Source organism: Pezoporus flaviventris, unplaced genomic scaffold (genome assembly GCF_033815535.1).
Source record: "Pezoporus flaviventris isolate CSIRO_AGI_PZ_B2104156 unplaced genomic scaffold, CSIRO_AGI_Pfla_v1 ptg000070l, whole genome shotgun sequence".
NCBI lineage: Eukaryota > Metazoa > Chordata > Aves > Psittaciformes > Psittacidae > Pezoporus > Pezoporus flaviventris.
This window is the reverse complement of record NW_026892618.1, coordinates 1,862,636-2,005,378: the sequence shown is the minus strand read 5'-3', so window position 1 is coordinate 2,005,378 and position 142,743 is coordinate 1,862,636. Positions and strand designations below refer to the sequence as shown.

Below are 142,743 nucleotides of genomic sequence, written 5' to 3'. Positions count from 1 at the left end.
TCTGGAGCGGGGACAAGCTGTAGCTCGGAGGGTCTGTGAGCCCGCGGGACCGCCCTGGGCGAAGCGGCTGAGAGCAGTGAGACTACTGACGGGTAGGAGGGAAGCTGAGGCGGCTGAGGAGACTGGGGGGGACGGGTGACTGAGGGGAACGAAGAAGGTGTGCGGCTGAGGAGGGAGGCGGGGGCCACGGCCGCTCTGACCGGGGAAGGAGCGGGGGGAGGCGGAGCTTCGTCTGCATCTGCTCTTGGATTAGCTGGGGCATCTTGGGCCACTGGGCGCGGGGCGAACGGGAGTGCACGATTGGTTGCTGCGCCGGCCGCCGGCGCTGGGTGCGGCCGCCGCGTAAGGCGGAGGGACGGCTCCGTCGGTGGTGCCGCAGTCGCTCGGCAGTGGCCGGTGCTGCGGAAATCCGTTCGTGTTAGCTGCGCGCCCGCCGCTCCTCTCCCGCCGGTGACGATGTTGGACCGCGAGGGCGGCTGGAGCGTCTCGTTCGCCGGCTGCGGCTTCCTGGGTGTCTACCACATCGGCGCCGCCACCTGCCTGCAGGAGCGCGCGCCGCACGTCATCCGCGACGCCCGGCGCATCTACGGCGCCTCCGCCGGCGCGCTAGCCGGCGCTGTGCTCGTCGGAGGCGGCTCTATGGGTCAGCGGCGGTGTCCGGCTGCACCGCGGGCTGGGGGGCGGGAGCGGAGGGAAATGGGGTGAGGAGGACGCGGTGGGCTGCTTGAGCCGGCAGGTGGGTCAGGCCGGGCCGGCGGCGGGGGGCTGCTATGGCACGGCCCCGGGAGCGCCTCGGTCCGTTGCCACTGGTGCTAAGGGCTATCAGGGACGGCCGCGGGGTCGGCGGGGCTTCCCTCCATTTCTTTTCCAGGTCCTTTCCAATTCCTCTCTTCTTCTAGCTTTCTTGTTTTCTGTCTCCAGAGAGGAACCTGAAACATTAAATCTGAACCGGTTATCTGTCCCTGTAGGTGCTGGGCTGTCTGTTTTGATCCGTTCCCTTACGTCTCAATCTCTTACCTCTGTATAAAATACTCATAAATCATGAGTTTCCTTGAGGGCAGGAGAAGAGGCAGGTGGTAAAGTTTGCGTGTCTGCACCGCGGGTGGATATTTTGCAACCTCCCGGGCTTAATAAATGATCTTGACAGTGCCTCAGCTGATTTCAACACTTGCATAGTCAAATGGTTGAGTTTACTACCCCGGGTATCAGGACAGATGTGTGTCTCTCTAAGGAGTGCCTGTGCCTCTTGGCTTTGAACAAGTTGTGGCTGGAGTTGCACATGCCAGGGTTGATGACAACTGCTCTTACCTTAGTGTGAAGTGGAGGAATTAAAAGCTGTTAGGAAGTAGCTGGATCCTAGCAACTGTCAAAGCAAATGGACTAACCCTACCATCAGTTTGAAACAAAATACTTGCACTTTATTGGGAAATAATGCATCTGTTCTGTAGTCACTTTTGCATATGAAGTTTCAGTTAGCTTTAACTTGCTGCTTCTTAAAGCTTCGCCTTTCTTGGGGTAAGGCTAAGATAGATAAGGTCAGGGCTTAGGTTGGCTTTAACACGCTTTTCCTTTTTAATCCATGCGCAGTGTGTATTGCATAGCTCACTTTGGTATATGATTAGAAACAGTGGATTGGTTAAAATAACTGATTGTAATTGTGGTTTAAGTAATAGAGTTGATCTGGTTTTGAATTTATACAGGATAAAAGATGTTAGTTTGCAGCTAAGCACAGTCCTTGTGATAAGCGCTTATTTTCTAGCAGTAGGAAAAGTATACCTTGCTTTTACCCATGTAGGGTTCGTGAGAACCTAAATGTACATTTATCTGGTGAATCAGACATGATAGACGTTAAAGCTTGATCCAAGTAAAATATCTACGTGTTCAGAATGGTGACTGAAATGCAGTTATGAAGTAGATGAAATCTGAAAATGGTTTTCCTTTTCAACCAAAGAAATCCATTGACTAAAAGCTTGCCTAGTTCGTTACTTAACACTGACCAGTTTTGGTAATAGTACCCTTAACAGATTTAGAACTAGAAGATTTTGTAAAGACACATTTAATTTTATTTACAGAAGGAGAAGGAAAACAATGAGTACTTGCTTTGAATTTGGGGAGGGTTTGGGTTTTGCTTTTATATTTCTGAGGGAAAAATTCACTGACTAAACCAAACAGAACTTGTTGGTACATGTGAGAGGATAATGCTGTGACACACTTGTCCCTGCTGCTTAGCCACTGATCTCCACTGCATGTGATTAATTTTGTCAAAGCTTTAGCAATAAACTTGTGCTACTTGAACTTTTTAGTTTACTTGCTGTAATGTACTAGCATAATGCAATTGAGTTGTTATGAGCCGAACACCACCTATTAAAACAAATCTTATTTAGCCACAATAACTATTTTTTGAACATACCCAATTTTAAGTTGTCATTGTAAATGATTTAAGAAGGAAGCCGCTTTAAATATTTGAAGTGTTCTTAAGCACAAATAATGTAAATTATTTACCTAAAAGCATGTATTATTAACAGCTTTTAAATTTTTTAGCATTTTAGTACCTGAGGCTTGCAGATTTCAGATTATTCCTGTCTTTCCCTTCTCATATGCCAATTGAGATTTTTTGCTTTTCTTTAATAGAATATCTGAAATCTGTGAATCCATGTAAATTCATCAAACTAAGAAAATATTCCCATGTTTATTGTCTATCTTTTTAGCTTTTTTTCTCTTTTTTTAAAGTTTGTGTGAAATCAGAGGACTGTAAATAGGCTCTAAAGAAACACCATGTTGTAATAATTTATTTAATTAGTTCGTATTGTATGCCTCCCTTACATTGATGCACTTTAACATGCAGTATTTATTTTGCAGTTGTTGTAAGTCATAGAATCATAGAATAGTTTGGGGTGTATTTTCACAGTTGCATTTCACTGTGGAAAGACAGAGCCAGACTCTTCTCTGAGATGGGTGATGGAAGAGGCAGCAGGCACAAACGGGAGCATGGCAAATTCTGATTAGGTATAAGGAAAAGAAAATCACCATAAGAGTGGTAAAATGCTGGAACAGGTGCCCTTAGAGGCTGTGGCATCTCCATCCTTGGAGGTGTTCAAGACTTGATTGAATTCAGCCCTGAGTTAGCACACTTGCTGATGCAATCTGAGCATGAATGTGTATAGATGAACAGGGCTTTTGATTAAAATTGACATGCATCTTTCATCTTTGTGTTGCATGTTACCTGTTGGATAGACAAACTGAGAGTCTGTAGAATTTAAAGTTTGAGTAAATGTAAACATAGCCATTCAGTGGCACGGAGAAGTGTGCTTTTCCAGACTGAGGAAGAAGTACTCTTTACTGAATTTGGTGGAAGGTAGAGGGAGGAGCTTAGAGATAGCTGTTCTTTTGAGGATGAAGTACATTCTAGGCTATTCTAAACTGAAACTGTTAAGGTGCACTCCTTTGTTGGATCTTCCCTATGGAGGTCCTGGAGATCTGGTATTTCTGTGGTAATGCGGCCATCCATTCTAGCGGGGCGCTAAAGAGAGCAGGTTTGGGAGGGGCTCTAAATATGATGTCAGGTTTTCCTCTGTGGGAAACAAACCAACAATTAGTTAACCATTGAGAATAGAACTGTAGAAAGACAACAAGAAACAGTTCACATTTAATAGAAGCATTAATTTCTTCAGCACTCTAGTGTTCCAAAACCTAAAATCCCAGTCTGTGAGCTTTAGCCCTCTGTCCCTTTCTGAGAAGATCCCATTTTGTAATACAGCAGCCTAAGAGGTAACTATTAGTCTGTTGAGGAAGGAAGTGAGAAGGAAAATAAGTTGGAATAATTCAACAGACTTAAAGCAATAATGATCAGCTTTTGAAATTTTCAGCGATGGGTAATTTTCTGAAAGGAAATTGAGATGAGAGTTCAGATTTAAACTGTTAAAGATCATAAGTTTTTCTGCCTATGTAAAATGAGCTGATACTTCCTGATATTTTTTACAATGAGAGGTAAATAATCACAAGAAAAGGCTAGTAGAGGGTATTGGTTTACTTTGGTTTTCAGTGAAAACAGGCCTGCAGTGAAAATGAGTGAAGATGTTACCATGCTTTAAACTTAAGCTTGAGCTTCAATATGACAGGATGCTAGTGAGAAAAACAGGATCAAGACCTGTTGGAGAAGTGAGAGCGTGTGTATTTGCTCATGTGTCCATGCACCCACTGCTCTTAGTCTGGTTTTTGTTGTTGGGGTTTTTTTTTTGTGCCTAGAAGATTTAACATTGCTAAATTAATCTATTAAAAAAAAAACAGTAAAAAAGGAGGTGATAATTTGTATCTGAGTGCATGAAAATTAGAACTGATAAAACTGTCTATATGGCTGGTTTTGGACATACCTTCTTTACTTGCCAGAATGTGACTTGTGCCATTGTTTCAGTTGCATGTAAAATGTGTTTTACTAACATGAGCATGTATTTGACTGTGAACAGTGAGCTGTGTCGAAGTTGTTTGCTGTCTTCAGGTGTGAGAGGTGGGGTCAGGCTACTGGTATCAGTGGATTCATGGCCCAAGGCAAGGGTGAAATGAAAAAAGATTGTAGTGGTAAAAATGGAACGTGCCTGGTACCTCAGACTTTTTTGAGATACTCTTTTGAACGCAGACTCTTGGTTTGCTGGTTAAGAGTGCCAAAGGTTTATGTGTTGCTATTTCAGGTGGAGGGGATGACATTGTAAAAGGATACTATTATTTTATTACTTTTTTTTTAATTAATCCAAACTCCAAGGCTTAAGCAGGATTATTTCCAGTGCAGTGCTCACATTCAACTTGATAAGTTGAATCCTCTCCATTCTAGAAGGAGTCTGTGTAAGTTAAAATGATGCAAGTTCTGAAAATATTTTTAGATGACCTTGCAGCATATCAGGCAGGTTAATAACCTGTTACTTTGACCTTCCTCTCCACCCCCTTTCCTTTACCAAGTTGACAACCTTATCAGGGAATTTCCTAAAAGTATGCCCTGGAGAAGCAGCATTAAAAATTCAAACAAAACATTGCAGGTGGATGAACTGCTGTTCTTGCTATGACTAGGTGTGTGGTTGTTAAAATGATTTTAGTGTCCTTCAGGAACAATCATGTCTTCTGTATGGGTTTTGTTTAGTTCCCAAATGCTGATTTAATTGGAGAAAAAAAAAAATTTTGTCTTTTACATATTGGTAAGAATGCACCTGTTTAGGTGGAGACCCGTGTGCGAGGTGTTACAGATATCATCCACATTCCTTACCTTACTGCTTTAAAATCTTTCCTCCTGATGTTCCTTACCATAAATCCGTCTTTAATGTTCCCTTTATTGTGTTTGTATTTCAGTGAAGATAAATGCTACTCTGAAACCTTAAGTTTGGTTAAAGTTCAACAAGTGTTACTAGCTGTGACAAACCCCTGTGCTCTGCTTCTTCAGCAGACATACTGTGGACCTTAAATCTGTGCCTCATACACTCCAGGTTTTTATGGATGTTGTATATGGAATATTTCTGTGCATGCATGCGTACAGAAGATCAGTCATCTTTGTTTTTTCTTACAGAATGTGTTTCTTGAATAATTCCTAATGGAAACACTTTATATGGGTATTTTATACCTATAGTCTACATATCTATTACTTTTAAGTAACTTAGTGGCTGGGTCTTTACCAGGAGTTCTGTTTAAAAGTCTCAAGTAACTCTGTTCTTCCAAAACCTCTTAAACTCTGTTAGAAAGAGGGGACAGTTATTTTTGCTGTCAAAAAGTTCTTGAATTTTCATGCTAGCAGTCAGAGGGAAAAGTTAAAGCTCTTGATTTGCTTTGTTACTGGAAATGTGGGGTTTGGCTTTTTGTATTTTTTTTTTCTTTGACATACTTCCTGTTCTTAAACAAATGCATTTTATTTTTTTTTCAGCTCAAGCTTGTGCAGATGTCTTGGCATTAGCCAAAGAAGCTAGAAAGCGAAATCTTGGTCCTCTTCATCCATCCTTTAATGTGATAAAGATAATAAGAGATGGACTGATGAGAAATCTTCCAGAAAACACCCACCAGTTGTCATCAGGCAGACTGTGTATTTCACTGACCAGAGTATCAGATGGTAAAAATGCATTGATATCTAATTTTAACTCTAAAGAAGAAGTTGTCCAGGTATGTTTATTTTTGCCAACTTTTAAAATTTTTTGTAATTTTAACATCATCCATTGGATTTCCATTTTAAGCAGTTTAGGATATTGTGACTTTGCAGTGTATTAAAGGTGAATTCAAGTTTCATTACACTGTATTAATTTACTAGTTTTCCTAGCCAGTGTATCTGCAAACTGTTGGAGTAAGTACAAGGGATCATTCATCGAAAGAATAAATGTCTTTGAAGTTCAGTGTATCTAATGAAAATACATTCTTCACGAATTAGATTTTTTTTTTAAGGTAATTCTTACAAAAGCAGCAATCAAAAAAGCAATCAAAAATGGGACTTTAACATTCTTATTATCAGTTACAAAGCTAGCTTAATATGATTCCTGGATGTTGATAATTATGTCCCTAGTCAGTTACTTTGATTACTCACATAATGTATAGCTTGAGTGATAGGTCACAAACTTGCCTTCCTGATTAGCATCTCCAGAAATGGTCTTTTAGTGAGTCTGGGCATTTTTTTTTAGATGGAGTGTGATTACATTCTAAAAAAGAAATGTTGGAATACCCTTACCCTGTTTAAAATAATGCTTGATAATAGCCTTTCCTCTCTCCCCCACTTTTTTTTATTCAGATGTACTTGCTGGGGATTTTTTTGATGCTTGCTCAACTGTTTTTGCTAAACATCTAAAGAGAGAAAGATAAATTATAATTTCAATAATAGAGCAGTTACTGTTTAATTCATATGGTCTCATTTTCCTACAGGCTTTAATCTGTAGTTCCTTTGTCCCTATTTATTGTGGCCTAATTCCACCATCATTTAGAGGTGTGGTAAGTCTCTATTGTTAATATTTAAAAATAGTTCTAGCTATTTTAAAAATATTAAGAGACAATGTATATGGGGGTTTTTGTTATCCTACTGTAAAATAAATACCTTCATCATAGCTTCTAGTGCTGTAGGTGTGTGTTACAACTTTTCAAAAAAAGCAAGGAAACACTAAATATGTGGATGATTTGTTATGTTTATTTCTTCTCCACTCTGCAAAACACACAGACACCATGCTGTCCCTTCCTGCCCCCATCAATCTGTTGCTTTCTGATGCAGTAATTAAAAGAGGGTATTCTAAGGCAGCAAATATTTAACGTAAGGGTAAATACTTATTGAAGGAAGTGGTGCTTATTCACCTGCACAGATTTATAGGAAGGATCACTTATACTTGTGTGTTCGTTTAAAAAAAATAAAATCTTGTAAGGCAGTGTCCTGATTTTGGCTGGGATAGTGGTTAGACCATGACAGATAGTTTATTGTGTATCTTTGTGTTCTTGCTGGAGGTACATCTGCCTTTAAAACAGGATTAAAGTTCAGTTAGATATAAACAGAACTTTTCATGTCTCTGTCATTTGTATTTAGTGTAAAAAAGGTTGCTTTATAAAGGTGAAGTGTCAGCATGTTTGTTCTATTACATTACAGGAACTGTTGGTTACAAAACCTCTTAATACTTCATGGCTATACTGGGGTTTCTAAAATCCCACATTAAAGGGGCAACAACTGCAGAAAAGTTAGTGTAGTTTGTTGCAGGAGTTCAGATTAACAAGTCTGGAAGCAGACATACATGTGTTACGGTGTTGTATTAACTTGCATTTGCTTTTCTTCCAACTTTGGTGTTTCTTATGCAAGGAAGTGGAAGAATATGGAAAGAAAATTCACAACATCTTCAAGAGTGGTTGATTAAAAACTGTTCTCAAGGCAATTTGGAAGTTCTGAAAGGTCAAGGATAGACATAAATGTATTTTCTTCTTCATGCTGAAATTTAAGCAAAAGTGATTAGAGCTGTATAGGGATTTTTCTTTATCTGTACTTTTAAACCTTGTATGTCTCCTTAAACTCTTCCAGATTAAAGGTGTTATGAAAACAGGACGTTGGACTCAATCCAAGGTTTAGGTGGATCCAGGCTAATCTGGCTATTCAGTTCTTGTCACCAGACAACAATGTTATTTTAAAAAGCTTAGTTCAGAGTACAAAAACATACAAGTGATGCTTTATTTGGTCCTATTTTGGGGGAAGGAAGAGATCATTTTTTCCTTTTGATATTTGCAGTTTTGATCTGATTTTAATATTTAGGAGGCATTTTGGATGTAACTTCATAAAAACACCACAGTGGAATATGTTTGCCCTGATTCCTGTAGTGTTTAAACACAGTAAAATGTCAAGTGTGTAAACTTTGTATATCTTGCTGTTTACTGGCTTGGTGCTTCAGGCATGTATACTCCAAAACAAAAAGATAGAAGGATAACTCTCAATAGGTATATGTAACTACCAGTTGTGAAGCTTTTGGGTGTGGTGGGTTTTGTTTTGGGTGTTTTTTTTTTTAACCCTTTCAAATACAGCAGTGGTTTTTAGATTACAAAATTACTAGGGGGAAGAGATAGGCAGATACTCCAAGTAATTAAAGCCATTTACCTCTGTAGAGCAGTGACTCAGTTGTATACTTACAGCTTTTAATAATTTCATGAGAAGGCTGTGTGCTGTGGCTCCTCCTTTGACAAACCTGTTGTGTTGTACTTGGAACTTCCACTAAGGACTTGGTGATTGCATATGTACTTTACTGATTGCATTACACATCTATAGGAAGTTTGTCAGTTTCAGCTTCCTGGTGGATCTAGAGTGTTCAGGAAACCTGCCAGGTAGGAATGGGCTGCTCTACAAGAGTATTTTGGATAAATTGCTCTTAGCTGTCATCTTCCTAATTCCTGATTTGTTTCTCAGAATGGTGGGGGAGTGAGTTTCAAGGTAGATAAAACTGATTATCCAGGTTGCTCCTGCTCAAATCACCTAGTCTGTAAATATTTACATTTTACAAGGACCTATGGGTCATGTCTGTTGCCTGGTTAGGAAAGAGGGGAATGCAGCCACTAAACCAGCAAAGCTTGTGCTCTTTTGCCACTGTCAGACCAAACTAGCTCTGACTTGTTTGACCCCACTGGAAACATGGATGTTGTGAGTGAATGGAGATGTTTTCAGCCACAGCAGCTGCTGCACTATAGATAGTTGCCCTGATACAGAACTCTTCAGTTCTTTGATCTTAAAATATCTGAGATGGTGAGGCACTGACACTACAGAAGTGGGCAGTCCAGCATGAAGGAGACAAAAGCATAATCTGGAACAGTTTCTAAACTTGCACTCAAAGCAGAATAGAGATCCATGAATGTTGGCAAGGTTTCTGAAGCATTGTCTGCCTTTTACATGTAGTTTCTTTATGTCCAAATATGCTTTTATATCAAATTCTAATTGCTGAGAGTAAGTTACTCTTATTCTGACTGAATGGTTTAGCATCACAGAACTTTATCTTTGAAAGGTAGAGCTATTATTTTACTTGTATTTTTTCTGAAGTACTGCCCCGTTAGCTCTTCAGTTGGTGCTGCTCTCATGTGAGGAAAAGGAGACACTTCCACTATTTTTTTCTCTGCATGTTGTATAGGATTATGATCTTTGAAATGGACTTCCTCTTTCTTAAACATGCAGAAATATCCCAAATAGAGTATTCTGGGGCTATCTTTGGAACTATAGGTAGCAATGTGTTATAATTGGCATTAGAGGCAGGTTACTCACTGTTGCAGTCTTAAATACTATTTAATTCTTGCATGGGAAATATGCTAGTTAGAAATTTTCAGCCTTTGAGACTTCTTATTTCTGTTAATTTTTGTAGCGCTATGTGGATGGAGGAATCAGTGACAACTTACCTCAATATGAATCAAAGAATACCATCACAGTTTCGCCTTTCGCTGGGGAGTGTGATATCTGTCCAAAGGGGAATTCTGCCAACTTCCATGAAATGAATGTGACCAACACCAGCATTCAGTTCAGTTTGGGGAACCTTTATCGTTTAACACAAGCGCTCTTTCCACCAGAACCTAAGGTAAGTCACTGCCTTCATGTCATCACTAAAGCATCTTTCCACATAAAAGCCTTGCTTTTGCAGAAAGCAGCAGTATTCTTAGCATTTCATTTAGTCATATAAACTTTTTTGGTGACATTTCTTGTTCCTATTTTTTTTATCCATTCTCCTTATTTTTAGTCTCACTTGGTGTCGTGGTTTAAACCCAGTCAGGCAACTCATTCACTCACTCCCCACCTTCTTTCCCTCCCCCTACTCCTGGAGGGACGGAGAGGAGAATCGAAAAGAATGCAACTCCCCCAGGTTGAGATAAGAACAGTTTAGTAACTAAGGTATAACACAGATCACTACTGCTGCCACCAATAATAATAATGATAAAGGAAATAACAAGGGAAGAGAATACAACACCTCAGCACCAGCCGACTGATAACTCGCCCCCCCCCCCCCCCCAGCCTGACCAAGCTCCGACCGATACCTCCTCCAACCCTGCAGTCTCCCAGCCCTTCCGGCTAGCTCCCAGTTACATCCTGGGCATGACGTGCTGTGGTATGGAATACCTCTTTGGTCAGTTTGGGTCAGGTGTCCTGTCTCTGCTTCCTCCCGGCTTCCCTTCCTCCCTGGCAGAGCATGAGGCTCACAAAGTCCTTGGCCAAACCAAAACATCCTTGTTATCAGCTCTGTTCCCGAGCCGAAAGTCAAAACACTGCACTGCACCAGCTACCAAGAAAGAGAAAAATGACTGCTACTGCTGAACCCAGGACACTTAGACTGCAAATGCATGTCCTGCTATTGGCTTTCAGCACGTGATTCAATCATGGTATCAACGTTGGTAAATTAGTACCTGTTAGTTTGTGGTCCTTTCATGTTTACCTGCTAACCAGGCGCTCCAGAACTTAGAAGTTCTAAAGCTTTGTGGCTTTGTGAAGTTCTCAATCAGTACTTCACACAGGCAAGTTGCCATTAAACTTGGCTAAGCGCTGTTAATTGGAGATCTGATGAGGGAAATGCTTGTTAATTGCTGTTGTGGAAGCTGAAAATGAAGAAAGCAGACCTTGTGAATTGGATTGGGATATACTGCAGAGGAGAATTAATGTTCCTGACTGCTACAGATGTTTGGGTTTATTTTAATTGAGGGCTTTTGACCACTTGGAGAAAAGTATTAAATTCAACTTGTGTAGGTTTTAATTCTCTTTTTATGTTTATTTTCTTCTGTCTAGGAGTACTGTGTAGGTGAGCTGATGTTGCATCTTGTGAAAGATGTTTTCATGTGGAGTTTGAGCATGAGAATTGCAGAGCTGACTTTCCATAGTTTTGGAAAGTGGGAAGCAGGGGCATTGGCATACTCCAAGCCACCCTGTTTCACTGTTGCTTGCATCTGCTGAAAAGCTAGTCAATGAAACAGAAGGAGAGGAAATCTTGCAAATTGTCTGAATGCTATCCTTTTAGGTGAACAATTCAGTGTGTCTGTAATAGCTGAAAAATAAGTTCATGTATGCATGATCCTGTATGCATTACTACAATATGCATAGATATATTAACCGGGATCTGTTGAATTACAGCAATTGTTCACGTAATATTTCTTAAAAGAATGGAGGGTGAATGGAAGTGGCTTTTCATTCTGCAGACTGTTGATCTTAAGTTGCCTCTCCTTTTATTTGTCTGATTCATTTACCCTATGCTTGCAGGTACTAGGAGAGATCTGTGAGCAAGGATATTCAGATGCTCTTAAATTCTTGAAAGAGACTGGTATGTTACACTTGTGGATTATTACTGATGATGTGGTCTTAACCTGAGCTTACAAATAAAAATAAAAGGGTGGGAGGGGTTTATGTAGCTAAGAATGGGCTAGCTCTGAGGTTTTCGAAGGGATCATGGTTATTTCTTGTAGAAATCACAGAGTTGTCACAGCTATTCACTTGAGGTAAGCTGTGCTGATGCACAGAAATTGAATTTGTGTGCAGTGAATATTAAGATATTGTTAAGTGAAATTACCAAAGATTTCCAATTCTAGGGAAGTCATCATTTTTTTTCTGTGTTAGTCATGAAGGATAGGAATAAGCTATTGTTTCCCACTCCTGTGAAACCTGTATTGTTGTAATACCTCCTGTCTGCTATCAGCCAAGTGAATTTCTAGGTAAAGCCTAGCCAGTCTAGAACTGGATAACAATATAAACTCAATCACAGACAAATTCTTATTTGTATCATGAAAGACTTTAGAAGAAGACCACTTGTAATGCGACAGTTGTTGGGACACAGATAAGTCTGGGAAGAAGACTTGAAGGTTGCTATGTTCCACTCTTAGAATTCTAGTAACATATTTTATATTAATTTGTTAATGGTCTGCACACTTTGAGACAAACAAGTTAAAGACGGTAACTTGATATTGGCACGAAGTTAACCGTGTGTTAAATACGCCTAATCCCTGTAGTCTGGCTGGAGAAGCAAATGGGTACTAGATCAGTTTCGAGGAACGAAAATGTAAGTATGATGTTTGCACTATTGCAGGTAGTATCAGCTACAGTACTGTAATGCAGTCAGATTGATGTGCTCACTGCTTATGCTCTGTTATAACTAAATATTAAATATTATATTCAAGTTTCTTGGAGTAATTTTCTTAAGGAATGTCACAGTTCTGCTTAAGAGTTTGATTTTCAAGTAATAATATTAAATATTAATGAGAGTGTCCTGTTTTATACCTTTTACTAGGTGATTCAAAGCACAAGCTATACAAAGAGCATATAATTTGTGTTTGTCTGTGCTAAGATGGGTTTTGTTGCTGTACTGCACCCATAAGTTTCCTGCGCATATGTTTCCATGCGACACTAACAATTGAGATTCCTTGCAGCTCCTCCTTGGAGGAGGAGCTGTCTTGTCCCCCATTCCTCTGTGTATTGCACTACTGTCTTCCTTTTCACACTACTGATCCTGTGATCACCTTTGTTCTTATTCTGCTGCAGGTTTGTCTTGCTTCAGGCTTACTCAGTGATAACCATAACCTTTTCAAACTCATTCATTATACATCTCTTTTCTTGTTATTTCAACAGTAGAAGTTAATTTTCCCCCTAATCTGTAGCATTTCAGATAACTTTTTTATTTTTTCCCTAAATTCTTTGTATATTCTTTTGACATTTGCTTTTTAGGGATAGTTTTAAGTAGGATACAGATTCTGTTGTATGTAGGCATGCATCCCAATAAAATTTGGTAGCCTTTGAGTCTAAAGAACTTCATAATGACTTTCTGGAAACCAAAGATAAATACCCTTCTGTGTTTTTCATTTGTGCTCATTATCTAGTGCTTGTTTCTAAGGAAATTACCAGTTCTATTTCCTAACTGGCATCAGTTTTGTAAGGCAACCAGTGTTGATTTAGATCTGTACTTTGGATATATCTTGTATCCTACTCAGTTTCCTTCTCCACCCTGTTTTAGCAATGCCTTGAAGTACTCGCGTGATATCTGCCACGTCAAATTTCCCAAACGTCTAATGTGTTTTAGGTGTGTTCTTTCCAATAAATATTAAATCAGTTTTCCTCCTCTCATTTTGAATTATTTGTTTTCTTGCTGGAAAACAACTTCGTAAATGACTGTATATTTCCAGTGCTGTTACAGTTAATTGTTCACTTTCTCGTTTCTTTAGAACCTGTTTGAAAGTAAGACCTAAACGTACAAAAGAATATGCATCAGTGTGATCAAACATTTGCGGGATTATAACAGCAAGTGTATTTGATGTTGGGTAGATTATGTTCCCTTGGGGTAGGCCTTTGTACAGATACGCAGACTTCAGGTACTGTACAGGTACTCTGAAGACCTGCAGATGAAGCCTAAGTGGAAGCCCTTGACTCTTTCAGGTATTCTGAATGACTCAATTTATATCCACTTGTCCTTCACGAAAAGAAGTCCTCATGAGGCTGCGCAACACATTGACCATACAAAGAAAAAAGTACTGACAGAAAATAATAGAGTAGAAACTCTGAAAATGGAAGCACTCAGTGACCAGCTGAAGCAAAATCCTTGGCCTTTGGAGAAGAGCATATTTGAAAGTCTACCTCCTAGACTTCGTAAAGGTGCATGCTTGAGAGTGTTTCCTGCAACTATAAATGGCAAATTTTGATTTATTTTTTCCCCTGCTTTCTCTTACAATTTTCCTAAGATGCTTTAATTTAATCTTGTAATTGTCTGTGATATTAGACTAGCTCAATCAAAAAAAAAAAGTTATTAAATGTGAACATGTACATTTTGATTTAGATTGAAGCAGGAGGAAGGAGCTGCTTTCAGCACTGCAGAGTTGTGAATTGAATTCTCATTTGGTTTTGAATAAACTTTGTATGTGCACAGTATTTTTGTAAGTGTATATTTCACACCAAAGTTGAACATCAAATCCAAATGCTAGTTGTCCCCATCTCATTTTTAAAACAGACTTCTGTAGATTTCCAATTATCTGTTTTTCCTGTCTTTTTAATAAGCTGTTAATAGATTGAAACCACATCTGATATTTCTTTAATCTATAACTTTCACTTGCATTTTTTTTGTGGATGCTGATTGGTATTTACAAGATCTGAAACTTGTCAGCATAGTGGCCCAGGAGAATAAAATTTGGAGTGAAATTCTTACAACTGTGTGTAACAACTGGAATATGCACAACTCTGGGATTTAAGCAAAGTCCTTAGAGTTACTGAGTCTCTAAAAAGACAGGAATGCTAACTAAAACACATAAGTATTTTTGGAGAGGTGAACTTCACATCCTTTTACATCCTCTTATTATAGATTAATTCTTAGACTTACTGTTTAAAAGTTCTGGGTAATGCCTTTTATCCCTGTGGTATGAGTCTGTGTTTTTCATATTTTTAAATAGCATAGGGAAGGTTTAAGGAGATTAATTCTTCCATTTTCTGTCTGAGCCCTATTCAATAACACTTTATAATTTTGACTGAAGATTGCCAAACTTTGAATTATTTAAACTCTTTTCAAATAGTCTAACATCTTTTTCAAAAATAATTATTATTAAGCACTGCAGGAAGCTTGTAAAGAACAGAATGGATTCTACGCTCAGTTCTCTAAGCTTTTCCCTATGCGAGTGATATCCTATCTGATGCTACCATATACACTACCAGTGGAGTCGGCTTACTCCGTTGCTTTACGGTAAGGAACCATTTTAGAATTATTATACTTTTGGAAATTTACTCATTGAAAGTTTATTCAGTGTTATAGGCATTCTGGTACTCTAAAATTCCAAGTGGCAACTGTCCAAAGGCTCTTACTTCTACCTACATGATGCATCCTCTGAAAGTCTGTATAGTCTAAGGCTAGACAAATAAACAAATTGCTCTTATTATTAGTAGCTGTATTGTAATTGTTCAAAAGAAGCACCCTTATTTGTATTTTCAGAAGCACAATTTTATTATTGTTAGTATATTCTGCAGTGGTGTTTGAACTCTATCCAGATAGTTCATGTGCTTCAGCTTCTTTCTAAAGTCAGGAATGAAATTCAGTGTTTACTCACAATATAAATTTTCTTATCAGATTTGTTTAGGTTGACTGAAAGTTGTGCTCTTGAAAACAGACAATGTTATGTCTTTTGATACTCATAAATGAGAAATTACAGTAAATGAGTGCACCATGAATCCCAAGCTTTGTGCTTGCTAAAGGGAATTCCAGTCCTTGAGCAGTAGATGTCATTATTGTCTTTAGAAAATGCTAAAAAAAATCAAATGCTCTGTAAATGGAGCCACGTAGAATTCCAGTTGTTTCTTTTGTTTTGTTTTTTTTTTTGTGTGTTTTTTTTGTTTGTTTGTTTTTTTTGTAGGTTTTTTTTTTTTTTATGTTAATGTACCATTTCTGTGCCATTTTGTGGTGGATGGGAGGAAGCAAGTTTCGACAGAGTTTTTATGTGGGTTTTTTCCTTTTTTCCTCTCTGGTGTAAGTGACTTCAGTTGATACCTTTTTTCCTTATGGAAAAAAATACATTTGTGACATAGTTCTGTTTCTGCCTTCTGTTTGTTCTTCTATTGTTTTTTTGTTCTTCCTTCCTCATCCATCTAACTTTAAACTGACAAAAAAATTCCCACTGAGGAGAAAGAGGTCTCAGAGAGAGGAGTATTTTGCAGGCTTCCTAAATGTTGGTCACAGGGTGTGGAATGCACATATACTGCTCAGCCACTCAGCAGATCAGAGATTAATGGTCTGTGCTGCCCCTTTTAGCTTGTAGAGAAGATTGGACTAGGTGGGAATTAACGGGAGGTTGGGAGGACCTGGAGACCTTGGTGGGGGGTTAGCTTGGGGAAATAAAAGCTGTGGGGTTGTATGTAAAAATACAGCGTGAGTTAGATCTACTGCTTATATAACAGCTTGGTTTTGATTGTAGATTAGTAAACTGGTTTCCTGACATGCCTGCTGATATTCGATGGATGCAAGAACAGCTTTGTCAGATTGCTGCTACAGTTTATTCCCAGGCTAAAAGCAAGCTGTTCTGTATATCCAGGTAAAGTGGAGTGCTGCTGCATGCAAATGATGCATTTTTATAACTGCTTTCTCTTATTAAAGCTTCAACAAGTTTCTCTCTTAAAACAGGGTTTAATAATTTTCTCAAAGGTAATACAGAACAGTTCTCTCTGCTTCTCATCCTTAGCATTGTTTCTGAAGTATATTTTTCTGGTGCTTCTTGTTTATAACTGATGAATGACTGCTACATGCTGTAGATGAAGAACTGCTTGCCTATTGGTAGGCTTATGGGTTTTGGGGATGGAGATGGGTTATAGAGCAGGCATTGGACTGAGAACAGAGACCTTGTTTCTTCTGCTCCACAGTACCTGGAGCAATCAGAAAGAAAAGAAGAAGAAAAGGTGGCCCAAGATGTTCTAAATCAGCTGTAGCGTGTAGGAACTGGAAACCATAGGGAGAAAGACTACGTTCTTAGGAGTCTGGACAGGAAAGATTGTAAGTTAAAAAGTAGATTAATACGAAGGACAGTCTTGTAAGATAGTTGGGAAGAATTAAAATAAGACACGTGGAAAACTTTTAGGAACCTCTATTTCTGTGGGAGAGGAACTTCCACTTGAAACTAGTTGTAAGTGGGTTCATTATGCTTCTCTTGCTATTCTGGTCTGAGATTAAGCCTTTTAGACTTTTTACTTCTGTAAAGTTTTGTAGCACTATGTGAATGGAGGAATCAGTGACAACTCACTTCAGTATGAATCTAAGAATATCATTACGGTTTTGCTTTTTCATGGGGAGTGTAGCATTTCCCTAAGGAGCTCCGCAGACTTTCACACATTGAATGTCAGATACTCAGCTTAGATTTTCCTGCTATAAATGGACTTGTTGCTGGAACACAATTACACAGCTGTGTCAGAGCAGTGCTCTGTATAGCAAGTAGAGAAACGTAAACTCTCTTTGAGGTCCAAATGCTTATAAATATGAAGTCTCCTAAGATTTGGTCTGAGAAAGATATGAGCTACTCTGTAAATCCTGCTTTACTGTAATTTTTCTTATGATTGTCTCAACGCCTGCAGTTGCTAGGAAGGAGGTAGAAGGGGAAGAGAAATTAGCCTGAGAAGCTATTGAACATAATTCTTAAATTCTTCATAAAAGCTTCCAAGAGATAGCTGTAGCACTGTAGACTCATAAATGCAGCAGTTATTTCAGTTAAAGCATTGCCATGTTTTACATCCAGCACGTTCTTAAATTACAATGAAAAATACATTTTTATTTGAGCCAGGAGTTCTTGAGCTTTTGTTTTCCTGCTTTTAGTAACAAAGATAAGGAGGAAGATCAAAGATGCTCTTTCTACCCCTGGCAATGCTATACAGTGAATCATTAGAAGTGCAGGATTGTTATGTCTGAGAACTGCTTGATCCTACTTCCTTATAAAAAGCTTTGCCAGGTTCTGGATGGGCATTCTGAAAGATCCAATTGATAAGCTTCATCCCTTAGAAGTACAGAGTAGTCAAACTTACTGTTAAAGGCTCTGGCTTAATGGAAAACTGAATGAGGATGAAGCTTGGGTTCCTTCCCCCTTTGGAAGTATTAGATGCTGGCTTTCATATTAGGTTTCTTTTTATAATATTCAGTTTTATCCAGAATTCAGGAGCATTTAATTGCTGTGTACAAATAGCCTCTCTTCTCCCTTTCTGAAATCCATTAAAGCCTTTGCGTGTATAACACTAGTTGACTTTTGAGGCCAACTCTCTGAGCAAAAATGTAATCCTTGATACATACATTTGCTATCATCTGACTGTCACCTCTTCATTTATTTGATATCACATGTAATCCAGTGTCTACTTTTTTCTTTCTCAATGATAGTTCTGCTTTCTTTCCACAAGAAATATGTGTATAGTCATCTTCCTGCTTTTACCTTTATTGAACAGCTTCTTGATGTTGCTCATACTCCAGTCTTACCAACTGTGAGGCTCTACATCTGAAACAGGCATTTAGAAGGCATAGCATCACAAGACTGTGCTATATCTAACCTCCAAGAGGGGTCATTTGGTCATTGAGTCATGATGAACCAGGAACATTGTTTCTCTTGTGGAAAGAGAAGCTCTTGGGCTTAAACAGAACTTGGTGGTCGTTGCTCTTCCTGTGTGCTTTTATGGTATCTTCAGAGGGGATCAGCTGCCACTAAACTGTTTACACTCTCAAACTTCAAAGTTTTCTAAGCCTTCTTTACTAGATTTTTCTCTTCGGATAGAGAGGTCCCAAGACTCTGTTTGTAGAATCCTACACTGTATTCTACAGGTGGGCTCTTTGTGGACTTATACTTTCAGCATCCACCAAGAACTTACTGCTGCTTTTGAAGAAAGTAACCTCTACACAACTTTTTTTTCAAGCTTTTCCCCTTATGTCATCAGCTCTAGCTTCTGTTTTGGAATCAGACTTAAATCTCATGAAAATTTGAGGTGTTTATGGTTTGAAAATCCTTTTAGGAAACTAAACCTGGTGGATGGTATCTTCTAGTGCACCTAAACTCAGGTATGGAAACTGGTGTTGAAGTGTGTGTTGCAAGTTGGGGAGAAGGGGGGGGTGCATGAGAGGGGGCATTGCAGGTTGTTACAGGAAAGTTTAAAAAAAAAATTGTTTTTTTCTTGGTGACAACTTCAGTTTCTTGTTTTCAAATTGAAAAAAAATTACTTGGTGATTCAGGTGCTGGTGTACAGCGTAGAAAATTTCTGATCCAGGTGGGTGATAATTGGCTAATTGTAAAGTTGAATGCAGAGATGGCACTTGAGAAGCTGAACAACTGTATTTGCTTCTCAACTTGTAAATGTTGAGACTATTCTTGTTAATTTTCAGTTAGTGCTGTGATTGGTAAATCAGCAAATATTCCAAGTGGGTAGCTGGGGGGGGGGGGGGGGGGAGATAGGACTAATGCACAAACTGGGTCTACCCTTCTGAGCTCATCAGAACAGTGTGGCTTCGAATGTAAGTATTTTGTTCTTACTTCTGAGGACAACACATAGAGTTCCGCCTATGATGGTTTCAAGATCCTTTTCCTGTTGTCCCATACCCTAACGCATTAAATTGCATTTAAAATTAACCATTTTCCTCTAGCCTTCTTCCTTATACGAAGATTCCCTGTAAGACATCTGAACAATAATAAAAATAGTAACTGAAACACTAATTTTTATTTTATTTTTTTTTTAAACAGGAAAGACAAATACACATCCCTAAGAAAATGTCAAACTGTTCCATCTACTATGGAATTTCGTTCTTCATACTGCCACCTTAAAATGCCTCGCTCTTCTGCGGACCTTGAAACCTGGCTCTGGGAATCTTCAAGCTTCATGCACTCAGTTATGAAAAATGCTTCTGTTAACGTACAGGAGCATTCAGAAATAAACTCCTATCCTGGTTTTCCCCCAAATCCTGATGAGTCTGGGTTGGAAATAGATTTTGACTCTTCCTCAGAGTCAAGTTTCCAAACTGCTCCAGAGTATTAATTTGGAAGTAGCTTCCAGAGTTTCCAAAATTCCAATTTGGCAGAGAAATTTATTTCCTAAAGAACTAAAGATCACTTTGATTATTGCCAGTAAGTCTTGTAAAATTTGTTTACAGCTTCCTGACAAATCTGTCTTGAGAATCCTATTGTTGTAAGGATTATAAAAACAGTGGCTGCTATACTAAGAAACAGACTACAGTTCTGTCAAAGCACCAGCTCAATCAACTGTAGAAAACATGTAGTAAACAGTGTTTCTCTGGAAATAAGTTATTTTAAAATCTACTTTCAGAATAAAAATGGAAATTCTGTAAACAGATTTAGACACACAGGCAAGGATAACAAAACCTTTTTAAAAATATAATTCTTAACAATAGTATGTGTTAGGATTAATTTTATAGCACTTAAATAAAATTTGACTTTTACTACATAAAGGGAAATACACAAAGGAGCTTTTTAGTGGCCTCCAGTGTCCATTTGCCTTATGTTTAAACATACTGTTGTGTTTACTGAAAAAATTGTCTGCATGAGGTACTGTAGGAACAGTAATATTCTAGGTTACTGTATGTATTCTGTAGTTCACATTACTACTCCTCTGTGGCTCTTTCCCTCTTCAAATACTTCAAGGGAAAAAGACATAGGAAATGGGATGCATTCCCCTGAAGTGTAAATAGGTATAGTTTCAGTGATTTTTTTTTTGAATATAAGAACTTAATACTTGACTAAGTATTGAAAAGTAGGTAAAATAGTGACTGATTAGTAGTAAACAGTAATCTGAGAAGGGTGTTAAACTTCACAGAAGATGTTAATCACCTTATAGCAAATGGGGAATGATGTTTAGTTCTCATCTCTTAATTGCTGCCCAATCATTCCCAATTTATTCCTCTTCTCCCACGCCCCCATTGACTTATGGTTTGTTGTTTTTTTTCTTCCCTTCCCTTCTTCCACTTTCCTCTTGCTAAAGGAAGGAAGAAAAAAAGTGTCCCTGCTGTCTCAGTGAGGTATGATAGCCCAGTGAAAGTTTTCCAAGACCAGTTGTTAGAGGAAGCAAATGTGTAAGACTTGGTGGGAGTATTAGTATCCAGGGAGCTGTGCAAAGGTGTCAGATAATGGGCTGAAAGTCAGCCAGATCTGTATTTAGTTGATGAGCATTTTACACACTTTGCACTACAAAGGTTCTGCATGATTTTAATAAAGAAGACACATTAGTGCATGAATACATCAGGAGAAGTCCAAGATGAACCACTCTCTTCATGTTTTGTTACCATGGACAGTTTTTTTCAAGTAGAAAGAATCAACAATGGGTTTAAAATGGAGTTTGTGTAAGTGTTTGGGGGTAGGCTTGTGACATTCGGAACCTTCTCATTGAAGAACGTGAACTGCGTGCAAGCTGGGTGCAGCCCAGGGAAGAGACTATAGCTGCTTGCTGGAAGTAGCTTGTACAAGAAGTGGCAACGATGTTGAGACACTCAGGAGAGGGAACTCTGGAGTTCTGAGCTTTGGGATCCAGAACTCTGTCAAATAGCAAAATGTAGCATTTTTTAGTTGGACCAGCCTTTAAGCAGTTTCCGAGTTGTGATTTCCTTAAGCTTGGAAGTGCTAAATTTTGCATCATCGTGATTGATTTTAGAATGGTGGGGGAGAGGGGAGAAAGTGTCAAGCTGTCTGTTTCCCTACCACAGAAGGGTGGTATTTTTACTTCAGCTCTTTTGTTAATTTCTTCTGTGTGCGTTTATCTGTCTTTTCAGAAATTTGCAAGAAAAGTTTGAAATATTACTCTAACTACAAGTTCTATTTTATATTGTCTTCATTTGTAACTTTAAAACTTTCTATAATTTAATTTTATAATGTTCTGCAAAATGTTGGGTTTACCAGTATGTGTTAGAATTCAGGCAGGAATGCCGAGTTTTCATTCTTTTGTGTGTTGGAAGAGTTCTATTACCTACATTTAAATCAACTGTAACCACTTGTCCTGCTGCGTACAGCTCCAATTTTGTCTCCTTTTTCTAAAATAAAAGGACAATCTCTTCTATTACCGTGTTCTCTGAGCTTTCCTGCCTACAGGTGCGTTTATTTCACTGAAGTGTTCTGAGATCGTTTAGAGCAGTGACTTAGGTTACTGCGCTGCTACAGCACTTGCTGCCGCGTCAGTTCATGTCGTGTCGCCTCTCAGACCCACCTCCGGCAGACAGCAGCACCCGCCGCAGCTGTATAGGGCTGCACCCGAACCCTGACGCGGATTTGCGACTGTCACTTTCCCACCTCCCTCCGGTCCCCGCCTTCCGGCCGCAAGTGTCCCGGCAGCACTACCTCCGCCCCGCCTCTTCCCGCCCCTCGGTCCAATGGGAGCCGGGGCGGGGCTCCGTGTCATGGCCGCCCCCGTGCTGCGGCCTTGATAGCCCGCGGTGCCTGGCGCCCAGCTTCTCTGTCTTCGCCCGCCGCCTCCCCTTGGCCACCATGGGCACCGTGCATGCACGGGTAAGCGGCGCGCAGGGGACGGGCCCGCAGCGGTACGGTCCAGCGGCTGCGGGTCGTGCTCTCCGCTCCTCGACCTTCGGGCCGGGCCCGGCGGGGGCAAGCGCCAGCCGCCTTTCTCCGCCGAGTGCAGCTCGGGTCGGGGATGGGACTGGCAGCAGGGTCTGGCCACTCTGTTGGGCCGTGCGTCAGGGCCTCCGTGCGCCAGGGCCTCCGTGCTTCAGGCCCGCGCGGCGGCACCTTGGGATCCCTGCCCAGCGCCTCCGGGGGCAGCCGGGCCCGTGACTGCCGGATGCGGGGAGGAGATAGGGAAAGGGGTACGAAGAAGGGAGAGGGTCCCTGTTGCTGCCACCGTCCCGGTGCTCGGAAGCGCCTTTCCTTCCCTCCCCGGGTCTTTCCTTCGTCCCTGGCGGCGGTCGGGGTTGACCTTGTCGCCGGGGCTGGCAAGAGCAAGGCTGCGTAAATGAAAGTATTAAAAGGAGCAGCCCCCAAAAAACAAACTACGAAGGAGAAACTGTCCTACACGTGCAGCCCGTACGGTGGGAGTGGAGATGGGAGGTTTGCACTTCCCTGGTAAACTGCAGCATTCCTTACAGAGACATGCTATGTCTCGCATCCAGAGCAGTTGGAGGCCTTCGTGAACAGATACTTAAATGTCTATATAGCATTACTTAAATAAAGGAATATAAATATTTAAGTGTTTGTTGTGGTCAAACAAGAAGTAGTGGCTATAATGGTAACAAGAAAAAGTCTCTCTTAGTTGTCAGAAAATAATTTCAAATACAGATACATAGGTTCTGAAATACTTCAGGATGGCAGTAAACGGTCCATGCCTCAAGGCTTCCTTAGAGAAGCATCTCGGGACGTTCTAGGTAAGCAGTCCACTCCTGAGCAGTCTGCTGTATGGAAAGGTGTAAGTGCTGTGTGAGACAGGTTATGAGAAAGTCAAGCTGTAAGGATACCAGTGAAAAGGCTGGTGGTGCTGTGCACTGTAAAGCAGAAGAATCACAGAGCAAATGTCAAGTCCTTGTGAATTTGACTTAAACTATTTTCCCCTTAAAGCAACCACAGGGCAAAAACTTGTGGATAATTCAGGTGTGATTAATGAGTGACTGACTTATTTGGGGGCTAAGAATAGACTGGATGATTCCTCAAGATCCCATCTAGAATAACACCTCTTCAAAAGCCTTTTGAAAACCAGCAGGTTTCTCTGTAGTGTTTAATTAGACTGAGGAACAGCTGCTGGCAAGCCGTTAGGGCTCCATAGTATCTTATTACCAAACCTAATTTAATTTTTGTTTCAGTTATTTTTTTTTCTTGTATTCTTGGTTTTTGTATCCATCTGTAGTATAAACTGATACACAATATTGTGTGGATGTTGAGTGTCTCATGCTTGCCTGAAAATTGCTGGGAGTGAGAGAGGATTCTGTCTTCATTTAGGTGGATTCTGATACGTAACAGCAATTTCCTATTCCAGCAAAATAGCTATCCTTAAATAATGCAGCAAATACTGTATTAGTGACTTAAGACTAAAAGTAGATTTACTGAGTTATCCTGTCCTGACCTCTGCTTTTGCAGGTAACCCGCTATTCTGTCATGCTTGAATCTGTTATCTTCTGATAAAGTGTTATTTTAGGACTCCTTAAGGTATAGGAAATGAAGCCCCACTGTGCTGGAAAACATTTTAATTAAACTTTTCACCTCTGATCCATAAGGCCTGAAGTTCTTAAGTTCTTACGCATTACTTAGAAGGTTACTTTTAAAAGAAGTATTAAAATGTAGATTTGTAGAAATACATTAAAAAGTAACAAAATGCAGACACCCTTTTTAAAAAATTGTTCACACTTCTCTCCCTCTTAAAAACCCAAAATAAGTAGTAACATTTTTTTTATTTTAAGGAGGTAGAATTCATCTTTAGAACAGGAAGCATGTCTTAAAAATAAGGGGTGTTTTTTGGAAGAGTGCAGAGTACTTTAGAGAAATGATTCAACATGGAAGCTATTCACAACTTTCATTAAAAGATGCAGAAAACAGGTAGGTAACAAGTGTGCTGGTAATTCCCCTCATTTTAGTTCTTCCCTTTTGCTTTTTTCCCCTTAGAATCTGATGAGCACAGTGTCAAGAACTGTATTTTTTTTCCTTTTTAGAAAGCATAATTCACAAATCGGTGTGCCATATTAAATGCAGTTTTATGCTTTCAGAGTTTGGAGCCTCTTCCAATGGGTGGCCCAGACTTTGGTGCTTTGGGAGAGGAAGCTGAACTGGTTGAAGTTGAACCTGAGCCCAAGCAGGAAATTCTTGAAAACAAAGATGTAAGTACATGAAAAACATCTGGATTTTTTCTCTTAAAATAACTGTCATGGCACCTTGCTTGTTTTTCCCAAGTGAACTTTCTAAGCTTTGGTTTTGGATGTGAAAGAACTAAATGTAGTACTGTGAGTTGAATCTGGTGTTGTCTAGTTCTTGTGTTTTTTAACCCACCACAAGAGTTACTAAGTTCAGCTCTGAGCTAATAGACCTGTCTCCAGATGCTGCTCTCCCCTCTCTCGTAAGACATCACTGCTTGGGGGAAAACCAAGCAACTGTCCTTAATCTGCTAGAGTGCAGTATTAGCCAAGTTAGGGTAAAACACCACCACGTGAATTATGTTGCTAAGCAAAACAGTAACTTCAGCAGAGGATGGTAACGTTTGGGTTTTTTTAACATTTCACTTGTAAGATCATGTCTGTCTTTGCCCATAATATGTTTAGCCATGCTGGATGGCTGAGATACCATGCATTATTTTAGTTTTTATTATGATTTTCCTTTCTTTTATGGTATTCAGTCTCATCCTCTCTAGAAGCTGGGCAGTAACATTTGGATTTTATTGAGGTCATTATATATATATTCTGATAGGGTCTTCTTAAAGCAATTTGCAGGAATGCTAGGTGGCTCTGGTGCTGTTTTATTATATGTGAACATATGAAGCATTTGCAGATTGTTGTTTGTTACACTTACCCCTGTATTTCTAACACAGTGTAGTAGTGAGTATGGCTAGTAGGTTTGTTTTTTCTTTTAACTCTTTGCTTATGTGTGCCTGATACAAAAAATAGCTAACTACAACAACCTACAGGTTTTGTTTTACATGTCTTAGTATCTTAGTGTGATTTCTGCAGTGACTTATTTGTCCATACAACACTGACAACTAAAATCCCAGAAGCTACAATGTGTTGCTCTCTCTTCTGCAATGACCAGTATTAACTTTGGTATTAGAGTTCTGTTTTCTTTAATTTTTGAGTTAAGGGAACAACTTTCCAGAATCTTAGATATCACTGATTTCTGGTAATGTAGGTCAGCAGTAAGATGTAAGAATCTTCAAGATTTTTCACTTGGATAGCAATCCTGTTTTGTGCACTGGTGATTTTGATACTGTTAGATGCAAATTCAGCACTCGTGTTTAAAACACTCTGTTCTGTTTAGGTAGTGGTTCAGCATGTGCACTTCGATGGACTTGGAAGGACCAAAGATGACATTATCATGTATGAAATCGCTGATGTTTTCAAGGCTAAAAATCTCATTGATGTAAGTACTGTAGTAACAGACCTACTGTTTAAAAATACAAAGTAGGATTTTCTTTTCCCTGCTTTGGGCAGGCAACTCAAATACGAGGCAACTTTGTCAAGTTTTACAATGATTATGATCTTGTGATATGGAAGATAAATATGAAATACTGGCAGGTACTATATTTTCTGATGTATTCAGCTCAAAGATGTTGTGAGATGGCAAAGGGTACTCTCAGATATTTTTTTCAGCTTCAGTCTTCCTATCTGAGAATTGTTAACTGGGTAGGTGACACTTTCAGTTAACTTCATTAAGATAAGTTATTGTATCTTGGCACAGATAACTGATGCCAATCTCCACAGTGGATCGAAGTGAGAGTTAGGCTGTATGCCCTTGCACTCATAAGTGGTGATTCTTTCTGGAGTATGGCTGGCAGTTAGACCTGTAAATTGATCTAAATTTAAACAGATTAAGGTGTTCAAGGTTTTTGCCAAAAGCATAGGTGTGTAAATTTTAACTACTGAAACTTAAGAATTGAATAATAGGTTTAAATTTTTATAACAATTAGGAAGCAGACTATCAAAAGGTAGGCAATGAGCTGAATGCACTGTGTTTAATTTATTTCTTTACAGATTGAAGTGTTAAAGTGTGATCTGTTTTTGAAGGCGCATATATGTGTCTCTATACAAAATCTGTGAATATTGTATGACTTACTTGCATTTAACTTTTTTATCCTAGTTGGGTTTTGGTAACCTGAAAGACTCAAATGGACCAGAGGATCTCTGGAGGTCCCTTCCAACCCAAACTATTCTATGACTCTATGGTTCTGTGACTAAGCTACTTATTTCATCCTGTAGGTTATGAGGAAATCGCATGAAGCTCGTGAAAAGTTGCTTCGTCTAGGAATCTTTAGACAGGTGGATGTTCTGATTGATACCTGTCAAGGTATGTATTGCCTCCTTAATCCTCACTTTTTTCCCTCATGCAAATGTAGACCTATATATGTATAAATATATATATACACACACATGCATACCTATAATGTATATTTTCCTGTGTAATAGGTTGGACTTTTCTGTGTAAAAAAACCTTACTTTCTGATATACCTTTATATATTTTAGATGTACAGGTAGGTGTGCTATATATACAAGTGTATGTGTCTGTAGGTATGTGTATGTATATATAAATAGCACTTGTATGCATGCAAAAATGAGAGACTTTCCAGCACTATAATAATTACAGTACATATTCCTTCATACAAAGTATCAGAGGGACACTTGAAGAAAAGCTTGAAAATGTGTCCTGTACTTTCACGTATTACACATCACATAACTGATGTTATATCAGCACATTCCTGAGGAAATGCTAGTAATTGTATCAGTGCTTGTGATTAAAAACTGGCTTATAGTATATGTGGGACAGCTGAATGTGTGCAGGTTTCAAAGTGAGGCTCAGTTTGCATTCTTGGATTGGGGGTTGGTTTTCAAAATTGTTGCTGTTCTTTTCAGCAAAGGAAAGTTGTGTTACTGAGAAGGAAGTGCAGAGCAGTCCCACAGGTTGCTGTCACATTTACTTCAAGCAGAATTAGGTATCCTTGACAGCTGTGTTTTCAAACAGCTGCTGTAGCCAGAGCCCTGAGGCTACTGGGCAGCTTCTGCTGTTCAGCACTTGACTACAGAATGCTGGGAGCTCTGCCCTAGTGATGGTGTTCTTCTTGCTCTGTCAGGACCACTTTAATTTCTAATCATTTTAATGTAAGAATTTATCTACGTCTTTGTTTTTAGTGGGTAGGTAACAAACAAATGTTACTGTTTCATAATTAAACTAATTTGTTGATAATTAAAGCTAGTCATGCTGCAGTTGAACCAAATTCTGCGCTCATATCCAAAAGACATCTTTTTCTCAAGCATTTTTCTTTGTAATGTGGACTTACATTATCATTTAATTCAACCAGTTTTCAGATAATTCAAAGCCTCTTATGTCTTCGGGGTTTTATAATAGCTTTTTGGAGACAACATAGATTTGTTTGTTTGTTTATTTGTTTATGTAGGAGATGATGCCCTTCCAAATGGTTTAGATGTAACCTTTGAGGTAACAGAATTGAGAAGAGTAACTGGAAGCTATAACACTATGGTTGGCAACAATGAAGGCAGTATGGTATGTATTATTTCAAATAATTATTAATTCCTTTCGACATTCCTCTTTCTTGTTTCAAACCTAGCAAGGAATTTGGGGATCAAAGCCAAATTATTTTCTTGATCCAGCTTTACGAAGGCTTTTCCAGACCTTTGTCTCTAAAGAGTCTTTGTATTAGTCAGGCTTTCATTCAGCAAAAGCCTATTTTGAGCTAGGGAAGAATGCTGTAGCTTCCAACTCAGTATGTTAATCTTTTAATTCTTAAAATTCAATAAATTATTTTTTTATAGTATTTAAGATGCTTTATCTAGTGGAGAGGTTTGCAAGGAGTTTAGCATTTCATTTCTGTGAGATCTGTTTAGAGTGTTTTTGTTCTCAGTTGAAATGCTTTATATTTAACTTAGACATTGTTCTTGGGTTTTACTATTTTAGCCCAGTACCAGTTAGTTTGGGCTGCAAAATGCAAGGTTTTCCAGAACCATATAAATGTTTCCATTTGATTCAGTTAAGAATGGATCAGATTAAAATCTTGTGTGAAAAATATTTATCAGATGACACAAAAAGTAACAGCTGTACTGTTTTCTATTAATGTCTTGTTAACAGAAGTGCTGGCGTTAAAAACATCATGCTCTCAGGTGCTCATTCCTGCACCCTTTCTGTCTTACGTGCACAGTGCAGCTGTGCCTGGGGCTGGTAGATAAGCCAGATCAAGGGACTCATCCTTTTCTTCTTAGGGATATTTTTAACATGGATAAAATACTGCATGACTCAGGTGATGCTGTTTTGCAAGTGCACTGAATAGGAATTCAGTGAGTTGAGAGCTACTTATGCAGCTCCTCTGCCAAGAGCAGTGTCCAGATAGTGTGGTCTGAATGAAACCAGTAGGAAATCCATGTTGGTTCTAGTGCCTTTGGAAGCAGTCTGAAAGCTGCTTTGGTTTCTCTTTTTGTACTCAGCTTCTATTTGATTTTAATTCATTGTGGAGAAGCAAAATGTTTGAATGATACAAAGACATGATGCTAGTATTGGCAGCAGAGATCGTTCCCTTAAAAGTTGAATAGATTTAACATTTATTCTAATCCCTTAAATTCATCTGAAGCCTATAGGTCTAACATTTTGTACTAAAATTTCTGGTTAGTTGGATAATTGCATTGTAGCCATCATCACAAAGTTCAGGTGACTGATTTGTTTCCAATAGCTGTTAGACAAAGGCAATCAGCATTTTATAGCTTTTTTACATACTTTTAAAATAGAACACACAAGAGTTGAACAGTCCTAGCACAGGTAGTGTCTGTGCTTGGAGGAAACCTGCTCCATCCTTTCTGCCAAAGGACCAAGAGCTGCCAAAGGAATTTGTGCCAGAACAGGCAAAAGTATTTAACTAGTTTCTGGAGAACTGGAATGCTAATGTTGTACTGCCATCAGGACTGATTGCAAAAGTATCTTGTTGCTCAAAACAAAAATACATGAAAGTGGCTCTGTATTAATAATTTTCCATTGGCTTATTGCTGTGGTTTCAGTGAACCCTACCTGATGATCAGCTAAAAGTCTGTAGTTGTAGAGCAGCTGCTTATGGCAAAGATTTACTCTCCTGGGCTTTGAAACTGACTGGGAGATGGTGCTGGAAATAATAGCTGTACTGATGGTACAGTAAGAATGCAAATTAAGTTGCCCACTACTGGCCAGCAATAAAAATTGGATGATTAACTGTAACTTCTTCTATTGTGATGTTTTTTTCTGACACTACAAAGAGAAATCTAATTTAAAAGAAAAAACACATTCAGTTGCAACTGTATTGTCTTTCTCATTCTCACCATAGATATACTTGTCTTCAGCATATAATTAAGATGCATGACTGCAAACTATATGAAATGTGAGGGTTGTTTTGTTTTGTTTTTAATTTTCCATAGGTGCTTGGTCTCAAGTTCCCAAATCTCTTTGGTCGTGCAGAAAAGGTAACCTTCCAGTTCTCCTATGGAACAAAGGAAACATCGTATGGCCTGTCACTCTTCAAACCACAGCCTGGAAGCTTTGAAAGAAAGTAGGGGATACATGTTTTAGTACCTTTTCTTTTAGTTGAAGGAATATAATACAATAAGATCTTTCATTGAGTAATAATTAAATGTATTCATTTCCTGAGGATCTTTTAATAATGTGGCAAAGCTAGTTTCTTAAGGTTTTTTGAGAATTGAGAATTGAAAATTCCACCTACTTAGTTTCACTTTCAAACCTACCAATAATGTTGTGTTTCAGCTTTTCAATTAACCTGTACAAAGTAACTGGGCAATTCCCTTGGAGCTCTCTTCGTGAAACTGATAGAGGGATATCAACAGAATTCAATGTAAGTGTAGCACAAGTGTTTGTGGAAATCATGCTTCCTTTACATGTAATTCAAGTCACAGCTGGCTTTTGCGAATATTTAGTTTACTTTTTTAATGATTGAAACACTTGTGCACAGGGCTAACTTGTCATTATTTGAAAGAGGTCAACATTTTTAAAATGGTGGAGGTAATAGACCTTAGTCTTGTTAGAATTCAGTTTTATTTTGGCTGTATAAAAAATACCAGTGAATTTTTTCTCCAAGTTTTAAATCTTTAAAGTATCATTTCAGAGAGGTGGCTGGCTGCTTAGCTCACTATATCAGCCCGATTGAAGATATTTCTCATTTGGGATAGAGCAAGTAATGTGCAGCTACTGGGAGAAACTCTGTTGACTGGTTCAGGAGCTCCCTGAAAATGGGTTTCTCTCTGATCCTAGCAATTTGAAAAGACAAAGTGTACTTAAGTATAAAACAATGTTCATTAGAAAGATTTTTCATGGAAATGTTTATTTCCAACCCTAACTATTCTATGATTCTATGATTTTCATTTTGTAGCAGTTTTTCATGTCACACTCAATTTTTTATTTGTAGTTTCCAATCTGGAAGACCAATCACACACTGAAGTGGGAGGGTGTGTGGAGAGAGCTTGGCTGCCTTGCTAGAACAGCATCCTTTTCTGTTCGAGAAGAAAGTGGACACTCTCTTAAATCTTCTCTCTCTGTAAGTCTGTTTCCTGATATTTTTTTTTAAACACATTATTTTGAGTCATCTAATAGTTACAAATTACATCAGAGGAGCTTTTTGTCTTAGCAGGTTCTGTGTTTTACTTCAGACATCTCTTGCTGTGTTTGGTCGTTCACACAGAGTCATCCAGGAGGTCCGAAGAGGGAACATATTTTCATAGTTGACTGTTGCATAGGCCAGCTTGTTCTTTCTGCAGGGCCTCCCTCTGTCTCACTGCTGTCTCTTTTTTGCAGAATTGTCTTCTTTTTGTAAAAGACAGGATCAGTAAATTTGCTCATCCTAGAGCTGCTGTGCCCTTTCTAAATATTCTTTCCTATAGCAGTTTTTGGTCACTTGTCATCTTTAACTTGTAGGTTACGAATTGTAGGAAATAAAATATTTGCAGGTTACTGTCATAGGCTTGGTGATTTACACTGGAACATTGTTGCTGCCAGGTTTCTGGTGTGTACCATGGCCAAAAGATATAAATGTGTGCATTTAGTGTGGCCTCTAAATTCAGAACTAAATTAGTCTGTAGGTAAGTTGTTCCCAAGTCCATGGAGCTACACGAGCCTTAGCTGGAGCTGTGGTTGTCTTTTGCTGTTTGCACAGTTTTTGAAAGAAAATAATACAGTCACTATGGGGTATTCAGCAGATATGAGAACCTGAAAATACTTTTTTGATTCTTTTCAGCATGCCATGGTAATTGATTCCCGGAACTCCTCAATCTTGCCAAGACGAGGTGCTTTGCTGAAAATTAATCAGGTAGTATTAAGTCACTTACACTATTACTGGATTTTTTCTGTAAGTGTATTTGAATAAGTCTTCACCTAATTGATGTTCATGTAAAAAATGTCTACAGAGTTAAAATTAATCATAAATTGACCAGGAGTCAGTGATGACCAGTATTTACTTTTATAATGTGTGCCTTTTAAAATCATGAAACTGTTTTTATGATGGCAAATTTTCATTTTAAGACCATCGGTCCAAAACAGCACAGCCGTTTTGTCTCGCCATTAGCATTAAATTACTTTACTAGCTGAGATACATTATCCCTGACTGCACTTTACAGTAGGTATTAGTCCTTCTATTCTAATACTGTCATGTAATACTACCAGACTGTGGTCCTGTTGCTACTTACAAAGTCTGTAAATCTTAGATTTAAAAATGGAAGACTAAGTAAAACTAACTGTCAAAGTCATACACATATATCATTTTAGCACAGAAAATGGTTTTCACTCTTGTTACTTTCAGAGCTTTTAGAAAAGCTGGCTTTTCTGGTATATCAGTTACAACTTGGAAGCATTAGCTTCTGCAATGCTTTAGAAGCAGATTGCTTTGAAATGCCCCTGGAAGCAGAAGTACTGCTGTTTCTGTAAGCAGCAGGGAACTGTTCTGTTTCCGAGTGAAAAAGGTGGTCGTAATGCGGGGTTTTGTTAACATACCATTTCTTATGTGCTGCTTCTAACACTGATTCAGGTCACTTATTTTCAGCTTGCATTGGTGTAATGCAATAGGCTTGCTGGTTCTTCAGCGCTGCCTTAGTGCATATGAAATCTTTTCAGGTCTAGGTAAATACAGTAAGAGTTCTTATTTTGGGTGTTGAATTTTCCGGCTCCATTCTATTTTGCCATCATTTACAAGAATGACTTAGAAAGCAATACCTTGGCTTAATATATGGAGAGAAAAAATGCTGTTCATTGTTCTGAGGGTCATGTATGTTTTTTTTGTTGATTCAAAATTCAGTTTTCTCTCCATACCAGTGTATCTGTATTTCTTGTACAGAAAGCACTGCTTGTGCTGATGCAGACATGATGAACTTTTAGAAGGAAGAAACATGTAATATCCGTTACAACTTTCATAAACTTATGTCTTTGCAGGAGTTGGCTGGCTATACAGGTGGAGACGTGAGCTTTCTAAAAGAGGATTTTGAATTTCAGTTGAATAAGCAACTTATCTGGGATTCGGTAATTTTTTAAAAGATATTTTAGTGATTGATCTGATTTAGCAAATGAGGTTATTAAGTCTGTTTCTTATGATGATTTTTCACCATGAATAAGAAGATGATTGTGAAAGTGAAAGATGAATGGTGTAAATATGTTGATTTGTTTCTTTGAAAGTGAAATACTCTTAACATGACATTCCAGCCATGTACCGTCACTTGAGAAGTGGGCATTTTGGAAAGAATGACTAGTCTGACAGTTAATGATGTGAACTGTTCTCCTTTCAGAAGTAATGTTGGGCATGTCTGTTCTTTGTGATCTTTATAATAGAGTGATTTTCCAAAACCAATGACAGCCTTTGTTCTGTCTCTTTCACCTGGTTATGAATATTCTGACTAATCTTGGGATAGTTTTCTTTTGTCATTGTAAATTATGAGTATTTGATTGTTAATTTTGATATCATGGCATGTAATTATTTCTTCTATGTAAAACTATTGGGAAAGAATGGGAAGACTGATTTCACTACGGCGCTTAGCCTGCACTAAAACATTTTGTGCTCAATGAACAATTTAAGTTCCAATAAGAAAGGCATGTGCTGCAATGAGAAGTTTATATGAGCCCCTAGTCAGCCACACCATAGGCAGAACACGTCACAGGTGATATGGTACCGTGTCTGCAGTAGTATTTTGGTTTAGAGTCACTGTGTGGTTTTGAAATGAAATTCCTATACCGTTATCACTTAAAGTCTTGGTTTGGTTAGCAGAGCTGTTCTTGTGTATCCCAACTAGATTTCCTTCTGAGGAAGCAACACTGTTCATGTTTAATGAACTTTATGAGAGCATAGAGATTTTAAGATTCAGGCAGCTTTACAGTTTCATAGGTGAATGGGGAATTAAACAGCAACTTCTATTATGAAGATTTAAAAATCAGAGGTTACAATGATTTGCATCCCAACATACCAAAGAAAAAAAACAAACCCAAACCAGAATGAAAAAACTTTTAGTGTGAGGCAACTTGGTTTGACCAGTGAGGCCAACACAGAAGACATTTTAAGGCTGTTTTCTATATCCCTTTCTTATTACGTTATTATGTTTGCACCTTCCATGTGGTAGGAGAAAAGGCATTGCCTGATGAGTGCACTTCTAATCATCTTACATTTATTTGCTGACCTTTAGCTGAGAAAGACAGTGTATTCCCCTATGAAGTAATTTAATGGCCTCATGGCTACGCAGAGAGGACTTGTTCTTACCCATGACTGCTAATATGCCTACATCGTGAATGGAAGTGAAGTGTATCTCATCATGTGGTGTACATAATTTTATATCGCCCATTGTTCATGAGTGTAGATTTGGCATGCAGCTGGCTTTTGCATATGCCATGTGTTGTGTAACCAGACATGTGTGCTGCCTGAATATGGCAGGGGAAGCATCTGGGGACACTTGGGGCAGAAGGTAGCAGGAGTGTGCTGTAAAATTAAGAGATATTATCCAACACCTTTAGGCTAGGTATTGTCAGTAAATCTCACCATCTGGCAGTAGTACTTCTACTTGGTACACAGGTACCAAGCAAATGATTAAACCATTGAATCTATTTATTATAATGATTTGTCTCCCAAGAATTACCATATAGTAGTATATAGCATATCGGCAGTAATGCTGTGTGTGTATCTGACGCCAATATAGTGAGTTGCAGAAGGTGGTTTCATTTAATTCTAAGGCTAATTTACAGACAGGTAGTTGTTGTACATTTTTGCTAGTTATTTGCTTGACAGCCTCTGTGGTTTTAAAATTGCCAGGTCTAATTTATGGCAGCAGTGTTGTCTTACTTCAAGACATGAAAATTCATAAGAAAATAGGAGCTGGATGAGTGTTCTATTTAGCAATAGTAAAACTAGCACTTGGTGCAGATGTGCTATTGTCAACTTTTTCAAGGTGTAGCTCTACATAAACGAAAGAGGGCAGCAGTGATCAAGAGTTCCCTGAAAATGCCATTGCCGCTGTTGATACCTATGCGTGCACTGTGATCATCTGTTAGTTTTTGTCAGACTGAGGGGAGCTCTGCCTGTTAGTGAGCGATTAAATTTTACTAATACTGTTTTTAGGGAAATTAAGTAGCATGTATTAATAAACAACTTCTTATTCTCTCCAAAGGCTTTTTCAGCATCACTTTGGGGTGGAATGCTAGTACCTATTGGAGACAAGCCATCCAGTATAGCTGACAGGCAAGTTTTTAGATGGTTCTTAATTTCTTTCTACAGGTAACATAGAAAACTATAGTAGAAGAGCAAAGCCATAGTAGTTCTGTTTCTGAGGAGAATAAAACGTTTCTAGTTAGCTTTAATTGCATGTTAGTGCTCAAGCTGTACCTTTTGGTTTTGATTTTCATGTTGGGATAGTATGTAGTAGCTCTGCTTGCCAATATTTATGGTTGCAAAATGATACTTATCATCTGCAAAATTTTCTGTCAGGCATAGGTAACACTGTAGGTATTTTTAGACGTAAAGCTGTATTGTAAGTGTTGGCTTTTTTGGTGGTTTTGCTCTCTTAATACCTGTGTTTAAAGGTCTCTAGCAGAAGCCATTTAGACTTAAATTTGTTTACAATAAATACTAAATGCTGAGTGTCAACTTCACATATGATAGATCTTAACTATAGTATTTCTATCAAAATTATTACAACAGACAGAATCAGCATTCTGGTTCTTATTCAGTTCTGGGGATGCTTCTGTTTTGATTTTTTTAACTGATGGAAGACTTATTTTTATTATTAATAAAATAATAATAAATAAAATAATAATAAAAAATAATTTTATTTTGGAAATTCTATCAAATGCATCAGGATTTAAATATCATTTCTTGTATTGCTTTAAATACACTTTACTAAACCAGTTACAAAGTTAGCTGTAACTCTGAAAAGCAGTGTCAGAATTTTGGCTAGATATTTTCAGACATCCTTTCAAGGGAAGCTTTAAATTGAATTTGACTGTATTCACTAGGTTTTACCTTGGTGGACCAACAAGCGTGCGTGGATTCAGTATGTACAGCATCGGACCCCAGAGTGAAGGTCTGACATGCTTAAAATTCCACTCCTCTGACAATACTGTAAATATTAGTGGGTAACAAAGAGTCATATTCTGGCCTTAAGCTTTGTATAGCTTAAAAATAATTGCTTCCACTCTGCATTTTGAATCTGAGAAGTGTTATGTCATTATATATTAGTTCACAATGGAATACAGCCTGGTAGTTCTTAGTAAGGCCATTAGCTAATTTTATAAACCAACTGTGTGTTCCAACTTGTATACTACCAGTGTGTCAATTTAATTAGTAAGCAACCTTCAACCCAAAAGATGGTTATAGCAACATCCACATTAAATCTGTTTGCTACAGTGTATATTCAGGTAGCCTAGGGGAAAGGTAATCTGACCAACAGAGGTGTTTTGAGAGCCAGGAGCTTCCACAGTTTTATTGCTGTTGACTTGCTGTTATCAGTGGATTCAGTATTCAGTATATTTTAAAGCAAATTGTTTATCAGTTTCCCACTTTTAGAACTAAGGCAGGTATTTCAGTGGTGTTTCTGTGTTCAGGAGGTAGTCTCTGATGAAACAGAAGTGGGTGCATGTCTCAGGCTGTCTTGGTGAGGGAGAGAATTGACAGGGCTCTTCATTTGGAAGGTTTAAAGAATTGTGTAAGTGCTAATTTCTTTACTTAATAATGGTGAGGTTGGAGAGAGCTAGAAGAGAATGGCAAGAGTTGGAAAGGGTAGAAGTGTGACCTAAAACAACTTAAGGATGTGTTTTTGTACCTTTTAATCACTGGTTCTTTGAATATATGCTACAGTATATGCTTTTACTCTAACATTTTACTAAAACAGGTGATTACTTGGGAGGAGAAGCCTACTGGGCTGGAGGCTTGCATCTATACACCCCTCTCCCTTTCCGGCCAGGCAGGGGAGGGTTTGGAGACCTTTTCCGAACACATTTCTTCCTTAATGCTGGAAACCTCTGCAATCTGAACTATGGTAAGACTCAGTAGAACTATGTATAATTCTTTTATATATCTATGAAAGCAAAAAAAAAAGAGAGCTTTTTGGTGTCTGTTTACACAGAAGTTTGTTTACCATGTATATTTTGGTGCCTGTAAAAAGCTACTGCTATTAACTTGTATATTTGACAGATTGCCAGTAATTTTTTTAGCTCTTTGAATAAATTCCAGCACAACTTGTACAGAAGAGAGCTGGAATGGTAACAGTAATATCTGTGAATAGTTGATGTTCTCAGACTAATGTGGTAGTTGATTAACACCTGCTGTCATACACTGTTCTGGAGGGAGACTGGAAGATGATGTTCTAGTGGGATTCTAATGTTTCCTAGGATGAACTAAATAAAAAGTGGCATGAGCATAGGTGAGGGTGCAGTAGCTGATGTGACTTTTTTTCCCCTCTCCCATTCCCAGTTTTTTTCAAGTGTATCAGTATATGACTTTTCAATATCATTTTAATCAGTTTGGGGGTATAGTGATGTTTGATGACTGCCTCACTTGATGGAAGAGAAGCAGCATCCATACGGGAGTGAGACACTTTATGCACAATTGAAGGTTAACTGATTATAAGAGACCTACTAAAGACATTTAAGTCTTTAGTATTCACTTCCATATTCATGCAGATAGGTACCCTATAATGGGAAATGAAGATCAACCAGCAATCCAACTAAAATCATGGTAGTTTGAGTCCAAGACAGTTGAAGTTCATGAGAGTTGTGGGTAGTAAATAAATTTTGAGTCTGCAGGTGCTGCTCCTAAATAGTCTGGCTTCTAGCTCTGAAAATCCAGTTAGCTGCTGACCACCTTGACAGCTTAATTCGATTCTTGTTCTCCTGCTCTTTTGCTTTTAGGCGATGGTCCCAGAGCTCACCTGCAGAAGCTGGCAGAGTATATCCGATGGTCTTATGGTGCTGGAATAGTGCTTCGACTTGGAAACATTGCTAGATTAGAACTTAACTACTGTTTCCCCATGGGAGTACAGTCTGGTGACAGGTTTGTCTTTTACACCAAATCCTTCAGTAGTAACTGTTTTTAAAGGTTACTGCACTTATATCTAGTTTTGTCAGAGATTTGCTGCCCTTTAATTTTATTTATTCTGTGCTGATTTAGAGATATTTCAACACTTGATTCTCTTCTTTCTGCTTGCTATATTCATACTGGTTTCACAGTGCTTCTTGATTGAAGACTCTGTTTCTTGAGTTTCAAAGATCACTGAAAGCAGCTGTTGAAATGTATGAATAGCTGTGCAGCAGGTTTTATTTTTTTATGGGAAATGATCCCTCAAACAGATCATGGTATTTGCTTAAGTCTTCCAAAAACAAATGAGTGGATAAATACCGAGTTTAATGTCTGCTTGAAAGATGAAAACAAGTTATCTATATGTAAAGGCAAAGGGAGAACAAATTAATTTGTTAGCAATGAATTATCCTACATCAAGCAATAAGAAACCTTCAGGGGGCCTGCTGTTACCTGTGAAAGCTATGTGAGAAACTGTATTTGGTATGGGAGTTGGATTATGTTTTTACTTCTCATTCATATGAAATGTGAATTAATAACAGCAACTTGAAAATTATGGGCTTGATTTTGCAAATGTAAATGCTCCATATGATTGATGCAGTGGCAAAGCATTTACTTAAAAAAGCCTTTGTCAGCTAAAATTTGAATTATAACTTTCCAAAGACTGAAAACCTTGGAAATTTGGGGATGGGGAGAATTGATTTTAACTTCAGCAGTATCTTATATATCACTTACATTATTTATTGTTTCTTTTCAGGATATGTGATGGTGTTCAGTTTGGAGCAGGAATCAGATTTCTATAATACAGAAACATTTTACATCAGTGTATGAAATTGTGCTCTGTAACTGAAATCAACACTATAATACAGCTTGATACTTTTGAAAAACAGTGCACATCTGAGTGATTTACCTCAGACTCCACAAGAAACCGCATTAAAGAATTAGGCTGTAAAGGTTCATTGTACTTCTGATTCTTATCAAAGATGGGAGAGTTTTTGTAGCTTTTAATTATTAGTTGTTACTTAAAATATTAAAAGATTTGTGTCAGGAATTTGTTCTTGGATACAGTTCACATGATTATAGTTGCATTGGTCTGCATAGTCTTCACTTTTCCAGCCACAAGTCTCACAAGTGTTGGGACAACCAAGTGTGAGTATGGCTAAAAGTGGAAGTTGAGGGGGAACAGTCTTCCTCCATCATCAACTTCTGTGAGCAAATGACGCTGAAAAAATTCTGTTACTCATCAAAAAGTATTTTTCACAAGTAATGGTTGCGAGTGAGCTTAAATTTTCTGATTTGAATATCTTAGAGTCATAGAATGATTTGGGTTTGAAGGGACCTTAAAGATCATCTAGTTAAACACTTGTGCCATGGCCAGGGACATCTTCCACTAGACTGGGTTGCTCAAAACCCCATCCAACCTGGACTTGAACACTGCCAGGGATGGGGCAGCCACAGCTTTTCTGGGCAACCTGTGCCAGCGCTTCAGCACCCTCACAGTAAAGAACTTCTTCCTAAAATCTAATCTAAATCTACCCTATTTCACTGTTGTAAATCATCTATTTAAATGCCTTCTATAATCTGAATTGCATACTGTAAAAATTTAAGTTGGCTGTCTAGCACAGTAAATACTAAAATTCAAGAATGCCTTTGAAAGTTTCAGAGTTCTCAACTCTGCAGTGTTTTTGCGTGTTTTGATGCTCTCAGCAAAACCATTGATTTGGGTCTTTGGAACAAATCTTTTTGTAGCAGTTGCAGAAAGGGGTGTATACACGTGATCACGTGATACTGCCTTGTTTCATTTTGTGTGAGAGGCATGCCGATCTATTGACTTCTTTAGTTGCTGATTACACTTAAAAGTGACCTCCTGCTTTATCAGCTGGCGTATATTTCAGTTTCTGTAAGGTCAGACTAACTCAATAGTAGTCCTAAAAAATTATCTTTGAAGGTAGTTACATACTAATTTTTTTATATGTATTAATCCCAAGTTGTCAGTCCTAAGAGAGTCTGAACCTAGAGGCCGCTTTCCCTGCAACTAAATTCACATTTTTCTGTTAAGTGTTGGTAAATTTAAAAATCTTAATACAAAGAAGATTCTGGAAGAGTAGAACAGAAATACACCAGCTATTACACACCTGGTTTCTTCTACTGTGGTAAAGACACAGGTTTGGACGTAACTGGCAAGCTACTTTGCCGAATGCTACCAGGACTGCCATGATATCTTGTTCCCAGTCAAGTTAGCACTGCGACCCCACTCTCTTTAAAGAAAACACAGTTATACATTGCTTCAGCATTGGTATATACTGATGTTGCTGTAGTACAGTAATTAAATCTGTTGGTAACACACTTTATAAATACAAAGTCTAGAAATTTCTGCTTAGTTTTGCAGAGCTCCACCTGGATAAACATGCTTTCCTTCTTGTAAAGGCTTGCAGATGTTCAAAACATAGCTGTGGGAATGACAGAAGTCAGGTCTATTTCAAAGAACAAGGTTTAATATGAAAAACCTTTTTCAGTGTATGTGTCTAACAGCTACTGTAGCAAAGTCATGTTTAACAAATACTTTCTGATGTTTTGTTGTTGTTATGAGATAAAACATAGCACTATGTTATGAATGTCAACAGACGTTACTAGTTTTTCTTCAGCACTATCTACATTTTGACATATAAAAGTATTTTTAATGGGAATGTTTAGATACCAAAATGCCATTAGGATTTTCTCCTAGGAGTTTGACCTTTATTTTGGTCCTTTTGATAAAATTAGATATATTTTATGGCCTTAAGAACTCTTCTGTGCACGTTTGTTACTGAAGGCTGCTCAAGTGTAATACTTGAATATTACACAAGCAAGCCCTAAGTGAGTATCAGTTTTAGAGAGCATATTCATATTCCTGAGTCGAGCAGGCCTACAGAAACAGCCTTGGCCTCAGGCTGCACCTAGTCCACAAGTAAGTTTTGAGAGAATTGTGAGAAATTAAGGGATGAACTGGGGAAATGCTGAAGGCTGAAGAGGCCTTTCATGCACGTCTGCTGACAGACCATGCTGTAACACACACAGGAGGATTGTCCAGTAAGTATAAAGGGAGGAAAACTATGTTACATGAGCCTTTGAGTCACTGTTTCCCTACCTGTGCTGCAAGATAACATGTCCTTACAGCATATAACAAGTGCACAAAAGCTATTACAATATATAATGTATTCCTTGGGATTACAACTGTTACTTCTATAGAATATTTGTGTGATTAATATATCCGCGTTGAAAATTTGTTGCAGAGGCTCTTAATAGAGGGATAAGATAGAAATCAGAATCCTACTAGAAGCTGCTGTCCTGCTAAGCAGACTCTGTGGCAGAACAGCTCTGGACAGATCTGAAGCAAATCTCTTGGCTGATTGCATGTCTGTCCGGAGTACATCTGTGAAGGATAAAAGGTGCAGGGATGACCTGCAGTCATATCTGTGATTCAGAAGCATGGTATTTTCCTAAATGGATAGTTTTGGAAGTCACTTTACCTATTGTGTAGTGAAGGTGTTCTTGCTTTTATAGCCATGTGCAGCATTAGGGACAGTAAGATGGTGATAAATGCTTCCAGGTAGTACACCTGAAATGCCCACCCATGTGCTTGTGAACCCTTTGAATTTATGTGAACAGTGCTGAGGATGCAAATGCCATCTGAAGCCCAGAGTTTTTTCAGTCCTCTCTAGAGGCTAAAGGAGGGCTTTTGGGGACAATGTCTGTACAGCCTTGGTGCTGAGCCATTGGAGAGGTAGCAGTGATGTGTCAAAAGCAGGGCTAGTATTTATATCACCAGTTCTAGGATGGTGATTTCTTGGAGCTGTTCCACTTACATTAAAAAGTTGAAAAAGCTGTTTGTATCAGTAGATCTAGTGGTATTAGGTACTGTTAATGAGTAAGCTGTTAGGGAGCTTTGGGGAAGGTGGAAGAGGAAATTGGGAGGGTGTTAGAATGCATGGGGCAGGTTTGCTGCCATGCTGTTAAGAGCAGAACTGTATTTGATTTAAAAATAAAATAAAATGCTGACCTCAATAATACAGAAATGTGCCTCAACATAAGTATGTTTGGGTTGCTTTGTGCCTTTTTAATACAGCTCTGTACTTGCTGCCAATGGAGATATCTGCAGAGATGTAGCAAGTAATGTTTGATACGTACTTCCCTTCCAAAATACCTGTTGGTTTTGTTGGGCATCTGTGTTGAACTTGCTGTCCATGTTGTGCCCCTTGAGGGAAGCATTCAGAGTCTTCCTCTTCCATGTGCAATAAAACGCATAGGTCCACAGAAAAGTAAGTGGTGTCAGGTTGGGTCTCCTTCTTCTGGGGTGCTTGAGCAGTTACTCAAATGAAAACATCCCCTGTGATGCGTCAGGGGACAAAAAAAATGTACTCCTTCATGGGAATATTAAGGAATTGGCCAGATAATCTGGGAGATGATCCTGAGCCTTGTATGGGGATAACATCTGAAAATCATCCTAAAATTACAGAATTTGGGTGTACGGGATTGTAGGTTTGCTCTGCCATTCTTGTCTTGTTTTTAAAAGGGCTAGAGCTTGGCAACCACAGCAGTAAGAGTTCTTTTCAGGAGGATTTTTACACAGCTTCTCTACCACGGAAAGGTTTTTGAAATAGTTACTTGAACGTGTGTTTTATGAAAACAGTGCAACATCACTGTTAGTGACTGCAGTGCTCTTGGATGATTTTAACTTAATTGGGATGAGACTTTAAGCTGAGTGTATTCTGTGCAAGCCAGAGCATTCAGCTTTCTTCCATTGTTAAGCACAAAATGCAATTGGCCTGTAGCTGTTAGAACTAATGCCTGCGTGGGATAAATGGTGTTTGTAAAAGTTTCTCAGTTCAATAGAATGCAGAATAGAAAGTATTCTGAAGCAGATCAGTTAAGTGGTACATTTCTACCTCCGTACTGAATATTATATTGTTAAAATGAGCAAATGTAAATTCAGATTTCTGAATGTTCAGCTGAACATTAAAGCTGACAGTTTCGGGCTGAAATTAAAAACCGATTTTGAACTAGGTTTAGTCTTTCAAATGTAATTATTTCTGAAAAGGCATGTTTATGCTCCGGCAGTTTTCTTAATGAATATTCGCTCACAGGAATCTCATCCCTGATAAGAGGTAGGACACCAGGGAGCATTTTCTGGGATGTAAAGCACTGGTAGCTCATTTAGTATGGAAGGTTTAAACAAGTAACATAGCTGGCTGCCTTCATCTTTCTCTTTAGACAGAGTATGCACTTCAGACTAAAGGCCGTTCCACTCATGCAGCAGCAGCAGCTGTGTCAGTTTGAATGGCCATCAGCCAGTTAAGTTATTAAAGACTAACACACACTTGATGAAAGTACTGTTACAAGCTGTTCATTTCCTATTTAGAAGAGCACTGTTTGAACCATCGTGATGTGACTCAAAAAGACTCTAGGTTTTGGTTTGGGTTTTTTGAAGCATGTGTAATATTGCTTTCTGTTGCCACAGGCTCTGTCCTTGTCTCAAACAACCCAGCCTCCTTTTACTTTGCAGAAGGCTGACATTTTCTACTTGACTACATATTTAAGCATTTCTTTGTAAATACATAGGACATTGAAGTCAGAGCTGAATGGGTCTGTGTGGATTTATTTCAATTATTAAAAGGTGCTTGCTTATAAGTCATTACATCTTGAGTGCTGTACTTGGGTCAGTTAAGTTTTATATGCTGTTTGGACTGTCTGTATAGCTTGTGAACCAGTTTGCCTGCTTTCTTGCTTGAAATATATATTCACAGATTTTATGATTACAATTTCATTTTTAAAAGTATGAGGATTGATTTTTTTTTTTTTCTTCCCTAGAGATTGAATAAAATACTTTTTCCACACTGCCTTAAAGCTAAATTTTATATCAGACTTCAGTATGAATTTATTTGTGCCTTAGTGTTACTTGTGGTTTTTGTATGGATTCAGGTTATTTTTGTTGGATTGAAAATGGAGAAATTGCATTTGTAAAATGTCTTATTTGGCTTGTGCCAGCAGAATGCAGTTGACATCCTCACTAATTATTTCGTTTTGCAAAGATGTATAATAACCTTAAATGAAATGGGCCATTTAACTAACGAGTGTCTTTCTGTGCACCTCTTCAGCATAATTAAGGCTACTCCTTTTTTAAAATCTTTATTTTTATTCTGACTTATTGATTCCAATTTGTTAACTTACAGCATAGAAAGTTAACTTACAGCATAGAAAGAACTGCATGGACTGTTCTCTGTGGATGCAATGTGTGCCTTGTCTCTGTCTGGGTGCATTTGCTGCATAGGAGTTGATTTTACCATCAGTATTTGTATTTTACACACAAGTTTCATAGGTTGTAAGTTGCACTCTAGGAAGATTTTGAGGGCATTCCTCCGAAAAGCTGGAGGAGCTGTATTTGAATGAAATTATTTAAGAAGTGATGCAACTTTTCAACACTTGCCATACTGGCACTACTGCTGTTAAATGCTGCAACAACACACTTAACTGGCAAACCTGGACCGAAGGAGCATGGCAGCTATGGCTTTGGATATGCAGACACAGAACTGTGTGAAAGATGCATGTATTCATACCGGCTGTGAATCTGGATGGCAAACTGGTTGTGAATCTCATTAGCAACTCCAAGGGCTGAAATATTCACTTGGAAAATATGGAATAGTTGAAGTGTAGTATTCAAAGTAAAATAAGTTTTTGGTATGCTAATCCACTTTTTCTACCAGCAAGAGCACAAGGAGTCCTCCTGCACAGGAAATCAACATAAAGCATTCATTAGGTATAGCCTGAAAAATCAAAATGATTTAAGTGAGAGGTGGATTTCTAAGTGGTATTGATCCCACCCTCGGGAAGTTCTCACAATCTAAAAGCCTTTGCTATGAGCAGCACACTTGTTTCAGTAATAGAATTTATCTGTTCTACTAAGGAAGCAGTATAAAAAAAAAATCATCATCATCATTGCCTTTATGGGCAAACACAAGACAGGCTTATCTCACTGTGAGGAATAAAGAACAAGTATTTGCAGGGATGAAGTTATTTCACAAAAGCTGGGCAGTGTGCTGCCTAATTGAGGAAAAAAATGCTCCATTTTAAGTTGTAGATTTTCTACGCACTCCAAAATCAGCATAGCATAAAGTTCGCAGCTTTTTAAAGGCAGGGTTATGTATGAGCTAAAGTAAGCGTTTCTGTAGCAAAGCACAACCTGAGTGTCCTGGTGCAGCAGTAACCTTTAAAGAAAAGCTGAGATGGTTAGGGAAGAAGCGAGCATGTGAGAATATCTGTTCAGCCTGGAGAAGATACAGCTTCGGGGAGATCTCACAGCAGCCTTCCAGTACCTAAAGGGGGGCCTACAGGAAATTTGGAGAGGGACATTTTATGAGGGAATAGGGGAAGGGGGCATGGCTTTAAAGTGACAGAGGGGAAATTTAGATTAGATGTTAGGAAGAATTTCTTGCTTTGGGAGTGGTGAGACACTAGAACAGGCTGCGCACAGAAGCTGTGGCTGCCCCATCCCCAGCAGTGTTCAAGGCCAGGTTGTATGGGGCTTTGAGCAACCTGCTATAGTGGAAGGTTTCCCTGCCCATGGCAGGGGATTGGAACTGGATGATCTTTAAGGTCCCTTTCAGCCCAAACCATTCTATGATTCTGTATCATAGTGCTCAGTACACAGGAACATGGAGCTGGGACAATGTGGAATAAGGCTGTGCGGTCACTGCAGCTTGCATTGACAATGTATCAAACGTTGGGTGCAGACAGCCCCTTATAAAATCCCTTCTGTATGCTCCATTCAATATTGATCAGAGGATGCTTCCTCATATCCTGCAATAAAACCTGATCAGAATTGAATGCTGTTGGCAAGTTTGGGGCTTGCCAAGGAAACAGGAAGAGAAATTGAGGTTATAACCAATGTCTTAAGCAGGATTTCCACTTACTGGAATTTATTCTGAAATCAGGAGAAAGAAACTTTGGGAAGGAATAAGAAAATAGATTTTGTGTCAGTTTCAGGATACCCTATTAAGAAGTGCTTAAAGCACAAAATTATGCTTAAAAACCCCAATTAGACCTCCAAATAAAGGGCATATTTATCTGGACAGCAATTTATTACATGAGTCCTTAAAGATCTCTGGCATCATCCTCTGCTTGTGCAGCTCCCAAACGTGACAAAATGGTTCTTTTCATCCTGGACAGTGCCACTTACATACTAGAGCTTAATTAAGTATGTGGGTCATACTCATTATTAAATTGTTCTGCACCCCTCTAAGATGGTCCATGGGCTGAATGGGGGTCTGGTCACCAACGGTCATTTCCTCAGTCCGGAGCTGCTGTTGTAGTCTGCAGGACGCCGGCAAAAAGAGGTGGGCACCACTGCTCTGGACTGGACCGGTCTGGGGGGCTAGGCCTACTCGAATCTGGAACACGTAGAGAATGCTCCACTAATGTGACAGTGCCAGGGTATGCCTCATTTGTATGTTCTTTGTAATACTTTTTACTGTTCCTTATGCAAATAAAATAGTGAAGTTTTATGCTTGTTTCTATGATGGATTCTATGATCAATTAGAGTGAATCCATGTTGTTCTCAGGTTTGGGCCAGATGTGAGGGACTGCCCTAATTTACACCAGGGCTTGCTGTGTTCCCTGAAGTTCTTGAGCATAATGCAGTTACAATTTTGCCTTGTGTGTTTTTAGAGTCTTATTTTCCTCAGAGAGGCTTTGTCTGGGATTTCCCAAGATTTTTGTTCGTCACAAATCCATTCTTAAATTCAGTGCTCCTGAATGGAGAAGCTCAGCTGGGCAGGATTACCACTCAGCATCCTGGCTGGTGAAGCAGACCACAAGCTTTTCTTTTATTGCAGTTTAGGGCATGAATAGTATCATATTCTCAACAGACACAGTAGGATAGTTGCTGAGTGTAGTGGGTCCCTTTGGCCTGTGACCACAGGGTGAGTTACAGGCTCTTGATTAAAGTTCCCTGCATTGTGCACTCCTGAAACGTGTAGCTTTTCTTGAAAAGCATCTGAACTTCCCTTCACCACTGTTCTGCCACTCACAGAAGCAACACTCCTCCTGTACTTCAGTTATGTCTTTATAATTGCAAAACTGGATTAAAACATGTGAGTCCAGTTTGGCACCTTCCTCTGAAAGCATCATCTTAAAAGAATAATATAATAAAACAAAGTTAGTGTTCACACTTGGATGTATTGAGAGTTGGAATTACAATCTACTCAAAACAAGTCATTATTCCATCATATGAAGCCCTAAATTCATGATAACCTCTAGTTTATAGAAGCCATAGTCATGTGTTATGTTTCCTCCACTTCCCTTCTCCAGGCTCTTGCCTTTGGGTGACTTTATGCTTAGTCACACTGGACTAAGTGGACCACTTGGTTTTGGTTTGTTGGGGTTTTATTTTGATTAGTTGCCTAAGTGCCTGTAGAAAAGAAACAAGCAGCAGGAGGTGAGGGACAAGGGTAGGTCTTTGTGAAAGGCGAGATTAGCTCAGGTTAAATCCCTGGTGAAACGGCACACTTAGTAAAGTATCTCTGCTATCTTATGCTCTGGATGTGTTGTGTAGTGTTACTTCTGTGTCAGGTCAAGCATGAAAATCTGTCCTGTATGCTGGGTGTGCAGATCCTATGCCAAGCTCCTTTGGCTTGAATGCTGTTCTTTGTTGGGGCAAGGGCTGCTGACAGGGAGCCACTTGAAGGAGCATGGCCAAAGGCTTTGTGCATGATTTTAGGTACCCAGTAGTCTCATTAAAGTCAACAGGACCACTTCAGGGGCTTAAGTATGTACATGGGACTTTGCAGGATCAGAGTCTAACACTATAAAGTCTTCAGGATCTGTTTTTAATGTGTATTCCACAAAGCCCTTGTCCTGCTCCTGGGTGCTGTAAAATGATAAGTAATAAGAAATTCTCTCTGTGGGATCAAAACCAGCTTTCCAGTTTTGGCCAATTTGTGTGCATTCGCTAAAGCTTACGGCTGCAGCAGTGCTCAGAGACCTGGGGGTGACGGCTTCCCTCTCAGAGGTGCCTGTGAGCCTCAGTACACGTGAGCTTGGCAAACAGAGCCTGTGACCCCCTTTCTCAACCTTACAAGAGAGATGGCAAACCTAACAGGCTACATGCCAGGAGGAGAAGGTGGTCTGGTCATACAGAAGAGGCGTGTGGCTCAAAATTAGGAGGCAAATCTCAATGTAGCCAGCAAGAAACTGCTAAGCAGAGCACTTAGCAGTGGCAAATGGCACACACTAAGAGTCTTCCCTCAGTTTTGTCCTCTGTCCTGGCTGTGATGGGACCGAGGGCTTTGCTTTCCTGCAATGCTCTTTACCAGTTTCTTTCTCCATCCTCATGGGTCTGTCACAGAACCATAGAACGGTTTCGGTTGAAGAGACCTTAAAGCTCATTCAGTTCCAGCCCTCCGCTATGGGCAGGGACACCTTCCACTAAACCAGGTTGCTCAAAGCCCCGTCCAACCCGGTCCCTGGGAGGCCCGCTGGGGGCCCCGGGGCCCGGGTCAGCCCCGGTCACCGCCCTCCGGGCCAGGGGGCCGGGGCAGGGGGCGGCCCGCCCCGCCTCCCGCGGACTTCCCGGCCGTGGCAGGGCGCTGTGGCCGCCGGCAGCGGCTCCCAGCCCGCCCCCTGCCCTCGGCTGCGGCTAGGGCTCAGGCCCACACCCCCCTCCTCTCGTTCCTGGCTCTGCTTGCTCTGTCGCGGCTGTCCGACTGATTTACCCGCTCCCCGCCTTTGTTCGGCGCCGTCACAGCGCCCCGGGCGGGACAGGGATCGGGCAGGACTCGGGCAGGCTCCCCCGGTGAGACCCTAAGCAGAGCCGATGTCCGCCGCGCCCGTCCGATCCCCGACGCTGCGGCCCCACAGGATGAAGAAAGACGAGTCGTTCCTGGGCAAGCTAGGCGGGACGCTGGCGAGGAAGAAGAAAGCCAAGGAGGGTGAGTCCGCCCTCGCGGCGCGGAGGGGCGACCGCGCACCCGGCCGGCGTGACTCGCTGCAGCTCTCTGTCCCGTCTCGTCCCGTCCCGTCCCGTCCCGTCCCTCCGCGGGGAGCCCGCGCTCTCTGCGCCGGCAGCGCCTGCGGCTCCGGGCGGAACGGGGCCTCGTCCGCCAGCCCGCCTCAGCCTGGCTGAGCCCGAAGAGGCGCGGGCGGCCCCTGGGGGGCGGTTGGCAGTGGAGTGCGAGGGCTGCAGCGAGGTATCCGTGCCTTGGGGGGGGGGTGTGCCGGGAGGTGCCAGAGGCTGGGCCTCGCCGCACGCCGGTGTGGGGTGTCCGGTCATGAGGCATGCTTCAGGAGGCTTGGCCGCTTCAACTGCCGCTTCCCTGCTCCGCTTTCATACCTCTGCCTGGAGCTGGGGACGGAACCCTGAACCCGCTGATGAATAAATTCCTGGTGACAAGGAGGCTGCGGGTGTTGTTTCTCTTCCAGTTGAGAGTTGAGGAAGCCACGAGGGAACGATTAAATCCACCTGTGTTTCATTCAAGGCCCACTTCATCCATAGGCTTTAAACTTTGCCAGGGTGCTTTTCATGACCAAAAGCAAAATCACCTAGCCCTCGAGGACCAGAATTTCACGTGGGCACGTTTGCACTGGGTATTTATTTGAGTTGTCACCACTGGTGCAAACCAGTGTTGGTCTCCCTCTTTGGTGTGGGTAGCCTGGAGAAGCTCCCTCAGCTTCAGTGAATGGGCACCCGTTCCATGTTGGGGTGCTCAGCCCCACTGGCACCCATCCCTGCTGCTGAGCAGGGCAGACGCCTTGGGCTGGCCTTCTGATGCGGGTGTGTGCACAAGGCATTCTCAGAGCAGCCCACTTGCACAGCAGGCTGTGCGGAGATAGCATTATTTAGTCCCAAGCAACAAGACTCATTTGTTGTTGTAGATAGGGAGGCAGTGTCTTGCCGCTAGACTTGATAAAGATGGTCCATCCCTGTATGCACAAAGTGTACCTTTCTCCTGAGTGCTGTCTCCTCCGAAGCGGATGTACTCTGTCCTCTTTGCCTTCCCAAACTGACCAGATACTGGCTTCTGTAGAGAAACTTTCGTCTGTGTTATCCCCAGTCTGCCGACAGGAAATCTTGGTGCCCTTGCTCTAAGATTTAATGCAATTTTGACTAACTGCCTCTTTAAAACTGGCCTTGGTTTTGTTTTGGTGTCCGCTGGGTATAGCATAGGGATGAAATTTGACTTCCAGCCTCCTTTCAGCTGGCTGTTGAATGAGCATGTTTCATCCTCATTGGGTGTTGCCAGCAGGGTAGCTTTTTAATATTTAAAAATAAAATATTTGGCCTCCAAACCTTGTGCAGGGAAATTGCTTCCCTTTCCTTCTAGCTGTTTTGGTGTAACCTACTGGTATTTCCTTTATCATCTATTTTTAATCACGTTTTGTGGTTTTGCTGAGGAGCAGCAGAAGCGGTCGTGCCTTCCTGATGATCTCATGTGCTTCTGAAGGAAGATGGTGGAGAAAGCTCATCTCCGACCACATGTTCCACAAGTGTGCATTTCATTTAATGATGGCTTCTAAGCTTAAACAGGTTGGCATTGTCCTTTCTTAAATGAGAAATGTGGTCATTGCTAGGTGATGGTTTTGGGGTGACTGCTTTCAGCAGGAGCCACCATCCTGTTTTGCTGAGTTTGCATGTTATTTTACCTACTCTGGTGGTCACAGCTCTTGGTGATGGAAGGGCCTGTTGTGGTTACTGCCTTCCCCACTTAGTGGGGAACCACTGCTGTGGCTGTAAAGCATGACAGTCATGCTTCTGTCAGTGTGATGGGGAGGAGACTAAAACATGTGATGGGGCTTTTAGTGTGAGTATTCCTTCCAGCCTGAAAATGTGAAGGAAGGAAGAATGTCTGCAAATGTGTGGAGCAACCCATTGGGTGTGACAGGCTGAGGTCCTCCTTGTAAGGGGAATCAGCTTATTACTCTTTACATTTCACACTTTCTCAGTGGGGTAGCTTCCAAATGCAGGCTCTCCAGACCATGGCTGTCAAACTGGAAGGGGCCAATGGCTAAGCTGTGGTGAGGCAGTGTGGTGAGGTCTGTGTCGGGAGAGAGAGGCAGGTCCATGGCTTGTGGGTAGGACCTGGGCAGCCACAAGAGCATATTTCAGGGCTAGAAACTACATCTCTGTATGTGAGTGTGAAGCAGAAGTAAATTGGAAACTTATGTGAGTGGCGTTCCCTGAGTTGATAGACTATATAGAAGCCATGTGGTCAACTTTTCCTGTGTGCTTGGGGGATTCCTTCCCTCCCTCTCTCCTTTCAGGCAGTTTTTGCTGGCTTTCTCTAAGGGGACCAGCAGAGGTCAGAGCGATCTTCCCGGAGTAAATGCTGCCCTCTCCACCAGCAGCTCTCCACAACAGCAAATGGAAATGCTGACTGTTGATTTGCCACAACCAAAAATCGGTCTTGCCTCGTCTGCCTCTAACGGCATGGAAAACAAGGAATCCGGAGGGTTCTTTATATGTACTCCTTGCTTCCACTGCCTCTCTTGTACTGTGTAAATACAGACCTGCTATCACAGCTGTATTCATGTAACCACCTTATCCTGGTCTGTGCAAGAGCTGTAATCCAGTTATATATATCCTTTTTGCCTTTGTGCACAACATCTGCACCACACAGCTCAAAGATCCTTATAATGATAGTGAAAAACTTTTCATTTGTTACTTACAGTTTTCTTCTTTTAATCATGGGTGGCAGCCATTTCATAAATGGCTACAATGTGGGGCTACCAACCCACAACAGTTAAGTACTTTAGATAACAGTTAAGCAACTAAATTTAAATTTATTTATTATTTCTAACACTGCAATCTAATTTTAGAGAGCCTATACTGGGAGAGGAGTGTTCATCAGGCTTGTCAAGGTGGCCAATGTAAGCTCATACCCTCACTTTGTTAAGGGAGGATAAATAAGGTTCCTAGGTGCACTGGTGATAGTCCCTGTGGCAGTATTTGAAGTATTTGCTGTATCATATAAACAACTTTTCTGCTGCTCTTGCTTTAGCAGTATGGAATGACACTGTTCTTTGTAAGTGAGTGCTGATAGGTGAGGTAGGGTTAAGACCTTAGGTCAAATTCATCTGTGTTTTAAGTCCAGTTCTACAGGTTTTAGGAAAACCTGTAGAAGGCTTCCAACTGAAGAAGCCTTTTCTACAGGAAAACCCGTAGAAAGGCTTCCAACTGAGGAAGCCTTTGAATTTCTACCGCAAACCCTGCTTTACACTGTTACACCTTGTGTTTATGTTTCTGAATTTTTATGGCTGAACTGACTTACTAGGCGGTCCTGACATAAAAGAAATAGCAGCCAGTGTTGTTCATGGGGAAGCTGTTTTTACCCTGGTTTCCTATGGAAGTATGGGGTGGGTGATCTCACTGTCTGTTTGGCTCCTCCCTTCCTCTTCCTTCCCAGGAATATTTTTAACAGTTTGGCTAAAAGTGCCCCTAAGGGAAAACTCCTAGTCTTAAGGATTATTAAATGACTACAGATTGTGTCAAAATGAGTCACCAATGAGTACAGAAAGACCTTAGTGGAGTCTCACAGCTGAAAAACCTGCAGATGAGCTCAACCCTCACATACTGCTAGAGACTTCACTTGGGAGGGATGCAGCCAGAGAAAGGACCTGACCATGGGGAGAGCACTGTATGGAGATGCACGTTCTTAATCTTACAATCAGTCATGACACACATCCTTAAAAAAACAGGATGTGTTAGTTCCAGTCCTGGTGTGACCACTTGGTTTTTACCCCTCACCCTGCTATTAGGCTATGTGGAAATCTGCAAAAATCTAAGTTTTCCTGTTCCTGTGACGTGGCTCTGTCATCCTATATCTTGGGCTTTCAAGATGTGCCACATTAGTAATGTGATTAATAAACTTATTGCACCTCTTCAGGAACTCCAGAATCCGCGTTAAATGCCTTAGGAAACTATTGGGATGCTGGCAAAGCCCACAGCAGGGCACAATTAGTAAGCTAGATGATCCCTTAGCTTGAGACCCTGTAAAAGAAATAGAAGATACCGTTTCAGATAGTGCTGTGTTTCATCTCCCTCTGTAAAAGAAACTTAAAAGAAAATCTCCCCTTTCCTGTCAGTCAGAGTGATGTCTTTGTACTGAAATAATGGAGGGGGTTTGCTGCAAGCTTTGCTTCAAGTCTACTTGCAAAGCTTTGCTTTCTTGTCCTCGTAACACACCACATGAAAGATCTGGGCAGCAGGTGTTTGGCTAAATAAACCTTCTATTATTCTATCTGTGCATGTGTGTGTTTATATATAGCCTATATGGAGGAGTCAGTGAGAGAAATACAACAGACTTAATTGCTTAGCGTTGTTTCCCTTGACACGATTTGGGGTGGGCATAGGGGTGAGGAAACAGCTCCAGATTTATTGTGCCTGATGAAATCAGTAGGAGGGGGAGAAAAGAGATATGACAGTGCTGCAGAGGGCAGAATTATTGCAACAGTAGCAGAGTAATATAAAGGTTTTACACATATCAAGGAAGTTAAAGTATTGATCTTGGGGCGTGTGCCTCAGCATGGCTGTGAAAAGTTTACTGTTGCATATGCCTGTGGGCTTGCCAGTTTGGTCAATAGTTTGGCAGATGCATGTTTCACTGAATGGCAAGGTTTTTCTGCCATAGATAGGTGGCAGTTGTTGGCTGTTTTGGAGAGGGAAAAGTTGGAGGGTGGGGGAGTGTCATCTGGCAAACCAGTGACAGTTCAGGGAAAGAAACTATCTCCTGAGTTGTCTCTGGTACCAGGATCCTTAGGCAAAGGTGCTGCATAAGCTGCCCATTTCTCACAGCTCTACACATGCTAAAACTCATCTCCAAATTGTTCAGGTGGGATTGATCTTGCTGCCTGATCCACTTCAGCTTTCTGGAGGGAAAAACATGAGGAAATAAGCTCAAAAGCAGAATTAAAATGGAGGAAACAGTTTCTTTATCATTCCTTTGAAACTGATGGGGCTGCTTGTGTGAGTAATTGCTCTCTGGAGGGAAAAGAGATTCAAAACCAGATCTACTTCATTGCCATTGTATTGATGAGCATATGTCAAGTCCGTAAGACATCCCCTTGAATGCAATAGGGTGGGAGAATTGGGCTTGCTTAGAAAATGGATCTCATCTTCCATTTGAATATGGTATACTGAAAACTGTTAAAATCTTTTTAATGCTGTCTGTTACGCAGTCTCCAGGGGTGTATCACTGTAAACAGGCTGCAGAAAATTGAACTCTGTGTGCTGTGCCTTTGCTTTACTTACTTTTTAGTGGCTGCCTGGGACTTCTAACAAGTATATTTAGCTTTAAAATGATGCTGACAGATGCCTATTTGATAGATCCTAAAAAGATGTAAGGTGGTAAGGCATTCTTAGCCCAATATTCATTCACCTTCCAGGGATCACTCATGTTGGTGGTATTATTCTTGCCCAGGATTTTTGTCACAGTCGCAACCATTCCTGACTATTGCAGACTGTGTTTCATTCTGGCTGTGCCCATATATCCTACTTTCTGAACTGGTGCTGGTGGAATAATTACTTTAACCTCTCTGTAGTGGAAGAGCTGGGGTTTGGCATCACTTGATGCCTAGAAAGCTCAGGATGGAGGTGTGCTACTGATGTGGTGCTTGCACTCTAGCTTTTGTCCTGAGGCACGTCTGCATTTCTGAATAGTGGGTGAAGTGCCAGTTAACTTGCAGAGTGCTGGCTAGGCTTGTGGTATTTCTTAACCCAACAGGAAACTTCATGAGCAAATCTGCCTCTCGCAGATCCATGAAGTGCTATATGGGATAAGCTTCAACTATATGCTTCTTACTGTCTCCTGACTTGATAATATATTTTTAAGACACTTCCTTTCAATAGACTGGTGTAGGAGCTAACCCCCAATCTAAGTTACTTTCCATGCTCTTAATACGCGGCAGTGAATTAGTCAGATGGAGAGACAAAGTGTGTAGGGTCTGATACTGTGGTGCTGGTTCACACAAATACATTTGCTGCAGTCTTAGAAGACAGTTGGCTAGGGAAGTGTGTTTGTGCATCATAATGGGCTATTGCTGCTGCAGTATCCATACGGAAGATGACTTAGGTGTTGGTTAAGCAGAATTACTTGCTTTTAAGAGAGGAATTTGCATATAATTTTATCAAAGCTGCATACTGTTGTGGATATGTGTATATATCCCTAGAAAGACTGTGCAGACATATGCAAATTCAGGTTTAATTTAATATTATTCTTACTACTAATTTAAGCAGAGAGAGACCTAAATTTCCAGTTGGAACCTGTGTAGCATAATTGCTGAGTTTCTCCTGTGGGGCTCAAGCGTACTTCTGACCGGGTCTGGTTTCAGTCTTGCTAGAGTAGTGCCTGTTTGGGTTCTGAAACTGTGTTGAATTTGGGCAAAAGCTGTACTGTGGTTATATTTTGCATCAATGTCGCAACCAAAATTACCTTCGCATGCACAGGAGTGATCCTTTTAATGGTGTCTTAAACCCCTTATTTTTCTCCTGTAACTGCAGCTAGGCTAGGATGGTTCCCCCAGTGCAGCTTTAGGCACAGTCTCTTGTTGAGACAATAGAGTTTTGAATTACAGCCTAAAAGTTTTCTTCCAGACGGGATGCGGCAAGATGTGTGAAATAGCTCTGTAGCTCTTCAGTTGTGGATTGAAAAAAGGGACTTGCTTTTACTTAAGAAAACCAGACATTTTAAAGCTGTTCTATTTTCAGAGTTGCATTCATTAACATAAGATTTATTGTAAGAACACTATTATGTTCCATCATAAAACCTTAGTGAGGTGGTTATCAATGTTTTTGATTTTCCAAAACAAGATTTTGAATTTCTTAAAAATACTAATTCAAGGATTTGGAAAGTGACATCTTTTCTTCTTGAAGTCTACACTTAACTTAAAAGCCATTGTTCGATGATACCTGTTTTCATTTCTTCTAAGGGATTATTAATGCTCACATCTTGGGAGAGACTTCCAGAAGCAGGCTTCTGGCTGTTTCTGTTTTGAGGAGCGTGTGTGTGACCCTGGTGAGACTGATGGATGGAGGGCTGCCTGTGGACCTGGGAGAAATAGGGGGAGCTGCAAAGTGACAACTTTATGCAAAGTCTGTGCAGATGCTCTGTGCTGAATGGTGTGAAGGGGGAGTTCTTGATTCCACTGGTGGATCTGTGCAGGGAGATCAGACGGTGATCTGCGATGCATTGTCATAAATACATCATACTGACTTAAGTACTTGTGTTTTTCAGAGTTGTGATATTTAGATCTCTTTATTATAACAAATGCATCCTACTGATTTACATGTCAGCAATACAGGAGGCCAGAAGATTTAGTACAGTTATGCATGTAACAGTATGTACTTCAAGAATTGTTATAGGCCAGCTGATCCAAAACCAGATGAAGCTCCTGGAGTCTTCCAGTGCACTGGATCATGCTTTGATGTTGGGAGATTTGGCAGATTAGCTGGCAAGCTCTTTCCATTGTGAAAGCGTGTCAGAATAACATATTACTCAGGAATCCAGAGCAATGTGGTCTGTTGCAAGACCATCATGAGGCAGTCTGCTAGTTGCAGGATTCAGTGTTTCAGCAGCTACAGGTTTGCTGTTCAACTGTGAAAGAATTTTAGTGTGTACACCTTGTGCATAAAAGTGTCATGGACACAGCTGAGAAGATTCTGGTTGTAGCTGTGGAAGGGCCAGTGTTGCTGGTACTTCAAAGCTGCTCATGAGGGATTCTGATGCCAAATTGCTGTTGGTTTTCAATGGAAGTCGAGTGTACAAATCTCTTGGGCATCATGAGAAATCTTGACCTGCAGATACGCACCCGAGAAGTTGTCTGTGTCAGGGTTTCTGGGATGTGATGGCTTGAAGGGGACGTACGATCATACAGAAACGCATGTATAGTAAAGAGAAGTTTTCTGCTATATATATATTATATATATATAAAAGAGGAGTTTTCTACTATATCTATATTCAATATCAATTGTGATCCTTGTCACCCTTGTTACTGCTGGTAACGTAGAAGGCTCTGTGCATGTGCCTTCCTAACCTTGGAGTCTTGTTTCCTTTCAGCGTTTTCAGTCTGTCTGTGTTCTTATTCCTGTGGGGCAAGGTTTTCACTTCAGCAGCAGGCTGAGGGCCAGCCCTCAAACTCCTCACAGTAATTTCAGGAGATGTGGAGGCTAGCAAAAAAGAAGGAAGGGAAACCTTGTTTCCCAAAGGTTTCTGCTTGCACTGACCTCTGCTCATTATAGCAGCTGTGACTTCAGCAAACCTCTAGGTTCTTTGAACTAACGTGATCTGGGTATTTTGTTGCAGAAGCCAGTGACTTGAAAGTCAGCCAGGTTGTTCCAGAGAAAGGTCTGTTCTATATCAGTTTCTGTATGTAACTGATGGCACAAGCTCTGTTCTGGTCAGCTGTCATGATGCCCAGGTGCTGTATTCTGAACAGCCTTCTGCTGGGAGGTATCTAGCAGTTCTTGTGTGAGTGACAGTGACCCCTTTTTTTGGGTGGGCTGATTATGGAGGGGAAGTGAGAACAGGAACCTCTGTGTTGCACAGCTAAGAGGTCAGTGGCCGAGTCGTCTCTCCAGGGTGAATCATATACTGCTCAGTACTCTCCTGTTGGCCAAGTAGAAGGCTGCAACCCCAAATTCATTACTTCTGTTGTGTATGTCTAGTTTAGCTGGAAAAGTATTATGGCTAGCATACGTGGTTACAGGGCTTTGTAATTTGAATCCAGTCAAGTCTTGCTCTGAAAACCAGATGTGAAGAGAACATGTACACCTGGCAGTGTGTACTGGCTGAGAGCAGTGGCTCTGTACTCCTTGGGCCCTTAAATCACTGTCACTTCCTTGTGGAGGAACATCTATCCACACAACAAAGCTTCTAATTATAAATCCTGTACACACGATTTGTTTCTGTGCATCCGCCACAGACCCCTCTCTGGAGCTCTTAAGCTGAAGAGGGGAAGCCATGGGATGGGATTCTGGTTTTGGGTTTGTTAGTGGTCAGCAACAGGATCTTTGGGAATTCAGTTTTGCCTCTTAGTGATTTTTTTTTCTGGAAATTAAAAAAGGCTGCTTTATGATCCCCAAGACCTGTCTGGTGATCATATATGAACTGTTGTAAAATATCTTTTCAATATATGCCCCATTTTGGTTATAAAACAAGCAAGCTGTTCTGCCTCCTGGAGTCCAGTTCCTTCTTTAGTACTTCTTTCATTGAGTGGTTGAACCATAAATCCACTGAAAAAAGAAATAGTGTGTTTTCCATTATAGCTGCCATATGGCCTTATTGTTAAGTTTTAATTAGCTGAGATGGCTGCATGCACAATTTATTCGGAGTAAGGAAGGAAAGTGTGAGAGCTGGATGAGGAGGAGAGCTATTCTGGTGTCCCTATAGAGGCATGGTGTCTTTTTTACTCTCTTTAAATAGAAAAATGTGTAATCCTCAGAAAGTGTCTTTTCCACTACGTCTGTTTGGCAGATGTATGCATGTGTGTTATTAAACAGATGCAGACACTTCTGTCATTTTAAAATAGAATAGTGGTGTTGTGCTCTGGCTTGCCTTGTTCAGCAGATGGATTTAGAGGCTTTGCAAAAATGACAGGATATTATGCAGAAATTGTAGAATATGAGAAAGTATCAGGGCATCTAGGCTTGCAGTTTCTGCTTAATATATCTTCCCTGGAGGACGGTTGTAAAATTGTCCCTTGGGATTATTGTTTGCCTTTTTCCCTGTGCATGGCTCCCAGTATTAGAGTAAATTGGTTCCACTGGAAAGTTAGACAGGCTGCAAGAAGCTAACACTGTAGATGTATCTTGGATCTGTTCTGAGTTTGGTCTGACAGGGATCTTGAATCTATAATTGAAACCATAGAATTGTTTAGGTTGGAAAAGACCTTTAAGATCAAGTCTGACCATTAACCCAGCACTGCCAAGTCCACCATTAAACCATGTCCCTAAGTGCCACATCTGCAGATCTTTTACATACCTCCAGGGATGGGGACTCAACCACTTCCCTGGGCAGCCTGTTCCAATGCTTGACAACCCTTTTAGGAAAAGAAGTTTTTCCTAATAGCCAATCTAAACCTCCCCTGGTGCAATTTGAGACCATTTCCTTTTGTCATACTGATTATTATTTGGGAGAAGAGACCAACATCCACCTCATTACAGTCTCCTTTCAGGTAGCTGTAGAGAATAATAAGGTCCCCCGGAGCCTTCTTTTCTCCAGAACCCCAGTTCCATCACTAGCTCCTCATACAGCTCATGCTCTAGACCCTTCACCAGCTTTGTTGCCCTACTCTCCTGCTCCAGCACCTCAATATCTCTCTTGTAGTGAGGGGCCCAGAACTGAACCAAACACAGTATTTGAGGAGCAGCCTCACCAGTGCAGAGTACAGGGGGATGATTGCTGCCCTGCCCCTGCTGCCCACACTGTTTCTGATACAGGCCAGGATGCCATTGGCCTCCTGGACACAATCTGGCTCACATGCAGCTCTGTCAATCAGCACTCCCAGGTCCTTTTCCCCCAAGCTGCTTTCCAGCTACTCTTCCCCAAGCCTATAGCATTGCATGGGGTTGTTGTGACCCAAATGCAGGACATGACACTTTGCCTTGTTGAACCTAATGCTACTGGCCACAACCTATTGATCCAGCCTATCCAGATCCCTCTGTAGAATCTTCCTTCCCTCCAGCAGATCAACGCTTCCACCCAACTTGATGTCATCTGCAAACTTGCCGAGGGTGCACATGATCCCATCATCCACATCATTGATAAATATATTAAACAGAACTGTCCCCAGTACTGAGCCCTGGGGAACACCACTTGTGACTGGCTGCCAACTGGAGTTAACTCCATTCACCACCACTCTTTGGGCTTGGCCATCCAGCCAGTTTTTAACCAAGGGACGAGTACACCCATCCAAGCCAGGAGCAGCCAGTTTCTCCAGGAGAGTGCTGGGGGATACAGTGTTAAAGACTTTATTAGCACGTACAGCCTTTCCCTTATCCATCTTGTCATAGAAGGAGATCAGGTTAATTAAGCAGGACCTGCATTTCAGAAACCCATGCTGACTGGGCCTCATACCTGGTTTTCCTGTATGTGCCATGTGACAGCACTCAAGATGCTCCATAGCCTCCTTCAGCACCAGGGTCAGGCTGATACGCCTGTAGTTCCCTGGATCCTTCCTCTGTCCCTTCTTGTAGATGGGCACCACATTTGCTAATTTCCAGTCAACTGGGACCTCCCTGGTTAGCCATGACTGCTGAGAAGTGATTGAAAGTGGCTTGGCAGGCATTTGTTGTGGTTTAAGCACAGCCGGTAACTCAGAACCGTGCAGCTGCTTGCTCACACCATCCCCGTCCGTCTGTGTCCGTGTCGTTTCCCCCCCCCCCCCCCTTCCTCCCTGGCTCCCAGGGGGATGGGGAGGAGGATTGAAAGAATGTAACTCCCACGGGTTGAGATAAGAACAGTCCAGTAACTAAGGTATAACACAAATCACTGCTGCTATCATCAGTAATAATAATGATAAGGGAAATAACAAGGGGGGAGAAAAGAACCATTCACCACCCACCGACTGATACCCAGCCTGACCCGAGCAGCAATCTGGGCCTTCCAGGTAACTGCCCCCTGTTTATATACTGGGCATGACGTGCTGTGGTATGGAATAACCCTTTGGCTAGTTTGGATCAAGTGTCCTGTCTCTGCTCCCTCGTGGCTTCCCCTCCTCCCTGGCAGAGCATGAGACTCAGAAAGTCCTTGGTCAGAGTAAACATTACTGAGCAACAGCTAAAAACATTGGTGTTATCAGCGCTGTTCCTAGGCTGAAAGTCAAAAACACAGCACTGCACCAGCTACTAAGAAGGAGAAAAATGGCTGCTACTGCTGAACCCAGGACAGCATTTATACAGTCAGCACCATTGTGTGGATTGCATCCTGCCCCATAGGCTTGTGTGTGTCTAAGCGGTGTAGCAGGTCATTAACTGTTTCCTCTTGAATTATGGGGGCTTCATTCTGCTCCTCATTCCTGTCTTCCAGCTCACAGGCTGGGTACCCAGAGAAGAGCTGGTTTTATTGTTAAAGACTGAGGCAAAGAAGGTGTTACATATCTCAGCCTTATCCTCCTCCTTTGTCACTATGTTTCTCCTGCATCCAGTAAAGGATGGAGATTCTCCTTAGCCCATGTTTTGTTGCTAATGTATTTCTAGAAACATTTTTTATTGTCTTCTATGCCAGTAGCCAGATTAAGTTCTAGTTGGGCTTTGACTTTTCTAATTTTCTCCCTGCATAACTTCATGACATCCTTGTAGTCCTCCTGAGTTGCCTGCCCCTTCTTCCAAAGGCCATAAACTCTCTTTTTTTTTTCCTGAGTTCCAGTCAAAGCTCTCTGTTCAGCCAGGCTGGTGTTCTTCCCCGTTGGCTCATCTTTCAACACATGGGGATGTCCTTCTCCTCCACCTCTAAAACCTCCTTCTTGAAGAATGCTCAGCCTTGCTGGTCTCCTTTGCCCTTCAGTAGTGTCCCCCAAGGGACTCTGTCAGACAGGCTTCTAAACAGGCCGAAGTCTGCTCTCTGGAAGTCCAAAGTAGCAGTTCTGCTGACGCTCCTCTTACTTCTCCAATAATCTAAATCTCTTAGTATGGCATTATTGCTGTGCCCAAGATGGCCTCCAGACCCACGGGTACTTCTCTGTTCACAAAGAACATGTCCTGCAGGGCTCCTTCCCTAGTTGGCTCCCTCGCCAGCTGTGACAGGAAGTTAACTTCCATGGACTTCAGGAAACTCACAGACTGTTTCCTCTCTGCTGTATTGTATTTCCATCAGACATCTGCTAAGTTGAAGTCCCCCATGAGAACGAGGGTTAGGTATCATGAAACTTCTCCCAGCTGCTTGTAGAGTATTTTGTCTGCCTCTTCATCCTGGTTGGGTAGTCTGTAACCGACTCCTACTGTGTTATCTGCCTTGTTGGCCTTCCCCTTGATACTTACCCATAAACAGTCATTGATCATAACAGTCATTGATCTCTAGACCATCAAAAGACTCCCTAGCATACAGGACTACCCCGCCACCTCTCCTTCCTTGCCTGTCATAGAATCATAGAATCGTTAGGGTTGGAAAGGACCTTAAGATCATCTAGTTCCAGCCCTCCTGCCGTGGGCAGGGACACCTAACGCTAAATCATATCATCCCTTCTGAAGGGTTCGTAGCTATCCATTGTAGCACTCCGGTTGTGCAAGTTATCCCATTATGTTTCTGTGATGGCAGCTCTGTCATAGTTTTCCTGCTGCGAAATGGCTACCAGCTCCTCCTGGCTGTTTCCCATGCTTATGTGCATTGGTGTAGATGCACTTTGGTTGGGCTGTTGATCCTGCTATCTTCTGGGGAGAAGAAGCCCTAATTTCTACCTAGAATCATAGAATAGTTTGGGTTGGAAAGGACTTTAAGATCATCTAGTTCCAATGCCCCTGCTGTGGGCAGGGTCACCTCCCACTAGGCCAGGTTGCTCAAGGCCTGGTAACCACTCTTATGACATGACCACTTTCAGTTGCTTCTATGGTTTCTAACACAACAATAGCCCTTATGTCTTTGCTGTTGCTTGGATCTCCATCCCCTACCTCCACTGAGACATCAGACTGAAGGACTTTGCTAGCACAATGTCCATTAAACATTGGTGTGCTGCCCCAAGGTTTTCTCTGCCCAGCCTGGTTTTATCCCTTCCCCTCTTTCAAATGTAATATAAAGTTCTTTAATGAGTCCTGCTAACTGCAGCACTGCAGGTATAGCTGCATTAGCACAGTGACGGGCCATAGTTTAAATTATCACTTTGGATCCTCAGTATCATTTGGCTTTGTATCAGTTAGTTTAAAAAGCTAACCTGTGGTGGCTGTTGCTCTGCTGACATCAGTATTAAGAGCAATAAGAAGGCTAGGGAGCTATTCTTGACCAAGCCGTGACCCTGACATTTAAGGTGTTTGTTTTATACTGTCTTTCCAACTGTTTATTTCTGATCCCTTAATTTCTGTTATTTGTATGTTAACAAGCAGATCACAGATACTAACATTTGCCAAGCTAGTTCAGCACCTGGTTAAAAAGCCTTTTTCTGTCGGCTCTTTAACCAACAGGGAACACATGTGGATTTTCTTTTTCGTGGGTAAACTGGTAAAACAAATTGTAATTTTTAGCGAGATATTTTTCTTACCATGTGTGACATTACGTGCAGATGCCATACTGCCCACAATCGTGGTAGAAAGCATCCTCACTGGGTGCGTTCATTTGTTAAACAAATGTGCTGTTGATCCAGTGGTTGGTAAAGGGTTTCTCCAAGAATGGAAATAAAATTAACTTGAAACCAGGAAATTCTACTTTCATACGGAATGTTCCAGGGAGGCTGAGTAATTTGGTGCTTCGCACCATATCTGGCCACATGATTCTGTGGAGCCGTACTGGGATTGTGGAGGATTTCATATCTATTACATTGGAAGAGTACAAATGGAGTAACTAATCCCTGTGCAAAAAAAGGGGGAAAAGATCCTCACTGCTGCTTATGGTGCAGCTTATGGTGCTGCTCTTATGCCCTTTGCCTGTTGTGATGTGTCCTGTGTAACATCTGCATTGATGACCTGGAGGGGGTGATGGAGTGCATTTTCGTACAGTATGCAAGTGACACTTGAGGGCAAGGGGATATAGACAGGCAGGAGAAATGGGCTGACAGGAGCCTTCTGAAATCCAGCAAGAAAAAGTGAGAAGTCCTGCACTCAGGAAAGAAGAGCCCTCTGCAATGATACAGGATGGAGACTGCCTGTCTGGGAGGCAGGTCTGCTGAAAAAGGCCCTGGGGGCCCTGGCGGGCAGTGAGCTGACAACTGCCAGTAGTGTGCCATTGCTGTGAAGAAGACCAACTGGGCTGTTGGGCTGGATAACAGGTGCACAGCCAGTAGATTGTGAAAAGTGATAATCCCCTTCTACTCGGCACTCCTTATATCCCAACTGATGCACTGTCTTCAGTTTGGGGGTCCTAAGTACAGCAAAGACATGGCTAAACTGGAACACATTTAGCAATGGGCCGGATCTGTGAGGAGAGCTGACAGATCTGAGTTGCTTATCTTATGGAAGAGACTGCTTCAGGGAGATCTTTAATAAGCAGTCTGCTGATACATATGAGGAGATTATTGAGAAGGTGGAGCCAGGTTCTTTAGCATCGTGCATAGTAGAGGAGAAACAACAAGTATAAACTGAAAGATAGGAAGTTCAGTCTGGGCAAAGGGAGAAACCTTTCCATGCTGGGCACTATGAAGCAGTGGGACAGGAGGCCTGGAGAGATTGTGCAGCCTCCATTCTTGGGGGTCTTAAGACAAGGCATGATAAAGCCCTAAGCAACCTGGTCTGATCTGAGAGCTGACCCTGCTTTGAGGAGGAGGTTCAGCTAGAGATCTCCTGCGGTCCTTTCCACCCTGTATTAACAAATTATCTTACATGGCTCCCTGGCAGCTTAGACTCTTCAAAGGCTGGAATAAGGACATTTCTGAAACAGCATGAAGTTTGTGGTTTAATGATTTATGAGCATGTGAATACAAGGGTGTGCAGTGGAACTGCGCTTGTCATCAGAGTCCTTTTACAGACTGTGAACTCAAGTACTAGCAAAAGAACAATTATTTTTTTTCCTGCCTTTTTTGCCTGTCTAACCTTTTAGTGAGGAGAAAAGCATGGATTTCACTGGGTGGCCACTGCTATGGCTGCTGCTTTAGTGAGAATGAGTTGAAGAGGTTGTGTAGTTAAAAAGCTATTTGGGGATCGACCGGAAGCTGAGCTTGAAAGTTTTGAGATGTCTAGCCCCCCTGAAACACCACCTTGTCTAGGTCATAGGACCTGGTATATGCAAAGGCTTTAAAAGAGACCACAAAAAGCTAGAACTTCATATCATGTAAAACTTTGGCGTGTTGACTAAGTAAGCATAGTAGTAGCTGCAGGTCTTTCTGGTACGTGGTGAAACGTGACATTTTCTTGTGCTTTGGAAGTGTTTTGATTTGATTCTTGGGCTGGCTGTTGTTTTATGATTGTGTTTTGTTATCCCTTGAGGGCTGTGTTTGGGAGACTGGACTGGAATAGCAGTCAGAGGCCTGGGCGCCACTCTTCCTAAATGGTCTTCAGCAGTTCCGTTAGGACATGGTGGTGCCTATTTCTTACTTAAACCTGGCAGAGTTATACATCCGAATGCTTTTATGGCAGCTGCTACCTTCACTGTACCTTCCCCTTCCGCTGTGGACTGGCTTTTATCTGACCATGGACTATGAGTTCCAGACTTTCTCTTACAGTGAGGTCTGTAGTGCTTATTACTGAAGTGCTTGTCTTGGCAGGCTCCTTTGGTGCTCAAAGCAACAAGTAAAATAATTTTCCACATATGACTTGTTTGGAAACCACTGAGAAAAATTCTTCATAATTTGCATCGTCTGCTTGTATAGTGAGATATTTCAGTTCACTTTCAATAGACTGCTTTACTGCCCTGGATGCAGGTAGGACACAGGAAAGATAGAGCTGGGCACAAGCAACCTCAGTATATGGTACTCTGAAAATTGTGTGTTGAGTGTTTAGGTTAAAGCTCCTAGTCTGGAACTTGTCCCTCCACTGGTCCTGTGCTCTGTTGAACTGAAAACTAGTATTTATTAGCAAACCCTCAACATGTGTGTTACAAATACAGTTGCTATAGAGGAGTGTTTTTCAAGGGTTTCCTTGTTTTTGTAGGTGACATTTGGGCAACTCCAGCAATTAGGCATGTGCACTTTTTGTGGTTTGCAGGATCATTTATCTTGGCTTATTCTTTCTGTAGAGTCATGTTGCACAAGCAAAAGAGTTGCTTTTTCGGAATTGCAAGTCATAGCTCCTTTCCATTTGTGGGAGCTCTGTACTGTCAGCTGGAGAAGACGGTGTCTGTTACTTCTTGTGCTCACCTGCCATCACTGCCTTCAGAAGTGAGTCTGTTACTCTATACTTCTCTTGACATGTTCAGAAGAACAAGCAACATCAAATGTTTTCATTACATGTTTACACAGTAGACTGCATCTTTCTTTTCTGCCTTGCAGAACTTATTTTGAAGGATTCCTAGTTAAGTATTGCTAAGTGGATGTCAGACCTGTTGCAGAAGGAGACTAAAACAGATGGGGAGCAAATGCTGCAGATGAATTCTGGTCTGGTTCTTTGGTAGCTGTGAGGCTTGAATGGGATTAGTGTGGCTGCTGGAAAGAAGGCCTGAATGTTAAATACAATTGCTCTGTGTTAGTACTGTGGTCTCACCTTGGCTTTTATCACTGTTTATGCCCAGGCAGCTGTGGGTCAGCTGTGGCTTTGTCAGTTGATATCAGAGCCAGCTCGATACCACAGGGGTAGTCTATCTGTTGAGTTATTCTAGCAGCATAACTGCTTTGCTGGCTGTTGTATTGTCCATGGATGACTGATCAAGGTCAGGCTGCCCAGGGTAACAGTGTCTGGGTGAGGACAGGATCCTTCCTCTTCCTTGGCAGCTCCAGCACTGTACTCTAAAGGACCTGGAGCAGAAAACTGGTTCAGCACATAGTAGCTTGCTTTTTGCAGGGTTTGGTTTCTTGCTGAATTGAACCCACGTAACTGGCTAAAGGCCTCTCTGCTTAGTAATTAGAGTCTCATTTTGTTTGGTTTGGTGTTCAGTTGCCAGTGCTGATCGCTCTGCTTAGTAATTACAAGAGTCTCATTTTGTTTGGTTTGGTGTTCAGTTGCCAATGCTGGTGATGTTGACAGCTACTCGCGGCTGCTGCGGTCTGTTAGTGCTCCTCTCTCCCAAGCTGCTGCATCTCTGCCTGTTCCCATTCTGCACCAGTGCACCCCTGCTTTTATCAGGAAGGCTTGTACATGTGCCTGCGTTGGCCAGGTCAGCTGTAGCCACATGGATCATAGAATCACAGAATCGTTAGGGTTGGAAAGGACCTTAACATCATCTAGTTCCAACCCCCCTGCCGTGGGCAGGGACACCTTACGCTAAATCATATCACCCAAGGCCTCGTCCAACCTGGTCTTGAACAGTGCCAGGGATGGAGCATTCACAACCTCCCTGGGCAACCTATTCCAGTGCCTCACCACCCTAACAGGAAAGAATTTCCTTATATCCAAACTAAACTTCCCCTGTTTAAGTTTTAACCCGTTACCCCTTGTCCTGTCACTACAGTCTCTAATGAAGAGTCCCTCCCCAGCATCCCTATAGGCTCCCTCAGATACTGGAAGGCTGCTATGAGGTCTCCATGCAGCCTTCTCCAGGCTGAACAGCCCCAACTTCCTCAGCCTGTCTTCATACAGGAGGTGCTCCAGTCCCCTGATCATCCTCGTGGCCCTTCTCTGGACTTGTTCCAACAGTTCCATGTCCTTTTTATATCGAGGACACCAGAACTGCACACAATACTCCAAGTGAGGTCTCACAAGAGCAGAGTAGAAGGGCAGGATCACCTCCTGTGACCTGCTGGTCACGTTCCTTTTGATGCAGCCCAGGATACAGCTGGATTTCTGGGCTGCAAGCGCACACTGCCAGCTCATGTTCATTTTCTCATCAACCAACACCCCCAAGTCCTTCTCCACAGGGCTGCTCTGAATCTGTTCTCTGCCCAACCTGTAGCTGTGCCTGGGATTGCTCCGACCCAGGTGTAGGACGTTGCACTTGGCATGGTTAAACTTCATGAGGTTGGCATCAGCCCACCTCACAAGGGTGTCAAGGTCCCTCTGGATGCCATTCCTTCCCTCCAGGGTATCAACCAAACCACACAGCTTGGTGTCATCGGCAAACTTGCTGAGGGCACACTCAATCTGACTGTCCCTGTCAGCGATGAAGATGTTAAACAAGACCGGTCCCAACACCGATCCCTGAGGGACGCCACTCGTTACTGGTCTCCAGCTGGACATTGAGCCATTGACCACAACTCTTTCTGTGTGGCCATCCAGCCAGTTCTTTATCCACCCAGTGGTCCATCCATCAAATTGATGTCTCTCCAATTTAGAGACAAGGATGTCATGTGGGGCAGTGTTGAGTGCTTTACACAAGTCCAGGTAGATGACATCAACTGCTCTACCCCTGTCCATCAGTTCTGTAGCCCCATCACAGAAGGCCACCAGATTGGTCAGGCAGGATTACCCCTTAGTGAAGCCATGCTGGCTGTCACCAAGCACCTTGTTTTTCATGTGCCTTAGCATGCCTTCCAGGAGAATCTGCTCCAAGATTTTGCCAGGCACAGAGGTGAGACTGACTGGTCTGTAATTCCCTGGGTCATCCATTTTCCCCTTCTTGAAAATAGGGGTTATATTTCCCTTTTTCCAATCGTCAGGAACTTCACCTGACTGCCATGATTTTTCAAATATGATGGCCAGTGGCTTAGCAACTTCATTTGCCAGCTCCTTCAGGACCAGCAGGTGGATCTCATCAGGACCCATGGACTTGTGAACGTTCAGATTTTTAAGATGGTCTCAAACCGGTTCATCTCCTACAGTGGGTGCATTCTCACAGTCCCTGCATCTGCCTTCCAAGACTTGGGTGGTTTGGTCAGAGCCTTTGCCAGTGAAGACCGAGGCAAAGAAGTCATTAAGAACCTCAGCCTTCTCCAAATCCAGGGTAGCCAGTTCTCCTGAGAGCTTCCTGAGGGGGCCTACATTGTCCCTAGTCTTTTTTTTATTTGCTATGTACCTGTAGAATCCCTTCCTGTTATCTTTAATACCTCTAGCTAAGTTTAATTCTAATTGGGCCTTAGCTTTCCTAACCTGGTCCCTAGCTTCTTGGACAATATCCCTGTACTCTTCCCATGCCACCTGTCCTTGCTTCCACTTATTATAAGCCTCTTTTTTTCATTTGAATTTTCCTCAGGAGCTCCTTATCCATCCAAGGAGGTCTCCTGGCCCTCTTGCTGCACTTCCTTCTAGTTGGGATGCAACACTCCTGAGCTTGCAGCTTGGCTATCTCAACACAGGTGTTACCCACCAAAAAATGCAGATCCTTCTTTCACACCCCCATCTCCCGCCAAACAACTTGATAGTAAGATAAGAACTTTTGTGGGTGGAAAGCACTAATTCACCTTCACAAACAAACAAAGCTCCAACTTCTCAGAAGCATTTCCAACTGGCTCAAGTATTGAACATGCTGCTACCACACTTCATACAAATTTTACCCCTGGCAAGAATAAAGGGGAGATCTCTGTTCTGGCAGTCACAGAATAGAGTATCATCTGTGTCGGTTTAACAAATCTCTGTAGGCAAGCGTGGCCTTCTCTTTGCAACTAAACTAAAAGCATTATTGCAGCCTTTTCCTAAAAGTTGCTTTTAGCTTTACTTTCTCCCTTTTTAGGTTTTTCCATTTCTTTGAGTGGCAGAGCTTGGCCATTGTGATTGCCCTGTCTGCCTACTGAGACACATAAATAATTTCCTTTATTACCACAGTTCTGCTCTGAATGCAGTCCCTTGATACAGAACCTTTATGTGGATCTGGTCATGTCTTTGCGTTTGATCTGCCTGGGACCATTAATTCTCTGTTATAATTAATGGAGGCTTTGTCTTCCTCTTGCAGTCTCTATCAAAAGATCTCAGAGCCTTTTGTAAATGTTAAGCGATTAGTAATGCAGTAGCAGAGTTGTGAGTTGTGTGTGTGGTTTGTCTCTAGAAAAGAGACAAAAAGTCTCAGTGTACCAGCATGCATTATGTTTGGGGATGGTTTTGAAATCTTTCAGTACAAGTTTTTTTTGAAAATGCCATCTTTTGTAAAACTTTTTCTTTTTTTTTTAAATGTTCCTAGAAGGCTACAATTTTGAAGATGGCTTTTTGTGAAAGAGTTTTAGATGTCAGGGGAAAATCTTGTGTGGGCATGGCTCCATGTATTAGTCTGTAACAGGCAAAGAGAGAGAGGAACAGGTTAAGAGACAGACACTGAAGGGTCTCTACCCACCAGGAACCCGCTGCCTTCTGCTCTGACATCTTCTGTGGGAAGTGTGAGCTCCAGCAGATGGTGAATCTTCTATGCAAGGGTTGGCAGCTTCATCAGGGGGATTTGTCATGTGGCCACATCTCACCTGATGTGTGAGTGAATGAGGGCTGTTTCACTGGTCTGAATGGTGTAGAAGTGATCTTGAATGTGGACTTTCTATTTTGCACATGTTTATCTGAGCTCTTAGGATACCACTTGCAGGTAGGTGAGTCACTGTCTGAAAAAGTGCAGCTGGTCACAGTTTTGTCTCTGGGAAGAGCAAGGAAACTGGTGAAGCAGTGAGACATTGGGGGCTGAAAGAGAGCTTCCTGTGCAGTTTGAGTTATGGGATCATTGCACATTTCCTGTCTGTGTGCTGCTCTCATCCATGAGGATGACACTTACTTGAACAAATCATCTGTAATGGAGCCAAGGCTTACAGAGCAGTCTTACAGCTTCTAAAGTTAGGGTTTCATCACGAGATGAAAGTGCATCATGTAAAAGTTGTGGTCAGGCAGTGCCGTGGCGCAAGCTCAGCACTGGTTGAATGTGAAGGAAAGCACCATATCCAGAAACGCGTGCTGAGCGTCACAACAGCTGCTGCTTTCCGTGGGATGGGATTCAGCCTTGCAGTCAGAAATAACTACAGCTAAAATTAAGTAGCATTTACCATCTGTTTTTGTATGAGGAAGAGGCTTGCAGTCAGTTTTTTAATAACCAGGCAGTGAATGGTAAGGACTTAAGACACCAACTGTGCTGTTGATACCTTTTAAAATACACTAAAATCATTAAGAGTGAAGGTAGAAAGAATGAAATTGTTGACAGTTCTCTTTCTTATAAAAAGGAGAAGGCAGGGACATCTCTTCTTTTTATCGTGATCCTGCTGACTTTAAAGGCCATTTCCTGTCTTGTGGGAGATCCTTGACAGCTCTGGTGGCACTTCCAACTTTCTGCAGCTGATTGCTCCTGTTCTGTGCAGTTTGCCTGTAATCCCACGCACAAGACAGCCTGCCTGGCTTACAGATGTAGTGCTGTAGAGCACATGTGTATGTGATTGGCTCATTGTATTAATTTGTTTGAAAGGCTAGCACAGCTTCCAATGTGTCTAAATCATGTTGACTGCTGACACTGCCAAGAGATTGTTAAAACATTGGAGGGCTGCCAGGAACCCTTGCTACTTTCCTGGGGACCAGGAGAGAAGTGACCTTTTCCTCATGAATTTAAATTTTTCATTTAGGAAAATACTCAGGGTTTTTGCTGAATGCCTTGGCCTCTTGCCCATCCCGTGCTACATTTGAATTTTGATGGTGCTGGCGGATGGGGTACTGAAATGGTTCAGAGGACTAGTGCTGCTTGTTAATTGGGGATTGGCTCCAAGAAGAGACCTGCAGCCAGAATGGAGAGAGGCTCTAGCAGACATCTGGGAGAAATCATACCTAATTCTGCCAGATACCTTTCCAAGGCATCATCCCTCTGTGCCTGTAGTTACACCTGTTTTGTCCTGTGTAAATTCACAGCTGAGTCATTTAGACCATTGACAAGTTTTACATTAAAGCTGTAACCATTTAGCAGAGTCTGTATTGTGGGTCAGGGTGGGGGTAAACTCTTTCCATGATCAGAAGAGAATTCCCTGGATGATGGGGCTGCTCATACTAGTTCTACTGGCGTATCTGAGGGAGACCTTTGCCCTGGCATGGTGTTCTGCTCGTAGCAAACAAACTGGCCAGGGGCAACAGATACAGGGAAGGTTCTGCTGGGGACCAGTCTGAACTAAGTGATGATACACCAGCCTGTATTCAGTTTCCTACCCCTTTATGTCTTCCTCTACTGCGTGTTTACTCTGACCGATGTATGAAATGAAATGATCAGGCTTTAGAGGAAGATACTTTACACAGTTCTCATTTGGAGAGAAAAGAACAATTGCAACACAACAGGGGAAGGTGTTTTCTGTGGGGAAAGAAGGGAACTTGGGAATGGGCAGGTGAAGAGCAGGCAGTAAGACCTCATGTGGAACCTACCATGACTGTCACCTGTTGTGCATGCGCATCTCTGCTCTACTAGTAAAATGTCCACCTGCATGGATGACTCATTTCATGTGAGGATCTGGCATAAGTCCTTACAGCAAAGCCACAGTTAAGTCAAGGAGCTTGGTGTTTGCCAATTGATTAATATCCATAATCTTCTAAGTACCTTTGGGTTTGTGAAATCATGGTCTGAATGCTGTTCTTTGTTGTAAATTTTCATTGAAACACCTATCAGGTTCTATGCTGTTGGTCCATCCTGACTATTATTTTTAACTGTCGCCACTTGCTTATTGTGGTTTCTCTTTTTTTTCCCAGTGTTGCCACTTGGTTTCATTTTCCTGCTTCTGTTTCTTTGCTCAGCAGTGATAAGTAAATACTGGGGCAAGCAACGAAGATAAAAAGTCCTCAGCATTTGTTCAAGCACAGCATTGAAAGACTTCTGGAGTGCTGCAGGTGTTGGGAACACCCTGGAAAATTTCTCTTCCTAAGCACATTTTCTTCTCTGCTTCTGCTGGCTGTTGATCTTTGAACCTGTGTGTTCTGGGCAGGCTGTTGGGGTGGGGAACCAAACTGTGCTTTGTCCAGCGGGTACAGATGACTTCCTCAGGAAGCTCCTTGAAGAGAAAATGTCATCTTTGAGGTGCCTGCTCTTAGAGGACCAGCAGCAGGCCAAGCGAGGCAACTGGCTATCTGCAGAAGCAGCAAGGGTAGGGAAGGATTTCTGGCTGGGAGTACATGGCCAAGTACTATGTCCTCCCTCCTGCCCCCCCCCAGCACCTAGCAGCTGGAAGGCTATCTTAGTGCCTCCTCCTGTGTCACCATGCCCAAATTAACCCAGGTCTGGCAGTCCCGAGGTGGTAGCCCCTTATCCAGTTGCTGCCACTCCTTCAGTGTTCAGACAACCCATTTGGTTCGTTTGTGACCTGTTTGTGCTGCTGGGGCTGGGATGGCAGGGCTCCTGTGTAAGAGGCGCAAAAAAGGAGGTAGGAAGCATTATGTTTGTAGCAAGATCTCTTTATAAGCTGTCTGCCTAGGACATGGTGTACAGGCTCTTTGTAGGCAGGGCTGTCCCTGGGCAGCAAGCTTTGGGGAGGGCTTTCTGCTGAAATAACTGTGTCTTGTTGCTAGCCATAGCAGAGGATGTTTTGGTTCTGCAGGATCTGGCCTAGCCAGAATGGATCTGAAGTGTAGGGGTTTATCTTCATGTTGTGAGGGATGGTGGCTTAATACACAAATTTGTATTATTTTTTTCTTATAGCTTAGTAAATTGCTCAGAAACAAGGTATTTTTGTTAGGAAGGGTAGAGTTCATTTTTATATTAGAAGAAAAAGGAGCAAGTATCTTCATTGATTTTGGGGGAATAAAACTAGTTTAGGTGCATTGAAAAGTATTCTTGCTTGAAACATATGCAGCATTTTATTTACATAGCTTACACTGAAGACAGTACCATGTATTCACTGCCCAGAGGAGCTTAGCAGCTTTCTTCTGCAATTGCAGAGCGTTAGGAGCAGCTATGCCCTGACCTTATTGAACACTTGGCATTCCCCAAATGACAGCAATGCTGTGATAATGCAAAGAGAATTAAATCTAGAAACAAGGGTGGTACTTCCAAAAGGGGTCTGATGTAAGTGGAATTTGGGCTTTTATAGTCCTGTCAGGGTTTAAAAATATCTTATTTCTAGTCTCCAGTTTCAAAATTATTTTTCTCGTGCCTCCTGGTGGACGTATTCCCGTTGGTATCACAGTGTAGGAGCTGCTCCAGTGGGAAAGCTCTAGTGGCGTGTGATGGAAACAGGCTGGGTAAGGTATGTTGTTAGAGCTCATTTGGTCTGTTGCATGAGGCCTCTTAGCTCCCTGACTTTTGTTTGGAGTGTTTTTCAAGAAAATGAGAATGAGTGCTGAAAAGGAGTAATTAAGAGTTTCTTTAATAACTCCATTTATTAAGGGCATTAAATCTCGGCCTGTAGACATTGTAGTTAAGAGTGCTGTTCTGTTACCTTCCCTTTGCATACGAACACAATACAGAAAGCAAGCTGCACTTACTGCTGGCAGCCCCTTTTCCCCCAGGCTTTATGCCATAGTAGCTGTAACCCGCTGCTCTAACGCGGTTCATAAGCCATAAGGTCTCAAAATACAAGACTGTTGTTTGCTGCTTGTGGGGATTTAAGTCATGTTCAATTTAATGCTGTGAACCATAATTAATTAACATCTTGGAACTGCAATTAAGAAGTGTGCTAACTTGTTCTAAGCACCTGTTTCAAGTATCTGTGTGAGAAGGAGTGGGGACTGCAGTTTATTCTGCTTCCGTGTCCTCCTCTGGGGCAATAGGATCTCTGTATCTTCCCTTGTATCGAGCAGGATGTGATTCTATGGTAGGAAAAAAGCAAGTACTGGTGCAGATTTTGTTACATTTGCAGGCTGCATGCAAAGGACTAGCCTGTGGTTTGATTTTCCAGTGGGAAAGGGGAGTAGTGACTGTTCTTGAAAGAAGTGCTTGTTGGCATACTATGCCTATTAGTTAACTGTTCCTTCTTTTTTTTTCTCCAGAAGAGTTTGTCTAACAGGCTTTATTTATTTGGAAATCTTTGTTTTTCCCTGAAAAGAGTATGGGACTTGGACCTCTCCCTGAGAAGACTGCAATACCAAAAATGATCTTAGCTCACACTAGCACAGAACTGTCACTGCATAGATGTCACAGTGTCTTTGTATCTCCTGTTTTAAAGGCATGTATTTCAATAGCTTAGTTTATGACAATTGTTATCAGAGTTTATGAGGAGATGTGCCTTGGAGAGTGTTAAAGTGTTATAGAATTGCTAGTGCTTTTCTTACTGACATTCTGTGAAGATACTGAAGAGTTATTCAGTACTTGTCCTCAAGTTTAGTTGCTCCCATGTGGCAGGACACAGGGAAGTATTTTAATACCCATTTTATTGATGAAGGGTACTTTACTGACTTCCCCAAATGAGAGTTGTAGGTTTAGGACAAGAGCTTGAAATCACAAATTTCAGATTTGTGTTCACCAGATCATGCCACATCTATTTTTAGTCAGTGGCAGTGCTAGAATTAAATACATTTTCATCGTTATTTGGTAGGTCTCGCTTTGATTCTCTGAGACTTTTAATGAGGCCAGTAGCATATCACAGTTCCTGGTGTTCTGCAGTTGGAAAAGGTGGTGATGTCTGGGGGTCATGCTGTCAGAAAAGAAGTTTGTTTTTACAGTTTGCTGTCTGCTATAGATCTGGGCCATCCTGCAGACAAAGCTCAGCCCCCTCCCTTTTGGAGAAACACACGCTCTGAGGTTGCTTTTACCACAGGATTGGGTTTCTTGCAAAATATTTTCAGCCAGTTATGTGGTAGCTTGGTTTAATAAGAAGCTATAAAAGGATGTTACTTTGATTTTATTTTCCACAGTGACTGCAGTTCTTAATTCCACCGTGATCCTGTTTTGAAATGGATCTACCAGATGTTTTCTCATATTATGAATACCCTCTTCAACCCCTACATATCTGCCAACTTTGCATTTATTACAGTTTTTCTTTCTTTTTTTTTTTTCTCCCCTCTCTTCAGTGAGTGACCTCCAAGAAGAAGGTAAAAATGCTATCAATGCACCAATGAACCCAAGCGCCGTGGACATTCATCCAGAAGACACACTGTTAGGTAAAGTATTCATGCTACAGAACTTGACTAAGCAATTGTTAATGAAGGTGGCCACTGTGACCCTCCTATCTTTTGTTTTACTGTTGAATGTAGATTCCTGAGTTGAAACTGTAAGAATTTGACATGAGAATTGAGAATTGTTGCATGTTACATGTAGACTAGAAATTAGAAACGTCTGAAGTGAAATTTAAAGAGCAGTGCCAGCTATGCAGGTACACCTAATCTAGTTTATGGGAAAGTTTATGGGTAATTTATGGGAAAATTGACTTGTTCAATGAATTGACAGAGAACTTGAGTTCTTCTGTGATCACCCTGAAAGTAGATAGAAATTTTGCAAAGATTTAAGTGGAAAATACTGCTGAATTTTTCTGCTTAAGATTCAGTTCCATTAACTCATTGGCCAAGTGCATCTCAGACATCCTTCTTTAGGGAGGAAGTGGTGTCTTTTCCCTCTCTCTCTTTAGATAGGGAACTGAAGTACAGAAGGACAAACCTACAGAAAGCCCGTAGAAGTATGTGTTGTGGTTCCTGAGACTGTCTTGTCTCAACGCTCATACTACTCTGAACTAGTGGATGCCATGTTCCTACTTGGGTTACTGCTGTCACTTTGTAAGTGGCAGTGTAGCAAAATGGAACCTGATATTGGATGAACAGATGAGCATTTAGGCTGCTGAAAACAGTAATTAAATGTAATGCAGATAGAAGTATGTAAAACAAGCAGTGCTTTATAGAAAGAAGGTAAGTATTCAAATTCCTATTCTCTCCATCTCCCTGTATCCCTATAAGAGCAGCAGCATATTTTAATAATAAAAAGTGGTTAAATATTGTTGGAATAAATCATTTCTTTCCTGGAATTAGTTGAAGCAAACTGTCATGAAGACAAATAATAAAACAGTTAAGTAAAATCAAGAAGAGTTAGTCATTTAGATTTTCTCATTAGAAAATGAGTAGGAAATGCAAAGTACTGTTCTTCTGGGAAGTGGGCAAAGTATTGATTGTGTGGATCAGGAGTGTCTCCAGTTATACCTTTTGGGTACCACTAAAGCCATGTATGACTTTAGAAGATGCAGGACCACTCCTAAAGGCCTCTCATGAAAGACATGACCACCAGTGAACCTTAAGCAAAGAACATTATGGGTCAAATCTTATTCAGGGTTTGTTAGTGTATTTTGGGTATGTAGTGGGTGTTAATTCCTTACAATTAGACTGCCTGACTCATCCTAGACAGTAATGAGGAAGTAAAGGAAAATAAAATAGCAAAAGAATTCACATTTCTCATAGTTTCTGGAAATTTGTCAAGTATATTCAGATAGCAGGGTCTTATTTTTTTAATAAAGATAAGGGGCCCTGGAAAATACTATGAAGTCTAAGGTAACCAGTTAGATGGTATAGTCTGTCTTGTGTCTAGGATGTGCAAGTGTTATGTTTCACGTCTGACAGCAGTGAAGTGAAGCACTGCAATAGGAAGTCACTGTAGTCTGGTCATTGTCAGGTTTTTAAAGGGTTCCTCTCTGCAGTGTGGCAATGGCCTGACCAATGGTCATACCGAAACCCCTCCTTTGTTGTCATGCTGGAAGGAATTGAGAAACCAGTAGGAAAATAGGATTCCTATCGAATCCGTAAGATTTATGTATAACTATTTTAGCTCAAGAGATGTGGATCTCCTCTTGTAGCTGTGGCATCTGTATGTCACGCATCTGTATGTTCCTGTTGTGTAGTAGCTAGGGTTTGCTTTACACTGAAAGAAGCAGATCTAACCTAGATCACAGATACCACTTGGCTACTAAAGGAGCTAAAAAGAAAGGTGTAGGCAGAGGTCTGCTACTTGAAAGCAAGCACCAGAATTTAAAATATGAGACTTGCTCCTTGTGCTTCTGATATCCATATGTATGGTAGCGTATAAGCACGTACATGATGCACATGTCTGTATGTGCTGTTGTAAAGGTAGTTGTGCCAGAGGCTGTTTGTGCCAGAGCCTTAGATCAAGTTGATTTTGCTATCAACAATTCTGTATCAAATCATCACTTCTAAAAATTAATCTTTATATTCATGCCTCTTGTGGTTGTTCTGTTGGCCAATGGAGAACATCTCTCACACCTCTTCATCTCCCAGCAACAGAAGAAATAGAAGACCTTACACCTGAGATTTATTTTATGTTCATCCCCCATGCACAAATACAGCTGATATAAACTGGGGTAGTTTTAATTCTACAGCTCAACCAGAGGCTAAAGAATTCATGCACTCAGGGTTGCATGTGGAAGTTTCAGAGAAAGCAGAGGGCAGAGGCACAGACTGTCTGCCAAAGCGTTACACTGAGTGTAGTACCATAAGATTCATGATGGTGTCATTTGGGACAGGTATTTTCAAATAGAAATTAAATACAAATTGAGGAGGAGAAAAGCAGTTGACTGCACTTTTTGGCATGTTAATATGAACATGCCTCACAGGGTATAGAGGACAATAATTATCCTGAAGTATTCTGCCTTCAGTAGGGTCTGAGCTGGGGAAGTTCAGTGGAAACAGCCTTATTTTAGGGAAGTTATCTTTCTGTGTAACTTTTAACAGTGTCTAACACTTTGAACATTGTTTGCTAAGATGATGACTAGGCACTGCAATCTTCTGATCAGCTGACAGGCTACTTTATTAGCAATTGTTGCAGTATTTCAGCAGTGTACATTCGAAGTGGGTATCACTAAAGTTTCCCATTTTACTTGGACAGAGGAGAATGAGGAACGCACTATGATTGATCCTAACTCGAAAGAAGAGCCCAAGTTCAAAGAGCTGATCAAGGTAAGAAATCACTGTTTTATTCTTCTTCAAAACTAGCGAGCCAGAGTCATTTAGAAGCTGGTTACCAAGAATGCAGTTGAGGAATTACAACTTGCTACTGAAGTGTATCTATGAAAACTGAGGTCATCAACAAGATAAGGCTAAAAGTAACGCGTGTAACAAGAAAAAGCAGAATATCAGAGTGCTCATAAACTTAGGTTTCTTCTGTTGATGAAAACAGGGAATAAGCTTTGGAAAGCATTGGTGAGATTTCAGGAGAAGGAATGAGTCTGGAATGAGCAAGGGCATGGTAGGGGACAGCGAGGAGACCTCTGGTGTTACAGGAAAGTTGGCACTGAGATTCTTTTTGCCCTGTATTCTGTTGTGAGGTTTTTGTAAAAACAAGTCCTTGGTTTGCCTGTGTGCAGATTGTCTTGAATCTCTGTTGCCACAGGAGACACATGTCCAAGGTGTTGATAATGGTGTTCCAGCTGTGCTGATCTGAAGTGTGGCTTCCTGCCTCAGCAGCCCTCATAGTTTCTGCCAGGCATAATGGAGAATTTGATCCTGAGGGACTAGTGTTTAGGAGAACCTTTTCTATGCAGTATGTTTTTGAGGTTAACATAGTGAAAACTTGAGCAGGAAGAAAAGAGATGGCAATTCTGAACAAATGGGATCTCTTTCCAAGAAGTGTTTGTGCTTGTGTTATACTTCTCTCTACACTTCCTCTTTATTGTTTTGAAATTATTTTTAAAACATACTTTTGTTAGAAACAACAGTGCAGCTGGATGGGCCTGAAAACTTTGGGTAGTGTATACTGTCTCCAGATAGGGGTCGGGCTGTGGCACATTGCTTTGAAGAAACCTTGTGCACCCTGGCACATGTCTATGATTCACACAACACCTCAGCATACCTCTCACCTGGTACATCTTTAAAACAAGCCCTTTGATCTGTTATCAACGCTGTAGTAACATGTTTAGGATTACAAAACCACATCAAACTAACTTCAGCAAGGAGCTGTGCTCATATTTCTTTGTTATTCTAATTTACCTGGAATACATTGTGGTTTTAAATTAAGTGAATTTGCATGTTCTTTCTTTGTTAGCTCCTAAATCCAGGTATAATGGTCTTTCACTACTCTTTCAATATGTATTGTGGTTTCTTTGCTAGTGGAACAGCGATATTATCATAAGTGATTCAGCTGAACTAGAGTTATTGCAGTGAAGGAACCAGATGCTCTCTAGATATATCTGGACTTGATACTGATACTAGAACTGTGTTTAAATTGGGAATTTTGCTATTGAATTTAATTTAATGTGAGTTAGTGGGTCTTCCTTCGGTGCATAGTCTAGCAAGGTTATAACTTCAGGAGGAAGGAAAATTGAGGCAAGAGCAGCACTTGAGAATGTGTCCAAGTGCTTTCAGTGCAGAATCAGGCCCTGGTTTGCTACACCAGTTTGCACTTGCATAAAGAGAAAGGTATCATCAATTGAACGGGAGCAGATGGGGTAGGGAACAGTGTGTAACTGGATCCTTGGGATCATCCTCAAGAAACATGTTCTGCAGAGTTCCTACTTGGAAATTATGTAATCCAGGTAACTGCTAATCATATGTATACCTCTCAGCAGCTGCAAGTTTTTACAGAAATTCAGGTAGAGAAATATTTAACACTGTGTTGGTGTGAATCTGTAACACAGGGAGAGGTTTGAATTAAGTTGGCAAAGCCTATTTTATGCCACAGAGTTTGGATAATGCAAAAAATTGAGAAATTTATTCCTTCTTTTCTGTTGTTCGGTGGTTAATGACGTTTTCCAAGAGCCCCAATGCTGGATGAGAATTAGGTGTGCTAAGTGCTATACAGCAGCGGCCAGCAGAAAAGACTCTCTGCCCCACAGAGCTTGAAATGAAAGATCTCCATGGACTAGGAAGGAGTGAGGAGCTGAATAGATGGAAGTTTTTATAGTTCAAATTGGTTCTCTCTTTTCTCTGAGAGAGGAATGTGTCAATAGCAGCAACAGAGCCTCATGCTTTTGAAATTTGGCAGCATGACTTAGTTTCATTGGTGCCAGCCCAAAACTCTTTCAGCACCAGAGTTAGACGTGCCAGTGGTTTGCCATCATTGATTTTGAGTGTTTCTGTTTTGTCAGTCATATGCAGTTGGGTAAATGGGTCCCAGTGCAAAGCAGCAGCAGAGATATCTGTTGCTGACACTGCTTGAATATCTCTTTGTCTCCACAAAATACTGTTTTAATTTCTCTTAGCCTCATGCCATAGGAATTCTATGCATAGTGATTGATCAGTGCAAGCTTATGTGAGTGTTTCGGAGTAATTTTGAAAGAGCTGTTGTAACTCTGGAGTGACAGATTGTGTAGCATTGTGGTAACATGGAGGGACCAACAGGAAAAAAAATCCCAAACAATAAAAAGCCTCATTTCTCACTCTTATGAAAGCAAATATATGGTGAATTCCTTTCTTGAAGGCTGCTTAGTTTGGGATGCTAAAATATGTGCTTTAAATCCTCTTCCACACATGAACATCATTAGGAACTAGAATTATGCCTCAGAGCGTTGTTTTTTATCATCACTGATGGTATTCTAAAAATAGTTGACCACAATTTGTCAGTATGAAGTGTTCAACAAAGTTCCCTCTGTGGATGGAAGCCTTTTTTGCCTTACTTCTCCTGCTCTGTGTGTAAGCAAACACAGTTTGGTACATGGCCAAGCAGACCTAAAGTGAAAATTCAGATCAGGAAAAAAGAGATGAGTTATCATTTTATCTGTCTGTCTATCTATCTATCTATCTATCTATCTATAAAAATAATTTACTCATAAAATCTCTTAATTCTGATGTCTGAAATGTGTGAGCTTCTTTCACTCATTGCCCAATATTTGCTAAGTGACAAGTGAACAACTTACTTAAAGTAAGCATCTGAATTATTTGAGCTCTTTTGTGGCTGGATACAGAAGTATCTCGTGACTTATTGCTTTTTCTTGTATACTTCAGAGTCAGGTTTCCAGTCTATATGTTAGTGCGAATCTGTTTAAAATTCAGTTTCTAGTAATATAGAAAGCTCCCTTGGTTGGTTCATGTCAGTAGTTTTAGAAAGTGTTTGGACTTCCTTCTAGCTCTCTTTTGAATACTTAATAAAAGGAGGCTGATCTGTGTGTCCTTTCCTCATTGTTCATGTATGTTTCCCCCCCCCCCTTTATGGTTCAGATATGGCTGACAGGTGAAAGTTTCAAAGGCTTTGTTGCTGGTTGTCATCCTAAACATAATTATGGTTAATAGGCTGTAGGAATTTAGCCAGAGACTTTGAAAATATATTTTAACATTTCACTGAAGTGTCAGATTTTCTAGGGTTTTCTAATGTATTTTGGTAGGAAAAGTCTGAAGAAGAGCTTTTATTAATTGAATCAAAAATTTTAGAACAGCAGCTTGTAGGAATTGGGTCCCATCTGAAAGCACCTTGCCTGATGAAAGGGAGCAAGTCATAGTTGCAGGATGCTTTCCCTCCCTGTAGGGACTTCCGTAAGATCAGGTGACACTGCAACAACTTTTGGCTTTTAAAGCCTCATCTAAACTTAATGCAGATCCAAACACTGCTGGTCTAGATACTGCCTGAAATGCATAAATATGCTTATTTTGTGGTAAAGTCATTCACTGTTGTAGAAATTATTGCCTTTTTCCGTGTTTAATTTTATGGCTTTTTTAAATTTACTGTGGCAAACAGGAAACAAAAATAAAGCCACTGTCGTATTGGTAAGGTTTCAATGTGAAAGTGTGCTTCCTAAATGCTCTGTGGTCTGCTTTTGAAAACGAGAAGCCTTCTCTTTGTTTACAGGCTGCCAGTGCTTTGTGCTTAGTCAGTGGATTCTAGGCTGGATTATGAATCTTTAATATTAATTTCCATGCTCAACCCTGAAGCCAGTTAAGCTTTCATACCTTTGATCTCTGCCTCCTAATTTTCCCAGAAGTCAGGGGTAAAAAGGTCATGGAAATCAGGGTTTTCTTTCTTTGCTGCTTCTGGTGACTGGGCTTCCTGTTTTCCCATTGGGCCAGATGTGTTAATGTATTTTGTTTTTCATTTTGTTCATTACTGAACAGTGGTGACTGTGGGGTGATTACACCTTTGAACTCTGCAGGTTAACTTTGAATGTGCCTCACTAACATGGAAGCAGAGCAAAATCCCTTCACTGAGGTGGGGAAGTTTGATGTTGCATGAACTGAAAAAAAAAAACCCTAAGTTGAACAGGCAGACTCATTTTTCCTTCATGATTTCTAGCACTCCTGTTTCAGCTGTCTGCCTCATGGTGAATTTCAGTTTTCAGCTCAGTGTTTAATAATGCAACATGGCTCATTTGAGCAGACATATACATTTGCCCTAAAAGTGATATGATAAATCGATGTGTCAGAATTTAAAGCACCACTGGAAATTTTTCAACTACAAATGCATGTGTCTGAGCATTTGACGCAGTTCAGAGATGTTTTATATGAGTATGGATGGATATGCTTGAAAGGACAGGTGTGGTTTTGAGGACACGTGGATATTGTGTCAGAGTTTTAAAATGATGCTGCTAATCCCCTATACTATAGAAAAGTAAAGAAAATGGTAAGAAAAGCAGCTTTTCATGAAATATATGACAGATTAAGTGCTGTAACAAACATTTCCATGTACCTGCATGCTGCTTTGTAGTCTGAAGCACTGAACAAGAAAACGAGTCTAAGGTACATTGAAGATTGTTAGCTACATGTGATCTCTTGTGGTAGCTTCACCAGCCATTGTGCATAAGGAGAGGCATGGTGTTAGGGCTGACACTGGGAGAACAGGCTTTGCAATAGAGCACTTCCTCAATCCTCCATTGTTTTTTACACCTGTTATTTAATGCAGCAAATGTATCCCAAGCTTAAAAGGCAGTATTGAAATGCAGATGTACGAAGCGCAGGCACAGAACTAAAGGAATGAGGACAGGAGCGTGAGACCAGGCAGGTCGAAGTCAAGTATGTTTTCATGTACAGGAAGAGCTCTCTGCAACTTGTCTGCATGTACTCTGTGCCTGTATCAGGCTGTTTAATTTTTTAGCCATTCAGGTAATTGAATATTTTTTGCTTCAGTCTTTGCACGAAGGAGCAACTACAAAGAATCAGAGACCTGACTTTCTGTGAGTAGAGAGAGCGTATTTCTGCATGTTTGTCATTTCAATAAGCATTACAGTTCTTTAGTTCCCTTGTAAAATTAAAAAAAAAAAAAAAAAAAGATAAGAATCGTGTGCAGAAAGATGTTTCCAGGTTTCTAAGTAAGCCGTAACCAGGAAGCCAAGAGGTGAGACAGCAGATTTTGGAGGTTTGGCAGGTTGTATTTTAATTACAGTACTTGTCAGTCTTCAGGGGCTTGTACAAGGGCTGTTAAGAAAAAAACCCTACAAAACAAAACCCACTTGAGTCTTATTTATTTTTTAAATATAAATCTCAAATTAGTCTTTTCTAGCAGAGCTAGAGTTGTAGTCTGAGTACCAAAAAGCTAGAATGTTCTTTGGGATATTTTTCTCTCACTCAGGTGCTGAACTATTAAAATAATAAAATAACTGTGGCTAGATCTTGTTTGATTTGTATCTCTTTTATGTTTTGTCCTTTTTTTCCCAAAAGTTTTCCAGTGCTAAATTTCTCTGAAACATTTAAGTAACGCATAGTGTGTTTCCTTCTTAAATACCCTGTACCCAAAGCCTCTTTGTGATTCCTGTACATCTACACTCTTGGAAATGGGATGTTGGCTCCTACATTAGGAGGTGCTTCCAGATTTTTCTTTCTAATTCCTTGGCATTTTCTAGATTCTGACTTCAATACCATACAGCACAGGACAGGCAAAATAAAACATTTATTAATGGTTTCAAATGTATTTTGTTTTTAGACACAGTTTAGCAATCTGAGTCTTTCTTTAACAAAGTTTCTGAGGACTTCTGGAAATCAGGCCTCTTCCTAGAGGGGCTATAGTGGAATCTCATTATAAAATTATAATTTCAGCTGAACTTCAGATAATTTTTGGAAGTCTGCTCTGTAATTCTCATGGAAGACCTAAGTCTTCTATGACTTTGATTTTTTCAGTTGTTTTTCTGTTGGTGTCTGTGTGTCAGACTTGTATAATTCTGGAATTGGGCAGTTACCTTAGAGACTCACTTTTCTGTACCACTGGTGGACAATTTTCAAGGTGAAAGATGGTATCCCTTTTCTTATTGTCTTCCAGCTGTGGTAATCCTTCACTAACTTGTCTAATGTCTCTCTCCAGCCCTTCACCATAAACATTCTTCTACCCCATGAAAAGGATTGAAAGAGACAAGAATAACTGATTGGAATTTTCTCTCCAAATGTGCTCATGGTTCCCACCTTCAGGGCAGAGCTCTGTTGACTGTTTTATTTAGGCTGCATCTTCTTGCATTTAACTTTTGCTGGCTATAACCTCTGATGAGCTAATTTTGGTTGGGGTTTTCAAAGGAAACCCAAAGGTTTGATGCCCTGTGCCAGATGGTAGCCAACATGTTACAATTTTTGGAAAACCCTAGCTTTAAACCTAGAGGAGAATGACTGGGCAGGGAGAGTTTACATGGTCCAGAGGCTTCTGAAGAGGCATTCTGAGAACTGCTAGAGGATGAAATGCAGGAAGAGCAATTGTCTTGACACTTTTCTCTGCCCATGTGATATATGTATCTGTCTGTGTATCTGTCTGTCTATCTATCTATCTATCTGCCTGTGTAACGTAGAAGCAAGATGGTTACCAGGGGCAGTAATACTGGTGCAGAGCACATCTGTGTATATCCAGATCTGTTTTCAGATAGCTTCTACACTGTGCCTTTGCCTGCTCTAGGGAAGACCAGCTTTATTACAAGCAGCTGGTATTGACTGGTGAATAACTCACCAGAAAAGCTTTATTTTGGAAGAAAGCCCTTTAGAGGAGTAATTTTTATTACTGAGATTTTTAATTCTTTGTCAGCGTATAGGGCAAAAGTGATTTACATACATGAGTATGTAAATATATATTTACATGTATTTACATACATTAGTATGTAAAAGTGATTTACGCATGTGAGTATGTAAATACTGATCCTTACTTTCCATGACTTGCCATATTTCCCAGCTAAAATTTGCCACTTACTTGCAGTATTTTTAGTGCTGAGTTTCAGCCCTGTACCTTTTCAGCATACTTATGGAAGTACTGAAGATACAGATTAGAGATACATGAAGCAGTATTATTTCATGTTTGGATTGTAAACTTCTTTGTGGACACTAAGCCTAGCAAAACTTACTCGAGGTTTGTATATTCAATGAACCTCAGTAGCCAGACTGAATTACATTGTGACCAACATATTCGAATGCTTGTGTTTCCCAGGATTGCCAAGGTGGGTGTGAAAATACAGCCCATCTGTATTTTCTTTATCTGCTTTTGTTTCACAATCTCTTGTATATTAAAACCCCAAAACTTTCTTAGTCATCGTGACTGCTGATAAGAGGCAGAAGCGTGGGATCTAATCAGAAAGTGAATTTAAAGAATGCACAAATTTATATGAAATAAAAAATGTAGAATTTTTAACCTAGGCTTATTGCTTTAGGTAGCTCTAGTGAATGGATTTTGCATGTCCGTGATTGCATTACTCTTACAGGAACAAGGATTTAGCAGGATTTAACACAGAACCATAGTATTTTTGCAAAAGTAATTTAATTTTCCAAATAATAAATTGGAGGAAAGCATTACTGCCAACTTTAAACAGTCAAGGCTGTTTTTCCTGTAACTGTTTGGAAATTGTTATCTTTGGCACCTGGAAAACTTAACTCAGTTCCTTTTCTTTTTAAAGGTTCTTTACGTTCCTTCCTATTTTGCAGGTGATTGTTTTTTATAGTTACAGTAATCAGCATATGGGGACTAATATATATGTTGTTGAATGGTTATCAGGCCCACTTGACCAAAATTTTAATTCCAGACTTCCATATTTTGCAGTAGTTTAAGATAAAATGCCTTATCTTATGGCAGGGATCTAGCTGGTGGGTCTGTTTAACTCCTGTTAGTAGGAGCATTCACTCTTTTCCCTTTTGAAGCTATTCTTTCTGGGACCCCACTCATGTCCATTCAGGCTAGAGGTCATGGTGGGAGCACGGGACTGTTGTCATCTATTGGCAGGTCTACTGCTCCTGTAAAAGAGATAAGACCTAGAGACATAGATACTAGTAAATGTTATTATTGTAGAGCTGCTAGTTGCTACTTGCTTTAGGATTGGTGCAGTCTAGAGACATTTTAATGAGGAAAAATAGAGGGCGTTAAAATTGCAATGCCTCAAGACCCAAATTAAAAACAGTAGCGCAAAAGCATCTCTTTGTATTATTTCTCTGTAGCTTGGAAATACAATAATATGGTTAGTCTGGCTCTGTTTTATATTCCTGATTACTGCTTTGAATGGAAGGAACACATTTCAATGACTTTTAGACATCTGCCTCCTCTTTCTGTATTTTCAGGTTCTAATTGACTGGATTAATGATGTGCTGGTGGAGGAGAGAATCATTGTCAAACAGCTTGAAGAGGACCTTTATGATGGACAGGTGCTGCAAAAGCTGCTAGGTGAGTTCACACAAGAGAAGGCAGCCTCAAAGACTGGAAGGGGCCCAAAGTTTATCTCTTTCAAAGCTGAAGACAGCAGCAGGTCTGTGCAGTAACTTGCCATCTTACCAAGTATAGTTTGTGTCACTGATAGCTACACTGTCAGCTTCTCCATCTGTTCTTCTCAGGCTGTCTGCTGAAAGGGAAGGAAATCCAGATGATTCCTAGGTATTTTTTTTCATGGACTGAATATAGTCCAGACAGCTGAAAAAAGATGAAGCGATGGCAGAACAAAGGTGAAGAGATTTGTGTTTACAGTGGGGAACCAAGAAGAAGCCATGTGGTCCAAAATTTTGTCTGCATAATTTGCTTCTGAAAGCTCTTGGGCTGAGCGCTTTTTTGAGGTCCTGAGAGAATTACTTTTAAGGGAAAAAACACGGAAAAGAAAATGCATGGCAGCAGGCGCTTATGTACAAATAATTCATGAAAGGATATACTCAGTTAAACAATTGTGATTTTGTAACCCCCTTACATCTTTGCAATGTGTGTGTTCATTCAAGAAACACAATAGAGAAGACCTTATGATGATGCAGTGATTTATGGGGGTGCTTTTAGTAAACAGAGAGACTTGAAGCTTCAAGTGCCATTGTAATTCCACACTGTTTCTTGGAGACAGTCAGACTGCTCTCAGTTTACTTACGACATGATTTCAAGAGTGGGCTGGAATGTGGGATGTTTGTGTCAGAGTGGGGCAGGAGGACCTAGTGGTGCTAATTCCACTAGTGCTAACAGATGCTGCTTACTGAATTTTCTGCATATGTACCTTAAAAAAAGGTTTGCAGTGTTTTGGTGAACACTCACAAACTTTTAAAATTGGTTAACACCATTTAACTTTGTGCACAATTGAAACTCCTCAAATATAACTCAAGAAATAAAACAAGAGTGCTTTTAACACTCTGTGGTCAGACTGCAGCTGGGGCCCTCCAGACATGGTGGGGAGCAGGGGTGTAGAGTTAATTTTAGCTGAGCAGTATTTGTATGAATACAGGTGTACTTCTTAACACATAGACACTGCTGTTTCAGCATCAGCAGTGCATTTCACTGTAGCCATTTGTCTCAGCTTTCACTGCTTTCTTACGCTGCCTGTGAAGGAGTTGTACATACATACATCTGTGGCTCAGTTGGACTTGAGCTGTCTTACAGGTGGAAAGATGGGCATGAATATTTTGCAGCCTGAGACTCCAGCTGGAATGGCTTTTCCTCATTTTCTTCCTATTGAGCCTCTGGAGGGCAAATGGTTCTCTCCTGACCTGAAACTATCGCAACTAGGCCCCATTCTTGTGTTGTTCTTCAGTAGCGTCTTTGTTTCTTCAGCAAGACTTAAATAACTGAATCTATCATCATTCTGTTGTCTCACTGTTGGAGAAGGCAAAGCACTTCATGCTTGTGGTGGTGCTGCTGATGCTTGAGGCCTTAGAGTTAAGTCAGCCCTCTGTTGTGAAAGTCTTCTGTTGCCTGTGGGAAAGGCAAATGAAGTAGGGTTGTTAAAACTTCAAGTAGTAGTTAGCATTCCTTGTGTGTTTCAAGAAGATCTGTCTTGATCAGCTTGTCAGTGGGATTATTTTGAAGCAATTTGGAGTAAGAGATTAGGAAATGGCTGTCTGACTGATTGAGGTAGAGCTTCTTGTTTAGTTCATTTTATTGAGGTGCAAGTAGTGCCGCTCAGAGAGGCTGGAGTGGCTTGATACACATGATGGTAGGGTGAAAGGAAAATTTCTGCTTGCTGACTGGCAGCTAACCTGGGCTCAGAATAGCCATAACACGTGACCAGAAAATTAATCTTGACCAATTATTTTAAAACGTCTGAAATAATTTACAATAATAGTTGCATGATTTGGTAGTCAGTTTAAGAAAGACCTGGAGACATCTTGGCTAATGAAAGTTTTTCCCATTAATACTATTCAGACACTGATAAAAACTTCCTACTGTAGATCGACAGAAACAGTCAAAATGTTCAAAGTATTTGTGAGTTGATAACTCGCAAATCTTTTCTGTTTGAATTATTAAAGTACTTCAGTATTTGTAATTTTTTAAAAATGGATATATGTGTCTTCTTCAGCTAGGTAAAAGGTCCAGAAGAAACATATTCTTGAATTTAGGAGCAGAAATAGTTCCATTATTGGAATAATGGATTTTGACAAGTCTGAAATGTTTTTGGAAGAATCTTTAGAGTTGATGCCCATCCCATTTTGTGAAAACAGTTTTGTTGTAGGCTGAGGGGGTATTTTGTTCCAAAGTCTGGATTAGTATTATATAATTGGAGTGAGTTCAGCCAGTCCTGACCTCTTACTCCCAGCAACAGAGTGAGTTTGGCTTTTTTTTTTTCTCCAGGGCAGAGGGAGAAAAGAGATCAGCTGTTCCCATTGCTCTGGTGGCTGGAGGCCTCTACCCCACCTACCTCAGCTCTCTTTCTTCCTTTTTTTTTTTTTTTTTTCTTCTTTTTTGGTGAAATTTAGTTCTTGTGTCTTTGGCTAAGGCCACAGTGCAGAGGAAGAGAAGAATGACTTTGGCCAAAAAAATTATATTACAGAAACAGAATTCAGATTTTAGAAATGGCATTTTACAAAATTTCCTGCATTAGTTCATTTTTGGAAATAATCAACCCTGATGTGACAATGTTATAACAACATGACAAGATTGTACCAACATACTTCTTTCTTTAAATTAGTTCCACTAAGCCAGTACAAATCTGTGGGTCATGTGAGTCTATGACTCTTGATGGTTTGAGGAGGCAAAGTTTGCTTTAGCTTAAATTCATACCTTCAGCCAACCTGAAATAAATGTTACAAGGCTGAAGTACATGTTCACACAATATTTCCTCCTTTTTGTCCTAAATTAGCTTTTCTTTTTTTTTATTTTTTTAGAAAAGTCCATTAAACCTGTGCAGATTCCTTGTGTAGAGAAGGCTGTGTTGTGCCAAATGCTTTTCAGCAGTCAAAGAAAATGGGTGGTACAATAAATACTGACTTGGTGCCTGTCTGAAAATTGTTATATATTTTGACACCTGATGGATGAGCATGTTCTGCCAGACCTTATTAGTTTTCTGTCACAGGTTTTATTGGAATTGACACACTTTGATGAAAGGCTTGCTTTCAGCTATTCTACTTTCTGAGGAAAATCATTCCCTTGGAAAACTTATAGCAGAGCCCAGCTCTGCCCAGTGCTCTGTGCGTGTTATTCCCACCCAGGCCTTTGTTTAATCAGATTTTGCATGTTCTTCTTGTTGTGCTTTTTTATGAATACAGAAAAATTAGCTGACCGTAAACTCAATGTGGCAGAAGTGACGCAATCTGAAATTGGTCAGAAACAGAAGTTGCAGACGGTCCTGGAAGCTGTCCATGATTTACTCCGACCCCATGGCTGGACAATCAAGTGGAATGTTGACTGTAAGGACTCTTGTTATGCTTTCTGTCTCAGCTTCACAGGCAAGGAGGGTATGATAATCAGTAGGTTGATCATATTCTCTGTGATGCAGTGTGTTCTTTAAAATAGTTTATTTGCATAGAGGCTGTTACCACACCCATGTATGGATTGTAACTGGTACTTTCTTCTATGGTCTTTGTTTAAGGACAAATGTATGTGGCTATAATGGTGGAAGTAATTTGTTTCTTTAAGGATATGCTTTCGTTCGAAAGTTTTTTGTTTGCTCCCTGAGTTTGAATCCCTACATATATGAGAAATATGTTAGCCATTCGAGTACTAGAGGGTGGTCTAATCCTTCAGGCCACCACAGTGTGAATAAAAGGATCCTGCATGCTGCTGAAGGATGCAGCTTCTGACAGCCCAAGCAGAAGGTGCCCTCTGTTCAAGTATGTTACAGTCCAAAAGTGAGAATGGAATTTGAGAAGTGCCTTTACCTAGATAGTGGGTGGGGTTCATCTCTTACAACCAGGAAAGCTTGTCTTAACACTTTGAAAGTCTGCTAAAAGCAGTATACTCCAGTATTCTCCAGTGCAATGGAAAGCAAGTGGTTGGGTCTGTCCATCTTCATTTACTCAAGAGGGAGCTGAAGCGTTTGGACTCTTTAAGTTAGGCATATTACTTAAAGGGAGGGTTGAATCTAAGCTTTGCTACCTGTAGAATTGTATTGTAGGCTTTGTTAATTTATGAGAAAGAGGAAGAAGGATAAAAAGAAAAAAACGACGTTGTTCACCAAAGGCATTTTTCACTGCCTTTCCTGCCTTTTTCCAGAGCTGTTTAAAATAAGGCCTCAGTATTCTTTTATTTGCTTTGTTTATCTTGTTCCCTGCAGCAATCCATGGCAAGAATCTGATTTCCATTCTTCACCTTCTGGTAGCTTTGGCAATGCATTTCCGGGCTCCCATTCGACTGCCTGAACATGTGTCTGTACAAGTGGTTGTTGTGCGGGTGAGTATGACTTCAGAAGAAAAATTGATCAGAACAGTCATTGTTTCTCACTGATTTTGCGGTACTGGGCTGCTCTCATCCATTCCCCACATCTCTTGTAATTTAGAAAATTCTTGTCCCAGTTATTCAGTGAGTCGCAGTCCTGGGAATGCATTTTTGGTGTGCTTAAATGTCCCCAGAACACCGTATCTTGAATATGTTTGGGACCACCATTTGCTACTGCAATGTCAAGCTAAAAATATGTGATGGGATTTTGTTGAAGAGAGAGGTGTGTCTGCAATTTCTGGCACTTAAATGATTTTTACCATGCATTTTTAATAGAGAAGCCATTGAAACACAAACAGCACAGAAAGGAGTTTCAGCACGTAGAATCTCCCTAGTCTGGGAAGCCTTTTACTGATGTTTTACCCCAGTGACTTATCATGCAGACTTTGACATATTGTTTTCCTTGGCATGCTAATAGACTTTCATCATTTCTTTCACAGCCTTGTGTTTTTGTTAGCTTTCCTTAGATATGGAGAAGAGATCTGACCCAAGGCACCCTGAGTTCTTGCCTCCTGCCTTAGATATTGCTCTGGTTATTCCTTTCTCTGCTTGTTGTTGACCATTTCCTTTCACTCTACAAAGACTGTACTTTTGGAGCATGTGTACTCTTGCTTTTTATGTTGCCTTTTATTCCAGCTGAAGCTCCTGTGCAGTATGGTCTGTAGCATGTGAACCCAGCTTCTCTCAACAGCTGTTGAAACACCAGGCAGAGCTGTTCCAGCTGGCACTCTGATCATGCCATGACTGTTTGCTGTGATGCTCAGGGCTGCTGTTGCAAGGCAGGCTCAGCTGGCAGCAGGCTGTGGAAGTGCTTTCTGTACATGCCATTTACTGTTAGAGCTGTCAGGCTGCAGTAGGTTTCCTTTCAAGAACAGGAAAGAGAAGTGATCTTGGACTCCATTTTGCAAATGTGGATCCCCTTCCAAGATGCGGTTGCGCGGTGGTTGATTAGGCAAGCCTCATTTGCTTTACATTTGAATGTGTTTTCCAGGCTGCCTGCCTGAATGCTCTAGAGGTACAGAGTGTGATGTAAATGTGTAATTGATGAATAGTCCCTGGCTCACAGTGAATGTATGTACTATCTTTAAGAGGTGATTTTGAACCTTTTTCAGGTTGCTGTAATTTTTCATGTTAAGAACAGTGAGTTAGGTATAAAGTAACATGAATGTAAACAGGAGACTAATTTATTTTTATATTTCTTTTGACTGTCTTGGAAAAGTAAGGAAGAAAATGCAAATATAAGGTGGTCAACAGTCCTCTGACACCCTGGTGCTAGAAATCTCCTTCTGCCCAGTAGTGACATGTCCTCTGTAACTGATAAGTCAGAAAAAAAACCTTAGGTAAAGAGGTAGAGCTTCCCTTTCCTTGTCCTTAGTTGAAGCTCTATGACCCTCCACCTCCGTAGCAAAGGTAAGGCTGTGGAGAAGGCGTTTTAACATCTTTTTGTGTTGGAGGCATATAGAGAAGACACCTACTGAGAGCATCTGGTTCACCAGAGTCACTGCATCTTGGAACTAGACAAGGCTGAGGTGAAGACAGGATGAAGTAAAAGCTGATGGAAACTAGGGAAAGAAAGAGAAAAAGGGCAACACCTGTGTCCCCAAGGGAGTGCCTGAAGGTGTCAGAGCAGTGGTACAGTGGGAGTTATTTTAAGCTCATGGGCCTGTAAGCTCTTGCTCTTGGACCTCAAGGCTGGAGTCCTGGAGATGGTTTGGCAGCTGCTGGCTGTGAGCCTACCTCAGCTGGCTGCATGCCAGAGGAGGCTTGTTTCAGTCCCCCTATCCCACTGTTAGGAAAAGCTTGCAACTCTTCAGCTTTGCTTATTTAAATGGAAACCAAGCACAGTATAAACTTGAAACATGTTTCTTCTGGAACAATAACTTGGCCTTATAGTTTGGTAAATTCAGTTTTTGTAGTTCAGCATTCATTGTCTAGTCTAAAATTACATGCTGGTTCAGTAAGAGATCTCTTTAAATGGATTTTATTTAGCCTTTGTTATACTAATGACAAACAGAAGAATGGTAATAAGGTTAAAATTGTTCCTTATCCAAGTAAAAAAACTATTAAGAAGATTATTATTATTATCAATTCCTTGTTAAATGATCTCTTATTACAGATCCCAATAATGATTAGGGTTCTGTCAGACTGCATCAAATTAACATAAAGTGTCTGTTCTGAGAGATTTTAGTTTAAATGCCTCTTCTTGCTTCAGTATGTGTTTAAGGGGATTAATCAACAGTTTGTTAAGTGACTTCTTTGTAAGCTTTGCAGAAGTATCAAGAAAACCTTGCAAGATGTTGTGGGAGTATTGTGAAAAGCATACCCACACTGAAATTTTCTAAACTAGTTAAATCTCACTTTCATGGATGACTTTGGCACTTCTGATTATCATCATCAACTTTGTTGAGCTGTCCTCAGGCTGTGCAGATCACAAGGTGCTTCTTGCCCAGAAAGGCTGTGCTTCCACTATGAAAATAAGAGGGTCATACTGGTTGAGCATGTTACTGCTTAGCCAAGTTGTGTGCGTTTCCATAGCCCAAGCAGAATACCTTATTAGCTTGGGTAAGTGTTGTATGCTTTTCCTTCTCTAATTTTTAGTGTTCTGCTCCATAAAGCCAGGTAATACAAATGTTAATATATTCATATATATATGAATATTATGACAGCACTATGTTACATGGAAAATATTTATGTAGATCTCTGTGAAATGATGGTTATTCTGCCCTTCCCCTAAATTCTTCCTTTCCTTTAGCATCTTGACAGACCAAGACTTTCCTAAGGTGCCGTATTTTAATTAAAAACAGTTATTTGGAGAGGACATTCTGCTTTATCTTCCTTGCCAGGAAGAACCTTTACCTATCTATCTGTCTGCCAGTATTACCCAGAACAACTGCAAGACTAACTCCCACTTTTGTTTATATTATTTTATAATCTACACCATGAGATAGCCCCTTGCAAATGTAGAGCTCCTGAAACCTAGTTACTTTTTGAAATCCATGTCCAGAATCGGTTTTCTTGTTGGTTTTTGTGTGAAATAGAAAATTTTGTAACCCAGAAGAGCCCAAGAGTCCATGAAGTCCAAGTTACACATGAAGTATTCTGGCAGAGTTAGATGTATCTTCTAATTAAGAAATTGTTAATAGCTACCCCAAGTGCTGAGTTAAGAGTCTAAGATGATATGTGGTTCAATATTGGTGTCACTCATGTGCCTGTTGTTCCAGTCCTCCTTACTGAGGGGGGGGAGGAGAGGAACTCTGTGGTTTCAGTGTGTGCTTCCAGTGAGAACTGAAAATCCTGAGATTTTTCTTCCAACTAACTACTACCTGATATTTGAAACATAAACTTGCATGGTGAACAAATACCCTAATTCAGGAAAACAAAAGCATTCTCAGGAGTAAGTGTAAAAATTGTTCTTAGGGCTCACTACTGGTTATTTTTACAGGGCTCAGGAATTGCTATCTTTTGCACTTAGCTTTCCTCCTCATCATTATTTAAATGGCAGCATGTCCCACCTTGGTGCTGCTAGGAGATGTGAGGTATTATGACAGTAATTCCCTTTTAGTCTGGTGTTGCAGACTGAAAGGTCAGAGGCAAGGCAAGATGAAGCATAAATGTGTCTGGTAGCAGTGGTGTAAGGAATCAAAGTTTTATCAAAGAATGACATTTGCTTTTGGATTGCAAGGCCAAGGGACCTAGGCTTGCTGTGTGAGCAGCCTGCTCAGCTGCCTCAGAGGAGGCTACACAGAAATGCTGCCATTTGCACCTACTGGGGAGTCAGTGTTGGCATGGAGGGTTTTGGAGGCATTATTCACTAGTCACCACTTACTGAGTTTTTGTTCACAATTTATAGCATCTTCTCCCTGGGGTACATGGTGCCTGGAAGGTCCAGAAACCTGTATTAATAAAGCAGAGATGTGGTGGGATGGAATAAACCAACGTTGTTTTGTATGCAAGAAAACATTGCCCTGTCAGATGCTTCCTCATTTTAACATCCATGCTGTCATCCTGGCTTGTCTTACCAAACTTTCTGGCGCTGTTCCCGTGGCTCCCTCAGGGCAGCAGGATGAGATGTATGCATGATAGGGAAGTGAGGGGCTGTGAAGACGTGACCAGCTGACAGTATCCAGCACAAGTCCCAGCTCAGGCACAGGGCTGTTAACAGCACAGGGATGGGAGACAACAGCTCCCACAGTGCTTTCAGCCAGGCTCCCTGGGAGGTGGCTTGAGAAAGCAACTCTGTCTTCATTTGTTCAGTAGGGGATGGAAGAGCAGGAGTTCTTCTTGCGGGTTTTTAGATTTCAAGTTTTATTTCTTAGATGGCTTCTGGGGAAGGATATATTTCTGTTCAAAGCTGTTCTCCCTAGTAAGTTCTTGTTTGGGGTTCAGATGGTGAAAGCGATTGAGATGGCGTTTGTGCAGGGAGCTTGTGCCTGAGGGGCGTGGTTTCCCTGCGTACCTGAGCTAACAGCTTTATTAACCCTGCTGTAAGTCATTCTGACAGACCTGGTTCCTAGATGGCTGCTGAGATATGAGCTCTTAGTGTCAGCATTTTAAATGCAGAGAAGGGAGGGAAGAAATTCCTTCATTCAGGCATAAAGCTGTATCCCATAGTTTTGGAAGGTAGTAGTATAAAAGGGACCCATAGAGATGTTAAGAGAGTTTTTGACTTTGGTAAAAGCAGTTCCATCCTCCAAGAGGCACGTGCCACATCTCCAAAACTGTGGAGAAGCTCGGAAACATTTGACCCCATCTCAGGGGGCTGTGTCTTAACAGAGCTGCAGAAGCTGCTTTAAAGCTGTTTTGAAACTCAGTCTCACTGCATGCTAACTTTATATTGGCTAGGAGTTTCCTTATTCATTCAGAAATTATCCCAAGGAGAGAAACCCCAGTAACAGGGAAATACTGTCCATTGTGAAATCACCAGTTTGGATTGTTATGCTCCCTACCTTTTCTTAGTGGATGTGTTCCTGACAGGCATGTGGCTGATGGCCTCAGTAACATGCTTGTTTTAGGAGACCTGCCCTCATGCCTGGAGAGCTCTGCCAGCACACCAGAGCCCTGGCATGGAGGCAACCGTGGGTGTTACTTCAGCTCCAGGCCTCTCTGGAGAGCCAGGCTGCCAATTGTGTCAGACTGTAAGTTGACACCATCACAGTAATGAATCCCCTTGGGGAATTTAAGACAGGGTTGACAAACTCTTTAATTTGTGTTCCAGGCACGATGTTGACTCCTGTCTCAGGAGGAGAATTGTTAGCGAGTTTGTTGACTGCAAATATATATATGTGCACACATTTCCCAAACATCCATTTGGCTGTCAGCCTGATAAATGCCACTGTTCTGGGAGTGAGCCCTCCTATGTCAGCTGTTTCACCTCTACCTCTACAAAACTTAGCTAGCACGCTTTATCCAGTTTTCCCTCTGGGATTCTGAAAGATGCTGAATGATGCAGAGCCCCTAATGAGCTTTTCCGTTACTAATGCCGTCTCAGTTTCTAACTCCATCTTCCTTTCCAGAAACGCGAAGGCCTCCTTCAGACCACTCACGTTACAGAGGAGCTGACGACTACGACAGAGTAAGCACAAAACACATTAGCTTTGGAGTGTGTCTGTGGTGCATGATGTGGGACCATTTATGAAGACATAAGAGACACTTAATCTTCCCCAGCCCTTGCTAAATTAACAAATTCCCTTAATGTGGTGCTTTTTTAACTGTATAGAAATAACTTGGTCTCTGGAAATATATTACAGAAGAAAAAAGTGTCTTCTTGTCGTTCTTTTGTTACAGAAACTTTTAACTGAATAATTCACTGGAAGCGGCCTTTCTGGGCCTTTTTCCCCCTCCCCACCTTCTGGAGGTAGCCATATATAGAATCACAGAATTACAGAATTACGTGGGTTGGAAAGGACCTTAAGATCATCTAGTTCCAACCCCCCTGCCATGGGTAGGGATACTTCACCAATTTCTGTCTAGTGTTGTTGCCTCGCTGAAGTCTTAATATAGATATTTTGTCTTAATGGTCTTAATGTAGATATTTTGGGGAAGAATTAATTGACAAAAGACAATTCTTTGAAATGCCTTTCAAAACTGAAGTGATACCCTGCTAAAATTGTAAGGAGAGATGGTCTCTGCTTTCTGTAGTACCTCAGAACTAAAGATCAGCAAAAATAAATACATAAACCTCTTACCTCTCCAGTTTTTGAAACAGATTACTTTGCTTCATGTTTTTACAATCTGTTTTATGAGGAGAAGGCTAGACATGCACTTTGGCTGGAAATAAAAGCTGAGATTTTCCTTCGCCTGAAGGCAACTCTTCTAAGAGGAAAGCTTACATGCTCTCTCCTTCACTTTATCAGTGTATTGCCTCCCTGTAGAGTTGGCTCAGCTTTCCATGACTTTGAAGATAAATGAAGTACCATGTGGCTAACTCAGTAGGGAAGATCATTCAGATGGAAACACTCAGAAATGAGATCATAACATCTCTGTGTGGACATTAAAGATCTCATAGTGTTTTTTTTGTAGGATCAGAGCTCTGCCTCAGGTCTGTGGGCCAAAATTCCTCCACTTACTCCTGTGCTCTTGAACAGTGTAGTTAGCTTGTCCTCTCCCTAAGATGTGGTTTGTAAGGCCTAATCTGCGGAGTGGGGCTTAGACATTTTTTAGCAAGAAAGATGTTTGCAGATTTGCATGTGTTCTTGTACACGTATTTTATGAAGTTATTTAATATTACACAATATGAAAGGTTTACTGTTTAATGTGTTGCATACCCAGATAAAGTATAGCTATGGAAAATGCAAGGATCAGCAGAATCCAACATTTGTTGAATACTTTCAGATTCCTCTGTGCAAATCAGGGCCTGATTCCCAGCTGATAAACATCTGATATGTCTGGTGATGTCATTGGCTGTGTATATAATTCATATGTACCAGTTTTATTTACATAATACCCAGGTGTGATGTATGTTTTCTTTCTTCAGAGAAAACAGATTAAAGTGAGATAGATAGCATTGTTCCTTCTAAGCTGTGTGGTGTAGCATGTGATGGCTGTATTTTTGGAAGCTACGCTGAAGTACATTTGTTCATTCACTCTTCATCAAAAAACTAGTTATGTATAAGAAATCACACTTATATGTAAAACATAATTACCCATTTCCATTAGTTTCAAATGTATCTCCCTGACATCACTGGTGGTCTGCTGGGGACATTCTGGCAGCATGTTGGGTCTGGTCTGCGACGTGCTCAGTCTCCTGACTTGGTAGGAGTGGTTAGCCCTCGGCATCCTTCAGGAAAAAGCACGTTAAGTCCACAATCTTGTCTTTTCAAAGTGATTATTCATGAACTAACACAATATTTTTGAATGCTCTGACTTGCAGGATGATGATGGGAAGATTTGGTAAGTAACAATTGACTGAACTTTTTTTTATTCATGTCAGGCACAGAAATCTTGTCTGTTTTCCATCAGCAGATCAAGACAATGGATTGAGCAATTCCATGGGGCTGGAATGTATTGCGGGGGCACAGGTTTCGTTATCCACACAGATCTGGAGTGTAATGGGTAGAACTAGATCATCCAGTATAGAACCTGTGCTCTTGAGACTGGTCTCTGTTGATTTGCTTTAATTCGTAAGTAAGTGATAGAGAAAATGCTACATTTGGAATTATTTGCTAGTACTGTTGTTAGTGGATTTCAGGTAAAAATCTTTACAACACCCAGGAATTAGAGTACACCTTCTCCATAACGACATTGTTTAATTTATATATGGAATCATAGAATAGTCTTAACATCCTTTCCAACCCTCCTGCCATGGGCAGGCACACCTCACACTAAACCATGTCACCCAGGGCTCTGTCCAGCCTGGACTTGAACACCACCAGGGATGTGAATGCATGAAAATTACTGAAACAAAGGTGTATGGTACGAGGTCTAAGTGCTGTTTATCTGTCCACTTTCAGTGACCAGTCAGCCCTCTCTAATTCCTTTGCATGGAGTATCATATCTCCACCGTGATCACTAGATTTTAGAGTTTAGACCTTACCATCAGTAGATCTCATCTTCTAAACAAAAACCATGGGTTTTTTTTGGTATTGCTGCCAAGAGGCTTCTCTTTTTGCGTTTAGTTTTGTTAGCGGCATTAAGAGATGTGGGCTCCGTTAAAAGACCATGTGTGATGAAGAACAAGTCACTTAGTTACGCTATTACCCAGTTATAATATATGACCCATTTCCCCTCTTGCAGAGTATCTACATTAATAAATAATAACGTACTTAGAAAATAAGTAATGTCATGGGTCTACAAGGGCTAAATAACATATCTTCAGATACCAGAGGAATCTGGATAATAAATATGCTTGTTTATTTAACAATAGAAAACTATCCAAATCTGTTCTATAAATTAAAAGAATTAAAATGTGGAAAAATTGTTATAAACTATGTTGAAAATTTTAACATCTTAAAGCCCACACACTTTTCCAGCATTTTTTATGTAGGGTTTTGTTTGGTTTGTTTTTTTTTTTTTTTTAATGCAACTGCAGATGGTTGATTTCTAATTTTTTATTGTTTTATTGGATAAAAAAGGAAAATTTCAGTCAGCCTAAAGCTGCCACAATGTGAAATGCTGCACTAATATAGTCAATTTAATAGATTTTAGATTGGGTTAGATACTGTTATATAAAGCCTTGAAGGTCCAAATTTAATTTAATCTTTGCATAAGCTCTGCTCTTCACACACTGCTGAATTGGATGTCACTTGTGTTTAGTGTTAAGCTTTACTAAAGTCATGGGTATTACCAGTAATTTGAAATTAACCAAATTAATACCTGATTTTGATGCAGAGTAGTGGATGCAACCATAGCTATCACTGTAGCTGTAGTGCACCAAACCCAAGTGATGTTTCAGTGGCTGCATTGTTTAAGTTAGGATTTGGACATAGTCAAAAATTGTGTTTCATTTTAATTTTTCTTCCACCTGCCTATTTTGTGTACCAATTTTGAATGGCAGAAAAGGGAGGTCAGTTAATAATATGTTTATTTCCAGTTACCTCTAATCCCCAGGAGAGTTTGCTCTGGCTAGGCACCAATATAGGGTGATAACTTTTAGCTTGAGTCTCTGTTACATGGCTTTCTGAGAAAGACCTTTAAGCTTGGAACACATAACCTGCTTTCTATACTTGGCTGTCAGAGGTGCATTGATTTATTTATTTTTCTCCCTAAACCCAGAGCGTGATGCCTTTGACACACTTTTTGATCATGCACCAGACAAACTCAGCGTAGTCAAAAAGGTAAAAAAACCCACAACACTTTTATTTTCTGTACTGCTTTTTTGTTTATGCTTTTGGAAAGATAACCATAAAGATCTGGAAAAGAGGAGAAGAGGACTCTGAAATAGTGAAAAGGCTGTTTATTCCCCAGAGATCGCTTTTTCAAAGCCAGCTGATACTTGGATGCATTGGCTTCGCTCAGGCTTGTCTCATTACTCTGGTTTATTGGCCAAAGCTTTTCTAAGTAGTGCTGCTCGATTCGATCAAAATTATGCAGGTTAGAAAAGACTACTGTGCAAAGTATTCACAGTGGTACAGATCATTCTGACTGGATAGACACATTTATATCCCAAGCACTGTCCTCCAGCTAGGAAGGGCTGAGCTGTACGCTAGTGAGCAGCAGGCAGTGGTGACCAGGCTCAACAGTAGTCAGTCATGCATGCATCTTCAGCCTCAGTCTCACCAAGAAGCACTTGCTGTTTGTGTTTCAGCTCATTCTTGTACTAAAGATGATCTTCCACAACTGGAAGATATTTTCCACAGTACCCTGAAATGTGATTCACCCATAAATAAGTTTGATAAATACAAAGCTTTTACAGAAGAAGTGATTTTGTCCCAGGGTTTTTCACCTAACACTAATTCATATGGTTCTCTGGCCTCTTGTCCATCATTGCAAAGCACATCTATTCAGACATATTCTTGACATTGCTCTTCGTGCTAGGCAGAGTGGAGAGGTAAAGTAGCTGTTGACCTCTGCCAGCTTGTGCTAATTTTAGAGAACACATAATGGGGAGACTCCACTTTGTTCCATCAGCTAGTTCCAACCTGGCTGTTGCGCTGTTAGAACGATAGTATACAAAGATTAGTCCTGTAATTTGTCCCTTCGCTTTGCTGTGAAACAGAGGATGTAAGCATTTAAAATAATGTTTTGAAGTGTCTGGAAGATTTTTATCTTTCCAATCTGAAACATCTTCTAGGATAATGTTTTTAGAGTTGATAGAGAATGAAGTTAGCTCTGTACATGCAATAAAGTTTTGACATCCAACTTTGTGTCCCTTTTGAAAGTGTTGTAAGCAGGCTGGCAGATTGCTGTGCTTCGTGAAGTACATCTGCATGTATCTGGCTCATAGTTCCAGGATCTTGCAGGTCTGCTTTCTGTGGGAATAGAAATGCCAGACTTGGGTTACATTCTGACTGTAATTCACTAATTGATATGCGCACATCACTCCAGGAGTAGAGGTCTATGCAGAACAGTGTACTCCTGGCATCTTCTCTTGGGAGCCTTAGCTTAGTGCTGCTGATGCCTTGCTCTCTGGCAGTGGGTCTTCTCCAATAACCTGAAGAGATTAGTTTGGAAAGTAAATGCACCTACTGCTTGCTTCATCTTCACAAACAGCCTATAGGAGAACTGATGTCTCACAGCTTTTTCCTGTGTGACTTGATTGACTGATTGATGGCTTGGCTTCTCTAGCAAAGATTTGGAAAGGGCTTTACTCACGCTTACTACAAGCACAATGACCAAGGGCATGTGGGATATGCAAATCTGATTGGAAAAAAGGGTGTTTAGGCAATCAGGAAGTGGCCAACCAGGACTGTCATATCCTGAGCAATCTCGAGCTACCCATGCGCTGGTCCGCCTGCATACAAGGTTGGATCTGCAGCTACCCATGCACCTTGTCACCTACTGTTTTGACCCTCGCCTGTTCATACAGACAAGTGAGAGTAAGCCCTTCCAGCTGCCCAGTGGATTTTTTAGGTGAGGTGCAGTTTGCGCAGAACTGGCCCCACCCTTTACACCTGAGGTTTGACTGCCACGGCCTAGCTAGCTAGGACGGTGACAGCAAAGTCCACAGGTCGTAGGTTTTGTAAGAGCGTTCTCTTAGATGGAAGACCTTGCAAGGCTAGACAAGCTCCATCTACCCGGGTTGGAAGATAGTTTTCCTTCTGAACGCCTCTAAGTCAGAATCCCACCTAGACGCTTGATGTTGTGCTGTTGCGTCATCGGTCGCTCGAGACTGACCCAGGAGATGACAGTCCTGTTCAGAATGTGTGGGTTAAAGCCCTTCCTTAATCTTCGTTAGTGATGACAGGCCCATGTGACAAAAGTGTGCTTTATTTGCTAGGAAAAATAACTAGTAAGCTGTATGTAATAGCACCATCTGGTGACTATTGGTGTATGGTGCAACAAAAAAGACTTTATGAATGGGTTGTTTTCAATTTTATGTACTTATTTGTGCAAAAGCAAATACCACACATGCATATTTATTAAGCTAAAAAAAAATGTCTTGGAAGATTATGTTAACTCTTTCACATAGGCATTGACTGTTGTGTCTAACATCACTGGTTCTGGTGTTTTCTTTTATAGTCTCTGATCACCTTTGTGAACAAACACTTGAATAAACTGAATTTGGAAGTAACAGAGTTAGAAACTCAGGTAGGACACTTTGGGTTTTTGTATGTAATCTAGCTGTGTAAATTGCAATGATAGGCACTCTCTCCATAAAGCCTTGTTATGGAACTGCTAATCTTTGGGCATGTTAATTTATGGATCAAGGGTCTGTCTTTTAAGTAGAAATGACATTCACTGGTGCTTGCCTCCTTTCCCCTTGTTTACACATACTTCAAATTGTTACTGATTTGTATTACAAGGTGAAATTCTTGATTATTTAATAGGGTCATATTAATGACTGTAGAATATGGCTGGATTTTAGGGCGGCTTATCTCTTGGATCAAAGTGGAGTGCTGCAAAGCAGTTGCTATAGTTATGAGTTGGTAGTGGATTTTGCCTTTACTAGTGGTGAGGATTCAGGATGAACTGGTATAAGCTCTTAACAGCTGGTTGCCTGGGACTCTCAGGAAGAGTGTGGACTGCACTGTGCAGTTCATAGAGATATCAGGGCTACCTTTGATCACATTAAAGTGGGACTAGAAACAATTTTGCTGTTGCATCAAAGGCCTTCATATCCACCTCTTTACCCTGCTATTTTGTGAGCACATGCACTGTGTTTGCTGCTCAGCAGTGTAGATTAATTACCCAAGCTCCTGTACTACAGTGGTTTGACTGCCAGTGGTATCCAGGTTGGTTTGTTTAAAGCTAGTGGAGGTGACTGTCAACCACCTCTGTCTGCTCTGAGGAGTTCTCTGCCTGTAGCACAGAAATGGGTACGGAATGTGTTTGGAAGCCTTAAGTAAGTGTCAGTGGGGTAGTTCTCACTTTACAGATAACATAAAGCGATTTTCAGGGTTGGGCTTGGCTAAGCAGAAGCAGATACTCTTCCCAGAGTTCACTGAACTGTGGAGGGATGGTTATCTTACTGTCCCAACAAGAAAATAAGCACGGCATCTAGGGAATTATACCAGGAGTATGGGGAATTGGTTTGATCCCGGCTTAGTTTAATGCCAGTCATTCACTGCTGTTTTATAGCTTTGCTGAAATAAATGGTGACTGGATCTGATATGTCACAAGAAATTGTTGTTTAATGCCTTAGAATTATCCAACAGTTTGTTTTTTTTAAAGGTTAGAGAGTGTCACATACACTGTATCAGCATCACAAGTGAGAAGTCTGTTAGGAATACATAACATTAGCCAGTAAGTAGTGCTGCTATCTAGTAGGAATACTGAACAGTATTGTTGAAAGTATTTAGTATATTATTTAGTATTTACTGAAACTGTAAAAATCTATTTTGACTTGGGAAAAAAAATACTTTGTGAAGTTAAACTTCCTACCTGTGACAGAGGAGATTTAATTTCAAGCTCTGATTAGGGGCAGAGATTTGAATGCCCAGTACACATGGTTTAAGAGGCATTGTGCTTAAAGTGACCAGGTACTGTAGTAGTAGGACTGGGAGTATATAATGTGCAAACATGTTTCGCAGGACTCTTTTTGGTTGTTTTTTTTTTTTGGGGGGGGGGGGGGGATATTTGGTTTTGTTTTAGTTGAAAAAAGCTAAGTTAAATACTGTAGTAAAGTTGGCAAGATTCTTCAAGCAAATCAAATTAATGTGAGGAAAAGCAAGGACATACATACTCTAACCTTACCCTAAAGTATTCAGTAGCTTACCAAATAGGTAACTGGCTGGAGATGAAGATCTTGTTCTGAGTCCCTGCCTGTTAAGACCAAATACTCTGAACAACTGAGGAGTAGAAATGATAGATATCTCTCAGGTGAATTGCTTTTAATTTCTGCTTAGAGCTATTTAGTGTATACAAGTAATTTAAATAGTCTTTGGCACATGATCTTGCTTGGGTTAATGCTATAGCCATAGCTGATGGGCTTCCTTGTTTTGCTCAGGAAATTAGAGCAGGGAAATAATGCTACCAGATGTAGGGAGAAAGCCTTGTATCCTGTGTTTTTCCTTTTCTTTAGACAACTGTTAAGAAAGCAGCTATATTAACAGGCTTTTTAGAAAAGACTGATTTAGCTTGCTTAGCTGCACTGGTGATTACAAGGGTATAGGTGAATTCAGGGAGCAGATGAAACAAGGCCCTAATTGCTTGTCACATCTGCTGCCAATTCCTTGCTGTGACTCCTGAACCACCTTATACTTCTGTGCTAGCAAACAACAGTGGTAGAAATCAAAGTACATAATTTGGGCCAAGCATTCTTTGTTCTGCTTGTTTATGAATGTTTATTTGAAAACATGCTTTCACCTAAGAATATCATCAGTATTTCCTTTTAGTTTGCAGATGGTGTTTACTTGGTTTTGCTCATGGGTCTCCTTGAAGACTATTTTGTTCCACTTCACAACTTCTACTTAACACCTGAAAGTTTTGATCAAAAGGTGGGTAGAAACTTCAGGTTATATTCCTTTTGCTTTGTTACCAGATGACGTTTTCCAATCATTGTTCCCTTTCTCTTTGTGCCCAGCAAATCAGAACGTGGTATATTCTTCTCTTCAGGAGCTGTAGGAAAGATGCATTGGCTGTGACACTTGATAGTTAATACCACTCAAAGTTGCTTGTGAAATGAATGCGTAAATTCCCTACAGTTAAGGAAGAAGAGTATTCTGTTACTAGCATTAAACGACACACAAAGTTCATGAATATCCAGAATTAATAAATCAGTAATAAGTGCTTTGTACTGTAAAGTACTTTGCATAATCAAAGTGATTTATTAAATTGTAGTACTGCCTGAAGTGTTTTTATGTTCAGGGATGTGTTATTGTCCTAGACAGCAGAGCTGAGGTTGGCTTTGCTTAGTATAAGCATATAAATAGGCAAGAAAGGCAGAAGGTGAGGAAGCTCTGCATTAGCTGCATCCTATTCACTGGGATTGACAGGAAGACAGAGCTTCTTCCCAAGGTCATAGAATCATAGAATAGATAGGGTTGGAAAGGACCTTAACATCATCTAGTTCCAAACCCCCTGCCATGGGCAGGGACACCTCACACTAAACCATCTCACCCAAGGCTTTGTCCAGCCTGGTCTTGAACACTGCCAGGGATGGAGCATTCACAATCTCCCTGGGCAACCTATTCCAGTGCCTCACCACCCTAACGGGAAAAAAATTCCTCCTTATATACAATCTAAACTTCCCCTGTTTAAATTTGAACCTGTTACCCCTTGTCCTCTCGCTACAGTCCCTAATGAAGAGTCCCTCCCCAGCATCCCTGTAGGCCCCCTTCAGATACTGGAAGGCTGCTATGAGGTCTCCACGTAGCCTTCTCTTCTCCAGGCTGAACAGCCCCAACTTTCTCAGCCTATATTCATACGGGAGGTGCTCCAGCCCCCTGATCATTCTCGTGGCCCTCCTCTGGACTTGTTCCAACAGTTCCATGTCCTTTTATGTTGAGGACACCAGAACTGCACACAATACTCCAAGTGAGGTCTTACAAGAGCAGTGTAGAGGGGCAGGATCACCTCCTATGACCTGCTGGTCACACTCCTCTTGATGCAGCCCAGGATACAGTTGGCTTTCTGGGCTGTAAGCGCACGCTGCCGGCTCATGTTCATTTTCTCGTCGACCAGCACCCCCAAGTCCTTCTCCACAGGGCTGCTCTGAATCTCTTCTCTGCCCAACCTGTAGCTGTGCCTGGGATTGCTCCGACCCAGGTGTAGGACCTTGCACTTGGCATGGTTAAACTTCATGAGGTTGGCATCAGCCCACCTCACAAGGGTGTCAAGGTCCCTCTGGATGGCATTCCTTCCCTCCAGGGTATCAACCGAACCACACAGCTTGGTGTTATGTGCAAACTTGCTGAGGGCGCACTCAATCCCACTGTCCATGTCAGCGATGAAGATGTTAAACAAGACCGGTCCCAGCACCGATCCCTGAGGGACACCACTCGTTACTGGTCTCCAGCTGGACATTGAGCCATTGACCAAAACTCTTTGTGTGCGGCCATCCAGCCAGTTCTTTATCCACCCAGTGGTCCATCCATCAAATTGATGTCTCTCCAATTTAGAGACAAGGATGTCATGTGGGACAGTGTTGAATGCTTTGCACAAGTCCAGGTAGATGACATCAGCTGCTCTATCCCTGTCCATTAGTTCCGTAGCCCCATCATAGAAGGCCACCAAATTGGTCAGGCAGGATTTCCCCTTAGTGAAGCCATGCTGGCTGTCACCAAGCACCTTGTTGATTTTCATGTGCCTTAGCATGCCATCCAGGAGAATCTGCTCCAAGATTTTGCCAGGCACAGAGGTGAGACTGACTGGTCTTGTAATGAGACTGACTGGTCACAGAATGTCATGCCTAAAAACTGACCCCTTATCTCATTTGTATGTTGCCTAATACCCATTAATTCTTTTTCTGTAGTTTATTTGATGTTTCTATAAACCAAGTGAATAAATGTCATTACTTGCTACCTAAATGAGATACTATAGTAGAAGAGGTGGTACCTGGGCCATGATCTTTGGCTGATCTGGGGTTAGAAACTACATGCTGAGTGTTTACAAGTAATATGTTTGGAGCTGATATAAAGCCAAGATGGTTGCCCTAATCCTGCTGTGGATGTAGCATGCAAAAAAAATTGCCTGCCTGAAGTATATGTGTGAGCACAGACACCTGTTTCTGTGTCCAGTTCCTGGCAGGATTATTGCCAACATTGCTGGCTAACTTTTGAGAGAATGTCTTTTCTAGCTTTTATTTTCTGGATATGTCTTTGTCTGATAAGGAGTGACTACTGCCTAACAAGTGTCTCAAACAAAATGAGTCTTGAGAGGAGTGGATTCTTTGCAGTCTTAGATTGTTTGACTCATAATCAGGGTACTAGAGATGGAAGGAGACAAAATAGGTCTCTATCTCGTAGTCCCACACTTGCTCCATTGTCCTGTGTCCTTCCTAGGGTTTACAATGAGAAGAGTGCTTAACATATTTTATTGTTGTAACTAAAATTTGCCTCTTTCTGCAGTGGTTCCTTTACATGTGCACACAACTGTATATTCAGTGCCTGGTAATCAGAATACACTGACCCTGGAGTAATGTATCTGCCCCTGCTTTTTATTCTGCCAGGTTTTGCAGTGAAGAGGATGCCCGTATTGTGTTGGCTAAGCTAGAGCAGGTGATGGCCAGGTCAGGAGAGGAAGCATTGGCATAAGTTAAAAGATCAAATACTTTGTAAGGCAAGGACTGTTTAAAATTATGTTTCTTTCATAGTGAGTTCAGCACAAATTGTTGCTGTCAAGCACCCCTTAGCAAAGGCGCACTCTTTGAGAGATGGGACTTCATCATCAGTAGAATAACTCAGCTTTGCCTGGGTGAATCATACTGGCAAATGAGCACAGGTACAAACCCAGGCTAATGTGCTGAGCCTGCTGGTTTTATAGGGTTTGTTGATTTCCTCAGGTTACTATTTGCTATTAAGGACCTTAAAGGGGCTCCCTGAAGACAGGAAATTACACTTCAGTAAGGGGGGCTTCTTTAGGTGATAAGTTTGCAGATAGGATGGGGATTAGTTCATTTTGGATGTTGTATACTGTACAGGAACTTGCTAGAGCAGTGGGAAAATGGTTATGTCTTATACAAGCTTTCATTTTTATGCTAGTATCTTGAATTTTCTCCCTTGTAGAAATGCAGGATGCTGAGTTGTAGTCAGAATGTGTTCATTTACAATTTTGTTGTTAACAGTTTAAGTTAATAAGGAGTATTATTAGTAAAGATTATTGTTCCTGAAGTAATGTGTGGTTAATGTTGTGTGGAGACTCTGCCTTGAGGATGGAGGATTTGTAAATAAAGGAAGGAGAGGCACACTCTGTGTTTTGGGAAAAGGAAAAAAATATTTTCATCTTGAAAGTGACTGGTTTTGTCACAATGAATGAGGAGGAACTGTAGCAGGTAAAAAGAGATGAATAAAGTCCTGAGCAATGACTGCCAGTAAAAAGGGCCTTTCTTCCATGTTGTAGGGGAGCTTGGTATGCGTAACTCCCAGATTTTCAATATGAGTAACTTTAATTAAATCTCTCCCCCTTATTATGTGTCTCTGGAACTGTCATCTACAGTAACAAAAATGCACAAAATTCATAATCAAAATTGCTTAATTTTCAGTAAGCATGGATGAGAAAGCTGCTGTGCAGGTCTCTAAACCATAATGTTCTCTCCTCAAAGGAGAAACTAAAAGACTTCCTTGCATTTTTTCTTTTTGTCCATTTTCTCTCTTTTGACTTCATATTCATATGTGATCCTTGGTGGCTTGCTCAGGAAGCTCTTTCTGTGCAGTCATACCTAGCTGGTTTTTCAAGCTCACTGTAGGGAACTGTCACCACCAAGCATTTTTTGAAGCATTTGCTTCATTCAAGAAACTTATTTTGACTTTCATCTGTTTTCAAGTAGAGGAGGTCAAAGAACCAAGAGACTAAGGGATTATCATAAGGTGATGCAACAAGCAGCCTGGCTCCTTGATCATGTTATATTGATGTTGCTTGATATGCAGCTGATACTGGTGCAGAAAAGACTAATGCTGTTTGAAAAAAAAATAATCTATTCAGTGTCTTTATTTCTTCTTTCTTGCACACCTGTGTGTATTTTCCCATCTCTGTTCAGTTGTGTCACTTCTGTTACATTCCTTGTTGGAATGTAACAGCATATAACAGAATGTTGATGGCGAGTGATTTCTTGCCTTGTAGTCAGAAATGTTGATCTTGGGCTCAGGCTGCAAGAACTCAAGAAAATGCAGCTGTATTGTAGTTGTTACTGGGAGCTCTCTAGCCTCTGCCACAGAGAGAGAGACCAGGGCCTAGTGGGGTTTCCTGGTTCATGTGGTACCCAGTCACAATCTTGCAGTCGAAATTTGGAAATCTTAAATTTCTTCCTTTGTATCAAAAGGTGAATATTTACCCTGCAGTGTTACCAGCTTTCATTTGTTAGTCTCTCATGTGTACTTTCTGCTGTGCTTAAATGTTTAATATTGATTTAAATAGAATTATCATTCTCTATGTCAAGTGCAGGGAGAATAAAACATTTTTAAAATTTGATTAAAGGCTTTTAATTCTTTTATAACTTTGAGATTCTAAGCACTTTACCTCTTTCAGGTCCATAATGTTTCCTTTGCTTTTGAGCTGATGCAAGATGGAGGACTGAAGAAACCAAAAGCTCGTCCTGAAGGTATGGACATGCATGTGGCTTCAAATTGTATATAAAAACATTATAGCAGGTGTTTGAAGTTCAACTCCATTCAAAGACAGTAGCAGTAGTGCTACAAAGTAGAGTTGTAAATGCACTTCTTGATAGTTTTCCAAAGGATTCATTGTCTATGTCTGGGATATATCCTTACCTGTGTTTCTTGTCTGGAGCAGATTCACTGAGGTATGCACATATATCTTTAGTGAATAGCCCAGGAGCTGTTTGTTCAGTGCTATGTTATAAAATCTGCTGTTATTCTCAGTAACAATCCAAGCAGGAAGCTTTTCATTGTCTGTGATTCTTACAGTTAGCACTGGCTTGGACCCTTGTGATCAGATTTCAATGGCTGATAAATGAAAGGCTTTTGGCTTTTACTTTGTTTTGTTTTGGTTAGGTTTTTTTTTAAGAGAACCGGTAGCAAATCCTGTACTTGATTTATGTGAACTTTGGAGTCAGAACAGAAAAGTATAAAACCTGATTTTTTCCTTTAAAGTCTCTGAACCTTGAATTAATTAAAGGTGAGGTCTGCATTATTGCAAGCACTAGGGATAAAAAGAGGAATTAAAACTTTGTAACTGCTAAATGAGCAATTTTTATTCCTGATGTTACAAATTACATAGGTGTTAGAGGCTTACACAGAACAAAAAAAAAAATGAGAAACACCCAAGAAATGTTAATTTCGACTTAATATGAGACAAAGTGGTGATAATAAATAGATTAACAAGTAGTAGAGATGGTTATAGTGGGGGAAAAAGGGCAAAAGTCAATATTAAATGCATATGTATCTTGTCAGTGGTGTTCTTTTAAATTTGGGGTTGAAAATTGCTCCTGAAGAATTCAGTGAAACAGGACACTAACTTGAGAAGGTAAAGGAGTGCTTTGAGTATTGGAGGTGAGTCAGTAGGTATGTTAGTAAGACAGGGAAACTGGAGAAATATGAATGCACAATCAGAAAATGGCAGGTTTTTGAGTGGAAGGGTTAACGAGATTGCTGTAGGAGACCAAGTAAGCTAGATAAGTCTGTTTTGAGAGAGAAGGCTTCTCTAGTTGTTTTGTTTTTATCGGTTGATCTACCAGAGGAGATTACCTTCCCATAAGGATATCTCATACCCTAACACTATCATGAGTGGTAGATCACTATAGCAGATCTGTTTGCTCCCAACAAGGTGTGTAGATTCAGTAAGCAGCAGAATATGTTTTAAGTGTTTTATTGATTATAAATTTAATTATTAGTAGACATTAGAGAGCCAAATTAGCCCATAGAACATTCATTTTCACTTTTACCTGCTGCAGGATATACAGTCTCTTGTGTGTATTTCCTCCTCTTCTGTGTTTGTACGCATTCCTGGCAGCAGTAGTTCACAGCTGCAGGAGTGAGCATGCTTGTGTGCTGGCTGTGTGGCTGAAATTGCCTATGCAATTCACTGTTGCTCTTAGAAAGCTGCTCCTGTAGAGAGAACAGTAACATTTTGGGCTTTACTTGTCACCATATTTTCATCGAATCGTCTGGATCTTGACAGTCAGTACAGTCATGTAATACATGTTTCTTAGAACAGCAATTAATTTTATCATAATTTTCATGCCCCTCTACTCTGCTCTCATGAGACCTCACTTGGAGTATTGTGTGCAGTTCTGGTGTCCTCAACATAAAAAGGACATGGAACTGTTGGAACAAGTCCAGAGGAGGGCCCTGAGGATGATCAGGGGACTGGAGCACCTCTTGTATGAAGACAGGCTGAGAAAGTTGGGGCTGTTCAGCCTGGAGAAGAGAAGGCTGCGTGGAGACCTCATAGCAGCCTTTCAGTATCTGAAGGGCATCTGTAAGGGGAAGGACTCTTCATTAGGGACTGTAGTGATAGGACAAGGGGTAATGGGTTAAACTTAAATATGGTAAATTTAGATTGGATATAAGGAAGAAGTTCTTTACTGTGAGGGTGGTGAGGCACTGGGATGGGTTGCCCAAGGAAGCTGCGAATGCTCCATTCCTGGCGATGTTCAAGGCCAGGTTGGACAAAGCCTTGGGAGGCATGGTTTAGTGTGAGGTGTCCCTGCCCATGACAGGGAGATTGGAACTAGATGCTCTTAAGGTCCTTTCCAACCGCAACTATTCTATGATCCTATGATTCCATGATAGACTCTGATGCTCTGCAAAAAGTTTGTGTATAGTATACGCTGTTAATGCCATGTTAACGCTTATTTACTGTTTGTTCCTAAATAGGCTGGAAAGCCTGTTACATGAATCCATGAATTGGGTAGTAAATGCCTCTTGAATTAGCTATAAGATTTTCATATAAAACGTTGCCTAGAGCATAACATCGCAATTTTTATTTCTATAGCCCATGCTTTTTGCAGTGCTTGCAAGAAAGAGGTCTTGCTTAGTATCTTAGTGTTTCTTTGTACAGGTGACAAACAAAAATAGGAGCATACAGGACAGCTCCTCTTCTCTGTTCTTCCACCTCAATTGAATAGATTGAGCCAGGAGTGGAACTTGATGCTGAATTATTGCAGCAGAAGTATGTTGTAGTGGATTAATTTATTAGCCTCTAATGGGGTTATGGAGTGTGAATGTTTTAGATTAATGGAATATTTTAAACTCTTTCGATGCTTTATGGCCACTTTCAGTGAACGTTTTATTAGTTTTTGTTGGTAATGTGCATGGTTTGATCTTAAAATAAGAAACAGGAGGCTGAGAATATTCTTATTCCTGGGAATGCCTGTTAGACAGTGATCAGTAAGGAACACTGTAATCACCCACACAGGGAGGATGCATCTCACACTACTGTACTCTTTCATGCAGCAAAGGCATAACAAGATCTGAAAGTTAGGAAAATGTTAAACTAGAATTACAGTGTAACTTTTGCAGCAGTGAAGGTTATTATCCATCTGTCTGAATTGTCAAGGGATGGAGGTGGAATTTCCATCAGTGTAAGATTTATAAAGAAAAAACCAAAACCATGCAATGTTAAGCTTATATTTTAATTCAACCATAGGTTAGTTCATAGCCTCAATACAGGATTTCCAAGGTAAAGTTCTCTCAGAACTGTGTTTTACATAAGATCAGACTATGTGACCACAACAGTTTCTTTTGACCCTTCTGACATGTCATTACACTGCCAAGTAAAAGCTACGTCTATTCCTTTGAGTGATGGTGCCTCCCATATCTCTCATTCCTCAGTATAATCACATGGTGTGATTGGCAGCAGGTACCTAGCTCATATTGCTGGTGGAGATTAGTAGGAGTCAGTCAGCCTTAAATGTCTGCATGAGGGCAGATGGAAGGTACCTCCCCATGACAGTGCTGCAGGTCTGGGCTCCGTTCCAGCCCCTGCTTATGCTCTTTCTGGTGCCCTTATCCCTTACTCTGCAACTCAAGGCTGCTCTCTCCTTGGGACGTGCCCTTGGTTTCCTAGCTGTGCTTCTGGCTTCCAGCAATATTTCTGCTCTACCCTCCAGATTTCTAATTCTTTACACTGGCACCTTGATCTTGGTTTATAGCATAGGCAGTTCCTGCCTCTGAACTGAAGTCAGCCAGAGGCAGGAACTGAACCCTACAAAACTTGATCATGCTGCTTCATGCTGTGTCAGCTGAGATGGAGGTTATGGTAGCTGAAAATGGGTGGTGTGGGGAAAAGAAAACCGTTTGGGAGGAATGGAGCAAATACACACTACAAATCTCTAACCACTATAGAGCTTTTTAGGCCTTTTTTTTTTTTTTCATAGAGTCAGCACTATTTTGTTTAATTGTTTAGCAAACAGAAGGGACTGCCACCATCAGTGGGTCATATCTGCTGGTAGTTGACTCCAGGTATTTGCCTTGATTTCCCAGCTTTAGAAATGCATGGTGATTGCAAAGTGTTGTTTCTCCTGGCTAAATTTACATTTTAAACCCATTTCTGAAGGAAGTGATCATGGTACAGAGGAATCAGTGCTAATTATGACTGTTCCCTTACTGAGAATGCTATGGTAATAAGCAACTTTGTATGATACCTGTAAAAATTAGAAATGTATTTCTTATTTCAGTTATTGAGATAAGACCTCTCTCTTTCATGGTGTACTACTTCACAGCAGTTAGAATCTTTCTTTGGAGCAGGAGAAGATTCTTCTGCAAATGTAAAATACAAAATCATGAATGAAATATGTAGAATAATAAAGGGAAAAGGGTAGAAAGGAAAATTTGAAATTTTACTGAAAATACCAGATGAAGTGTATATATTAGAGTGTTATCTAGCATGGGGTGGGAGGGGAAGGGAGGAGAGGTCCTGGTAGTGATTCTTCAAAACAGGCAGTAGGTGTTTCCCCTGGATCTCACATTGCTTGTATTCAGTCTGTTTTTGTATTCCTAGTTCCTTGAATGATTTTTTAAATTATCTGTTCTTCCTTACTTCTGCTTCCATATATATTGTTTGCTATGTTCTGCTTCCACCTTCATCTTTGTTCCATGTTACATGCAGCCTTTATTTCTACCTTGTCAGCCTTCTTTGTGCCATGCCTTCTCCCATAGGATTACATGGCTATGGTATTTCCTGGCATTTTATTATATGCAAAGGGTTGGGAGGTGCTAACAGAAAAGCTTTTCGTTGAGAACTGTTCCAGACCTGTTCCCTCATCTAGCATGGTAAGAAGGGGTATTAGATAATAGAAAGCTTTGAGTCTGCTAAGAGAATTCAGGCTTTGTTTACTTGTGGGCTGTAGCAATCCGGAGTTGTGGATATGTGACGTTCAGCATCTTGTATCATGTGTGTGGCTACTTGCTTGCTTCTTCTGTGGCCAGTGAAGTCATCAGTAGTATTTCCCAAAGTCTTTATCCCAGACCCTAGACAGAAGTATTCTTTCTTTGTAGCCAATTTTAGATGAGGAAGGGAATTTCTTTTTTCCCATTTTGAAGAGAAGTTAGCTGTGGCTTTGTTACCATGAAGCTGTTTAAAAGTGCATCATATGGGACATTTAAAAAGCTTGCCTTGGGGAGATCAGAACTCTGTGGGGTTTTTTGTTGCTGATCCCACTGGCTCAGAGAGGACTTTTGTTCCTTTGAGGACAAATGAGGGAAAACAAAAAGCAAATTAAGGATTTCTCCTTTTCTTTCACAGATGTTGTCAACTTGGATCTGAAGTCTACCCTCAGGGTTCTATACAACCTGTTCACAAAGTACAAGAACATTGAATGACCGTGGAAGCTGCTGAGGTCTTCATCCTTCCAACCTTAGGCAGAAATTACAATAAACACACCCTCTGCACGCTCCCGTTGTGCCTTATGCTATACTTCATGCATTCTTTCTACAGTTGATGTGGTCTGTCTGTAGCTGTTTATATGACAATCCCACTAAAAATAATGCATGTGTATTCTCTAAGTCACTTGAAAATGCGTAGTATTTCACACTTTTACCAGAAGATACTGCTGGGTCTGTTGTTTGTAATGATCAACAAATGTTCTTTTGATAAAGGAAATATACCACTAGCTTCTTTAATAAGCAGGGAAAACATGAGGCTTTCCTCATGGCTGGAGCCTCTTTGATTCTACAATAGAATTTCTTTTGCATAGTCCTTGATTGCAGCTGGCATTTGATGATTTTCCAGGCTTAAGTGTTAGCAATATAAAATCAGCATTGTAATTTATATAGAAGCTGAACCTTTCCTGTTAAATAACGTTTTTTATGTTCTGTTGGGTGGGTGGGGCTGAGGGGAATTATAGGCACTATCTGAAGCTAGTGGCAAAAACTTCAGTTTTTGTGTTAATCTCGTGCTACTCAGTGTTACTTCCATTCAGTGTTTACACAGAGTAAGTCTTTCAGTGGAATGACCAGGTAATCTTTTGATGTCTATTTTTTATTTCATCTCCCTTCTAGGAGAAAATTGGTTGCTAGAGCCACTGTTTCCTGTTTAACACATAGCTTCAATCAGGTCTGGCAGGAACTGGTCAAATGGGCGTGGGCTGAATTAATGCATTTTGCCCACAATCCTTTCTGAAACGAACACAGGGAATAATGAGTTTGACAGTTTAAAGGCTGACTTTATTTCATGTAGCTGAGTTAGAGGCTCAGATTCATTCCTTTTGGAGTTATTGGCAACTGTACAGATCTGGGGCTCAGGCTTTTATAAGCAGAGCTTTATGTATTTTCTTTCCTAAAGAGAAAACCTGAATTTCTGTATAAATAAGAGCTTGCTTTTGCTTAGGGATTGCACTGGACTATTGCAAGAGGCAACCCAATGGTTAGCACTTAAATGTGAAACTCTTCAGTGACCAGTTATGCTGCAAACTAATTCCATCAAGTTGCCCTGTGCCATTCCAAGAAATACTCTGCTAGGCTCTGGCCTAGTCCTACAGTCTTTTAAGGTGTTATGGATTTCAGTGGACTCTGTTTTAAAAAAGGATTGCTAGATTTATCCGGTAGACTCTAGTTACCTTATAGTACTTCACAGGTTTCATTTGTAGAGCTTTTCCTGGCTGATGTGGTAGGTACAGCAGTGCATACAAGAGGGCTGCATTGGAACATGAGTCATCTTGAGTAGAGTTTTGAGGAGAGCTTTGCAAAGGAAATGGGATTGTCATTTCCAGGGTAAATTATTTGTGGAATACACTTATAATAGTGTGGAGTGCACAGGGAACAGATTTGACTGCTGTTTTTATGTATCACAGCAGTAACTATTCTTTTATGGGCAGGCGTCATTTTGCATGAAACATTAGGCAGAGTGCCCCAAAGAGAAAGCAGGTAGTATTGCTCTTCTCCAGGGGCTCCCTGAAGTCCTGTTGTAAATAGGCATCTTCCTTAAAAATTGATTTCTTACACTAAACATTATTTACCCTTCTGAGTTCAAGAGGAAACGTGCTATTTGAATGGTATAATTTAAAAATTGGAATTTTCTCCTTCCCTCCTTAAACATTTTCTTTTAATCTCAGAAAGAAATGGGCTTCTGCATCTTTGTTTCATATTTTGGGGTTCTGAGTAGTATTTGAATGGTTTGGGTCACCTCCCATCACACCTCCAAAACAAAGATGGAAGGAAGTTGCCCTTTATTTCCATGAAAAAAAATCATATATTACCCGAATTTTTAAGGTTCTGTGAGGAATTATTGCTTGTTTGTGCTTTAGAAGGGAGCTGACCTCTTGCTGTTTATACAGAGCCTAGAACAATTGGACTTGAATTTCAGATGAGGCCACTAGACTTTACCATGACACTAGCAATTATTACAAAGGAGACTTTCAGAGGCACTTAAGGCCTGGTGGGTCAGCTCTCCTGGCAAGTTAATGAAATTGTTCTAACTTTTCATGCTGTAAAACAGGGGTGTCATGAGGCTGGAAGGTGATTGAACTGAAAGGTCAGACTTTTAGTTCAATGCAGTATTACTTGTGGAAAACAAGCCTGTTGAAGAGCTTCTCATTCCACCCACTTTCCTTCAGGTGATATGGAAGTGCCGGTACTGTTTGTATTCTCTGAGTAGCTCGGAAGTACCTTCAAAAAATCTAGTTTTTTAAATTGCAAGCAATATTAATATCAAAAGCAAACAAAATAAGAGGAGATTGATAGGAGCAGTTTGCCTTTGGGATGGGGAATGACTATTTCTGAGATGGTATTGTACAGCTGGCATCTTCATTGCATGTGAGCAGATGTGAACATTTTAAAATAGCTTCTGTTTTGTTCAATTATATGCTTCTGGTCACTTTGCAGAAACCTGAGGCCCTTCTGTACAATCTGAGGCATGGGTCCCTATTAGCATTCCATACATTAATATCCCTGTCAGTCAAGACTGCAGGCTAGATGCCCTGAACAGCTTGGGGGAAGGTGTCATACCCTGTTTTGTTATAAGTCTGTTGATAAATGTTGTACAGGGAAAATACATTTTTCATTCCTTGGCTCCTTGCTGTCTAGCTGGCATAGATGCTGTATTTATTGCTAACCAGATTGCAGGCAGGGTGGATTTAACTGAACTCGAGCTTCATCCCAATCAGTCCAGTTTGCAGGAAGAACAACGTAGGTAAAGCTTCTCTAAACACCTGCTTTTGTCATGCCTTTCTGTTACATATGCATGATACTTAGTTCTTTTCCTCTCAAAAAAACCCAAGTCATTGTTAAAAATGTTACTCATGAACTCTTTGTGCTGCTAGAGTTTTAGCTATGTTCCTGGGTGCCAGGAGGGTAGTTCTGAATCGTGTTGAGTTCATCTGGAATGTTGAATGCTCTGTGGCATTAAAGCGTCTGCATTTGTAAGTACATAATGAATGTCTGTCCTTTCCACCCTGTACAGCTTGCCTTCTAGGTGCATCTGCTTGACATACTCAGTTCCACTGAGCTGTATTGCCACAGGAGAAGGCCAGATACTTCTCAGCTGCATCCTGTGTTTCAAGATGAAAAACAAACAGTGGCAGATATTTTAAAATCAGTTTAAACCTTTGTGTGATTTCTGACCCCTCTTCCCCACACCAGTGCTTTCAGTGTTAATGTATTTTTTAAGAGTCTTTTCTACTGTTTTTAGCAGTGCTTACTCTGGATTTCTAACTACTAAAAACCAGCCTTGCAGATAAAATTCTGGACTTGTCACAAAGCTGGATGTCTCCAGCATATGACAAGAGTTGTGTACTGTAAGCAAGTTACAATGCAATGCTATGTTTGCTAAAAATCACAGCAGGAGTGTTATGCATGGTTTGTGACAGTTGTACTATTTATTCAAATAAATAAATAATGATCACTTGGCTTTCTACATCTCCTTTTTTTGCTAAATGGACATGTCTGTGTGAAGAACTTTTGAAAGGTGAACTACAGCCATCTTTTTTTGTCAAGGATTCTAGATGTATAATGATCTCTGAAGACCTAGCAAAGCAGTGATCTTGGATTTCTGGCCCTGGTGCAGGTGATTAAGATTGTACAGGCAGACACAGATGAGCTCTGTCTTTTTATCTGGCAGATGGACACAATGAAGTTAATGTTTTGCCTTCTACAAGAGAAAAGTAACTGAATTACACTTTCTGGTACTGTTAGAAGACTTAAGGCCCAGTTCTTCCACAGCAACACCGAAGTGAAGCCTGACATGCCACAACTAGTCCCATGTGTGCCTACAGAGCACTGGGGAACCCAGAAGTGCAGGTAAATCTGTAGTGATAGTGAAAATGTCTCCATTTGTGTGCTTCCCTTTGGTCTGGTATGGGGAGAGCATAGAGTGGCTCTCCAATAAAGCAAAGCCGTGTGGAGAAGCAGGAAAGTGCATTATCAGAAGTTGTTATTGGTGGGAGTACTGTTGATTCCTTGAATTGTTCTTCAGTGGCTATTTGTATGGGGGCCAGGTGTATGTATGTGTGTGTGTGCATGAAGTGTGCAGTGGGAGTGTACAGAAAGACTGATGGGGGAGAAGGGAATGAAATCAAATGCAACTCTGATAGAGGATTTATTAATGCTATTCTACAAAAGACTGGATACGACATGCACTGGTAGCAACATCATTTCTCAGAGGAAAAAGGGTGCCTGTCCATGTGTGTTTCAGACTTGTTTTTTTTTTAGCACTGGTTCACTGTATTGTGAATGAGGCTTTGAAGAAAGAAGTCCTTTGTGTTGCCATTTGAAATGGGAAGAGACCTAGAAATTACAGATGGGTTTCCCAACATTTAATTCTTCTTCCACCCTCTGCTGATTAGAAACTGGATTTGTCCAGAGTTCGCTATAGCATCTCCAACTGTACCTTCCTTTTGTTTTTTTTTTTACTTACTACATTTCTAGGCTGCTTCACTTCTGCATAGGTAAGAAGGTACACTGGGTCTTTGCTAATTTGATCTATAGTTCTATTTGCTATCTGCTTAGAAAATAGTTAATTTTTCCCTTTCATTAAGGATTTTGGGTTATCAATTACTAAGAATTCATGGGAGCTGGGAATCTGTTTTCAGCCCACTTTTCTTACCAAATTTAGGTCATCCATTCTTGTATGTGGCATAGAGCTAAATACCGTAGTCTCTTAACAGCATTAAACCAGACCAGCTTAATTAGTGTGTCTGCCTACTGTCTCATTCAGGGATTTCATGGAGGACTGCAGAGTTGCATTTGATTTCTCACAGAGTTAATGAATGTATGTGGTACTGGAAGGTAAACGTCGAGGGAAATTGGTTGGTGTAGGGAGCTTTCCCACTTTAATCAGAGCTGGAAAAGGGAAGGAAGAACAGCAGCACTGCCTAGTGGAGATAACTCTTATCTCAGATGAAAGTTTTATGCCCTGGTGTGGCTAATTCTGTAGGGACAAATGAATTAATCTTCCTCTGCCTAGGTTTTTCCTTCTACCAGATAGGTAGAGTAGTGCTGATCTGCTTTATAAAGGGCTCAAAGGACCACGAGTAAAAGGTGTATTGTAGCACCATGATTTTGGCTGCTGTTGGCATTCTATTTTTATATGCAAAGAAAAGTGCCCTGTGAGTCGCCCCAGATGCAGACTAGCACACGGTCATGCCACACAGCGCCATGGAAGAATGATTGTATCTTTTTAATACTTTCTGGTGTTTCAGGGGTTGCAGGGTTGCATGTTTCCTGCATTTGTATTTCTGTTTATTTTAGCCTCCAGCAGGGACCTAGCACATAGACAATTAAGTTCCTGTTAGAACCGTGGTTTCATTTTAGCAGCAGTCAGTACCGGGCTGCACAACTTCCCTCTCGCGTACTCTGCGTACGTCACACTGCCCTGCATGGAAGCCTGCACCTTTGGTGCGGGATACTGCAAGCCTGGGAAGCAGTCCCCTCTCCCCGTAAATTTCATCACGCCTGCTGGGACAAGATCTTAGAAGAGTTTCTGGGAATTACTGAAGGAGAGAATAGTAAGTTCGGGAAAATGGACTCTTTGGGGTGCTTCTTTTTAAATTTTATATATATATATTTAACTGTAAGACTTTCTGTGTCCGCTTGTATTTGCTTTGTGTATCTTGCTAAGACGACATCCCTTCTGATGCTAAGGAGCCAAAATAGCTCTTGAAAGGTCTGGTACTAAACAGGGAAGTAAAAGTAAGTTTTAAACTTATGTATTCTTTTTTTCCCCCCTTTTTTAATAATAGTTTTCTGAAGGCAGAAATTACTCTATTACTATATTACAGATATTACTATTAATTCCCATGAACTTCCCACTTAGTTTTTGTTCCGTCCTTTGTGCAATCTAGTTAGAAAACTCATAGGAAGTGTGTTTGAGCTAATACAGAGTAGGGCCTTTGTCTTTTCAAACAGGAAATAAAACAGTTGAAATGATTTGGTAACACCAGTAGGTGCCTTGTGTATATTCTACAGCTAGTTTGTGCACCAGAGACTACTGGTAGCTTATTAGTGCTTTATATTGTTTATCAGGGATATCTGGGAGCCAGACTCTGTGAAGTAGTAAAAGTTGAGTTGACACAACTAAAAAATTAGTTGTTTCTTTGGTATTTGTGGCATTGCAACATTGTGCAACAGTCTAGCTCTTGATCTGAGAAAAATTCACTTGTTGGCTGCCTTAGGTGGTACAGGAGAACTAAAACACCTCTGTGTGTTTACAGACAAGCCTGTACATCTATGATGTTCTCAGATAATGAGGACCAAATTATGCTATTTCATAGAATCATAGACTGGTTTGGGTTGGAAGAAGCTTGAAGACCATCTACTTCCAACCCCCTGCCATGGGCAGGGACACCTTCTACTTGACCAGGTTACTCAAAGCCCCATCAAGCGGGGCCTTGAACACAGCCAGGGATGGGGCAGCAGCAGCTTTTCTGGGCAGCCTGTGCCAGGGCCTCAGCACCCTCATTGTGAAAAATTTTTCCCCAATGTGTAATCTAAATCTCTAATTTCATTTGAATAATCAATAATTAAACCCCAATTTTATTTAAAAATGTCATCGTGAAATGCTTCTACAAAATATATTCAAGTGGTTGTCTCCTACAATGATCTCTTCTGTATATTACTCTTTGAAATGCTACTGTCTAGGACCGAGCCTTGCAGTAATGCAGCTTGCCACATGAAGGACTGCTTGCAAATGCTAATTATTAATAATAAGCAATGAGTCTATTAAATGTTAAGGAAATGCAGTTTTCAGGCTCTGAAATGGCTGTAGGAAATCAATGTTGATAAATGTGAGGTAAAACACATGGAGGGGGGGATCAATACTAGCTCTACAGGTAAATGATGGGCTTTGAGTGGTGTGTTGCTGTTTTAGGAATAAGGTCTTGGGGATATAATAGATAGTTCCATTAAAGTGTCAACTCTGTGCTCAGCAGTGATCAAAAAAGCAAATACCATTAGGAATTAGGAGGAGAGGAGCTGAGAACAACATTGTGAATACTGTGGTGCACCTCTCTAAATCTGGGCAGGTCTGATTCCCAGCACTTCACCAAAGGCTGTGGTAGCACTGGAGAGAGTTCAGGAGAGTGCAGGCAGGAAGATCAAAGGTATTACAGACTGGTTTCCCTGGGAAGTATAACTAAGATGAAGGCTTTGCTTCCTCAGGTTTGGAAAGAGGTGACTGTTGAAGGTGTAGACATACATATCTACTACTCCATGCAGACATATAACTTGAAGTAGTAACACAGTGACGTGAAGAATGAGTCTGTTGGTCTTCTTTGCACCGTGCATAGTAGGGACCTTCAGGGAAAGCTGGAAGGTGGCACGTTAGAGCAAGCAAGAAGGTGGTAGGGCTTCATGCAAGGTAAAGTCATGATCTTTGGCTCCTCACTGCTGGATGGTGATACACATATTCAAAGGGTGAATGGGAAGTTCATGGGAATTAAATATGTTGGCAGCTTCTAAATACTAGGATGCCGATTTTAATGTAGGAAGGCTGGACTGCAGGCTATTGAAGAGTTTTAGGAAAGTACCTGTGTATGCTTGCTCTCTTCATGGGTGTTTTTTCATCCTAATTTTCTGCTGTAAGGGACTGGATACTAGACAAGCTATCAGTACTAGACAAGGTCCCCAGTATAGCAATTTTAACACTCTACTGAGTAGGACACACAGGTCTGAAGCCTTAGAGGATATTACCTTATGCTATTGCAAATTATTAATTTCAGGTCTTTTCTTACAGGCCTCCAAATTTTATTTTAAAGAGTGGCTTCTGATGTTTGGGTTCCTTGGCCAAAAAGAGACCAAGGATCCGGCAGGCAATACACATCGCTTAGGTGTGTAAATAGTCAAAGTAAGTAAGAGATGTACAAGTTGAGTTAGTGTAAAAGGAAAGCTGAGTTAGTGTAAGCAGTGGTTTGCACAGACAATTACAGAAGACTTATGAGGAGGACTTCCTAAGGTGCAACAGCTATCAGAAACCTAATTTCAAAGTAAGTTGTCCTTAGGTTGCTCTGTATTAATTAACTTTTCTCTTTCAGTTAATTTCATTTGGGTAATCTCGGGTAGTGCAGCTTTTCCTTAGGCACTAAATGACTCATTCTCCTCAATTTTACCAAGAACCTTTTTAGAGACAGCTTTCAGTTTTGCAGCCACCATAATGAAACCAATTCTCTTGTGACCCTTTCTCCTGGTGGTTTGCTGGGAATTTTATGCCTAATTTGTTTTACCAGATTGATATGCAAAAGCATCCAATGGCTATTTTCTACCAATATTCTAACTGAAAAATGCAAGTCAGGGAGCCTTGAGAGGGAGGGCTGCTGATACGGGCATCTTGGGTAGCCAGTAGGAGTCCTCTCCATGTGAACCTCTAACAAGGAGCATCTCACATTCTGTTAAAAAAGAACAAGTAGAGTCAGCCTTCCCTCTCCTACAGTGGCCTCTTTCCTTTCTCTGGCTTCTGCTGTCCTCCAACACAACTCCTAGCTGGGTTGGAAAACTTTACCCATGGTTTTGGGTTTGTTGATAAGACATTTTCACTGTTGCACTGTGTATTGCCGTTCTGCTTTCATTTGAGGACATCTGGGTTGGGAAGGAAAGTCATTCTGCAGTCTGAGTTTAAAATAAAATAATCTTTAAGAAGCCATGCAACTTCACCTAACATAAAGATGGGGTTGTCTATCCAGAAACATGCCATATTTCCCCACAGCGCTACCAGATGGTCTAATAAAGGGAACTGCTTATGTTTATAAGCTTGTCTCAGTAACTTATCTACTGTATTCTTCACTTAATACTTCTTAAGTATTGGTTATTTTCATAGCAGATATCCATTGATACCTTGGAAGTGAAAGCTTTTTAATTTCAATTGAAATAGGATTTTACTAGTCTAATTCAGATGAAACAGAATTAGAATTAAGGCAACTTTTAGGACTTTTGAGGCTTTTTGATGATTAACAGGAAAAAGTCTTTTTAACTTCTTTTTTTTCTTTACACACATTTCAATACATTTTCAGACTTTTTCTTTTACAGCAATCCACCAGTGATGAAATAGTAACAAAAAACCCCTTCAGTTTATTTTATTCTTAGCACCGATTTTGATCTTTACATGCCTTTACCCATGTTCCTTTTCCCCATCAGTTTTACCAGTTTACCGTGAGTGAGAAAAAACAATGGATCCAGACTTCTTAAATGCGTTTACACAGCCTGCTGCAGTTGATCAGTTCCTAGATGAGAGCATCATCGCTCAAGGTATGTACTTTATGAACTAGGACAGGAAAAGGTCCAAAGAATGACCTGAAGAACCAAGGAGAAAATGTGCAGTACAAATGAACTGTGTATTTTTCAGCAGTGGTCCCATGGTTTTATAAGCAGTGGGTAAGATTTGTATGTGTTCTTTGGCTGCTGATTCTCTAGAGGCAAATCTTGAAGGAGCAACACCAATTTTAGCTGTTTTTTTAGCTGAAATTTAAATTTCACATATAAAGATCTGACCAAGTTTTTTTTCCTCTTTCCAGAATTTAGTAAGATCTGTGTAGATCTTACTTATTTGAATTACATTGAAGCATAATTTCCAACATATACCATTTTCTCATTCATAAGTTAAAATAAAAAATGTCAGTGTTGCTACATATGGCAAGTAGCAATACTGGGTAATACTAAACTGATAGCTGATTTTACAGGAAACTCACATTAGTCATACTTGAAAATTGTAATGGATCTTGTTTGCTTCCTTTCATAGGGGAGAAGAAGAAATTCATAAAACCATCCTCAAGCAACAATCCCAAACTGGAAGAATTAAAACTGGTACCGTTTCTTTTACTATATTATTTAACACTCACCTTAAGTTGTTTTAACCTGTCGTATTAATCTAAACCCTGTAAATTACACATCTGTTTGGCCTCAGTTCCCCACTCTTTGTGGATGGGGATGCCCTCTGCTTTTGGCACTTGGGCTCCACGCAAGTAAACCAAAGCTTCAGCTTAAGCACAATGCCAGGATGGCTGGGGCCATACAGAACCAAGCTACAAATGCCTGTGTCACCCAAGAGTGGTCACTGCTGTGTGTAAAGTGGAGCGTAGATTTAAAACCTGAGTTTTATCTTATCTGATACCTCTCCTAACTTGAGATGTGAGCCACACTGGAAGTACCGAGTTGATACTTCATTGTAATTATAGTGTAATAGCAATAAGAATCCAGCTGGAACTGTGACTGAAAGCAACCCTATATCAGCATTTACTGTGACTAAATAGATGTGTGGATACATGGAAGTTTCCTACCCTGACCCCATGATACCAAGTTTTAGGATTGCTGTGCTGATTTGCATTAGTCTTCTGTCTTGTCTTCTACCTCCAGTGGCAGCTGGCTCAGCTGCAATGCTGCGTGACAAGGATAGCATAGAGCAGAGGGAAAAGGGATGACGGATGTTCAAATCACCAAGAATTCAGGAGAAAAGCTTTCAAGTTGTTGTATAGTGTGTTGTCTGCTTGAGGTAACTGTGAAGAATGAATCCTATTTCACAGGAAAGCATTTTATTTTGAAAATCTCCCCTGTGTATTCAATCAGTGTGTTTCTCTAAATGGTACAGCCCAGGGGAAGGCTAGCATACTGATATTTCCTGGAAGAAAAGTGCCATGTCTCTTACGAGACCATCACTTCTTGTATTATGGAGATATTAGAATTATTATAAATACGATGTAAACCAGCTTAGGCTGTTTGCTGGTGTGTGTATATTGTGGCATTCATAAATCCATAAATATGTGCATTTCTTGATTATGTTTTCTTAAACCTTTGTGCACATTTGATGAAAAAGATTTGATTTTTGTGTCAGCCTTTCACAATGTTTTTATACAAAAGACAAAATCTGAAAGGAGGTGCTGCAAAATGCAATTATATTGTCTACAGAGATCCTAAATTTGTATCTGCCAAAAATGAAGAGCTTTCCTCAGTTTATGAAGATTTTTGTGAGCTTCAGTGCTTAATCTACTGCCTGTCAGAGACTCCTGAAATGGTGTTCTTCACTGTCTCATTTTTTTTCTTTGGATGATGAGGAGGTGGAAATTGGGTCCCAAGAAACAAAGTCCTCTGGGTGCCCATTGGTGCCACTGGTTGCCTTCTTAATATGAAGAATTCATTGCTCATCCAGAGAAGAGATTGGGATGTGGGAGGACAGGGAGGTATCTTCAAGGGAAGCAAAGAAACTTGCTTGGGAGAAAGACGCTGTTCCACTGCACTTTTGTTTTGAGAAAGCTTTGGGGAATTAAGGAATGCAAAATGGATTGCTGTAGTTACTGTAAGTATCGAACTGTACCTAAAATAGAAGATAGTTGCATTTGAAGGTCAGTAGGAAACTTCTTTAGACATAACACTCTGCAGCTGAGTGGGGCCCCAACAACTGAACTGAAAGCCAAGTTGTGTGAGCTGCAGGCTGTGGATGTGGCTGTTTAAAGCCAAGACAGTAAACGAGTGATCTCAGAGGTGTATACTCAGCAGTGCTTTCTGCTTTTCCAACTTCCATCTGCTTGTGTCGTTTCATTTGTGGTACCCCTCTATCACTTACACATCTAAGGTGTCAATAGGTCTTAACCTGTTAAGCAGCATTAGTTGAGGAGCATGGCTTTCTGCTCTACAAAATTCTTGTTACTTCTCAGCTGAGAAAATATATTCCAAACACTTTGACAGCTTCTCAGTTTAGGCAAGTGCTGTGCCAGGCCTTGTTTGTTTGTTTTTTGTACAGTTTCAAGCTTCTCAGAGGTATTTTATGTTTCCAACTTGCTTTTTACATTTTTGTTAATGTTGGCTAAATTACAGGGGTCTGCTGTGAATTTTCGCCTCTGTTTACAGCGAGTGAGAAGGGTGTTACCCACACAACAAACCCCAGACACTCACTTGTAGCAATAATAGAAAGACAAGCAATACCCATCCCTTTTCTGGAAGGTTCTTGTTAACAGCTGGCTGTGGCTACTGCTTTCCAGTTCTGCTTCAGCAGGTCACCTTCCATTTCTATTGACACATGGATAAAACACATGCTTGGAGAAGCGCAGAGGAGCTCCCTTAGTCTCCCATGTAGGAGCACAGACCAAAAGGAAGGGGCTGCAGAGGCAAGGGATGTAACTGGAAGGTGATTTCTTTCCAGCTGTAGATAGCCCTTGGCTTCCCAAGCAGCTTCCCCTTGCAAAGGCAGGAAGGATATTGAAAAGGGTGATAGGAAGACTGCCACATAAGAAAGTGAAGTAAACAAAATGCTTCCCCCCCCCCCCCCGAAGAGTATTTGGAGACAGATTAGGACAAAATTGCAGAAAGAGAAAAAAATAGGAGAGGGAAGAAAGGAGTGCTAGTAACATAGATGATTACAAGAAACAATGAAGAGAATAAGTGAAGCCACTTGTCTTACAAACTTTTGTTTGACTGTTGAATTTGTGTGAATCCTGTGACATCTAATGAAGGCGGGGGTTGGGAAAAGTACTTTGCAGCCTCTTTCCTGAGGGAAGAGGGAGTAGGATCTGTCTCTCCACCTGTATAACTATTTCTACAAAATTCATAGGAATGTAGTTTGTGAGATGTCTATTTCACTTGAAAATTAGGGAGAACTAACTGATACTTTGTTTCCCTTTAAAAAACAACCAAAAAGCACAAAGGAAGTGGAGGTTGAAATCAAATCAAGGTGTAAGATAAGGGACTAATGAGAAAGGTGAAACACAATATAGCACTGAGTGCTGTACTCTGTAAACAACAAGAATATAATTGCCAGCTACTTTGTTTTCCTTCACAGTTATTGATTGACTGGATTAACACAACTCTGAAAGAGGAACACATAGTAGTTAAAAGTCTGGAAGAAGATCTGTATGATGGGCTGGTACTTCATCATCTCTTGGGTAAGCTGTTGTTCCCAAACACATCGTGGAGTTACTTCGAGATCAGAGAATGAACCTCACAAATTGCAATCTGCTGGAGTCTTACTTCTCGCTAATGGAAAAAGCACTACACTGGGAGCCATCTCTGATTATTGCAATTCTGAGCAAATGCCTGATGATCCACTATTGGTTTTATGTAATTATTTTTCTTCAAAGAAAGTCTTTTTACCTGCTAGTTAACATAATAGAAAGGTTAACTTTGAAGTGTGAAATTACAGTGCTTCTAAATGGAAGGAGGGCTTCATAAACCAGGAGCTCGAAGGTGATTTCTGATGCTACCAGAAGCATTGGATGGAATCAGCACTATAATTAATATGTTTTCCTTCTTTTTTTTTTTTTAAAAAAAAAGGAAAAAAAATAGGTCTAAAGCAGTGGGCTGGAATTGGAACAGATGGAAATCTAATAGGCTCTCTACAGTATGAAGTGCTTGTATAAAAACAGGACCTTGGAGCAGCCTGTTCTATTTCTGTTTCTCCATATCTCTTGTTTCTACTTAATTTTTCTTCCCCTTTTTATTTTTTGGGGGATATCTTTCAAATCATATCTCTTTTTCACTAAAGCTGAGGGCAGCAGCATGAGCAGGATTGGCTTATTTTCGCAGTTTACTTGCCTGAGCAACAAGCTGGGATATCTTCTATATATGTGAGTTGATGTTGCCTGTGTACACCATTTACAGGAAAGATGCACTCATTGGATTCCTGTAGCTTCTACTGGGAAAAGGAGGAGCGTGGAGTGCTAAGATGAGGGCAAGTAATGACTTGAGTCCTCTCCCTGTTTCAGAGTTTCACTGATTTTATTGAGGCTTTCAGAAAGCACAGGATGTGGGTCTGTGGTGGAAGCTATTAGGTGGTAGTGAAAACTTAAAATGAGAATTTGTGTGCTTTGCTGTAATTTTATGTTTCTTTTTTTTTTTCCTTATGGTGGTGTTGAAATACATCCTTCTCCTCCTTCCTTTGGACTCTGTCAAAGAAAACCTAGGATCTCTCAAGCTGGATGTTGACAAGATCGCATTAACAGAAAAAAAGCAGCGACAGAAACTCTCTGTGATTCTGGAAGCTGTGGCTAAGTGTTTGCAACTGGAAAAAAGTCAGCTGAAATGGAGTGTGGAATGTAGGTGCAGAATTGAAATTGGAGAAAATCATCCACAACAGGGCTTCCTCTGCTGTATGGCTGCTGTGAGGCAAAGGGGTGCCAGAACACTGATTAAATAACCTGTTTTCAATTACCAGTTGAATCAAAAGTGAGACAGGACTAACTGACCCTGACTGCATCATGCAAGCCACATCCTCTAAGTGTGTGGCTTGTGAACCTTTTCAAGCTCCTCATCATTCATGTGTATGTCTCACAAAAAGGACTTTTAAGGTGTGGTATTGCTGAACTGTGGTATTATAGAAACTGCAGTCTGATGTTTCACCTGTGTTATAGCCCTCTTTGACTTTGGGATCTTCTGCACAGGGAGAATTTATGACATTAAAGTGAATTTATTATATTACTTGTGTTGCACGCTAACCATTGTTTTCTTTCTTTACATGGAATAGCTATCTTGATAAAGGACTTAGTGAGCACACTGCATCTTCTGGTTGCAATAGCGAAGCACTTTGAACCCAACCTGGCCATGCCTCCGAGTGTTCAAGTGGAAACAATCACCATTGAGGTAATTATAGTGTCAATATTTGTTACAGTAGATCCTAGAGACCTTCTATCAAGACTAATTTGCTTACAATTAGGGAGAAATGTGTGTGAAAAAGATATTTGTATTCTGTGAACTGTGCCTTTTAATTTCAGTTTGTTGGTCTAGACTATAATGTTCTCGGTTCAAATGCTGTCTCTTTAAAAGTTAGAAACACTATGCTGGTTTTTCTCCTTGATCAAAGGAATGATCCAAACACAAAACAGCTGTTGATCTCTGTAAAAAAAGGAAAAATAAGAAATTCTGCTGTTAGTATCTCTAAGTGTTTTAAAGTAGAAGCCTGCACTCATAAGTCATGACACTGGTATAATGCTGAGGGCTTATTTCTTTAGGGGAGAGAAGTGTTTACTCCCCTTCAACTGGGGTCACATTTTGGTATTTTTCTGTACAAGCTGAGATCTGCATGCTTTCTTCCTCTATTTAGTTTCTTAAAGTCAACTCTGGGACTTTAGGAGAACATCAGATATTCCTCAATTTGGGATATAATTGCAAAAATGTGTTACAGTTTTAACAGAGAGTTTGCAAATCATTGGTGTAGGGAGCCAAGTGCATGGTCTGTATGGCATGACCTAGCACTCTTCCCTCTTTGGAGCTGATCATAACTGGAACTGAAATGAAACATGCCTTTGAGTTACCTGTGTCACTTCAGGAGGTTTAAATGTACCCTGGAGGGACAGCTTCTTCTAGGGCTTGGTTCTGCAAAGGTAGCTGTTGTGACCCCAACCCAGCTGAGCATTTCAGCAGAGAAGTGGTCTCTCTGATATCTAATGGGACCCCAAATTGTGAATTTGGAGCTGCCCACGCTCCTGTCGTGTGGGTCTGATCAGTGACAGCCCGACCTTTCATCTAATGCCTTATGGGCCTGAGAGTGCCTCAGCAGATGCTGGTGTGAAACTGCAGCATCAGAAAGGGCTGTTCACCCTGAGACAGAGAAGGGGCAATGGAAATAAGAGGGTTGTGGTAGTGAGTTGATCCCCCATAAGGAGAAATCAATACCTTCGATGGGAAAGGTAGTCATTAGGTCAAAAATGAGGAAAGCTCCTGAAGGCACTGCTCAGAAGAGGGGCAAAGGCTGGAAGGCTGAAATGTTGAGAAAACCCAAGGCAGACCAGAGAAGGCCTGGCCTTTCTGCAACACGTGCCTGCAGGAAGGACCTGTCTTGCTCTGGTGGGGCTGGGTGCCCTCTTCTTCAGTGACGAGGAGTCGCTCAGCATGTAAACAGAGAATGTTTTTCACTGCCTGAGAAAGCAGTGAAAACCAAGGACTTTTCTGTGATGAGATGTGTGCCAGGTGTCTGAATAAAGCGGTATGCTTGCCCATCCTCTCCTGTCTCTTTAGGGTGACAGCTGGATTGAAGCTGTTCTTTTGATACTATGTGGAGTACTAAGAACTATATACAGGAAAAAAAAAAATGCAAGAACATAAGCAGGTATCCCAGATGGCTTCAGAAATAGTAAGAATTGCCATCCTAAATATAAGCAACCCACCAAACCTACAGGGAGGATTCATTGATAGGTTGCAGGCCGTGGTATGAGGTTATTATAAAGCAGAGATGACCACCTCCTGTCCTGCAAAACTGAGAAATGCATCAAGCTGCTTTGTGCAGGCAGTGATTTCCTTTATGTAATGTAGTATAATCAAGACTCCAGGCAAACATGCCAGCCTCTGAACTTCACCAGCTGAGGGACCATGTACCTCTCCTTCAGCTTCCTCTTATGGGGAAGTTAAGTATCTTATGTTTGAAGAGTAAAGGGAGCAGAAGGGAGCAGCAACCTCTCAAACTGCCTGTAGCAATTGTACTGGACTTCTTGAATAAATGCCTTCTGGTAATCATTTAAGGGAGCAAACAGGTCACGAAATCCTCATTAATGGTTACAGGGTGGGTTTTTTTTTGTGTAACAAACCCAAAAGCATTTATTGTCCTTTCAACAGAACACCTCCAGAGGATTAAAGACAGCAAATGCAGTGGAATATATCACAGAAAACAAGTAAGAGGGGATATATCTGGTTTTTACATTGTCAGTCAGAAAGGAAATACTGTGGGTTTTTTTCCCCTTATAAAAAATAGCTGGGGATCGTGATGATGAAAAAATGCATAAACCCAGGTGTGCATATGTATGCAGATTGTTTCTCTGATTTCTTTCCTTTTTTTTTCTTTTTTTGCTTTTCAGATTTGGTGTTATGGTATAACGCCCTTCTTTACTCTTTACATAAAATTACCTAAAATAATGTGTATGATCATTTCTGAGGCTTAGTGTTTGTCATAACCATGGAATATAGTAACAAATATTATAATAAAAATCCAGTACTGTAAAATTACCTGTCCCAGACTAAACTGGAAATTTTCTAAAGCCACAGTGGTTTAAATCTACTTTTATTTTGTTGCTATGGTGTCATTAAATAAAGATAAAGGAGGCAGTTCTGTTCTTATTTTACTGTGAAAGAAAAGACTGAGCTTGCTGAGTTTGAAAGGTACTGTCATTATTAAAGGATTCAAGTAGCAGTATCCTATTTATATGTTGAGAAAGTATGGATGTAATTTCAAGAGCGAGAAATGGATTTGCCTACTATCTTTTATGTGATAGAACATCTTCAAATTCTACTATCATGAGCAGCATAGTGGAAGAGAATATTATGGGTTTGGCTTATTATAAAATAAGTGTTTGTTGGTCTGTGGGCCACTTAAAACCTCATATACTTCCAAGAGTCTGCACAGTTATACAGTACACTTAAAAATGTTAGAAAATTACTCTGACAAAAAGCTAATGACACTTTGTACTGTATCTCCTGCTTTACAAGATAGCTGATGGCCCAGATAAGCTTTGCTTGTGAAAAAGATTAGTTCTGCTGAATGCTGTTTCTAATTCTTGCTTTTTATTGCACTTTTAGGGAGAATTTAGAAGCACAGCCAAGTAAGTACGGGTATTGCCAAATTCAGTGTTTTAGTGTTATGTGCTATTCTATACCACATTATGATCATTTCTCAGATAAAATCAGTATTGCTGCCACTACAGTTAATAGAGATTCATGGATTTCTCCTAGTGCTTTTTTTCCAAATGTCTTCTGTTAATGTCTGTTCATATCAACACAACATAGTTCAGAAATTGGGTGGTCACTTTGCCCAGGATTACAGAGAGCAGATGGGAGGTGAGACAAGAAACAGTTGGTTGATGACCCAACAGAGAAGACCTGGCTGGGGGGCAAAGTATGTCTTGGATTTACACATTGACCTCATTCACTGTTGAAACTATTTATGAGCATAATGTCTTGAGAATTGTGTGTCTTGTTGCTACCGCTTTCAATGTAGTTTCCTTTCTGTAGTTTGCAAATGAAATTCTGAAGTCTGCTGGTGCTTGACTATGGATGGCAGCTCAGTAAAACCAACATCCCCAGAGCGTTTACCCTAAGGGCTTTTGAGGGCTGTGAAACACTTGAGGTGAAAAATGTCCATCTGGGCAGAACCAGCTGAAGGTTGGGGCACTGCTTCAGGCTTCAGTGTGAGCTACTCTTCCTTGCTGCAAAGAATCATGTTTCATCTGCAGTGAATCAAGGCAACTGTTTAATTCTCTGCTGTGCCCTTTATGTTAGCATTTTCATCTTTTGTAGAGGTGCAGACTCTCTCATTTAGTACTTATTTATCATTTATTCCACTGAGTGGTCTCTAATGTGGGCTGTAATTGTGAAAAAAACCCTCTGTAATTAGGTGTTTCTTCCAGTGGGCTGATTCTGCTGTGAAGAGAAATCTGAAATTCACTCTTCAAAATGCTCCCTCTCTCCATTTTTTGACACAGCTTGTTTAACAGAGAGAAATCCCAAAGCGTGGCTCCAGAAGAGGGCTCTCTAGTTTGTAAGACTGTTGAAGGTTTCAGACTGTTGCTCAGTGTTTTGTTTGATGGATTCAGCTATTCCCTGATGTTGCTCCTGCAGCAGCCCCCTAACAGGGAGAATGGAGAAACCAGAGGAAACCTTTTTGCAGCGGAGACTTCTCTGTTGCTGGCTTCTGGGAGGAATCTTCCTTAAGCAAAGCTGCCTTCACTTTCCTGTACTGTTGAAACTAGTTCTCCATTTAGTTATGCTTCCAGAGTGCCCTTGATTTTTAAGGATGTTTTGAATACCTTATTCATGCTTGAAGCAGAGCAGTCTTATGGCCAGGTTACTGTGAAGAGATGTGTCCTGTTCTTGCTAAACCTGGGCAGAAAATGGAGGTGAGGGTGGGCATACACAAGGATTTCAATGAATCCCATTTCCTTGGAGATCTTTAAACTTGTGCTAGTTCTCTGTCGCAGCACTGCTGACACTGGTTTAGTGCCCTCTTTTAAACTGGATGGCAGCACTGGTTATTTTTGAGGTCTGTGAATTTGCAGAGTAAGGGCAGTGTCTCCAAGCCCAATATCAAGTTTGTGGTTTTTTGAAGGAAAGGGGCTGGTTTGCTGCAAATTTGATGCAACTGATGTTTATGTTAAAATGTATAGCTTTCTACTCAGCTTGCAGTATTTTTCCCCAGAGGTTCAGGGTTTAAAAAAAAAGAATAGGAAAAGAGGTAAACTGTAGAGATGCGGAACTTTGACATTACTCAGGCTGGTGGCAGCACAAATCTTGAGAACCTCTGCAGGCAAAAATTACAGAGGTGAATGAAGTAAACCGTGTTCTCTGATGTAGTCAGGCTGAACGGAAGCTGCTCACCCAGTCCTCTGAGAAATACAAAAGCAGGAATTTTCCCCATCTCCCTGTGGCTCTCTTCCTCCTTGACTTATAAGGTGTGAACCTTCTGGAGCCACTTCAAATCTCTGATCTGACAGTTATTCTGAATAATGACAATTAATGTTGTTTTGATTCAGAAGATGATGCCTTTGATGAATTATTTAGCCGTGCTCCAGATAAAGTGGATGCTGTAAAAAAGGTAATTTACTTTTTTAATAGACATCAAAATTTGTAAGGTAAAACATAATTCTTTTTCAACACTGAAAAAGAAGTTATCTTTTCTTCCACCCTCTCTTCCCATTCTGTTTTCTTTAGGTATTATTGCAATTTGTCAACCAGCATGTTGGAAAATTAGGACTAAACGTGAAAGACATCAGCTCTCAGGTAGCCTGCTGTAAGCTGCATGTTAACCATGTTTTGTCAGCTGTCAGTGTTTACTCTCACCATTAGGATTCCTCCCTTTTGCTGTAGTAATTTGAAACATGGCAACATAACAATTATTTCTAGCTTCAGGTTAAGATATCAGGCTTCAGTCTCTTAAGTTTCTAAAGCTAATGAGTAATGAAAAAATATAACTTTGTATTGAGTGGTGCCTTTGTAATGCTATAGAGGGTAATTTTCAGAGTCTGCCCAACTCCTGTGGGTGCTCTTTCTGTCAGGATAGAAATAAAGGTGTTCTGACAATTAAACTGAAAGCCAAGCTGATTGCTGGTGCTTAACGATTTTTAATGCTGGATTTGCTTCACGGTAGGAAGACCTGATTTTCACTGCATCCCATCTTCTGACTTGGGATAACCACCCTGCGTGCTGATGCGAGGGGCACAACTGCACCTCTGCTGTCCTCCTCCACTGCTGCTGCCTCCAGGGAGGGTGGACAGCAGCTCATGCAGAGCCAGGGAGTGCAGCATCCTCCCTGCACCTCTCCAGGGAGTGAGTGAGCTATGGGAGATGAGCTCACGGGTGTCCCTCGTGGCTTTTTCATTCTCTGCTTCTGCAGACATGCATGCAGAAATCAGCTCACTGATCTTGCTTTACTCCAAGCATTGAAAACCTTGGTGCAGGTGCAGTCCCTGCCATTTATGCCACATGGATGAAAAGCGGATCTGTGCTCTCATGCTCTTCTGGGTTTTCCTGGTGGGTAACTGTGAGAAAGGAAGTTTCATAAGTGTTTTATAATAACAAACACTTACAGGCTGCCCAGGGGGTTGTGGAGTTTCCCTTTCTGGAGACATTCAAAACCCACCTGTACACGTTCCTGTGCAACCTGCTCTAGGTGGCTGTGCCTTGGTTGAACCAGATGGTTACCAGAGGTCCCTTCTAACCCTAATGAATTTGTGATTCTGTGAAATCTCAGGCAGTAGGCACAATTTTCTTTTATTTATACTTACACATTTGTTGCTTGTGGTTGTCTGTAGTCTCTTCACATCTGGAATAGTTTGTTTTAATAGCTGTGTTTTTACAAGGTCTTATTTTCACTAACATGAACTTGGGAGCCTTATGTAACTAAATGCGAAGTTCACTATAGAAGAGGTTGAGGGAGCTGAGTCATTAGGCTGTCTGCTTGCCAGAGTACCGTTTAAATTCCTTTATTGCTAGAATGGCATTTATTGGAGTAACTTACTAAAAGCCAATATAATAAATAATATTAAGATCATTCTTCATCTAGTTTACAGATGGAGTTATCCTGCTTCTGTTAATTGGACAACTGGAGGGTTACTTTCTGAATTTAAGGCATTTCTTCCTGACTCCAGCCAGCAGCATGGAGATGGTAGGTTGTTATTTAGTTGCTTAGAGCTTGAAGCTTCAAACGTCTGTTTAGTGCTTCTGTATGTCAGTTAAACTAGAGCTCTAAATTGCTGCTGCTGCATGTGAAGTCTTAAGCATTCAGCGTTTGCAGGACAGTGGCTTGGGACAGTACAACCACGTGCACTGCACGTTAAAATACCTTGGAACAGGTCAATATCGTCTTCAAAGTCAGTTGTTATCTCACGGGTGGCACACTATTGTTACTTGCATTTTTTGGCAGAGACGTGCTTCTGAAGCCTTCTGGCGAAATACAGAGGGTCTGTGTGGTGGGGAATTGGTATGCTGTCTGTTACAAGTCTGTCCTGCAAACAACATTTTTAAGTGGATGACACCCCTTCCATAGCAGAACTGGATCTCTATAGGTTTCCATAGGCTATCCTAAAAATATACCTTAATCAAGACATGAACAGAACATTTTGAGGGCCCCCTATGTGCTTTGGAAGCTCTCAAGAGTTTACATTTTTTCCTTTCCCAAGGCTGGGATCTGTAACCTACCCAGCCAGACTAGAGGTTGACACCTTTTTCAACCTCTACCAGGCAGAATTCATCGTTGCTTTAAAAGAACAAGCTGGCAGCAGCCAGATGCCAAATGCCCCCACCACAGATCTGGGGTGTTACCTATTTTGAAATATTTCAGATATTTTCAAATTGTCTCCACTGCAGGCAGAGATTGTTCATGTGATCACTGAATAGCTCTGAAAATCTTGAAACCTGTTTTTCCTGGGTTGTATTCTGTTAGATCTGTGAAGGTGAAACTTGTCAGATCCTTTTTGCTTGAGAACTGCCAGAGAAGGGAATCTCTCCTCTGGCGTGGTTTGCATTATAGCTTCCTTGCACAGACAAGACTTTCATCTAATTCCCAACCTCCCTGCAGTTAATCTTCCTGGGCAATATTTATTTGTAATGAAAATTCTCAGAGGTCCTGTATTAATATATAAATACTCCTGTGGAGTTTTTCATCAAAGCATTTGAAAGCACAATTGCCTGAGGCCTGTGTTCAAATTCTGTCAAAATCTGTTGCTGTCAGTTGAGTGTTTAAGGTATTAGGAAAATCCAGATTTCTTCAAATCTAAGAACAGGGAAAATTTATTTTGAAGGGTTGAATCAAACAAAATCAAAACATTTCCCTGCAGTTATTTTTCTTCCCTTTCTCCTCTTCCACTCAGTTTTCAAACTTTTTTCTCTAGTCTGTTGACTTGGAAATAATTTTTTAACATTTCCATTAACATAGAAAACCTTTTATTTTTGGTTCAGCTCTTTTCAACCTCACAGATCTTTTTCAAGAAATGAAATACCCCTAAATTTCACTTACAGATCAGAGCCCTGACTTCATAGTTCTTAACTTGCACATGCTGGTCATATAATGGGGTTGGGTACTGCTTCAGTACAATTCTGTATGTCCTAGTAATTTCATTTTAGCAATGTTGCTTCTGTGTACTGGACTTATTGTTGAACAGTTTGCCGAAGTGGTATTTACCATTTGTTTCTCCTCTGATGTTCATTGCCAGATGAAAAATGAGATGACAGTGTAACTAAAAATATTGAGCGACCATAGTTCAACTGTCATTTGTACACAAAATACGTCTTCCAATTCCCCTGGGCTTTCTAACTCCCTGTCATTTTAGACATTAATTGGTACTGTAAAGTATGAAAATGAAACTTTTCCTGAGATTTAAAACATGTCACTTGTGTTATAAAAATGGTGACAGCCACACGCACTGTTGTGATCGGTGCAGCGCATCAACTTTTCTTTCAAGCTGAAAGCTCGTGGTTGAAAGCTGGTACGTACACTTCATGAATCACAAAGAGGGGGAATTGGGAGGGAAGCAGTGATTCTAAGGAGGAAATAGAAACAAGAAATAAGGAGGGCAGCAGCCCACGTTAGAGAGACAGGAGGGGTGAGGAAAGCAGGTACAGAAATCCAGGAGGTGACTCATCTAGAAGTGTAAGAAGACAGCAGTGTGTAGGTAGGTTTGTTGCAGGGTTTTTCAGTGTTTATCACCAAAAAATTAGGTTTACAAGTAACTGTAAAGGAAGTCCATCTCTGGGCACTCCTGTGCATAGAAAGTTGTGTATTCTGAGACAAAGAGTATCTTCACAGAATAGGTCAGGCTGCAGTTAAGGGTGAACTTTGCACAGTCAGGAGACAAAGATGATGATGATGGAGGGCCCCTCTGCTCATCAAAACTGTGTGAGCTTGGTACTTTTGCCAAAACAGGCCCAGAGCTGAAAAACCCTAAAAGTCTTGACTTCTGTCCAGTTGTAAATCCTAGAGAATTTTCCAGCTCTTCTGAGTCTGGAAGCACAGGTGGATGAAACAACTTATTTTTCTAGGTTTTCTTTCTTCGGTGATTGTCAGTATTTCTGTCTGAAGATTTATTTTGAAATCTGCATCTTGTTCCTTGCAAATGTCACACACATTACAGGGAGGGAAATGTGCCCCTTTTACCTGTGATGGTTCATTAATGAAACATTTGATTAATTCATTCCAATCAGAAAATTTTGTAGATCTGTGTGAGCTTAAGCTCACCTGATTGCTGACTATCAGAGGAAGAAAACAAGCCTGAATCCAAACTGATGGTCTCAGTCTCTTGTAAACCCTACAACCAGGTAAAAAATAGGTCTATTGCTTCACTTCAGAGCACACAGTTTTGCTTGGCTTATGCTTGGGGGACCTATGTGCTTATTGGCAAAAGATAATAGGCAACAGCACAGCAGTAGTTATGATGTGCCTCCCAAAGGATGAATTGCTCAGTAGCCTAAGGAATGTATGAAGAGACAATTTGAAGTTTGTTCAGGCACTGGGTTATTTAAAAGATGTGTAGATGTGGCATTTAGGGACGTGGTTTAGTGATGGACTTGTCAGTCCTGGGATAACAACTGGCCTTGAAAATCTTAAAGGTCTTGTCCAACCTAGATGATTCTGATTAGAAGAAAGGAGCTTCCTAACTACCATCCAAGTAAACAACTACTCTTAAGCCGTTAGAAGGTATTAATGGGATGTAATATTACTTAAAAAAAAATCATTCATGGCTACTGCATGTATGTGTGATGCTGCTTTTATGTGGGGAAAGTAGAGAACAACCAGCAAGGAAAAATCAGAACAACCCCCCCCAGCCTTCATTCACAGATGTGTGCTTAATTTCTCATGAGTAGTATTAAGGATATCATCACTGTTGTTACTGTGTATAGACATCTTTATATATTAAAGCATAAACTTCTAGCTCACAAGTATTAGCTGATCAGAAGATTTGCAGTCTTTATAACTGAATTAAATAAAGAGAACTTTTTCCTTATGTGTTTTTTGTTTGTTCCAAATATGGAAAATGTATGAACATTGTTGAAGAAATAGAAATAAATTCCATGCATCTATTAGATTCTGAGTCTAGCCTGTTTTCCCCATGGAAACATCCATTAACACAAGACTTTCACATGCAAGGTCTATTTTTAAATAAATGGATTCTTCTGCCCATCTCATGGGATACCTTTTGTAGGAGACAGATTTCACATCCAATTTTATATGGTAATTGCTAGATATTGTGAAGAGCACTCCATCAAGACAGAGGAGACAGATATGAGTACATATTTATGAATCGGTATCTTCAGCTACTAAAAAAATACTTTTTAAAACCTCCTGGCGACTGCACTGCTGGGTGGAAAATATTTTCTGTTATATTGATCTTTCTCTCTTTCTCCCATCAACAGCTTCACAACGTTAACCTTGCACTGGACCTGCTGGCAGATGGAGGCCTTCTGAATTTTTCAGTGAACTCTGAAGGTGCGTCATGACATGCAAACTTGTCTGGAGTAGAATTGCTAATATCCAGGCAAAAGTTAGGGCAATTGAAGGAAGCAGATTCTGCAGCATGACACTGACACATTTCATTTACGGCTGCCCATAGCTCCTCATTCAGAATGAATTGTAATAAATCTGAGAATCGTTTTCAACAATATTTCTATACTAAAAATGTTGACTGTTATAGGTTTAGTAATTTTGCACTAAACTTAAACTATTTAGTAGGTCAGGATTTGTTGAAGATTTCAAACAGAGGCAGCTCCTAGGGAAATTACAACAACTGAGCTCGATGGAAAATTATTTTTCTATCTCATAAGACAGTGCACTAAAACCAAGCTCATTTCATATGGGGAGAGACCTTGCAGAATATGTCCTGAAAATCAGAAACACTGATCACTCTCTTCAAACCCAGAAGAGCTCAGGGGTCAGTGTCCTGACTGTGAAATTCATAGGTTTTAAGTTGCTCTTCTGCCTAGTTCAGACCTGGGAGCTGAATCTTGATCTCCTGCATCCAAGTGAATGCTTTCATCACTAATTCAATGTGCATGCATGCTTCTTTTGGATGAGTCTAATTTTCCAATTGAAAAAATGGTCCAAAGACAAATTTCTGACCAGCTCCTGGTTGAATGAGAGACGTGGTTATGTTAATGGATGGTGCTGTGACTGCTTAGCCTGACCCTTTGCAGGGCACATGACCTCACCCCATCATTCCTTCATCAAGCTCAAAAGCTTGTTGAATAAAGAAATAAAATCTTTACTAAAAATAGGAAACATTGTCTCTTTCCCTGTTATTCATTTATGAACAAGTGGGTGCATGTGTTTAGTACATACCCAATGGCATCATGGAAAGGTAGAATTTTTGTTTTTTCTTTTGTTTTCTTTTTCCACTAATGCTTTGGTGATGTCAGCAATTTGTATGGTGGGCATGCATGAATTGTAGGCTTTCTGCTGTATTGCATAGAGCTAGGAGTTTGGAAAGCTATTTACGTTAACTTTGAAAAGAGTAAACGCATGAGCTCAGATCTCCATGCTGAGATCCACCTTTTGTATGAAGAGAGATAAACCTATGCTTGCTTTCCTTCCCTCTGGCTATTCTGCATTGCCTCAAACACAGAATTGATCAGTAAAAGAAATACTGGTGTGAGCACCTGCAGATACTTTAGCTTCACTGGGAAAATCCTCAGTTAATGATTGATTTTAGTATGATTTAGGGGTACTTATTACAGCTACACTATTTAGACTTTACTAGTGTTTCATTATTAGTCTTTCTCCTGGTGATTTACAGCACTGTAAGAACAGTAAAACCTCTAAATCAGTTACCCTCTTCCATTGCAATTACTAAATACAAGAGCAGTTGATTTTGCCGAGAGCATGGAAGCTGAAAACCAAATGTAAAAAGAACACAGCTAATGGCAGTGAAACATAATGGAAACGTTACAACCGAAAAATAAAGTATCAACTAATTCCCAGTATGATTCCTGCCATACAGGAATCTTTCAAAAATAAAATTGTAACGCCCTAAATGATCCAATCTGTTCTTTGCTAGTGAAGAATTATTTCTTACTATGCATTATTTATCCTGTCTTCCAGCAAAACAATGCAGTGAAATGAACTTGTCCTTAAGTTCATTTAATGAATAAATAATTTTTCTAGCTCTGTAGTTCCTGGTTTGCTTCTTGTTACAATTAGGTTGTCTAAGCCTACTTTATAACTGAGGAAAGGTGGAAGATTGTCTTTGGCAATTGCAGTCTGTTTCTATTCCAGGAATTGCTAATGCTTCCCATCTGGTTTTATTGTTTCTGGTTTGTGTATCCACAGATATCGTGAACGGAGATATGAAGACTACAATGCGAATTCTATATTGCTTGTATTCCAAATACAAATCCAAGGAAACATGAGCAAGGCCAAGATCTTGGGCTTTGTTTTTTGTTGGTTTTTCTTTTCCCTAGCGTGTCATGGTCAGATTTTTGGATTCCCCGCTCTGTTTGCCACTGTTTATGTGCATGCACGTGTCTGACACTTGCTGTATTAACATTGTATATGCAAGTATGTATTCATGCAAGTTTTCACGTAAGCCTGAGTAACTAAGTGTGCGTGTGCCCAGGGCCAGTGTATTGTGTAATTCTGTGGCTGTAGCTCTTGCTACAGACCCTGTCTCCTGTTCTGTCT

General features: G+C 40.7%; 4 protein-coding genes across 11 annotated transcripts; all 4 read left to right on the top strand.

Moving 5' to 3' along the window:
• Nucleotides 1-276: 276 nt before the first annotated feature.
• On the top strand, nucleotides 277-21,973 carry LOC133278875 (patatin-like phospholipase domain-containing protein 2). Of its 6 annotated transcripts, none has more exons than XM_061472065.1 (10): nucleotides 277-643; nucleotides 5,900-6,132; nucleotides 6,880-6,945; nucleotides 9,822-10,031; nucleotides 11,696-11,756; nucleotides 13,856-14,071; nucleotides 15,014-15,146; nucleotides 16,369-16,485; nucleotides 18,854-18,974; nucleotides 19,651-19,779. In XM_061472065.1, exons 1-9 carry the CDS (start codon nucleotides 457-459, stop codon nucleotides 18,957-18,959), a joined length of 1,329 nt encoding a protein of 442 aa, XP_061328049.1. In that variant the 5' UTR covers nucleotides 277-456; the 3' UTR covers nucleotides 18,960-18,974; nucleotides 19,651-19,779. The 6 variants fall into 6 exon arrangements, 4 of the variants coding, with proteins under 4 accessions (XP_061328049.1, XP_061328048.1, XP_061328050.1 ...); XM_061472064.1 differs by having other exon boundaries at nucleotides 18,833-18,974; XM_061472066.1 differs by having other exon boundaries at nucleotides 280-643; nucleotides 18,929-18,974.
• Nucleotides 21,974-22,259: 286 nt separating this feature from the next.
• On the top strand, nucleotides 22,260-39,081 carry SAMM50 (SAMM50 sorting and assembly machinery component). The gene is made up of 15 exons (XM_061472062.1): nucleotides 22,260-22,416; nucleotides 24,615-24,725; nucleotides 25,873-25,974; nucleotides 26,811-26,898; nucleotides 28,004-28,110; nucleotides 30,000-30,130; nucleotides 30,343-30,430; nucleotides 31,001-31,129; nucleotides 31,826-31,897; nucleotides 33,013-33,099; nucleotides 35,226-35,296; nucleotides 36,070-36,137; nucleotides 36,945-37,091; nucleotides 37,963-38,104; nucleotides 38,886-39,081. The coding sequence occupies exons 1-15, from the start codon at nucleotides 22,396-22,398 to the stop codon at nucleotides 38,929-38,931; spliced, it is 1,410 nt and encodes a 469-aa protein (XP_061328046.1). The 5' UTR covers nucleotides 22,260-22,395; the 3' UTR covers nucleotides 38,932-39,081.
• Nucleotides 39,082-48,702: 9,621 nt separating this feature from the next.
• PARVB (parvin beta) lies at nucleotides 48,703-119,088 on the top strand. 3 transcript variants are annotated; one of them, XM_061472059.1, is made up of 13 exons: nucleotides 48,703-49,089; nucleotides 75,687-75,776; nucleotides 78,496-78,566; nucleotides 87,042-87,144; nucleotides 90,429-90,569; nucleotides 91,436-91,551; nucleotides 97,110-97,168; nucleotides 98,966-98,985; nucleotides 100,807-100,868; nucleotides 103,213-103,281; nucleotides 105,528-105,629; nucleotides 110,317-110,389; nucleotides 115,495-119,088. In XM_061472059.1, exons 1-13 carry the CDS (start codon nucleotides 48,975-48,977, stop codon nucleotides 115,569-115,571), a joined length of 1,098 nt encoding a protein of 365 aa, XP_061328043.1. In that variant the 5' UTR covers nucleotides 48,703-48,974; the 3' UTR covers nucleotides 115,572-119,088. The 3 variants fall into 3 exon arrangements, with proteins under 3 accessions (XP_061328043.1, XP_061328045.1, XP_061328044.1); XM_061472061.1 differs by lacking the exon at nucleotides 48,703-49,089 and adding an exon at nucleotides 66,005-66,103; XM_061472060.1 differs by lacking the exon at nucleotides 48,703-49,089 and adding an exon at nucleotides 72,947-73,102.
• Nucleotides 119,089-124,795: 5,707 nt separating this feature from the next.
• Nucleotides 124,796-142,499, top strand: PARVG (parvin gamma). The gene is made up of 12 exons (XM_061472057.1): nucleotides 124,796-124,919; nucleotides 125,410-125,474; nucleotides 128,440-128,542; nucleotides 129,551-129,691; nucleotides 130,120-130,235; nucleotides 132,204-132,259; nucleotides 133,161-133,183; nucleotides 135,110-135,171; nucleotides 135,288-135,356; nucleotides 136,639-136,740; nucleotides 140,484-140,556; nucleotides 142,393-142,499. Exons 1-12 carry the CDS (start codon nucleotides 124,841-124,843, stop codon nucleotides 142,470-142,472), a joined length of 969 nt encoding a protein of 322 aa, XP_061328041.1. The 5' UTR covers nucleotides 124,796-124,840; the 3' UTR covers nucleotides 142,473-142,499.
• Nucleotides 142,500-142,743: the final 244 nt, after the last annotated feature.

Bases quoted from the DNA above. Each gene is read 5' to 3' on its own strand.
- LOC133278875 (XM_061472063.1), top strand. From the start codon at position 457: ATGTTGGACCGCGAGGGCGGCTGGAGCGTCTCGTTCGCCGGCTGCGGC. The intron at 6,946-9,821 runs GTAAGTCTCTAT...TAATTTTTGTAG, and splicing joins CACCATCATTTAGAGGTGTG to CGCTATGTGGATGGAGGAAT. The intron at 10,032-11,695 runs GTAAGTCACTGC...CTATGCTTGCAG, and splicing joins TCTTTCCACCAGAACCTAAG to GTACTAGGAGAGATCTGTGA.
- SAMM50 (XM_061472062.1), top strand. From the start codon at position 22,396: ATGGGCACCGTGCATGCACGG. The intron at 33,100-35,225 runs GTAATTTTTTAA...TTCTCTCCAAAG, and splicing joins AGCAACTTATCTGGGATTCG to GCTTTTTCAGCATCACTTTG. The intron at 37,092-37,962 runs GTAAGACTCAGT...TTTTGCTTTTAG, and splicing joins CCTCTGCAATCTGAACTATG to GCGATGGTCCCAGAGCTCAC.
- PARVB (XM_061472059.1), top strand. From the start codon at position 48,975: ATGTCCGCCGCGCCCGTCCGATCCCCGACGCTGCGGCCCCACAGGATG. The intron at 78,567-87,041 runs GTAAGAAATCAC...CTGTATTTTCAG, and splicing joins AGTTCAAAGAGCTGATCAAG to GTTCTAATTGACTGGATTAA. The intron at 91,552-97,109 runs GTGAGTATGACT...CTTCCTTTCCAG, and splicing joins TACAAGTGGTTGTTGTGCGG to AAACGCGAAGGCCTCCTTCA.
- PARVG (XM_061472057.1), top strand. From the start codon at position 124,841: ATGGATCCAGACTTCTTAAATGCGTTTACACAGCCTGCTGCAGTTGAT. The intron at 130,236-132,203 runs GTAATTATAGTG...TCCTTTCAACAG, and splicing joins TGGAAACAATCACCATTGAG to AACACCTCCAGAGGATTAAA. The intron at 135,357-136,638 runs GTAGCCTGCTGT...TTCTTCATCTAG, and splicing joins TGAAAGACATCAGCTCTCAG to TTTACAGATGGAGTTATCCT.